Source organism: Myripristis murdjan, chromosome 4 (genome assembly GCF_902150065.1).
Source record: "Myripristis murdjan chromosome 4, fMyrMur1.1, whole genome shotgun sequence".
In the NCBI taxonomy this organism is placed as follows: Eukaryota; Metazoa; Chordata; class Actinopteri; order Holocentriformes; family Holocentridae; genus Myripristis; species Myripristis murdjan.
The window spans coordinates 20,538,257-20,660,152 of NC_043983.1; the positions used below are offsets into that span (position 1 = coordinate 20,538,257).

At 40.1% G+C, this 121,896-nt stretch overlaps 7 protein-coding genes across 18 annotated transcripts; 3 read left to right on the top strand and 4 right to left on the bottom strand.

Moving 5' to 3' along the window:
* The first annotated feature begins 1,580 nt into the window (after positions 1-1,580).
* btbd8 (BTB domain containing 8) lies at positions 1,581-32,086 on the top strand. 3 transcript variants are annotated; one of them, XM_030050142.1, is made up of 19 exons: positions 1,581-1,876; positions 2,290-2,408; positions 4,981-5,157; positions 7,936-8,060; positions 8,395-8,512; positions 12,656-12,745; positions 13,495-13,575; positions 13,663-13,759; positions 14,233-14,324; positions 17,515-17,617; positions 18,140-18,322; positions 18,426-18,593; positions 19,883-20,012; positions 21,022-21,083; positions 21,906-22,452; positions 23,286-23,373; positions 26,098-26,237; positions 26,781-28,694; positions 31,129-32,086. In XM_030050142.1, exons 2-19 carry the CDS (start codon positions 2,305-2,307, stop codon positions 31,626-31,628), a joined length of 4,719 nt encoding a protein of 1,572 aa, XP_029906002.1. In that variant the 5' UTR covers positions 1,581-1,876; positions 2,290-2,304; the 3' UTR covers positions 31,629-32,086. The 3 variants fall into 3 exon arrangements, with proteins under 3 accessions (XP_029906002.1, XP_029906001.1, XP_029906003.1); XM_030050141.1 differs by lacking the exon at positions 1,581-1,876 and adding an exon at positions 2,001-2,122; XM_030050143.1 differs by lacking the exon at positions 1,581-1,876 and having other exon boundaries at positions 2,066-2,408; positions 14,236-14,324.
* Positions 32,087-32,173: 87 nt separating this feature from the next.
* c4h1orf146 (chromosome 4 C1orf146 homolog) lies at positions 32,174-33,936 on the top strand. The gene is made up of 5 exons (XM_030050146.1): positions 32,174-32,441; positions 32,642-32,735; positions 33,141-33,294; positions 33,477-33,555; positions 33,654-33,936. The coding sequence occupies exons 1-5, from the start codon at positions 32,376-32,378 to the stop codon at positions 33,762-33,764; spliced, it is 504 nt and encodes a 167-aa protein (XP_029906006.1). The 5' UTR covers positions 32,174-32,375; the 3' UTR covers positions 33,765-33,936.
* On the bottom strand, positions 33,901-40,458 carry glmnb (glomulin, FKBP associated protein b). The gene is made up of 18 exons (XM_030050144.1): positions 40,275-40,458; positions 39,520-39,645; positions 38,438-38,548; positions 38,245-38,353; positions 37,774-38,023; positions 37,077-37,167; positions 36,794-36,960; positions 36,636-36,689; positions 36,504-36,534; positions 36,311-36,400; positions 36,033-36,074; positions 35,866-35,939; positions 35,376-35,460; positions 35,102-35,211; positions 34,649-34,712; positions 34,411-34,546; positions 34,204-34,298; positions 33,901-34,108 (listed from the first exon to the last, which is right to left on the bottom strand). The coding sequence occupies exons 1-18, from the start codon at positions 40,314-40,316 to the stop codon at positions 34,013-34,015; spliced, it is 1,773 nt and encodes a 590-aa protein (XP_029906004.1). The 5' UTR covers positions 40,317-40,458; the 3' UTR covers positions 33,901-34,012.
* An 11,960-nt stretch (positions 40,459-52,418) lies between these two features.
* On the bottom strand, positions 52,419-56,568 carry gfi1ab (growth factor independent 1A transcription repressor b). Its single transcript, XM_030048924.1, has 6 exons — positions 56,455-56,568; positions 55,566-55,754; positions 54,509-54,864; positions 53,929-54,066; positions 53,631-53,796; positions 52,419-53,359 (listed from the first exon to the last, which is right to left on the bottom strand). The coding sequence occupies exons 1-6, from the start codon at positions 56,564-56,566 to the stop codon at positions 53,181-53,183; spliced, it is 1,140 nt and encodes a 379-aa protein (XP_029904784.1). The 5' UTR covers positions 56,567-56,568; the 3' UTR covers positions 52,419-53,180.
* A 3,351-nt stretch (positions 56,569-59,919) lies between these two features.
* Positions 59,920-101,165, bottom strand: evi5b (ecotropic viral integration site 5b). Of its 9 annotated transcripts, XM_030048916.1 has the most exons (23): positions 99,459-99,705; positions 92,912-92,932; positions 91,121-91,210; positions 89,451-89,683; positions 83,846-84,035; positions 79,979-80,203; positions 79,612-79,686; positions 79,328-79,453; positions 79,064-79,207; positions 77,033-77,122; positions 76,655-76,752; positions 75,651-75,711; positions 75,471-75,524; positions 74,302-74,334; positions 73,736-73,888; positions 72,682-72,813; positions 72,447-72,587; positions 72,000-72,158; positions 71,495-71,641; positions 70,748-70,843; positions 65,164-65,181; positions 64,544-64,639; positions 59,920-61,954 (listed from the first exon to the last, which is right to left on the bottom strand). In XM_030048916.1, the coding sequence occupies exons 4-23, from the start codon at positions 89,600-89,602 to the stop codon at positions 61,676-61,678; spliced, it is 2,469 nt and encodes an 822-aa protein (XP_029904776.1). In that variant the 5' UTR covers positions 89,603-89,683; positions 91,121-91,210; positions 92,912-92,932; positions 99,459-99,705; the 3' UTR covers positions 59,920-61,675. The 9 variants fall into 9 exon arrangements, with proteins under 9 accessions (XP_029904776.1, XP_029904775.1, XP_029904780.1 ...); XM_030048915.1 differs by lacking the exon at positions 91,121-91,210; XM_030048920.1 differs by lacking the exons at positions 91,121-91,210; positions 92,912-92,932; positions 99,459-99,705 and adding an exon at positions 101,149-101,165.
* A 2,021-nt stretch (positions 101,166-103,186) lies between these two features.
* On the top strand, positions 103,187-109,482 carry rpl5b (ribosomal protein L5b). Its single transcript, XM_030050033.1, has 8 exons — positions 103,187-103,291; positions 103,704-103,773; positions 103,883-103,998; positions 104,117-104,251; positions 105,121-105,323; positions 107,194-107,371; positions 108,828-108,916; positions 109,320-109,482. Exons 1-8 carry the CDS (start codon positions 103,220-103,222, stop codon positions 109,414-109,416), a joined length of 960 nt encoding a protein of 319 aa, XP_029905893.1. The 5' UTR covers positions 103,187-103,219; the 3' UTR covers positions 109,417-109,482.
* Positions 109,483-109,790: 308 nt separating this feature from the next.
* Positions 109,791-118,145, bottom strand: dipk1ab (divergent protein kinase domain 1Ab). 2 transcript variants are annotated; one of them, XM_030050030.1, is made up of 5 exons: positions 118,016-118,145; positions 111,560-111,694; positions 111,304-111,411; positions 111,030-111,206; positions 109,791-110,907 (listed from the first exon to the last, which is right to left on the bottom strand). In XM_030050030.1, exons 1-5 carry the CDS (start codon positions 118,070-118,072, stop codon positions 110,095-110,097), a joined length of 1,290 nt encoding a protein of 429 aa, XP_029905890.1. In that variant the 5' UTR covers positions 118,073-118,145; the 3' UTR covers positions 109,791-110,094. The 2 variants fall into 2 exon arrangements, with proteins under 2 accessions (XP_029905890.1, XP_029905892.1); XM_030050032.1 differs by lacking the exons at positions 111,304-111,411; positions 111,560-111,694.
* Between the last annotated feature and the right edge of the window lie 3,751 nt (positions 118,146-121,896).

Below are 121,896 nucleotides of genomic sequence, written 5' to 3' on the forward strand. Positions count from 1 at the left end.
TCACTGCCTCAGGACAGGCTGCCTCTCTGAGTCTTTCACACTAAGGAGAACTGCCAGGTAAACTGCAGTTTTGCTTTTTATTCGGCTCATATTGTCAAGGTGTTTATTTCTGAGGATGAGTCAGGGAAGACGAGCTGGTTGGGACCACATTGCTGCCATTCCCCGAAAGCCAGGCGCACGCTTATCAGTCTGAGGCTGTAAAATACCAAAACAAAGAATGGTGTGGAACAACATGGAGGTGACTATGCATTATGTCTACCCATCAGCAGGCACAGTCTTACATAAACAGGTTTTAGTGCTGTGCCAGCAGCACACCCACCTACACGACATATTGTGCTGAGCCTCAGTGAGGAAAAAGGCCAGGCACTACAGGCCCAGTGTGAACAGCACTCCGGCAGTGCAGGATCATTATTTTATGTGTTTTAAACTGGTAAAAACCTCTTTTAAATGAGACAATTAGAGGATGATTTTCCCACATTTTTTTTTTTTTTAATATTTGTCAGATAATCCAAATCGGAAATGCCTCAAACCCAGAAGACTATAGGCTCACTCCAGAAAGCTCCTCTATAGGTGCGTTTGGTAAAACAAACCCATTTTCAGTATTAATATGTTTGACTATTCTGGGATTTGATTCCATCACGCCTCAGGATGTGGCGAGGCTTTTATTAAATCTTAACTCAAAATAAGTGAATCTTTCTCCAGTCACTAAATTTGTTTATCAAATTCAGAAGACGTTAGTTCCTTTGTGGTTGTAGTTGTAGGCTAATGTATATTCAAATATTTACGGTGAGTATTTCCACTGACGTTATTGAAGCGGAGTTAAGATGAAGGAGCAGACAATGTCATCACTGCCTGTTAGGAGGGAAGGGCGCAGCCGGCTTGCTCTGCTGCCTTCAGGGCTACCGGAAATATTAATTATTATAGTTGACGTTACAATCATGGCATGGTATGAGAGTAAACTCCAAATGCAAGTTGGAGTACACATGAAAGACCTGAGAAAAAACGAAACGTAAAAGGTAGGACTGGTCAAAAATACTGCTATAATTTCTCAAACAATCAGGCTGTGGTGAAGTACTACCAGGCATATTTACTTATTGTAATACAATGTTGTTAAATAAGTGATTAAAAGCAAACATTTGTTCAGCATCAGGAAATTTAAAGAGCTGTGTTAAACTTTATATTAACAATGCAGTTGCAGCTTTGTCACACGTTTTGCTTTGAAATATCTATACCATCCCGAATGCAAAGCCTTAAGTTGCTCTGTTTCTTCACGTTTGTGTTCCTTTTCTAGAAAACCTGTGACTGTTCTTCACTGTATTTAGGAAGAAGCTTTGTGACGGAGTGTAAAGTTACTAGCCTTAAGTAATATTTTTTAATTTGTTTTAACTTAATACGTAGCGTGTTTGAGTGCACACAAAGTAGTGGTTGGAGGTCGGAGCTTAGGTGGTGTACTTGAATGCAGCACTCGAAGTCACGCAGCCCGACATTGGCACTGCGCATGTGCAGTACACCAACGGCTGTAGCGAGCTGTCTCGTCCTGAACTTTTTACGTTGGCTCCTCGCGGGTGGCGAGCAGCGTGCTGTGTGCGGTGATGTCAACAACATAGCAACGGCGGCGGACAGCGGCTCAGCCTGTCATTTAATTTAGCTGCTCGGCTGAACCGTATCCGTTTACTTTACCGCAAACTGGTCAAAACTTAGCCAGCAGTTATCGGCCTGTAATTAACTGACGCGGGTTTATTTGTATCCCCAGGCACTCAGAGCGGGTTTAAGAAGATAACTAGCCTACGTTAGCTAGCGCTAGCCTGCCTGCAACCGCACATCAGAGGAAAATGAGAGTGACTGGCTCACATCGGCTTCAGTGCGATTGTGTTGGGTAGAACAATAGTTACCTGATAGTAGTTTTCAGTACTGTGTGTGGGTGGGTGTGGATGTGTAAGAGAGAGTGAGCGTGCGTGTATGTGTGTGTGTGTGTGTGTGTGTGTGTGTGTGTGTGTGTGTGTGTGTGTGTGTGTGTGTGTGTGTGTGTGTGTGCGCGAGGGCGAGCGTGCGTGTGTGTTTCATGTTTTATTTAGGAGGTTGTGATATGAACTTCAAAACTGGGACAAACTGTTTCTGCATGGTAATATTATATTATCTTTTTTAGTATTGTTTTGTTTTGTTTTTTTTATTATACTATTATTTATCATATTGTGTAATACCTTCTTTCCCTAGCAAACTAATGGACTGCTCATGGAGCTGGAATCTGCTTGATTCAAAGGCTGATCCTGTCTGTCTTATCTGTCTCAGAGAGCAAAATAAACAATGATCAACGCAGAGGCTGCAAGAGAATTCCAGGCCAAAGAGCGAAAATACAAAGACCAACTTAAAAGATGCTTATCGCATGCATTGTCAGCAGACCTTAACAGGTAAAGCATGTCACACATGCACACTTTATATTTTACACCACAGGACTGTTTCTTGTCACATGTTCAATCCCATGTCTTTGCACAATTGCTACAACACATCAGTGCCAAAGTTTCCCCACATTAACTGGTGACATTGAAACAGGGTTGTAAAGATCTGATGTGATCAAATGGAAAGAAGTTCTCTTCATTCGTAATCTTGCCAAGGCCATCTTTAGCATTCTTTACATGCTAATTTGTTATTTATTTTTGCTTGATCCATAGTCCTCTCTCTGTCACTTCATTATTCTGTATACATAAGTTGTGAACTAACTGTCACTGCTGCACACCCAAGTCTGACCTATATTATTTGCTGGACATGAACCAAGATGTTAATCAAAGTTGGTAGATCAAATTTAATTAGTTTGCTGTTGCTATTATACTAAACCAAGTTTAGCCTAATGTCTCTGTGCTTGTGTAAAAACTGGTTACTCACACCTCTTAAATACAAATCTATCATAGTCAGAGTTCTATGTTTTTGCTATGTATAGAAAATCACAGACCAGTCCAAAATGAACAAAGAATGAACAAAAAATCAAAATAGAAGTAGATAAAGCAGTTTATCACAAAATAACTCCAGGATTGGTTCAGACATCACATATTTATGTTCTAGTCCAGGGGTCAGCGTTTTTTAAGCCAAGGACCCCCAAACTGATCGAGTGATGGAGCAGGGACCCTCTTCAATATATATTGTATAAAATTGTGTTTTATATTAAACTGGGCCTATGTATAAATGTACCTTGTTATTGTGCATTCAGTACTAAGCAATTCAAATAATGCACAGGTTTATTTATTCAAGTTTTTATTTTAAATGGTTACAAAAGGTAAAGTGGAAACAAAAATAAGTGATGGCCTATTAGTGCCACTGCCATGAATAAACATATGTGTAACATGCATAACATGCATGTAAGCCACATGTCGCTGAATGTGTGCATTGCTGACTGAAAGATTACGTATTTTGTTTCCATTTATCCATTCGCTATAATATGTTGGATTCATGTTAAGACTTTTAAATTTGTGGGGGAAAAATCGGGTACAAAATATATATATATACATATTTATATATATATATTGTCTAATCAGCCAAAAATTTCACCACCCCCCTGCAGTACCTCTGCGGACCCCCTGTTGAAGACCTCTGCTCTTGTCCATAACAGTTTAAGAATATTCAAAAAGTTAGTTTAAGACTTGGATTGTCGGACTTAGAATGTAAAACTTGACAAATTTGCAGTGCTGCATTATATTTCAGTGATGATTGGCAAGTGACAGCATCACTTATAACATGTCTACCTTGCTCACGAGATTTTGAGTGTTGCAAGTGGTTAGAGTCGGCTGGAATGTGACTTTACTTGTGCAGGTGACCCTGTTATCATCCAGTGCCTGAGGGTTACAGAAATGGACACCGCACCAGCATTTGAACTCATACAGCCCAGTTGGCTGTAAGCCGGCAGATTTCTGGGTCACCCAGTTCAGTCATTGCAATGGGAGTTAATGATGGTGAAGAAGAAATGGACTGCCTCAGGACTGTGCTGGTGCTCCTCTGAAGTACAGAATTAGGCCATCAGATTAATCTTTGAATCTCACAACTCTTGGAAGTTAGTTTAAGATGTCATATCAAAGCCTTCCGTTATTGTTTGCTTTGTTTTCTTCGTTGACATTAGCAACACACTGAGTAGCTCTACTGTTGCTCCCTGTGAGCTTGCCTTCACTGGTAGTTTGTTTTCCTCTCCAATATGTTCAGTGGACAGTTAATGTAAATCAGTATTTTTCTGAACATGTAGTTCCTCTAAAATCTTTAAATACCAGTAATGCTGCTCTGTTTTCATCACCTTCAAACTACTCCAAACAGCTGTAGTCAGATCTATGTCAAGGCAGTTTGTCATCTGCCATTAATGCTTGGTACAGACTGGTTCACAAATTTCCTCCACCAACTGTACCACACCCCACAGAAATTACATAAATTCAAACCTGAATTGTCAGATATGCGTTTCAGATGTGGTAGAGGTTGGCTCCTATTTGCACTGTACATGGCTTTGTACAAAGGTGAGACCCGTTTACTGGGGAATTTTGTGGTTGTCATACTCCCAATTAAGTTTTTGGAAATTGCTATGTGTCTCCAGGAAATGCATAGCAGTGACGTGGAAATCTGATTCCCCTCTTCTCACTGGTAGATGGTCTTTGGAAATGAACAGCTGTATTCCTTTTGAAAAGATCACATATACTGTTAGAAAAAGATACAACACTTTTCTGAAAATTTGGCAACCTTGTCTAGTGTATATAGATGCATCAATGATGCCATTACAGGAATGAGATTATTTCTGGTTAAGCAGCAGGCCTCATTTAAGTATGCAGCACTGCATTTGTGACGTGTCTCTGTGTTTCACTCTTGCACTGACTTTTTTTCTCCCCCTCTTTATTTGAGTTTATATTGGGGGGATCTTGTTGTTTTGTATTTTGCATGGTTGTTAATATGAAAATGGGAAAATAAAATATTCCAACTTTCTCCATACTGACATCTTGTTCTGTGTTTCACCAGGTTGCTGCAGGAGGAGCTGGAGGTTGATGTTTGTCTGTCCGCTGGGTCCAGTACACTGTGGGCCCACAGGGCCATACTTTTGGCCAGAGCTCCACACCTCCTTGAAGGGACTCACAATGACCCCAAAGTCATCCATCTGTCTGGTTATGAAATCACAGAGCTTAAAGATTTCATCAGGTAGGCATTAGGCTTACAGGCCCACACACACTCAACTGTGTTGCAGTGCATACTGTGTGCCCTGATGAAGACCTTATTGGTCAAAGAACATTCGCTCACAGCCGTGTTAATAAAAGCTTATAATCCTCTACCTTTGCTCTCCTCTTGCTTCAGAGTGCTTTGGTAAGGAATACTGTGGCTTAGTGTAATACTGTTTTCACTACATGAGACTTCATTCCTCTCTGCTTGAGCTCCTGGTTATATCTTCTGTTATTACTGTAAATGTGCCAGAGTTAGTCAGAGGCTAGTTTTCATCTGTAGTCCCTGGTCAGGTATTGCATTGGCTCTCTCAAAGTTAATAGAAGAAGAGGTGATTTTAATAAAAAGAAAAGGACAACAGAGGAAAGGATACAGGTCATGGCAGAACATGGATGCAATGATATGCATACATCAGCTAAAATAAATGTAAAAGCAGATAGCATGCATCTGAAAGGAAAGCGTTACAGTGTTCAAAACAACAGCCATTTCCCAAAGCAACGGCATATAAGCTTACAACAGCATATAATAATGGTATATAGTACCAAGACACATTCAACACAATGCCATTAGGCACATATAGCAAACATTCTAATTTAGACCGTATAGCAGATGACACATACAAAAACCTGAATCATAGAAAACAAGCAGCATAGTCTCTGGAGTTCATAGCAGCAGATGACATGAAGCACATGTGACATAAATTAGTGCCTATAACCTCAATGACATATCCAGAAGCATGAGGCTAACAGTAGCTTAAAATAATAATGGAAAGTTTGCACTGGTATTGTAGGAACAAGGACAATCTGACAAACTGACATTTATAAGGTGGCAGCAGAATAAAACATCCAGTAACTCTACACCAGATTTCAGGTAGAGGGCATAAGAGACAACCTTTTGGCTTTATGTCTTGGTGTTGCAGTTTCAATGGTGTCCTGACAGAGGGCGCCAAATATGACATGTTTTATCTGCAGGACTGGCTGATACATGGGTGTGTGGTGTAGGTTTCAAGTGGGATTATAAATGCTATAGCTGTTAAATAATAAATTGCACATTGCATTTTCACTTTAATGTTTATACAGACAGTTCTCAGATTGCATGAGTGTTTATAAGCATTTAAGATTGCACTGTAGCAGTTGCCAAGTTTTACATCAAGGCGCTGCTGCTGCATTCTCTTGGAACACACCAGCCTTTGATCCAGTGAATTTGTGCATGCTCATTAGCAATTTATAATCAGCACCGGAGGAAAGAACTGTCCTTGTGTGACTGCAGTACCATGGAGTCGGCCTGCGTAAGAGAGTTTTCTGTTTAATATGCTGCAGTGCAGTTCCTCGCAGACTGAGTGACACACTACAGGTTAGAATAGGCTGTTTCAGGTAGGTAGAGTTTCAGGCTCTGCCTGTCTGACAGCACCTGTATAGGTCTTGTGGAAGATCAGCTGAGGCTAACATACAGGACACAGGGTCTGCTCCTGTTTGGTTTGCATCTGCAATATTAGTTGTGTGGGACTGCAGAAGTTTCAGACATAGACAGTCATACCCTGTCGTTGGATATTTTTACTTTTGGAAGAAAAAAACAATTTGGGTGGCAGAAAATCTATTTGGGCGGGCTGCCCATATAAACTATATGTATGGGAAACACCAATTATGTTCCTCTCACAGTGTCACACATACTTGAATAGATCAAACAGTTAATGGTACGCACATTTTAGACTGTACAGTATTAGCTGATACCATATAACAGGCTGATAACAGCCTTTAACAATAAGTATTACCATATATTCGATTGCTAATTCACCAGTAAAATTAGCACATAAATTCAATGAAACTTGAAACTACCCTACATTGTCTAAAAAGGTTTTAACTTTTAATCAATTGACATTTTTGAATCAAAGAAAATAAGCTTTTGTAAGCATTTGCATTGATGCAGTTCAATAGTGATTTAGTTCATTTAGTCAAAAATATGTCATTGGTCTAACACAAATTTCATGAGTTGAATAGTCACTGGCTGGATCCCTCAGCAGTTGCTGAGTCTATAACCTGCGTTGGGAGGTAATGTGTTATTTTGTACAGTGTCAGAGTACTTGTATTTTGTTTTTCTGTGGTAATTATGCATTTAAGTTATTAAAATTAGAATGCCATTACTTTTATTTTTCTCTTGTACTGTTTGAGTTTTCAAAGAGCAATTGTTAAATAACTGAAATTCCAGAAGCATCTTGTGCATTGTGTGCAATTTGTTGCTAAATGAAAAAATTAATCAAAGTATACTTGATGTAAATAAGATTAACAAATAGTTTGGCATTTCATTTTAAAGCAATGGTTGACAGCATACCTGGCAGCATAAGCCATATTGCTGCTGTATGTTTTTGAAGTGGGTAGTATGAAAATACTCCTGTAAAATAGAATAACTTTTTAATGTAGAGTAACTAGTCATTTTTTAAGGTACTGTAAATAACTAATTACTATAAAAGTAACTTTCCCCAACACTGTGTACCATGTCTCCACTGTGGTCCAACAGTAAAATTTTTAATTATTGCACAGTACACTTGAATTTGACCTTTAGCAGTAATACCATTTGGACACCCATTTAGTTCCAAAATATTACATATGTCACACTTTGCAAGTTCAGCCCTGGAAAATTAGAAAATCCTACACTGTTGAGGTTCTGGCTTCAAGGCGCTCTGACTCTGTCATTAAAGATCATCATTTGAATAGGCTGTTAAAGGCCCTGCTTTAATTAACCTTTAGAGTCTCACCCCTGCAGGCGGGTGTACACAGCAGACCAGAGCATGTGCTCGGCTGGAATAATCCCAGACATTGAGGGCTCAGTGCCAGCAAGTAAACCGTCTGTCCGCGACCCAGCAGACCTTCATAGATCCACTGACTCAGGTAAACAGATCAACGCTCTTTTCATTATAGGGTTAGTCTAGGTTGTCTTACCCTCCAGCTGCACCTACCCCACCCTTACCTCAACTCGTGTTGTCTCACCCTTAATCCCCTTAAGAGCTAATCACATTTGGATTCTAGTCATTACTGCTCGTTTCAGTATCATTGTGCTGTGGGCAGTGCACGATTCAGCGTGCTTCATCTTTTCAACTTTTTCAGAAACAGATGATATTTTAATTTCTACCTTTTTATGTATGCACACTCATGCATACACACACACTGAACAACCTTTCCTTTCATCATTCTCTCCCCTATTCCCCTCTCAACTTTTATCTAGATGCTGTTGCTCTGGAGCCAGCCTCTGGCCTTGGTGCAGACTTGTTGGATCTGTACCAGAGGGGAGAGCAGTGTGACATCAAAATCCAAGTGGGGGAGCAAGTCTTCCCCTGCCACAGGTACAATAAGTTTTTGTGTCCTCCCAACCCTCCTTATTGATCCCTGCTCTTCTCAAACACAAAATCGCAATCTGTTTTTTTTTTTTTTTTTCCCTTTTAAAATATCTTAAGAGGTTTAATGCATGGCTAGGGAATATTCTCTTTACTTCTTTACACCTACCTTTTCACTATTTAAACCTCCTACAGCACATTTAGAGATCCCACGTCTTCTATTGACTAATAGCAGTGTACAACATCACCCGTTACTGTGGATGGTCATTCAGTGATGCAGAGGTGGTAGTAGTTTCTGGTAACCATGGAGACTGGTTTCTCTGAGCTTGGGCCCAAGGGAGCAGCTAGCCAGCCAGCCAGCCAGCCAGCCAGCCAGTCAGTCAGTGAAAGCTTGTCAGATAAAAGCTGAGCAGCTCTTTTTTCACTGATTTGTATGGTATTTCTGTGTTAGCTGCTGCAGCTCTCGACCCAAGTGTTAACAAAGAGATCTCCAGTCATCACATCCTGTACCTACATGACCAGAGAAGAGATTTTACTGCTCAAGCATGCTGCCACACACAGTCTTAAAATGTCAAGCTTTCCTAGCTAGACATAAAAAATAAATACTTCTCTTCATGGGGAGCTACTCCAGTCTAAGCCACATTGCGTTACTTGAGAATAAAACATTGGATCTACAATTAGTTTGCTAACAGTCATAATCAAGTCATATCTTGTGTGCCTTCACTGTCTCTTGCCTAAGAAGATACAAAAGTTTGTGCATCAGGTTACGAAAGAGAAAAGGTAGGTTAATATTAAGGCTAACGTTAATTGATGCAACTTGCATACAGTTAACGGAACAGCACCAGCATTGCATTGTATGCAATTCTGGCCAAAGGGTCAGTCATGCAACTTTAGGCCATGTTTGTAATTTCATTTTCAGTGGTTGCGGTTACAAGTTTAGTAATGTTCAGTTACATTAATTTGAGAAGATAAATACAAAGCCTTATTAACATATATTAATATTTGGGCAGATAAATCGTTAACTTATAACCGCGGGTAGGAAAAAACTTCCAGAATCCAAAGTTTCCACTTTGGGCAATGGCTGTTATACACTACTCACAAAAAGTTAGGGATATTTGGCTTTTGGGTGAAATTTATGGAAAATGTAAAATGTTCACGCTACGGTGATATTATATCATGAAAGTAGGGCATTTAAGTAGAAGCATACACTGGTGATTTCCTCTAGGGTTGTCCCGATCCGATCATGTGATCAGAAATCGGGGCCGATCACATGACTGAAGACTCGATCGGGACTCGGACGTTATGTCCCGATCAGGTATCGGATAAATAATATATATACATATGTATATTTATTGTTATTAATTAATTATTAATTATTAATTATTAATTAATCACATTTCAATATATGGGCTATTAGTGATAAAAAAAATAAATGAGAATAAAATACCAACGTTTACAGGCCGGGTCTGTCTGTGACAGACACCACTGACCAGCGCATGCGCGGAACACGACAGCACGCAGCAGTTTGTTTTGAAGCTGAGGCGCGTGATATCAGAGAAACTCTAATACAGTAGACGGGCTCTGGTGATATGCTGCTACTATCACGGACGGAATCGCGGAATTAGCCAAATAAAACGGAAACCGACTCCAAAAGGCAGATAAACTTTCCAGCTACAGCGGTGCACTGACATAGATTGTGAAACAAAGCGAAGAGGTGCCACTCAGCTGTATTTTCGCTGGCTAAAAGCAGCACACTGGCTTAGCTTGTCTATTCAGAGAAGAGGTATCAGTTTGGCTTATTTTTCGATCTATGTTATCACATGCATACTACTGCTCATTCATTGGTAGCTGAATTGTTAGGTCTGTTTGATAAGCAATTTACATTGTTAAAACAAATAATAATTTAACATATTGTTACAGCAAAAAGTACTCAACCCTCAGGTGAAATAATTACTGATACATCCTCCTATCATTTTTGTTCAATCATTAATAACATATCATTTCCTGGTTTTATAGAAGTATCGGATCGGGACTCGGTATCGGCAGATACTCAAAATCAAATGACTCGGACTCGGACTCGGGGGCAAAAAAACATGATCGGGACATCCCTAATTTCCTCATCTCAAACAATTTCTTGAAACAAAAGCCAACAACAGTGGTGGATATACCACAACAAAAAATGTCAGTGTCAATAACTTGTCATCTGCCCTTGAGCAATTACAGCGAGAACGACGTCTCATGCTGTTCACAAGTCGACTTATTGTCTGCTGAGGCATGGCATCCCACTCTTCTTGAAGGGCGGCCCTCAGGACATTGAGGTTCTGGGGTACAGAGCTCCGAGCCTCTACACGGCGACTCAGCTGATCCCAGAGGTTTTCTATGGGATTCAGGTCTGAGAAAGTGCAGGACACTCCATTTGAGGTACCCCAGTCTCCAGCAGCCGTTCCCTAATGATACGACCTCGATGAGCTGGAGCATCAAACACCTGATGTGAATTTTGCCGTTAAACTCCTTGTTAGAGAACAGCAACTTGTGCAAAAAGTACTGAAACATTGAACAGTTGGACATGTGCATTCAAAAGTTTACAGAAGGTCACATTAAGTTCACCTGTAAAGGTTAGAATGCATTTTAGGTTCATCCTGAAATTTCACCCGAAAGCCGAATATCCCTAACTTTTTGTGAGTAGTGTATGTTGAAGTTCATGATTTTGTCTGTCATCTGACATCCGGTCAGTCTATAATACTGCTAGCTTACTTACACAACACAAACTGCCCAGTGGAGAGCTCTAACACAGCAACAGATGTTGTCTGTAGTTTAGTTAGTGTAAGATGTTAACCCTCCTATTATGTTTGGGGTCAGTTTGACCCCAGCCAATGTTTAACGTCTCTAAATAAATGATTAACATCATTTTTTTGCTTCATATTTAATGAGTTTTCCTAATGTAATGGGTACTATCAGGTAAACATGAAATCCATATGATCATATGTTTTCAATGTCCTGTACACACTTTGTAACACATCGGTTATAAATAACAAAAATATGTACTTAGAAATAATATAAAGCCATTAAAACACCAAAATTTGTATTTCTTCCAATTTCCAATTTTAGGTAAATCGGTGAGATTTTATGGTGATTTGCATATTTTAAATTGACCCCAAACATAAAAGATGTTCGTAAATTTGAACATAACAGGACGGTTAAAGAGACAGTAATACAATCATATAATGAATGGTGTTGCTGAAAAAAAGACATCTTGCCAAGATCAGCTGCATTACACATTAACGGCCCCACTGGTGTCAGTATTTTATTAACCTGTAGGCTAGAAGAATAAGAGTCCTGAGTACATATGCACTTTCTTAAGCAGTCATTGACACTGCAAAGTTACAGAGAAAGGGTCGATACGACCAAAACCCAAATGAATTGGAAACAGTGTTTGTCTGTCAAAATAACATACTCAATAGACAGTTTGAGGGGACTGGGAGAAAAACAGCAGCAAGTTTAGGTAAAAGTTAAAAAACACACATACACAGTTTGGCAAAACCATGACAACTTTGAATGAAAACAGCAACAGATCAAATGAATAAGACCAACTGTCACAGAATTGTGTGTTATTTTGAGCTTCGCTCAATAGGATACAGTGTTTATAGTTGCATGTTATAAATTAAATTTTTAGTGTCGCTATGTCACCGAACCCACATGGAGCATTCCAAATGATGATGCAAACCCAGTTAATGATTTTCATTGAATGGAATACTAAAAACTCAGTTGCATGGAGCCTAGTTGCATGAAAAATTTTCACATGTAACATCAGCCTAAGGTGTGAGATTGGCTATAGGGCCATGAGAGAATTACATGGTTGCTCTGACTGAGTTTTTGTGAACCCTTTCTATTTTTGTTGAGGCTCTTTATTGTATATGGTTAATATGCTTGAAGCACCTCAGTGTGAGTGCATTCTTTTTAGAGACCATAGACAATAAATTCTTTATAGGCTATATAATAAACAATCTTTTGTTGTTGTTTCTTTTGGTTTTTAGTTTCTTTACTTATCACTTCAAAGCCACTGCAGTAGACACAGGCCTGCCAGATGATATGTGAAATATTAAAATGGTGGGTGGAACTGACACGCAACTGCCTGCTTTTGTGGGTTTCTAGGGCGATTCTGTGTGCAAGATCTCAGTACTTCCGAGCCATGCTGAGTGGGAGTTGGATTGAGAGCTCCAGACAGTGCATCACTCTGCAAGGGTAAGACTGGGCAAGGTCAGGCAGCAGTGCGGCCCAGCAAGTCAGTGGGTCAATAATACACCTCCTCTCTGGGCTTACAATTCCACATTTCTTTACTGAACAATACATCTGAAGTCTTCCTGTGCTGCATTAATTATTCATGCCTTGGAGCAGAGGTGGCTATGTATGGGGTTTCACTCACATTGCCATGTCTCTACACCAACTCCTCATACCCAAACAGACTCACAGCTACCCACAGGCAGTGGAATACATGACTCAATCAGATTTCCAAACACCAAGGTTGCACTATCTCCTCTTTGAGGTACATAAATGTCTTCTGATCCACTGCCTGCTGAAGACTCCCCCTCCCCACCCCCCAGCCTGCAGAGACAAGTGAGCCCTATTTTTCCTCTGGGGAAAGACATGCCACTCGCCTCAGCATTACTGATTTGAGAGTAACAAGGGAAGACGTGACTGTCAGAATGAAGGACAACTGTGTTGATGTGTTGGGGAAATCTGCAAAGTGGCCCTCAGGCTGCAGTCACATGGACTGGTGCTGCTCTGTTGGAGCACTTGGTTGCATTTGATCACCAGATTTGCATAGGCTGATTGCAATATTCAATTCCTGTGCAGATCTGTGATTAAAAATTTATGCACAGGCTGCGAACTGGGACAATTCCATATGTTTACAATTTTAATCAAAAGCCTAAACTTATTGAATGTGTGATTACACTTTTTGTAAATAATTTGTTTTAACCTGATATTTTCAGCTTAGGTCCAGAGGAAATGGAGATCCTGCTTCAATTTATGTATGGGGCAATAATGGACCTGCCCTCTAGGAGCAGTGCCAGGTACTGTGTGTGAACAATCTGTGTCCACATTTAGAGCACAGGCCTGCAAAATAAACTGACCTGTACTTGGCATTGTGTGTCCCACAGTCAGGTGGTGCTGGCAGCAGACATGTTGGGTCTGGAGAGGCTCAAGGATGTAGTAGAGATGGTTCTGACCCGAGACTACTGCCGATTCTTCCCCAAGGTTAGTTAATACACAAGGGAAGTTACTGAACACCTTAATGATGGAGTTATTATCTTTGGCATAGACCTATTACCTTCCAGTGTCAACCAGTCCTTTAAGTTTTTTATGTGCAGTGTTTCCACTCTTTCAGATATTTTGGTGGATATCAGACTGGTTTTGCATAGTTTTTTTCCTTCCGTCCTAGACTACTGTGTAAATGATAAAGCAATATCTGGAATACAGATGTTGGCAGCTGAAAACAAGGAGCAGATACCTGCTCTCTTTGTCTCTTTTTGCTTTACATTTGCTTGTTGTGTACCTGGTTTATGTGTTTTCTAATATCCTGCTGTGTTTCCCTTCTGTGAACAAGTCAGATTTCACTCCCACCATATCGTGCAATACAACATACATCTTACACCCTTCAGAGAATCAGAGTCTGGAATTGCAATGTGTAAATATAAACTCCTGTTGCGTATTTTCTTCTTATTTGTTAGCAGCCTGCTGATGGGGTTCAGAGGACAATTCTTGAGTGCCTGTCCCTCACCCACGCCCTGGGTCTTCAGAACCTCCATATATTGTGTATGAGGTGAGTGTTAGACCACAACATTGAATGGGCAAGTTTAATTAAGTTCCTTACTGTTTGAAGAGTTCAGTTAAAATGATACTGCAATGATACACCTTAGAACCAGCATTTTTTTGTTTTTGCTTTGTTTTTGTCTGAACTAACTGTTAAACGCAAATATTGCATTATAGTGTGATTTTGACAGATCTCCACAGTTTGACCATAACCCTTAGCAACCCTCACAAATGTGAAGGTCAAAATATTCAGTATGATTTTAACACAGAAGAGTCCAAACAAAAGCGCTGGAACTCAAGCTCATGATTGCAACATTTTGCTTTGACTTTCAATTTTTGTCAGTGCTGTCACCCCTCCTGAGCAAAAACAGATAATACTCCTTTTTTTATTATTTTTTTGGTCTTTCACATGATCTTCTGCACAATCAAGCATATTGCATGCTCAAAACAAAGGAGCTGTGGGCAGCAGAATAATCTGGAGGACAATTATATGCTGAGCCTATTCATTTCAAGATCTTTCACAGATTTTCATCTTTTGCCTCTCCCTTTCTTTGTCTTTAATTTGTGCTTCTCTCTTTAGCTATACAGTATATTGTTGCTACATTCCAAATAAGGGTGAGCATCTAGCCAGTTTCATCTTGCTAGATAAAACACTCTTGTGGGTTCAAATCCAATTGACAACCTATATTACATCTTTGTTCTGACCCATCTTTACTGTCTCTCTCCACTGCAGAGAATCTGACAAAGCAAAAGTGTTTTAAAAGCACACAAATGCATGCACATAGTGTATTTTTCTATTTTCTTAGCTCCCCTGTAGCCACTAGATTCAAACTGTCTAGTTATGCTGTTGCACGCTACAGTGAACAGGCAAGGAGAACAGTGTGAATGTAGGTCAGAAGGATAGTTTTTTATTTTTTGGGGGGAAACCGTTAGCTGGTACTGATTTTCTGATGTTAGGGGGGTTGGTGGCTTTGCCATGCTGCCTCTGCTGAGTTTGATGAGTCACGCAAGTGTAACGGTAAACCGAGCTGTGCAGCAGCGCGTTACTGATTTTCTTATCCACGCTGAATTCTCTTGTCCCTTCAAACACATAATCACTAGCCATTGCTTGGAACCTTAGAAAGAGGATCTGTGTGTTCAAAATTATACAATATTTTCTAGGTCAGAAAGGCAAAGAGTAACACACAGCACATATAGATGAGGTGCCAGCCAACCAGTGAGATGATGAGTAAAAAGAGTCGGCACACACTCTAGCTCCAATTCGTTGCATCAAAAATGACCAGTGTTTCAACAGATTGATCTTTGGCCCTGAAGAAGACAGTTCACTCTTGAAATGTTGGTCCTTTTTAATAGAATGCATCAGAGCTAGAGTGTGTGTCGACTCCGTCCTTCACAATGACTACGTTTACATGCACACCATATTCCGGTTCGGGTGAATATTCCGGTTCGGGTAACTGCGCTGCGGCAACTGGAATATTCCGTTTACATGTTACTTGGCATGTTCCCGTGTTTCGGCGTATTCCACTCTCTTACATAATGCGACACTCAGCCGCGGGAGGCAGCAGTACGTGTATAGGCGTCTGGTCTGCCGGAAATACAGAAGAAGAAGAAGAAGAAGAAGAAGACGCTCTCGCTATTTCAATGTTTTCTCCCATTGATATACTCCATGATATTAAAAATGTTTCATTAGCTGAAGGCAGACTGCAGTCTCCTCCTCACTCCCAAAATGCTGACTTGCTGCTTTTCGCCATGCTGTTCGCCAGATCGTTCTCCCCGCTTGCAGTAACCATAGCAACAAAGACGCCCCAGGATTCATTATGAGTCGAGCATGTGCAGACGCGACTGAAAATTCCGGTTCGGGGCATTTTCCGACTAAGGTGTTTACATGCCACAGTATTACGGTTGGAACAGGCATATGCCAGGGGTCTTATTCGGAATTCTCTCCAACCGGAATATGACCTTAGTCGGGTTCGGTGTGTGTTTACATGACACGTGCGCAACCGGAATATTGCGAATATTCCGGTTAAAACAGGAATATGGTGTGCATGTAAACATACTCAATGTTTCCTAGTCCCACTGAGAAACAGAAATTGAATGTCATCAGATAGTATACAAAGCTCTCACATACTTTGCAAATAACTTGTTTTTTTTCTGTTTCTCTTTTTGCAAATATGTTTTTAGGCCTATGGGTGCATGAGGTTATTGAGTCTGTCTTGCCTAGAATTTGTTAGCCTAGTGGTCCATTGGCCTCTTAAATGTTTAAACCACAGACCTGAACTATATTAGTTATAGAAATCACAGAATCTTAATTTCAGATCGATCACCACACCACTCCACAGCTCAGAACAGCCCTTATTGGGGATGCACGATTTTGGAGTTTTTGCCGATATGCGATACACCAATATTTTCCAACTCTTTTGGCCAATGCGGATACTACTATATATATTTTTCCACCTCTAATTGCAGAGAACATCAAGTCTCTCCTGTAGTGGAATTAACATTTTATTATGCCTGCTCTTATTGTGAAGGCCCCTTGGCAGATGCATACATAAAATACAATGCTTTTCAAAACTTGTGATTTTTGTGGCAAATTTGTGGCACATTCCACTTGGCAAAATAAGAAAACTTCTTCAACTTAGGTTATGTAAAATATGCCACATTTATTTTATATTACATTTTCTTTCAAACATAACTGTAAGATTCATCCTACTGAAACAGGCTTGCATGATGTTCTGCCTGATCAGCCACAACCAGGGCAGATCTGACCTATTTCACATATACCAACAACAATACCAATGTGCATTGCTGTCTGAGTGGAAGTGTGGTTGTTGTTTTTATATTTTGATGAGCTACTGGATATTTGAATTTTCCTTTCAGGGATGAATCAAGTTTTATCTATCTATGTAGCTATCTAGCTATCTCGGCATTTCATATCAGCAGAACTCTTCATTTCAAGCTGGTACCAGTATTTAATTTCTAAAGCCGATATTGGCTGATATTGATGTTATGCCGATATTATCATGCATCCCTTGGCCTTATGTCACAGCAAATGTTGCATAGCAGATAGCTCACTCACAGTAATGCTTCTCAGCTGAAGATTATTGAATCTTAGAGCCAGTATGGACATATTGTATTAGTGAAACTGCTGTAAGAACCCTCAAGAATAAGTTATCTGATGCAGATGTTACATATTTTTTCAGGTGGGTTGCTGAACATTTTGTTAAGACCTGGTGTGAAAGGAACTTCTCCCTGTTGTCTTGTGAGCTCCACAGAGCCTGTCTTGCTGCTGTAGTTGAAGGCATGGTGAGTCCCTCACAAAGTCATCAGCCATATGACATGCATGTAATTGTGCAAATATCTTCAACCCGCACCCCATTGTAGATTGTTTTTTTTTCTACAGGAAGGAACTTTGAACATGATCTAATAGAAGATCAACTTTATTAAATTTACTTTTATTATTGGCAGGCTAATTTTGGAATGTGATGTGTATGTTGATGGATGGGGAGTGATCAGGGCTTATAATTGATAATTGAGTCTTGAGTCTGTTTTTTTGCTGCAAAAAGGTTGGTATGTATGTGTGTGTAGTACAGGACAGCCATACTAAATCTGGCTCTTGCGGACAGTTTTAGCAAGTACTCAGTTTTGGTACTTGCCAAGCTGTATTACATAATTGGGATCCCCCTCTATTGATCAGGAGGTGCTGGGCAGAGGTGCTAGCACAGTACACTTCCAGAAGGACTGTGTTTATATTTGACTTTATTTTTTGTGCGTGTGTGTGTTCTGGCCCCGAAAGAGCTTCTTTAGTTGATAGATCTTGTCCTACAGACTGTACAGAATGCAGTAACCATACTCTGTGGTAGTGAGCAATTGATTGGCAGTCTCCCAGAGGTCAAATGGGCCAAACAGGTGATGAGTCTGGCCACAGAGCTGCAGGAGGAGAGCCTGTGTCTCATTGTCGAGCACCTCCCCAAGGTCATTCGCACCTCAGCCTTCCAAAATCTCTGCAGGGTGAGTGGATTTATTTATGCTAATGCACTCTCTTGTACCATGAAGACCTTGAGAAATATTCAGCATCCTTGCAGTTTCCTCGGTGACTGATGTGCCCTTACAGAGGGAGGAGTTTACTCGAGAGCCCACCCTGTTGAGGAAGCTGTGTTCAGCCATCAGAGAAGGTGTGACTGTGGACAACTGCTGTGATCTTTTCTCTGCTGTGCACTCTCTATGCGGAGATGAGGTGGAAGAGGGCTCTCTCCTGGAGCATGGACTGCAAGATGAGGAGGTGAATGAAAACACATTTTCTTTACTGGTTCCTTTGGCTTACTGCCTCCCACTGAACTCTCTAATAATGGGCCTCATACTGTTGCCATCTCTTACATTAATTACTGTTAGAAGTGTTTTCTCTGTATGTGGTTGACTCCCCTCTTGAGCTATAATTATTGGAACTGTGTTTCTTTCCATGTTTACAGTGAGCACATTTATTTTCATCAGTGTAGCATGCAGCAACAAAATCACAAACTGCAAACTCAGCTCCTCTATTCTGTATATTCAGTGGCCTTTACCTCCATTCTGAATTTCACAAGGAATGGTAGAGACAACCATTGGACCATTTAGTAATTTGATTCTTGTAGCAGTTACGGACTTTAAAATCTTGAAATTTGGACCTTTAGTTATAGAACTCAAAGCACACCAATCAGTGTAATTTTTTTAGAGATAAAAATGATGCATCACCCCTCTGGATTTTGTCCAAATCTGACCAGTGGTGTAAAAGATCATATTTTGTATCAGATTTTGTTTGTTTGCATGATGTGTAGTCTGTGTAGTTTCTTGAATATAGGAACACAGAGTGAAGATACATTGTCTCTCTAGGTTTTGTCAAAATCAGGCAATATGTATTGTTAGTATATTTTATTTCACAAAACAGATATTAATTTCAAATGAAATGTGAGCTATATTTATGTTGGTTAGAGCTTAAATGTAATCAGCCAGTAGTAAGTTAAACAGTCAACAGGATACGAGCTACTAATGTCTGTCCTGTACTTCAGCCAGTCACATTAAGCTTTGCAGATGATTTCCAGGGGAAAGTGATCTGGCTGAGTGAAAGCTCATATCCCCTGCAAACACAGTACAGTAGCAGGAATGGATTAGTCTGAGGGAGACTGTGAGGTAAGGGAGTGGCCTTTACTAATCTGGCTCTATATCTGCTGGTAAAAGGGTGTGTGAGGGCATGAGAAAATGAGAAGAGGCAAATAGAAGTGTTAGAGAAAGGGAGGCTGGTATAAAGATAGCTCCTCTCTACCTTCCAGCATAGTTTTTATTTATATGTATATCTGTATTCCGACGTGGAAACAGGAGTATGGCAGCCTTTAGCCTCAGCTGGTGACATCACTGATTTAGCTCAAGGGAGCTCAAGTGGATTCTGCAAGAGAGTGAGGGGGAGGGGGGGCTATCGGTTGCCATGGTGAAGGGTTCTTCAAGCAGCTGCTGATTCGCTCGTGCTGTAGCGCACCCTTTTCCATTCTCCTCCTCTCGTCTCCCTCACTCTCTCTCCTTCTCCCTCCCTACTGCCAGCCGTTCAGGCAAGAGATTTGTACGCTACGCGCGAGGCTCTGGACCTTTCTGCTCCAGACCTTTTATGCCATCCGCCACACACAGGGATGGGAGACGCTGCAATCCAAACACAGAGAGAGAATACTGGCAGGTAAGGAGGGACATCTTTAATCTGGCAGCTTTAGCTGTGAGGCTGTTTGTACCTCTACAGCGCTCCCTTTCCACTCATACACACAGGATATTAATGCTGCGGTGTGGGGATGTTTTTTTTTTTTTTTTTCACTCCCTAACCCAGCCTAGTGATGAAGGCAGTGGCTGTGATGAATCAAAGCCCTTGGAGCGTATGCTGTTGGCCCATTTCTCAATTAATGGTTTCTTTGAGCATAGGTGCTTTGCCACTGGTATTCCATTCATTATTTGGCGAGTGCCCCTCTCATTCAGTTTTGTTTTATTTGTGAGATCATTTGTCTTGGACAGGTAAGTGCATGCTAACATGGTAAATGCACCAGACGCACCATGCTCCATATTTTTCACGGGCGGGAGTGAAAAGCTGAATTCATTTCTTTGTGAGTCTGCACCTCATTAGAAGCTTCCTCAAATCAAAACTGTGTTGTTTCTCACTGTTTATCAAGTGATGCGTTGAAATGCATGGCATGAATAATTTATTTGGCTAGATTTCAGCCTAGCTGAATTCCTGTTACTAGTGCATTTGTTTTGTCAATGGAATCACAGACTGCAGGTCTCAGATGCCAACACAACATATTCACATTAGCAAATGTAATGAATAGATGCTTGCACAGCATTATTTTAGAATAATTAATCTACATAATTAGGCATAGAATTTATTGTGATGTCTTTGTTGAAATAGGTGTGCTTTTTAATTAAAGTAATGTTGACTGCCAGACATGGCTTACTTATAGGTTTCTTCACTGATTAATTATTTAAATGTTTTGCAAATTTGTGTTTACCTGATGTGGAAATGGGAGTATGAGAGAGAAAAGAGTCCTTTTGTAGGTTGGATAATAAAGGACCTGACATGTCTTTAAAAATGGTGCAGCCCTTTGTCACTCGTTTAATGCTGGATTTGAATATTTTATTTTGCTGCATTAATACTGCAGTTTCCTAAATTTGTGATTTCTCCTGTTACTCTTTTCTAACAGCTGCTATTGACATAGGGGACAACCGAAGACTTGGTAAAAAGCCTGTATTAACTAGCTCACAGGTAATATTAATCATTCAGTGGTTAAACATTTTCATTTATTTAAAGCCTTTTTGTATGTAAAACAAGAAATCACTTCTGTTTTTTTTTTTTTTTTTTAATCAAAATAGTGGCTCAGTTGGATGATGATGATGATCTTCATAGGAGCCTGTTTTAGCTCAGAAATCCTTGTTAGTTTGTATAATCTGTGTGTGTGTGTGTGTGTGTGTGTGTGTGTGTGTGTGTGTGTGTGGGGCCATTAGATGTAATATGTCATAATTATCCAACCCTCATAACCAGAGAGATGTGAACAACAGGGCTTCTGTAAACAGATGGATAGCTAAGATAAGCCTGACTGAGGAGATCCAGAGAGGGATTGCCTGGATGTTAAGCATGAGTGGTTGAGAGGCGAGGAGGAACACTAAGAGCTCACACAGATCTCATAAGAAGTGATCTGATCCAGAACAGGAACCAGTCATTTTCTGTATCTGCTGTGCTTCACTTAACAAGCAAATAGTTCTGTTTATTTACACAAAAATAAAAATAAAAATAAGTTAAAGGTGCTTATTCAGAGTCAACCCTTAAAAATTATGTTCAGAAATAAACTCTTGGACAAGAAAAAAAACAAGTTATAAATATTAGGATAGTGGGTGACTGAAATTAATAGATCATCTTTAAGATGCTACACAGAGACTAATACCAAAGACTAGTGCCAAACATGGTATAGTGGTCAATAGTAGTCCACACTAACACAGTTCAGTTTCATTTGGCTGTGCTACAATTATTTGCTGATTCATCCATTCTTGTAGTTACTTGACTAATGTTTCTTTTGATAACTTTTTGCAGTCAAGGGCTGTAAAATGCCCTTCATCTGTGCCTGAGCACCCTCCTGTGAAGAGGACTCAGAGGGTGTCTGAGTACACATTTTCTTCCTCCTGCAGCGCTGCCTCAGCCATGAAGTCTGATGGAGTGGGTACAGCTAACAAACCTGGAGACAGTCAGGCATCCAAGGCAAAGAATGTGAAGACCAAGTCAGGGGACCGGAGCACACCAACAAAATCAAAGACAGCAGCCACTGGCACACCCGTTGTCAATGGTACAGGAGCCCCAGCAGTCAGGCGGGACATATCTACTGCCAATGGCCCCAGAAGTTCCCCTGGGCACAAGGAGCAAGATAAGAGGCCTAATCCAGGTGCAAGGCCTAAAACTTCTCCTCCAAGCTGCACAACCACAAGCCAGTCTTTGCCAGTGAAGGCTCAGAAAAGCTCAGCAGTAAAGGCGGACAGTGCTGCTGGCACCACCCACCCTCAGCTGAGCACCTCATCCACATCAGGCAGCGTGTCGCCAGAGAACAGCACCAGCAGCTTGCGCAATACCAGCCACTCCATCCCAGGTTTATGATCTTTATTCTCTTTTTTTATTATTATTTAATTATTTTGACTGACCTCCATTACACTATCGGATGTTGCTTAAGATATTTGGTGACTTGCAGACTATTTATCTGCATGCTTTGCTTTGTGTTTGCTTGAGGGATCTTTGGAATACAAGGGTAGTGTCATATATGAATGTTGATTTATTGATTTATTAGAGAACAAATCACACGAGACTGTCATTGGCACAGGGTTGAGGCTACAAACTAACACCAGAATAGTAAAAGTCAAAGCTCCATGCAGCTGTCATACAAAGAGGGTGTGGTCAATCACTTGGACCTTTTGTGGTGAAGGTGGTTTGCAGTGGACACTAGTATCAGTCTGGATTTCCCAACCTCCCACAAAGTGGGCCTCAGGTGTCTGTCATGCAAAAGAGACAGAGAGAGAGTGCCATATGTCAGATGCTAAACCTCCACAGTATTAGCCCTATACATCAATACCAGCAAAGAGTGTTTACCTTTTTTACTCTAAATCACTTTAAGTTATTTTAATTCAGTGTGTTGTTTTCAAAAGCAGTCACTGTTGTTCATGTTCATATATCTGAACAGTTGGACTTCTGAACAGTCAGACTCGATGTGTATCCCTCCCAAATTGAACATGAATTATTTTTGATTTATTCCTATGTTTTCTAATGTTTTTATTTTTTTATTTTGTCAGATGATAATGCTGTAAATTTAAGTTAATTACTTTAAGAAAGCAGGTGATCTTATGTACATGACTATTGCTTTCAAACTAGTCTACCTTGAAAACCTCATATTTAAAACATCTATGCATATGATGATGTTCTGTGTTTCAGGTGCGAAGACAAAACACCAGGCAAAGGCGGTGAACAAATCCCCACTAACAAAGGCTCCTCAGAAATCAGATATAACAAAGACAAGCAGGTAAGCCATAGTCTCAGAATCATGGAATAACAACATGGTCTCTTTTGTGACTTCCACGACATGGTTGACGTAATATCTAAAGACTGAAGTATGATTCCAAAATAAGGCCCTGTTTGGAATTTCACTTTAACATGGCCCTTATTAACTTCCCTTTAGCACTTTCCATAAGATGAATCTCAGTTGCTATTGTAAGTGCCGTTCCATTACTCTTACTCAGTTTTTAGAGATGAACACTTTAAGGGCCCAGGAGTCAAGTCACTTAGAATTCAAACGTCCAGAGTCCATCTTGCCAGGAGGGTATTGTAAATTTATTTGCATAAACCAGCTTAATGGATCAAGCAATATATCCAGTATATATTAGCAGCAATATATAAGAGTTTTTTTTAGTTTTTTTTTTTAATATTTAGGCCTGCTTAAAGGACTGAGCCTCCAGCTTTGCAAGTGACCACTTGCTTGACCTAAGTGCTAGGTAGCATGTAATGCCAAGAGGGAGTTTATGAGAGCATGGTAAAATGACTAATGAGAGGTATCTGCTGCCAGTGGCCCTACAAGTTCACCCAGGCTTCTGGAGCAAGATAAGAGGGCTAACACATTGGCATAACTTCCAAATGGATGCTCGGATTTCCACCAAATTGGTGGGAAGGTTGGTCATGGGCCAAGGAAGAACTGGCTAACTGTTTTGTATCCCTTGGTCAAAAGGGGGCATGGTAATGGGTGTGGTGTATCACCTTATTAGGTACACCTGCTCAATCTAATATAATCCAATACAGTTGTTCTACCATAAAGGTTACTTTTATAATGCCTATAATGTTCAGGTTTTCTGTTTGTCACATTAATAGAGCTGTTCTTTCATTCTGTGTTTGACATTGAGGTCATAGTTGGTGCTGGTGTTGTGCTGGACTGGATTTTATTGACAGGTGTTTCTAATATTCTGTTCTCCTCATGTATATAATTAGGGAGGACAAAAAAATAGAAACACCTCTCAATATAATGTAGTCCAATACAAGATCTCCTCAAACTACAACTTTAATAATAAACATGTCCACAATGTCAACAAAAACTGAACATGATAAACTTTCTTAAAAGGTAAAATTTATGGAAGAGCCTCTGCATTGAACTGCATTGAATTGTACAGGTTGATCTAATAAAGTGGCCACTGAATATGCAGTCCATTTACAGCCATGCCAAATCAGTTCTGTGAAGTAGTAAAGGGGGAAACAACCTATTTTCCCCCAGCTACCTGAGGATATTGCACAATGCAGTGACCTTGAGACAAAGTGAATGTCAAACTGGAAACATGCTCTTAGAGGCCACTCACACTGGCAAGTTTGATCCGCGCCCAAGCACGATTGCCCTTAAAATCCGGATTCTTTGACCAGTGTGATCGCTCCGTATCGTGCTTGAATACAGTACACTTCCCCCGCTCTGGCACGGTTGGAGGAGGTGTGCTTCAGCGCGGTACGGGCGCGTACACGAGCACATGCACGGTCACGCACGCAGTGCGCGGACGTAAATCATGCAACTTTCCTCCTGCCTCTGCAAAATTGTTTAATGTGCGCAGCGCGATTACCGGCGAATGGCCGCGTTGCGCAATCAATAATCAACCATGTTGTCAGTGTCGCTGTCCGTTGTGCTGCTGCAACCGCGTATAAACAAAAGTCGGTTTATAATGAAAGTACAGCAGTCTGTGTGCGGAGATCCGGCAGACCTGGTGCTGGCCGGCACCGCGTCGGCACCGGCCGTCACTGGCCGCGGCACCGCGCGGTGTGCGGCCACCTGGTCACCCGGTCTGCCGGATCTGACAGGTGCCGCTCCGGCTGTCAGTTGGACGTTTTCTGAAGAAGGAGGAAGTTACCTCCGAAACTGTCAAGGTAAATAAACATCCCATGTCTGATTAAAAGGACCAAAAACGTTTTTTAATTAAAAGGAAGACATGATGAATGTATTTGAACTATACTGATTTATAATGACGTCGGGCCATGCCTGTTGTCGTATTTCAACGTGATGACGTGCACACCGGGGGCAATCGTGCTTGGGCGCGTTTGGGAAAAAGGTAATGTGAGTGCAGGCCAGCCGGGGACTGGGGAGGGGGGGATTTTGGCTTTAGCACGATACGGGCTCAAACTTGCCAATGTGAGTGGGCCCTTAGTGATCTTGAATAGTCAGTCCTTTATATGAAAACTTGTAAAAAAAAAAAAAAAAAAAAAAAAAAAAAAATTATATATATATATATATATATATATATATATATATATATATAGATATAGATCTATATATATATATCTATATATCTATATATATATATCTATATATCTATATATATATAGATATATAGATATATAGATATATAGATATATATCTATATATATCTATATCTATCTATAGATATATATATATATCTATAGATATATAGATATATATAGATATATATATATATATAACCCTAACCCATCTGCCTAGAAATTCTTGGCATTGATAATCAGCTCATGTCAGAGGCTTGTCTTTGACAAAAAATAGTAGAAATAACTTTGCTGCCCCCCAATGGTGTTGAATATTAATTCATGAATTATCTGCCCAACAGAAGCTCCGGCATTATGTAGAGTTAAAACGTATTACATTTAGTATATGATAACAAACCTAACTAGGCCAGAATAACTAGGGATGCTGTGGAAACATTTGTGATCATGTTGTTTGTATGGTTTTGCCTGTCTGTTCTCATTACAGTCCTACTAACAAATCAAGTGGGAAGGAAAGTGGGAAAGCCAAGCTTGGTGGAGCAGAGAAAACATCAACTGCAGCAACAACACCTAAAGCAGACACAAAGGGAAGAAGCACACCTTCAATGTGTCCAACTGAGAACCATGGTGAGATTATATTAGTTTAGTGATTCTGATGTTTATCCTTAAGTCTTGATTATAATTCTGTGTTGAAGTGTTACCGTAGCTACACCATATTGGCCTCTGCTTTAGAGAGACTGTGTGCACACTGAGCTGATCACTGAAACACAAGACACAAATGTGAAGTTTCCCATTAATGAGGCACTAATGGAGCACAGATTAAAATGTAAGCAGTTATGTTCGCATTATTTGAAAGAGAGAACATACTGCCAGACAACTGGTGGTGAGATATTTCTCACTATGAATTTAGTGACATCTTGCAGTTTGTGTTATGTGTGGATGAGCAGGCAACATCAGAACATATTTGCAAACCTCAGCTCGTCTCTACAACTGGCTCCACTGCGTTTTCCCTCTTGGTAAAAATCAATTGCAACTCACTGAGGAGGCACAGAGGTCTAGCAGACGAAGGAATTGCTAAGGCATCATTTTGACATAAAAGCATAAATTGACCTTTAAACTATTGCAAAGTATTTATGTTCTGCTCACATTTTTGTTTTCTGCCTGGCGTAGTCTCTAGACCTGGGTCATCCATGAAAAAGCCGGCCTCCCCCAGGAAAGAAGACAACAAGGACACTCTGAAATCCTCAGGAGCAGAAAAAGTAGCCAGTGAAGTTCCTAAGAAGAAGACCACAAAACCCATTTCAGCAGCTGGAGCCTCAGCTAAATCCAGTGCTAAACCAGCAAAAGCTTCTCCGTCCCCCTCCAAGCAATCCTCACAAGTAGCTGCCAAACCAGGACCAAAGCTCAAAAGTACTACTGAATTATCTACAGACAAAGCTTCACCAAAGTCTGGAGGAACTATGAAAAACTCTGCCTCTGTTCCCCCTAAGAAACCAGGAACTAAAGGAAAAGAGGTGGTGAATGGTAAAAACTCAGACTGTAAAACTGAACACTCTCAACCTGGTAACACAGGTGATATTGCGGAACATCAAGAGAGCTCCACGGAGCCAACATTCTCTGACCAAACTGCAACATACAGCACACAGCAACTAAGCCAAGGCGGAGGAGATTCGCTTTCCCTTCCCCTCCATTCAAGCCCTACGCAGAGTGTCCAGACAACTCAAATAAAGTCAGGAAAAAGCAACAGCACAGGAGATGAGACCAGTCTTACACCAGCAACTAACATCGCCTGTGTCAAATCTGCTAGTGCAGATGCTTGCAAGCAGACAGAAGGTAGTAAAGGGAAACAGTCTCCAAGTTCTGGTATCCCTGCCTACCTCAGTGGAGGGCAAGTTCACGAGCTCAGCTCCCTCAATTCCCCAAAAGACACTGAACTCCCCATAGACACACCATGCAGCATGGGAAGCACTGACACCCCTTTAGAGGACTCCTGGAGTGGCATCCATCATCAGGTCAGCCCAGAGTCTGAGACTGGCAGCAACACTACTTCTTCTGATGACATCAAGCCCCGCTCAGAGGACTATGATGCAGGAGGATCGCAAGATGATGACTGCTCTAATGACCGTGGTGTGTCCAAATGTGGCACCATGCGCTGTCATGACTTCCTGGGTCGTAGCAGCAGTGACACAAGCACTCCAGAAGAGTTAAAGATGTATGAAGGCGGGGCCGGATTGAGAGTGGAGGTGCGTCTCCGTGGGCGCGAGGCAGAGACCACTAGTGAGGAGGAGGGAGCAAGACGACGACCTCGTTCCTGGTTGCAGAGAGACGAGATTCCTGTAGAGGAGGAGCCTTCGGAGGTTGAGGCCACTGTCACTGTTAAGAGTGTCCCTGACCACCAGCTCTTCTCCTCTGAGGAGGAGGAGGAAGAAGAAGAGGAAGAAGAGGAAACCGAGGACGAGAGGTCGGAAGTTGAGGTGTTTCCAGGACAAGGCCCACTGCCACCCACCGAGCCTTCACCACACTTTCAGGGGATTATCAACCTGGCTTTTGATGACGATGGTGGGGACCAGGAGAACGAGCAGCCTGATTATCAGTCAACATCTAACTTCCGTCGCTCAGTATTACTCTCTGTTGACGAGTGTGAGGAGTTAGGCTCAGAGGAGGGTGGCATCCAAACTCCAACACAACAGCCTGATGATTCTGTTTTTGAATGCGACTCTACAGATCTGCAGTCCAATTCTGGCCCTTCCACAGCTGTGGGGCAAAAACACAACAATGAAAATGAAGAAAAATCTACTGTATTCCTAACAGAGATTCAGGAGCCCATCCTAGAGGAGTGTAATTTTAGCCAGGGGGATGGAGTTAAGTCCGGTGGCCTTCCACTGGATCCTGACAGTAGAGATCTCCCTCCCCAGGAGCGACCATGCCACCTAGATCTCCGGCACACTGACCACTACAGCAATGGAGGGTTACGCACAAACCCCACCAATCCTTCAGACAGCAAGAGAGCTGATTTACATCTAGACTTAAATGAGGCTCAGCTGACAGGGGATTCTCCTGTACATGCTGCACAATCCCCAGCAGGTAATGTATTGGACCCTTCTTAGACCGCCAATCCAAACCCATCTTCTCTCCCCAAACTCCATCGATGAAGGTATTGTTTGTCCCTGCAAGATGCATCCTCCTTTGGTCTGACTCCAAGACCTTATTTACATCCAACTATCCCTCCTTCAGAAAAAGGATATTACTGAGATTACTAGTTCAATAACTAGTTGCAACTACCAGTTCAAATTCAAATTAAATCAGTGGTCATCTGATATTTGTAAAGCTAAAAGCTTGTTTTCGTCTGAACACATTGATTGTGCAGCTGTTCTAAATTTGAATTTGCAACGCCAATATCCTTTTAAAGATGGAGATTGGTTTCATCACCACACTTGAGCTAAATTGTAAATCTTTGACAACTGAACTACCTTCAGTCAGAGGCACTTTGCCCTTGATGACTCAGTTTACATTAAAAGGGGAAAAGCAATGTTCATTTCAAGAGGATTGATCATAGAATTGTATTTGTCAAAAATAATGACATGCTGGTTAGAAGTATCTGCCTTGTGACAAGGCTTTGTGACATAGTTATATCAATGCACTTTGATGTACATAAAGACAACTTTTCAATTATTTTCATTGTTTCTTTCATGCAGTGTAGCAGTTTTTGGCTTTTTTTTTAAAAGCCATAGCTAATTTGAGATCACTAAATATCCTACGTGTAACATTTTTAAACATCAGTTTCTCATTGTCAAATTAATGATGATACATTAGTGTAATTACAATAAACAGACAAGATCATCAGTCAAGACATTTGTTAGCCTCTATCTCAAGTGAATAATAGCGTTTGTGCCAGGGTTTCTCATAGTAAAGGCTTTATTTCCCATAAATCCATTCAAGATAGGATTATGCTACTTATTCCCCCTCTGTTTTTCCCCTGGCCTACTACCATTTGCCCTCATAAGAAACTCTGAAAGGTTTAGCTCCCTTTGCACTGGAAGGACAGCGCCCCTTTTCAGTCTTGAGCTGTAGAGCAATGCAACAGATTTCTCACAATATCACACCCTGTGGCACACAACAGCCTGCTAGTCCTCTTGTGATAATTTTGCTTGTTTACAGTAACAGTACTAATGTTTCATGGTTAATATGGTAGTGATTTACTGATGTTAAAGTTTTACATGCAGCACCTTTAAAAGTTCTTTAAAATGTGTGTTCATACAGCTAACAAGCAAGTAATGATTTTTAGGAAACCCAGATACAAATTCATGTTAGGTGACAACATGATATGGAAGTTAAATATAAAATGTCTGTACAACATGGACCACACTAAACTGCCACTTACACTAGACTGCTTCTGAGAAAGTGTTTTTCTTTCTGTGTTGTTGTTTTTCCTTTGGGCTTCTGCAAGAATGTACCCGTTCCTGAGTTTGTTTTCTTTTTCTTTTCTCTTTTTTTGCACTGCAAACACATGCATGCTACTATTAGAAATCATTTATTGTTTGTCATTCCCTTATACCATCCATTATTTGTTTTTTCTTTTCAGTATCCATTACCTTTTGTCATTCCCACTAGCCTGATGCTCGTAAATAGATAATCAACTTTCTCAAGAAGATAGTGTTTTGTTGTGTAAGCCTTTGTTCAGTAGGTTTTGTGTAGTGTCAGTAGCCTCCTCTGTAAAGTATGTGATGTGTTTCTAGAGCAGCCTTCATGGTCCTGCCATGTCTCTCTTTTTTTCACTGTCATATTAAGAAAAACCCTGTTGCAGCATCATTGATGATCTATCCCAATGCAAACATGTTGATTATTTTCTGCTATTAACACCAAAAACTGACTAACCACTTCATCTTTGCCATTTTGAAATTGTTAAAAAATAGAAAGAATGTGTTTACATAAACACAAGAAATGTAATGTAATGTAAAGCATTGTTGCTTGCATTGAGGTTTTTGTGACAGTGTGTCAGTCTGTACATAAGGTCTGTTCGTTCAAAGACCTGCACGTGAATCTCAAAACATATCACTGGTACTTGAGCTTAGCTTACTGAGAAATGCAAAGTTAACTGGTGCTGGCAATGCATGGCTTACTTTGTGTTAGACTGGTGGATAAAAGAGACACATTCAGAAATGCATTCCTCTGTGTATTACCTTTAAGGCAGCTGGCCAGTCTTGTCATCCTTTGTCCAATTGAGGAATGACTTTCGAATTATTTAGCAGTCATCCACAAATATCATATGCCATTTGACTGATCATTATGTGACCAGTTTTGTTCAGAAATATCAGCTAAACTGCTTCCCCACTGTGCTGTCTTGTTACATGACTGCAGGGGGAAATAACTTAAAAGGACAGTTGCATTAAGGGTAAAATTCAGCAATCTGTGTTTTATTGTAATAGCCAGTGACTAGTCTCAGAATACTTATGAAATAAAAAGAACTATGGAAGAATGAATCATTTTGTCATTTTGCAGTATTGTCAATTGTTTTTAGGGGACATAGGTTGTGACAGATTGGATCAAACCTCCAAACATGACCGCCGACCATCCAAAGCCCTCTCTCCCATTTACGAGATGGATGTGGGAGAAGCCTTTGAGCACTGCTTGGACAAGGACAGGGATGTTATACAGCAGGGAGCAGAAGAAAAGCAGAAAGAGGACGATGAGGAAAGCAGTGAGTTTGCAGAACAGGACTGGAGCCTGCTCAGGCAGCTCCTGTCAGACCAGGAGTCCAACCTGGGCATCATAAACCCTGTGCCTGAGGAGCTCAACCTGGCCCAGTACCTTATCAAGCAGACACTGTCCCTGTCACGTGACTGCCTGGACTCAGAGATCTTCCTGCCCCAGGAGAAGGAGACCTTCAAACGCTGGGCAGAGCTCATCTCGCCCATGGAGGACTCGACCACCAGCATCACTGTGACCAGCTTCTCCCCAGAAGACGCTGCTTCTCCACAGGGGGAGTGGACCATTGTGGAACTGGAAACACATCACTGACTGCACAGAAGAGAACCTGCTGGACAGTTGCTGCCTTCTCTATGAGCTTTTAATGTCTATAACATCAACTTTGTCTTAACTTATTTAAATCTCTCTTTCCTCTCTCCCTGTCTTTGACATCTCTCTCCTGAGCTGTTTGCCCTGGACTTTGCATTATCAGCATATTTGCATTTCCCATAGTTATGCCCTCAGTGGACTGTGTGTTGACACAAATGGGCTGTTATGCATGTTGATATTTTTATATGTTTAACTATTTACTTGGTGTTGCTTAAAAGCTCTAAGAAAGAGGACAAAAAAATTCTCATGGTACTCCTGATAATATTGGCTGATTGTGGAGTTTCCTAGAGAACATTGATGACATTCTAGCCCACTGGCTTGCATTTAGTGTCACATTGAAAACAATAAGGTTTGTCTTTCTGAATAAATGAAAACTGTAATAAATGGCACCTCAACAGATAGCTGCTTCAAGGTCCGAAACTGACTTTTTTGTATATTTGTGTGTACAAGCACAACCACTGTAGTCATAATATAAGAATGATGTTTAAAAAAAAAAAAAAAATCAGGATTTTAACGCCAACTTACAGTGATCAAGGAGGCGTTGCTAAGCAACCACGAGTAGCGGTCTCTAACGGTTTCCTGTTGAAATAATTGGCACCTGTGCAGTCCGCTTTTAAAGCTGTTAGCCGGAAATTTGTCAGTCACATCAAAATTAACGTTAGCACTTTAACCCAGAACTTTTAGCTGAGTATGGCAACCAACAAAGAAATAACTGGTCATTGGAAAACCACCATAATAGTCAGTGCATCACTTAAGGTAAACCTCAGTTATAGTCTGGATGTTTGGATGTTAGCTAACTAGCTAATGCTCTACAACCGAGAAGTGCTAAACAAGTACATACGGCTAACTGCAGTCGGTAATGTTGTAAACATTAAAGCTTGTTTGTGTGCTTAAAGTCACTTTTAAGCTTTTAAATCAGGTCAGAGGAAGCAAATAGTTTATATTTGTATCACCAGAACCATGATATAACAAGGATGCTCATCGCGCAGCAACATCGTATCAAAATTTCAGACAGCATTGAGTCTGGCTCCTTTGTTTTTCCTTCGTCAGGTAAACACATTGTATTTTTGGCCTGTGTATATTCATAACTGTTTTGTATCCTACAGGTGGAGCCAAAATGTGGCTGACATTATTCTCTTTACTAAACTCGGTTATCATCATATTAATACCTCAGTTATCCCCACGGAGCCCCCTAGTGGACAGTCAGTCATCTAACAAGGTTTAAATACTGTTGAACTCGAATTAATATGCTACAGTAACCAGTTTGTGAAACTACAGTAGTTAAGTTTGAAAACACAAACCACAGGGCATATGGATGTCAACTGATAGCCTATCTGAGATAGATGTTACAGCCAAAGTTAGACTTAGCTAAACTTAGTATTTAAGTGGAAATGCTGTCTCGTGTTTATTTGATTTTAAACTCCATGGGTATGCCAAAATAACCTTTGTGTCCAGGCACTGCCTTTTTGGTCCCAGAAAACCATGAAGAATCAGGACTCTTTGAGAAGACAGATAAGTTTGTGCAAGTCCATCGCAACAGTTTTCTTCTTCAACTCACTCCTTCATATGGGAAAATAGGAAGGGACACCTTGTCAGCGATTCAGCACAGGTAGATGGCTGTGGTATGGCTTTATAAAACCACTTTTCATAGCGTCACTGACCCAGATGTAACACCAAGAATAACATAATTAAAATGGGATTTTGATTACATGGAAAATGCGACTGTAAGGTTTATTTTATCTGTCTCGTTATACCAGTCATTCCTGAGAACATCAGTTTTGACTTTTTCAGATTCCTTGGCAGCAATCTCCGGATCCTACCAGTGCAAAGCAATGCTGAGATTGTCAAAGGAATGTTGGCAATTGCCAAGGTAAAGATTAAGACAGTACAGCAACATGATGCGATTCTGTGATGTAAAACAGGACTGTTAAAATATTTCGGAAATATTAATGACCAATTTGTCTGCAGGCCACTAGTAAGCCCCATGTAGACAGCATTCGGGATCGGATGTCTCTCGTTCGGACCCATATCATTGAAAGCAGTCCTGTGTGGGAGATGCTCAGGGACAAGCTTGGCTGAGCACGTTGACAATACAGCAGGTCTGCACAAAGTTCTTACAAAGTCTCTCTTAGTTCAATATTAAAAATGCATGTAAAAGTCAATTCTGAATATGTGAACACATCCTGAATGATTTTTGGAAAAGAAAAATATAGACTTTCTTATGCATTTTGTGTTTATTCATTTGCCAAACAAATAATTAAAAAGAAGCATTTGCTGTGAAATAACAAGTCTAAAAGATTATTTTAATACAACAGCTGAGCAATAGTTTAATCTTGTGTCCCTTCCTTTTCTTCGGTTATCTCTTCAATGCGGACAATAAGACTCTCCATCAGGTCAAATGTCACCAAAGCACTCTGGAGTACCTGAGAAGTACAACAGTTCCACCAGTTTTCAGCCTATTTGCTTATTTGTTTGGTATTACAACTATGACAGATGACAGGAAAGGTAGTTACTGTACCTGGTGCTGGACCTCTGGAGACATGTTAGATACTTTTTCATGTTTTACTGTTATACTTTTCACTAGTCTGGTTGAGCTCGCTGCAGCTCTGGCTTCTAGAGTAGTGACAGCAATGAACATGAAAACACGTCAACATCACAGTGAAAGCTATTTGTTAGACGTTATTAAAATGCAAATTTACTACACAGATTAGTAATGAATGCTTACCCCTTGCTTTTTGCTTTTGATCTTCCCACAGTGCCTTTAGTTCAGATGAATAATATGATCTTGACATGCTGATACACACACGCAGCGTTTTTAGGTATTTGTCTTTGATCCTGCATAGCTCTGCCCACACGTCTCTCTGAAAGTACGAGGAACAGACAATCACCATTCTGCAGTAATCACAGCATCTAACAGGCAGGAGCAATATGTGTGAAAAAAGTGTTGAATTAGAATGACTCACACTGCTCCGCAGTTCTTTGTCTCTAAGAAGTACATAACGTAGGAGATTGAGAGACTCCATTATCCTGGATAAAGGAAAACAAGGCATTGCTTGACACTGGCTCACTCAGTGCCCTGATACTCAACCATTATTAACACTGATTCTCTGCAGTAAATCCAAGGTTTGAATAGATTGAAGTGATTTTACAGTTTAAAAAAGGCCAGGAACCAGAAAGACCTTCAGCTTTCCTTTGCCTGGTGTAAGAGAAATTTTGTTGTGTCCATTACTCATATCTGACCCCAGGCAAAATTAGAATTAAAATAGATTTCTGGCACTTAAAGCTCTTGTATCTTTACGCTAGTTTGTTATTTGACTTCATTATGTTCCTCTTAGCACCAGATGAGCAATTACAAAGGGAGATCTGTATTGTGGTGAAACAGCTGAGACTTTTTTACTGGGGTTCGTACTACTCACCTGTCCATACTGTGCAGCAGATCAGTCTCAGCACCTTGTGGCAAACACAGCGCCAGTCCCAGCAGTGGGGGAAACTCGACTCCCAGGAACCATTCATTGCGATTACCTGGCTGGAGGAGAATTATAACAGAATTTACACATTGCAACCTCCGTGCAATCCAGGTTAAGCTAAAACAGGTGGGTGGGATCCTTCAAAATTTGGTCAGTCTAATTGCTAATTTAAATTTACTATGACTAAAATCCTGTTAAGCTGCCCAACAAACATTTATCTTACCTTAGTGGAAAATTCTACTTGATTCTTGATGTTTTTTACTATATAACCTTCTACCCCTGAATGGTTGCTGGTTTTTAACATGCACCTGCAAAAGAAAATTTGACTTTTGTTAGGAAATTGTAATTACCAGATGGCCAAAATAAAGAAGTTTTAAAAAAGAGTTAATTAGTGTAGGTTTGTTGTAGCAACAAGTACTCATTGAATACAGTAAAGAAAAATAGAACATTAATGCCAGTATAGCAAATGAGAGTTGTATAAACATATGCACATGGTTTCCACACTATATAATCTTAATCAAATGCTTGAATAGAAAGAATAGGAAAATGTTAACTATTATAACGTGTCCAAAAGAGCACAACTTTCTGAGACAAAGAAAGCATATGTGGACAAATGTGAAAAATGATGTGTTTTGATATACATGAACTATGGCTTCATGTCATTAGGTCTTGTCCTTTTATTTTTTATTTTAATTTTTTTATGGCATTCTCACCTGAAGAACTTGTGCTTTGCTTCAGCATCTAATTTATTTATGAAGAGTTGGAAAACCTGCAGTCCTGTTTCTCTCTAGGAAAGCAATGGTCACACAGGTAAATTCAACAACTGCACATGACAGTATGGTCAGTGCAAATTACAGTTCTTAAAAAGAATAATACTCACTAAATGTTGCATCGGGCAGTCAGTGAGGACTTTTCTCAAGTTCTGTAAATTATAAAGGAACACGTGTTATTGATAAGTCAAAAATGACTTTTTTTTTTTTTTTTTTTTTTTAAGTCAAAAAATGTAACACTGATGAGGAAACTGTTGAATCATTGATATTGATCAGTCCTGCCAAACCCCTGCTGATAGATGCCAATTTTGTGCTACAGGATTGTAAATGTATTACTTAACGTACCTTTACAAGTATAAGAGGGTTGGGATCAATATGCTTGATTTACCTGTGGTGCGCTGTAGAAGGTCCTCAGTTCGAGCAGAGCCACTGGAAGGCTGTTGTCCTGCACATTCTCCAGGCTTTTTGAAAATAGTGCCTGAGTGAACATACACATTTATGCACAAAATTTTACTTTAGCTGCTTTTTCCCATTCATTATGTTGGCCTAATTCTAGAAATATTATGTTGATATGACCTTACCAGTCCTTTGAGCAAGCATGACTCATTTTTTCTGTTGAAAGAAGCAAGGTGACAGATTATTATTTATTTATTTTTTTATTCATCAGTTTTAAACAAAAGCCATAATCACTCCATATTGTAGTCATACCATACCTACTGAGCAAGATATTTATGTACTCCATGTTGCACTGAAGAACAAACACAGGGCTGGAACAGAAAAAAGATACAGCAAATGAAAACTTTTAGTCACTCTGCACATGCATTTTTGACAGGTGTGATGAGGCATGAAGAGTTATAGCTTCTCACTTTACCTGAATATGGCCGGAAACCGCTCGATTGTGATGAGCTGGACAAAGATCAGGTAAGCCAAACATGCCCTTGACTCCGTGGATTGATGATTGTCGATCAGGATGCTTTTCTTCAGAGGTTTGTAGAACAGGAGATCTGGAAGGGGCTCCTGAATTGCAGGCAGGGTGACCTGTAGGGTTAGAAATGTACAGTAGCAATGTTTAAGCGCTTAAAATTCTTACTCAAACATTACCAGTGCATGCTTGCCTTCCCACTGGTGTTGCATGCAAAATAATTCACTCTTACCAGTATTTCTGTTGCAAAGACCCACAGTGGTGATTTTCTCCCTCGGTCCAGTTGGGCCTGAAGGAGAGGCTCTCTCAAGCACCTCATGCAGCTGTAAGGAAGCACGGACTGCTCAGTGCTCTGCACTAAGTCCTCACAACAGTTTATTCTTTGACATTGGTATTTCAGCTCCAAGGTCTAAGGTTAAAGATGAAAACAGTAAAAACTAAAACTAAGATGAAAACTAGATGTTCAAAAACATTGTCAGGAAATAAAAGTAAAAATAGCACTAAAAAAAAAAAAAAAAAAAAAACAACTGACGTGTAACTATCTTGTCTACTACTATTAAACTAAAATAAAGATACATTGTATGTAACAGCTCATGTAAAATCAGCCCAACACCCATCCTTGATCCGATTTTTCACAACATGTCATGTTTTAGCTTTCATCTTTTTTGAACATAAGATAATATATTTTGGGGGAAAACAATTAACATGGTCCCTTAAACGTATACTACCTTACACTACCAAATCAAGTAACTAAAACTCAATTAATTTGAACTGAATAGGGGGCAATATATGAAAGTTTAAAGATATAGAAACCTTGTTGTGCTCTAACAAACACACAATCAGGCCTTGCCGTCAAAGATCTGCTTTACCATTGATAACTTCTCATTAGTTTGTCTTCAGCCAGACCAAACACAGAGACAGAAACTTACAACTTTAGAAGCTCAGTCTTCAGCTCCTTATCTGCAGCAGTGTTATCACCATTTCCATCTTTCCTCTTCACTTCCTCCACAAATGGCTCCATAAATGCAGCTAAGGCAGTGCAGCAGCGACACAGGCCAAACTCGTCAGCTGCCTCCTGCTGCTGGGTGTAAGGCACAGGCAGTCGGGACATCTGCTTCTGCAGGGCAGATAGTGCCATTCCCAAAGGGGCTGCTTTTTCCTCTTCCATCCGAAGTAGCACTTTTGAAGACATGAGATTATGATGTTAAAATTATTTTTACAGCAGGGGGCAGCAAACACCATCTTTTTAACACTTGCATTTACTGATATACTAGTCAATTGTCATGGACATATTTTGTAGAGAAGTGGACAGTGTTTACAAGCAGGTGTTTTGCAAAGGGAATATTAGCAGTACAGCTGTTAGTTTTGTTAGGATAAAGCCATATCAAGACTTGTGTCACCTGTTTGAAGGTGTGGAGCAAGAGCTATAATGGTGTCAGCAATGGCTCCCGGATCAATGTCCTCAATCAGTTGAAGGAAACCATGCAGGAGCTCCTTTGGGTTGCAGGTCTAGACATCAGAAGAGATTTTAACAGATGTATAGGTCACGTGTATTATCCACAGACATTTGATAGGAGAGGGGTTTGTGCCTACCTTGGTCAGGTGTGCAATAGCAGCCTGACAGTGATTGAGACTCTTCTCCTTTCTAATGACCTCACTTGCAAGAGGTGCCAAGAGGCCACAACCCATAGACTTTACTAATCCCTGTGTAAAAGAGAGAACATAATCATAATCTAGTTTGTCATACCCATCCGTTATTATTTTCAAACAGCACTGCAGTTCTACTTATACTGACATGTTTTACATCAAAGTAAGCAATGAAAAGTAGTTTGCACATTAAACCCAAGTTGGTTACAGGTGCAGTACAAGTTAATACAAGCTACTACAACACTGAATATTAAAATTCCCTTATTTTACAGTGTTCTTTGTATGGGTTCTTTGTCAGGCAACAGTTTACATATGTGAATGCTGCCAAACATGTTTTAATATTTTAATATAATCACAAGGATTGCTTTAGGAATGAGACTCTATTGATCAACAGCAAATGGTAGTATGAAAATGTATCTCTCTGCAGATTCAAAATCTCCCTTCTGTGTCCAAGTCTGTCCTCTACATTTTAGCTAAAAGCCAGAGATTTCTCATTTGATAGTCAATTATTTGAACCCCCCTAGAGATTATTGTAGCTCCAGAAAGAGGTAAGAAAAACGAATGACACATGCTTCTAAAAGTACAGTAAACACAAGTGCAGAAAGCATGGGGAGATGGGACAACCAAGGGCACTTAGAGAAGTGCCATATCGAAAAGGGTTAGCAGTGGAGCGAGAAATCTGACTGCATATCTGCTAGTTTCCTCCCCACACCTCCAGGTCAGGAGGCCAACAGACATGATGTAGTGGCTGAGTGGTGATGTTTAGCATAGTTGGGCAACAGGGATGTGGCTGCTTCTGTTTTTGACAGTGGTCACCAAGGAGGCTGCAGTGTGACTGTGTCTTCACTGTTATTTACCGTTGGGACTGTTAACAGATTAACACTGTCAAATCATTTCCTTCCTCATGTTAGTGAGGTGTGACTAGTCCTGGGCAGCCTTTTATTTCTGAGGAAAGATGAAATCTGTTTTTGTTTGTTTGTTTGTTTGTTTGTTTGTTTTGTCAGTGCTGGCTGAGATGTTAGAGATACCTGGTTTCTCTCATCCTGAAGGAATTGCAGAAGTTGTGCACTTTCACCCTGAGCAAGACAGGCAGATCCAATGTTCTTGAACTGCTGGTAGTCATCTGACTTCAAACCTCCCTCTGGGGTGTCTCTCTAAATACAAGATTGATGATTATAAATAATAAAATGCTTTATTAAACTCTTTTTGCTGCGCAGTGTTGACTTGACACATGTTTCATGCGTGAAATGCAATATGAAAAAAAAAACCCCAAACCATTTACTATTGCCTCCCTCACACTGTTACAATGCCAAATCTAAATTTCTTGTCTAATCTCAAATCTAATCTCAAAATGTGTTTCATCCCAAAATGTAAAATGCATATCAGTTTTTGAGAAATTTAAATTTTACCAGATATTCATTCATGATTCATAATTTATTAGCCTAGATTACATAAGTGTGTAGAACATGTAAGAAAAAATAGCATACCAAGTTAATACCTTAACATAGCAAATGCTGTATTTCCTAAATACTGTATATCAACAAGTGCAACTGTGAACAATCAAATGCCCCTATGAAATAATCAAATAGTATCTCTCCCGTTGCTCTGAGTTTCAGTAAATCTGACTGTATATCTACACACATAAACTCCAGTTATATTTTTAAGTAGAGTTTCACCTTGATGCTAGCAATCAATTTGTAAAATTATCTCTCTTTTCTTGCAGCTTGATTATTAAAGTATGCCTCAGATGAATTGTTGTTGATATGCAATATTGTTGACTTACCCATCTCTGGATTACGTCATTCACCTGAGCCACGTTCATCATCAGTACTGCCTTCACAGGCAATCCTATTATCAACAATTCTTTAATTTAAACCCCCAAAATAATGGTCCAAACAATGGCTGCTATGGCAGCACTACTATCTGGCCAAATGGGAAGCTCTCATAATGCTTCAGTGGAAAGAGATGGTCTATAAGGAACCCTCACATAAACCTCTTATCTCCCTTTGTGCTCGAGGTTGTAATAGGATTAAACCAGAGCTCATCGATGTGTCCACAGAAACAGACGAACTCTCTGGAAGGCTCCAGTTGAATGACACTCACCCAATCCTTTAGAAGCACATGTTGGAAGGACCCCCAGTTAGATATTAGCTATAGTTGAACAAGGACATCGTTCTGAAATTTTTACCTTTACAACTAAACATTCTTGCTCTTCTCCAGCAATGCTCTGTTGATAGATGAGATTCAGAGAATATTGGTATAATTACCTGGACTTTACCACATGAGTACAGTCTGTGATCAAAATATAATGATAATATGTAAATACAATAATTCCTGTAATTCTTCCATTGCACTAACTTCTGTAAAATTGATGAAAATCAATATTTACATTTGTATATTTATTTATTCTGGAATCCCAGAAAGGATCCTTGGTTCTCTGCTTTTATAACTGGGGCTACTTAATGTAGCGATATTACCTGATTATCAGCTCAGTTTCTCAGTAAGTTTCATGGCGGGTGTAACATTTGCGTAGCCTCTGCAACATGAGCAGCACTAGTCTTAAGCTTTATTGTAATTTGTCAGTTTATTAGATAAATAAATCCACCCAGGATGCTGGCTTCATGGTCCTGATGTATTTCAGTGTAATTAAATGGAGGTGCCTGTTGTACAAGGATTAAAAATGCCTGTCATGGTTGCCTAATGACAACATATTGCTCCTATGTGTAATCACAAAAGCTTCAAAGGGATAGACCATCCTTTTCTGTCTGGTGTTCCTGTGCGTGTGTAATATAATAGTACAATCACTGACTTCTTGCTCCAGCTAGACAGCCTCAGCAAAGCAACAACTCAAGCCCTGATTTTAGATGAATGGGGAGACAAGCGTGTTTGAACGGTAGGATTTAGCCCAACATCTGCTGGTTACGTTTGCTCTCTGTATTGCTTTGTGATGAAAGCCTTAAACAAAAGCCACAAAGCAAACAGTACACAGAGCAGCTCTCACTCCATGTTTGTCCCTGATTTTATTGTTCTTAATTGCTGGTTGATGAGGTTTTGTTTTGACAGTGATCCCTGGTTGTGGGTAAAGTGAAAGTAAATAACACGTGGGATCATAATTGTGTGCCATACATTGCCTATGGTTTATTCACAATTTATGGAAGTTGGAAATACTGCAGAACACCAAATTAAGGTAAAATACTAATGGGGGAGCACAAAATTTTCTAAACAGCCATTTGTAAAGGTAGCCTTCTATTTTTAGTCATAGTCATAGTCATAGTCATATTTATTAACTCTTCACCACAATTGTGGTATGGAGTACAAACAATACAAAATAAATGATGAACAGTCATAATGAGTCATCACAGGTCGAAGTAAACAGAAAAAACAAGCCTGCACTTGATCATTTAAAGAGTGGCAAAACCTTATTCAACCTTATTCACATATAAAAATGACAAAGCAATCTTAAAATCACTTTTTTTGTAAGGGAATGCCTACTGCTTTATTTTTATACTTATAGGCCCAAAATAGTGCACTGAAAATAGGATTTGTCTTTTTTTTTTTAACCTAAGAAAAAAGTTACTTCAGCCTCAAATGAAAATTTGCTTGTTTATATTTGTAAGGATGGTGGCCCCTGAATTTGATGTTATCTTTCTGTATTGATAACACGGACAAAGCACCCAAATGTCAACATTTCCTCTGCCCAGTTCAGATAGAAAGAAACAGGAAACAAAGCTGTGGATGTGTTGCACTGTGAAACGAGCAGCAAGAATTAGCTCCTGTCCAAGAAAGTTCCAATCATCTTTATGTACCCGGCCCAGTCAAAGCAGTGATCACTTTCCAACTCAGGAGGGCACTGTTTGTCTGGAGGGCCATATCTGTTTCTGTAGCTGGGGAGCGAAGTTAGAGTACCATATGGAGGTGCTGTACAATTGTACAGTGAGAAATGTTTGTGCTACTTGACTTGATTTGTCCACAAAGTGTTTTGTTAGACCTAAGTGTTTTGTTGAAGCTCTTCATGTTAAGTTAACAGGTTAAAAAAAAAGCAATTTATATTGCTTTATATTGCTCTCCAGTGTTTCAGAAATAACATTAAGTTGGCAGTATGACAAATGAAATGTTACACACAGTCTGAAGCTTCATTTTATACCTGAAGGTTTCACTGCCAAATTCATTTGGAAGGATATAAATTGCTTCAGCTAAAGTATCCATTTCCATTGATGAATATATTGAGTAATCTTTGACAGATGTAGTTACTAAGTGACAGTCTTACCCTCTGCTTTATTTCATCAAAGCCACTTAGCTTGAGGCATGTGGGAAGCGGTCTGTAGTGTTTAGAGGCATATCTCAGGTCACTGCTATCACATGTCCATTTATATTTAATATGATGAGCTACAAGGAAACTATTGTGTAACCTGATTCGCTGATGGATCTATCATTCTTCAGTTTATACTTGAAGGTGTGTGGAGGATGTTTTTTGTAAGCTGTACTGTGGTGTAATACAAATGCAGTAAAGTTTAAATAGCAGTAGAGTTTAAATAGCTACTAGGATAATTATGAAGAGTGAAAGCTGTCATTTTTGTTTTTTGCTAAGTACATTTGGAAGTATTATGCTAATATGTCCAAACAGAAGCTAAAGTTTAATCAGCTTGTTTTCTGATTGAAAAAGAGCAAAGAAAAAAACAAGAACCCATATCTTATTTCATGCAGTGTGGCAGACAAGTATAGTATTTATGTAGCAGTCTAGTGTACAAACAGACAGCAATAATGTTAGAGACTCTTTGTTTCCCCTTTCTCTCCCATATTTCCTTGGTGACCTCTTAGAGAGCAAGAGGTTCTAAGTGGACTATTTATCCAGTCGACCTCCCCTAGAGGCCTCCTCCAACTGCTGCAGCCTCCTCTTGTCTGCCCAAAACCTTCTCAGGCCCCCCTGTGCTTGTCAAGAAAAACTGCCATGTTTAAGGCCTCTCCCAGGGGTCCCACTCCAGCTCCACTGCTGTTTTCTGAGCCAGGCTGATGCATTTGATTTCAAGCAAAGATATTTTTATACGGTCCAGATTTGCTTTTGTGATTGCTGCTTTTCTCTTTGATCCAGATGATTTAAAAAAGGAAAAAAAAAAAAAAAAAAAAAAAAAACGTTTTAACCATAGTGTTGTACAGTCTGCATGTAAAATCCAGAGTCCAAATCAGCATCTTAGTGAGATGGAGGTGAGTTCACGCTCTCTTTCTGTTTTTCTTCTTTTCTTCTTCTATTCTTGGATGGTGACGGTCTGGAGAGGTGAAGGCCAGAGGTGGAATAATTTTAAGGGGAAAAGAGTTACCCAAATGAACTGAGACCTAATGGAGATGCTGGTCTCACAAGGGAAAATTTTGACCTTGGCCCCTTTTTGTAAAAGCTTTGCCGCTGTAGCAAACAATTGAAGGGAGGGGCTGTGAGGGTGTGGTCTGAGTGTGTGAGTACAAACATTTGTTTGTACTCTGGCAAAGGCTGTCACTGGAATGTTGTCCTGCCTTTTTTCACATCTTTCAACACGGTGTAAGGCCGCTTTATCTATCAGTGTAGTATGAGGTGAAAGCTCCCAAGGTGGACAAAGGCCTGGCCCAGATGCCTCAGTCTTTCCTGGACAACAGCATCTGTCTGGTATTGAGTGCCGCTTAGGGAAACTGCATCAACAAATCCATACTGCCTGGACCATTTAGCCCTCACCAGAGCAAGCTCGCTCTTTTGTAAATCGGCATTTTGATGACAGTTCCCAGTGTCTAGTTGTTCCCAATCAATACACACAGAACAGACGCCTTAATAGACATAGATAACTGCTGCTCGCCTCCTGTATCTCTGAGCTGTGGAGACTGACACCCTGTCTGACTCTGATCAATAAGTGCCCGTGTCATGGCGCACAAGCACAGCCAAGCCCACCCTGCTATTGCACACAAGGCTTGGTTTCTCCTGGCGATGGGGTAAAACTGCCCAGCAACTCCCCAAGGTGGGTGAATCGGAGATGTTACATGTGAACTGGCTGTCAAAACGATTTTGTCATCTCCCCTTCTCTCTGGTGTTTAAAGATGCTGACACACTGTGTTTGGAGTACCAATGTCTTGTTGGAAGTGATGGAGGCTTTTAGCCTTTTTTTCTCCCTTTATCCGTTTAAGTGTTCACTCGAGTGTTAGAATTTCTATTTCACCTGCCACAGATGTCTCTTGGCACTTTCTGCCCACTCATGGCTTCTTTTCAGGTCATCTGATCCAGCCCCTTCTCTGAATTTACAGACTCAATGACTTTCTCTTCAAGGCTTTGTTATGCTGTTGGTTCAAATTCATGTTGTAAAAACAAATTTTAAATTTCTTTTATTCATTTGTGTTTTCTTTGTTCATTTGGTTATTTTGAGATTGCTTCACTCACTATTTTTACACTTAATTCTGGCCAGATCTATCTTATAATTTATCATAAATGTTTGAAACAATTTAAAACAAGGCTTCCTTCATATTCATTCACAGAGGTCACCTCATGAGGTTATTGTGAATATTGTTGCTGTGTGAGGCATTCAGAGTAAAGGTACAACTCTGAGTGAAGACGGCCAGATCAGATTCTCCTTGTGATCATTAATGTTTCAGAGGATGCCAGAGGGGGAATGGGAGAGTCACAGCACTGCCTGGATCTATTTCCTTTGACTGTGGCTTTGTCATTCTGGATCCATCCTACCGTAAGCAGAGTTATTGTAAAGTGGCTCGCCTCCACCGAAGTGATTGGCAACATCTGCGATAAGGGAAAATATAACAGAGATGTTGGCATAATGCCGTGTAGACTTTTCATGATAGTAATTGGTCTCGCATCTCATTTGGAATAAATTAAGCCTTGACTGATGAATGTGATAGGAAAAAACACAAAATGATACCTTTTTCCTTATTTTTTCTATTTGGACAGTTAAAATATAAATTTTCTTTCTCTTCCGCTCTCTCTCTCTCTCTCTCTCCCTCTCTCTCTCTCTCTCTCTCTCTCTCTCTCTTTCTCTTGCTCTCTCTCTACACAGTAAAGACCTTTGGGGCTGGGGAAGTACTTATCATCCTACCCCTTTATGCTGTGATCCCCACGATGGCATTACTCTGCTTTGATCCTGCTGCAGTCTGACACATGACCACACGGCCCCCTGAATGGGCATTAGTGCAGGCTTCAGCAAACCCAACATCTGTGCCTCCCAGCACTGCCACTGCTCAAATCATTCATTAAATCAGAACACAAAAAGTAACTTTACTTGAATGCCTCAGCATAAATATTTGATCGTGGCTGAGAATAAATCTTTGTCATTTTGTCCTCGTTCCTCTGGCTCCGGCTCCCCTTATAGATCTTCCTCGCTTGGCTCTCTCTCTGCTATTTGGATACAGGCACACGCTTGGCTTGGTCATTTGTGAAATGGATCTTATGAATTTTTTAGAAAGATTCATAGCTGCAATCAGTCCTGGTTAAGTGTATAACTGTATCACAAAGTAACATCTTGTGCTGCCATGCTTGCTCCCAAATCATATGCTGTTGGCATAGGTAGAATAAGAAGAAAGAGGTTTTATGTGTTTGGCAGACACTCAACATTCAAATATTTGGTTACCACTGAGTAAAATACTTAGAATTTGCCGTGTGTTAACCCTGTGTACTGTGTTTAATATTTTTGCAATACAACAATGCTTTATTTGTAAGTATTTGATTTGTTTATTTATTCATAAGTACATTGTAATTTAGATGATTTGCACATTTGATGGTTGTGACACAAATGGGAATTGGAGTATTATGTATTCTGCATAATAGTGGACGTGTTGTGTGAGTAAATACATCACAATTATTTTACAACCTTGTGAGTTATTGCTGTTAAAATTTTATTGCACAGGGAAAGGCACAGTCTTAATCCTGCATTATTCTGTTTAATCATTTATTGTGTTGCAAGTGTTTGAGGATGAACATTATAGCTTTACATCCTGCACATCATCTCATTCAGATGACAGATTCCAAGCGATGTAAAACCTTCTGTCTCATATGAATGAACATGAGTATTGAATACTCTCTAAAAGGCTCTAAAGCTCTCTCTTTCTTGTCACTTACATTCAAAGGATTTCTTCTCATGTGTTTTTTTCCCCTAAGAGAATCCTTTGTTATCAACCCTTTTAACCAAAAGTGGATCCTTTTAATGTCGCCTTCAGGAATCATGTGTTATTAGACATGACTTCAGAGGAAGATTAAACAAGGCCAACAAGGCAGGATGCTGATGGCAGCAGCAGATGCAGTAAAATGATTAGGATTGAAGACAAAGGTTTTTTTTTTTTTTTTTTTTTTTTTTTTTTTACATGTAGAGAATATAACCACTCAGAGATGCAGCGCAGAGAGCAGAGGAATCTGACACAGATGGAAGTACTAACTGAGCTGCAAGCAGAACAGCCTTTTTGTTCTTGAGTGACAGCTCACATCCAAATTGTGTAGTGATATGTAATGCTAAATGAACCGGATAAACACATCTTTAAATGAGCTAACGGCCTTGCAACCCCCCTTTCATCAAACTTGTGGGTTCCCCCCGTCCTGCTCCCCCACTCCACCCCACCAATGGACACATGCTGTTCAGGGCCCCCGCCCCTCAGAGCAGATCGGGGCTAATGGAAAGCTTTCAAGGGTAAAAATGTCGACTTTCATTTGGCCTCTACTGTTTTCTGATGTCACTGGTGTGTGTGTGGTCACGGCTTCAGGATCAAATGGACACACACACACAAACACCTTGGTAACCTCACAGCCTCTACAGAGTGGCGTATTCGTCTGCTGGCAGCCGAGGGACATGCCATCATAGGCAGACCTGAAAACTGAAAGTAAGGACCTGAAAAGCGTGCAGGGTGTCATATCACACTTGGTTTAGAAATAATATAGTCCTGGAGGTTTCTATGAGATCCTTTATCACTAACACCATGAGAAGCTCAGATCAATAAAGTAAAACAGTATGGCATTTCATATAAAAATATTAATCTCTTAAACGCTCTTAAATTTCCCCTTAAGTAGTTTAAACCATATTTCTTCTTATTATGCAGCAGTGTCACATACATCTCATGTATCTGCTGGTTGCATCACCTAAATTAAGCCACATCACACTAATGTTGAGTGAAATATTCAAACCCAAGATGCCATTGTTTTATGGCTTCACCATTACATCAAATAGAAAAAACTCAGCTGTGCAGTATGCATTTGTAATGACATAATCATAGTTCATACAGAGTATTTGCTGCCATTACACAGTGAAACACTGAAAATCAAATAAGACAAAGCCCTTCATATTAAATTATTAAAAGTTAGAGAAAAATCAAGTATTACTTGTGTAACATTAAGCAATACAGAACAGACCTAAAGATACACAACCATAGTTCATTCAGAATGTTTGCTGTGATGAAATTATGATATGAGTCATCTAAGATAACATGGCACCTAATAATGATCAAAATGTAGCACACCCATGGTGCTAATTGTGTCCTGTAAAAGTCTGCAGTGTGTGTCCTAAAAGAGCCCAGGAAGAGGTCAGCCTAGCTGAGTTGGCGCAAGTCCCCTAGTCGCTCCAGGAGAAAGCTTGTTAGCCCGAAGAGGCCAGCTCTCCCCACATGTGTTCAGCCTGTCAGCTGCTTCACTGGTGTCTCTTGTTATTATTTTCTCTCATTCTCCTGCCTTTTCTTTCCATAGTCATGAATAATTTGTGTCCACGCCTTGCTGCTTGATGACAGCTGTGCAGTTGGCTTGCAGTCTATTTTTCAGATCAGGTGAATAATGAATAAGCCTCTGCAACAAAAGAGCCGTGTCCTATATGAGCCATGCCTCTCTCAGTCTGTCCCAACTATCTGTCGTGTCAGCCACAAGGGAGGGGCCAGGTGAGGAGCAAAGTTCCTCGCTCTATCAGCAATCTTAGGTTTTGTTTTGTTGTTTTGTTTTGTTTGTTTGTTTGTTTTTTTTAATCTAGCACCTGCTTTTCATTTTCAGGGATCTTCTCTTCCTCTGTCTCTGTATCCTTGCATACTGGTCGATGCCTGCTCTCAATAGCTTTCTGACACAAATCCTATTCCCCTGTCAGTTTAGCTCTCTGTACAACTTGTTAAACTTGTGTGAAATCTGCTGATCAGTGCGTGTGAGCAAAAACCACAGTATTATTACAGTACACACAATCACTTTGCTCAGCCTCGGGGAATAATCACAAATATTCTCTCCTCATAATATCTCTCCTATCTTTGCTCACCATTGATTGTATGACATATTATTCTTTTACTCAGCACCTGCCACCAGACGTTGCCGCTTTCAGTTGCTGCTGCTTGCCAGTGGCTCCAGCGTGATCTTTGTGTAGTTTAGGATATGATGCTGCATGTGATGTGTTTAGTAGATTCATTCTAGTCTGGTGCAGCAAGCCTCATATCGCAGTTGTACATCAAGTGACAGTCTGGGTTCACACAGTGTGTGATGTTTATTCTGCTTGCTGACCTACAGGTATGGTAGCATCTCTCCTATCATCAAATCTCATTACAAGAATTTTGTTAATGCCCATGGAAAAAATAAACCCTCAATTTTTTTATGATCTTTTCTGACTGAGATACTTTGGCTGAAAATGTTTTGAGGTTTTGAGAAGCCAAATCCAGAGGATGTCAGTCTGCACACCTTGATGAGAGAGCTGATTGCAGACTGACACTGGCTGAGATTCATATTTTCTCTTTTGGAAGGCCTCGAGGTTATATAGAATCATTTCCCCCCTCTATCCAAAGCCTTTTCAACATTTTTTGAAAAGGAGGCCCTGTCACAGGTAATTGAAAATAAAACTCAATATTGTTTAAATCCAGATTGGGATTCATGCACATTACTTAGAATTGTCTGAGGTACAAAGAATCAAAACCAGGAATCAAAGACCAAAGTATGCCTGTGAAGTTCGTTTTTTATAATTCATGTGTTATTTTAGATTAATAATGAATTATCCAAAACCACAAAACCCAGAATAGTGAACTCTCTAATTGCACAGCTATGTCTGCTATGTCAGGAAAAATTAACTGTGTGTATGCATCTTTGTGTGTGTGTGTGTGTGGGTGTGTGTGTGGGTGGGGGGGGCATATTGTGCCTGTGGACTGTATGTGTGTGCTTCAGGACCAAGAAGCAGGCCTAGATTTGAGCCTTTAGACTGCAATGCTCTGATTACTCGCCCACTCAAATCGATTGAGCCGTTTTCTATTCATATTTGATATGCCTTGGGGCAGTGGGGTAATGCTTTAAAAATCACCCGTGGCCTTGGAGGAAATCTGGTCAGCCTAATGGCTCATGTGAAGATTTTGCTCGAAAAAGCCTGTCTCAGAGATTTTTGCTTGAAAAGCCTCTCTCAGAGGGAATTGCACAGTATGTTTTGTGTTCAGAAAATGTTACGTGAGAAGAGTCTAGAATCTAGAAACTTTTGCTTGAGGAAAGTGGCAAAACAAATCACACCTTCACACCTGCACTGCAACACCAGCATGACGTCAGGTGTGTGGGGGGGTGGTGGCTGAGGGTGGTTGGCTCGAGGCTGCCTTGGAGTGTTAAAGGTACTTAATGGAAAACTCAGCTTAATTTGAACAGAGTAAAATTCCCCAGGGCCCAGAAACAGGTGCAGCGTCAGTCAGATCAGGTGAACAGAGAGTGTCTCCATTTCCGATGTCAGTATTACTCTTGGTGATTCATCTGTGAGTCATCTTGTATTCCTGCAGGTTGTTTATCAAAATTCCTCGTCAAAGTTCATACTAATCCTGCACTTTGAAATGCCCTCTCTAACCACTTTTCAAGACATTTTATAGGAACGAGGCTGCCAGCCCGTCCCAAATTAAATTTCCCAGGTTACTTTGTTTTTATTATTTCAAGAGAATAAACTGCATATAAAAACACCAAGTCGAACCACTACACTAGGTCTTGCATTATCTCCCCACCATCAGCCACCCACCCACTCGCCTTAAATGAGCATGCCTTTTCCTGTTCTCCTTTAGTCTGTTCATCTTGGGGTTTAAAATATTCAGCATTTTCGCAGGCCTTGAATGTTGTACGATTTTGGGGGAACTGAGGCATAGAAAATCCTTGTGAGTCAGTGATTTCAATCAATGTTAAGGAAGGACGGCTTACTGATTGTTTCACTCTTTCCCCCTTTTTTTTTTTTTTTTTGCTGTTTAATTCAGATAGGAGGTGCTAGAGGAATCAGATAGGATCATGGTAACTGATGGGTCAGTAAAAAGTCACTTGTTTTGGTTGTTGTGTAGGAGAAACTTGTAAAACTCAGTTTAGTCTCTTTTTTTGTTTGTTTGTTTTGTTTGTTTGTGGAATATAGTTTATGATCTCAGTTCATGCACTACATAATAGTAAATGCAAACTACTGCAATTTGTTTGAAGATTGAACATATTTTGAGGGTGGAGCTAATTGATTTGTGTTCATACTGGTAATTATTCACCTCCTGATGAGGGATGACTGGAGGACAACTTGTACATAACTGTGCAGTCTGTTCAGCTCGGCTGTCAGTATTTCCATGTGAAGTCTGAGTTAGTTTAGATGTCCTGATGTTCTGTCATGCAACCAGAAGTCACAGGCATCAATTTTGTATTCATCAGTTATTACAAAATTTTAAACAGTAAAGGACAAGGAAATTATTAACTATTTGTATTATTCTGTACTGATGTTTTCATGCAGAGCGCCTCTCCGAGACAGTTTGAGTATCTGTGTGGATCCCAGCTGTGTGATGATGCCCTGTCTGGGCCTGAGCCAATTCTTTCAAAACTCAGTTGTAAAAACAGCCGTGCGGGTATAAAAGCATTTGGTAAACGGTTAAATCTGCTCAGGCTATGTTTAAGGTTCAAACAAATGACTAGGCTACAATGGTCAAAACAAACAAGATCCATAGTAGCCTCTGGGCAATTAAAAGAAAAGAAAAGAAAAAAAAAAAAACTCGGCAATAAGATGGTCAGCTTGAAGGCAGAGCGCTGCCTTCAAGCAGGTTTTTTTTTTTTTTTTTTTTTAAATTACGTAAATAGTTATTTAAAATAAAAAAGGCATCTTGATTTTTGATAGATACGGGTCTACAGTGAATTTATAAAATGAAGCAAGTGAATGAATAAATAAAGTCATGGGAATTGCAGAATGATTAGGCTACTTGGTTGTTGCTTAAGAAATTGTTTCTGATGAATAATAGAATCACATTAAACCAGGCTAACGTCCCTTGAAGAGCTTTCTTGTGACACTTGACTTGTTTTGTGGTCTCCTCGCACATTTCCAGTAAAATCGCCAAAGGCAAGAAACTTTCAGAGCTGTTTATTGTGAGGCTGAGGCCAGCCAGACTCTCGCCCTCAATTAATTTGTCTTCGTCAGGTAGCTGGACCCGAGCGACTGCCCGAGAAAAGCCCGAGAAAAATAAATCAGGTTTCACAGCAGAGCTACCTGAAAAGCATTAACGACAGTCTTAAACCTATAATATTATAATAGAATAATAGAATATAACTGCAGTAATTAGGCTACAATTTTTTATTCATTTAGTAATTGGGCAGGCGTGATTTGGTTTGTAATTTTTTTTTTTTTTTTTGGTGAGGCATCGGTGGCTTATTGTATGCAACACAGCACCAGGTGTTAAAAAGAAGTTCATGGAATTTTGTTTAATTATTTATTCATATATTTTACTTTCGTCGTTTTGACAAGACAGTCACCGTGCAGTAAACTGTTCATTAGACTAAGGCCATATCAGTCCGGTCAGTTCAAATAGGCAGTTCACTCTGGAGATCACCCCTCGATTCCCTAAGGAAGATATGTTAAGCTTAAAGAATTTCATTCCACTTTTATTTCAATTTTCATTTCACCCAAACAACAACCGGAAATAATAATAGCCCAAATTAGATGTTGTAGCCTATTTATTAGTAAACAACAAGAAAATGTGCAAAATGGAAACTTGGAAGATAACAGCTTCGAGAATAAGCCTCGGGTATGGGCGACCCTTATGTTTCTTAAATCACACAGTCTGGAGACTGTTTTGCCAGCATGGCTCTCAACTGAAAACAAAATGCCATTCCTCTTTGGAAAGGCGCAGATTTTCATCGTGTTTTCATGGTGGCTATTGCCGATCCGGTTATTATAAGTGAGTATAAATATTTTGGGTGTAGTACCCATTCAGTGAGACTCATACACTTCACACATGTCTTAGGCATTCAGTCAACAAACAAACATGACAAATTCATTTAAAAAATAGGCGTATGATTTCTGGACGTCTTACATTTCACAGCTTATTTCTGGTTTTATGGATTTTCATAAAAACTTTAGTGTTGCTCGCGTCTGCAAGAACATCCGTCTTAAGACTTTTATTCTCATAGAGGCTAGAGTTAAAATTTTCTTTAAGTGAAATAATCTGTCAACGGAATTGATTGACTGATTTCACCTCTTACCAACACAGTTTCACCTGTCGGGCGCTAAATAAGCCTAAATATCATAAAACAAAACAAGCGGATCACATATCATGAAAATGAGACTCTAGATCCAAGAAATGTCCTCACCCACGTAAACTTGCATTAGAAATAGGTGAAATATACCTTAACCCCGCTGAGAGTTTTTCTCACTTGTTCAAAGAAAAAAAATAGCCTAATATTTTAAGACAAAATGCTGGATTAAAAGATGTGTCGTGGGTATTTCTGCCGTGGATATGTTTTATATGGGGCAGTTCATTTCAGTCCGTGCTGTGTTTCTTTGTGTCTCCTCAGATCCACTTTTCTTTGGAAACCTTTGCCGCAGAGGTCGCAGCCGAAAGGTTTGAAGCCCGTGTGTTTCCTGCTGTGTGTGATGAGGTTGGAGCTCTGGCTGAAAGCTTTCCCACACACCTGGCATTTGTGCGGCTTCTCACCTGAAGAATAGACATATAAAGCAATGAGTTTGTTGTTTTCATGTCCAAGTAACACAATGCGAATGTGAAAAACGTCTGAGCCAGGCTGTATAGGCTATGATTTCTGGTCCTGTACGACCCAGTTTCCAGGATTATTTTTCCCTGGATTTCTTTTAAGTTGTATTTTAATATTGGGATTATTCGGAACAATTACGCACACGAGAACGAAAAAAAACTTCCATAATTTATCCTCTATCCGATAAGCTCTTATTTCTAGATTTTCTTCTCTTGCCTGTGTGGATGAAGGTGTGCTTTTTCATGTCTGATTTCTGATGAAACCTCTTCCCGCAGTACTGGCAAGGGTAAGGCCTGGTGTCCGAATGGATGAGCAGGTGCGTCGATAGAGTGGACGACCTTTTGAAACTTTTACCACAGATTTTGCAGTCAAAGCTTCTTTCCTGAAATATGAATAGGCGTCAGTGTGAGCAGGGTTGTTTGTGACTTCAAATCCACAGATAAAACTCAAATTGGCGGTCAGTTGAAAAGGTGGGGAAAATTTATATATTCACTGTGATAAATAAGTTCGTCACCTGTGAATGCACAGCTTTATGCTGTTCGAGGCTGACTGAGTGTCCGAAAGTTTTACCGCAGACCTCACACGCAAATGGCCTGGTCCCACTGTGTGATCTGCGGACGTGAACTTCCAGACCATGAGGAGTGGAAAATACCTGCGGACATAATAAACACCATTTAGGCTATACGTTTTAAGTAGGAACTTTAAGAATTACAGAGAAAACTGCCCGATTTTGTTTTATGTGGGTTAAAACCACTTCAAATTATTTGTGTGCCTACAGTAGGCCTCGTGTCACTTTTCCTGTATAGCCTAAGTATAGACTAACCGATACATCAGATTAGTTGCCTACTAATATGTAAAGAAAAGATTTGGTCTTTACACAGTGAACCTAGGCTTGCTACTTGCTGAAATGGGACTGATCTTGTCCTATTTCAGCATTTAATACTTTTTCATAGGCTGCAGATAGCATATAGAAAAAACAATAGGGCTTCGCACTGGGACAGTGCTCGGGCCCTAATTAATAGGACAGGGAGGTCAGGGTCACCAAGAGTAGCCTACAGCACCCTGCAGGTCAACATATGGCATTTCCTCCTCACCTTACTGCACTTGACACACTTGAAGGCTCCGTTGAGGATGAGACTAGAGCAGAGTAGGTCAGACTGCGCTTTGACATGCGGTTTTCCGTGCAGCCCTCCCTCCGGAAACAGCAGACCGACAGGGTTCCTCCCGTAGTCGCTATAAGCCTCCTCTCCTAGCGCCCTGTCGCTGAAGAGGGCCGGGTGGCTGAAGGCCAGCGGCGGCCCCCTGTCAAGCTCCATGTCGGGATGGAGGCTCTGCTGCACCAGGTGCCGCAGCTCCGGGCCCGGGTAGCTGCTCCAGGCGTACGGTCGGAAGGGGGCTGTGAAGGGCTGGGTTTCATCCACCAAAGGCGACAGAGATTTCTCAGAATCAACTGCAATGTGGAGATAGATTATAGGCCAGATGAAAATGTAATGATCCCAGTGGGGAAACGGTGCAAAAAAAGACGCATTAAAGAAGGGATACTTAATGCAAAAACAATATAAGCTCCATTTAGCCAGCGGCATTTCACAGACCACTCGTTTCCTCCAGAAACGTTATAAGCAAGCAAGTCTTACGAAAACAGGTGGAAAACTAACAGTGCAGTTTCAAAGGACCACATACAAATATACGAGTAAATATCTCTACTAACAACAGCAGCAATAATAATAATGAAAAATAAAAATAATAATGACAATTGATATTTATAAATGCCCAAAATGAAGGTAGCCTATGGCACCATAGGAATTGCATTACTATTGCATTACTAAAGTAGTTCGTGAACAGTTTCAATCAGGAAAGAATGACTCATTTCTGAAATTTGGTGGAAAACAAAAAGCTTTTTAACAAAAAAACAAAACAAAACAAAACAAAAAACAAACAAACAAACAAAAAACAATCACGTAGCCTAATATATTCCTTTAGAGATGTAAAGTGTCTGTCTACATGCAGTTGGCAATATTGTCACCTGAGTTGTTGGATATCTTTATCCCCTGCAAGTATACCTATAACCTTCTTTAATTTTTACATGAGGCTGTTCTTCTAAACTGGATATGATTATTATTTTGGGGGGAGGGACGTGGCTGCAGTCTGTACCTGGTGATGCAGAAGGAGATGGCGGCCTCCAGAAATCCTCATAGTCCGGGGAGCGGCCGCATAAACTCCCCGCACAGCTTAGAGGGGACTTGGGCGAAAAATCACCAGCGTCGACTAGGTGAGAATCAGGCGAGAGGCCGTACCCATCCACCGCCATGCTGTCCGCATCCTCTGGGAGCTTATCTGCGTCTGGACGGAGACACAAAAACAGTGAGCACCAAAACGAAAAATACCTGCGCATTTTAGAAGGATGCTATAAGCCCTTATACGCATTTAATAGCCAGTTATAAAAAATAATGAAGGTCAATAAACCTATATTTAGCACCACGTGAGTGCCTACAGGAATATAATAGCAATATTGCAGAAATTATACAGTCATAGGCAAGATGATAAAAATTAATTAATGTACTGTAAGTTCACTACAAACTGGTGAATGATTTGAAAACCACAGACGCGCAGTAAGTCCCCTTAAGAATTTTATAGTCATGTAATATTTAGTTTGGTTGATTAAGATTAATAGAACCCTGCCATTAAAAATCAGGAAATAGGCTTCTGCACTAGATTTTTAATGTATCTAAAAACAAAGATACAATCCGTTTTGGCCTGTTGAAAAAAAAAAAAAAAAAAAAAAAAAAAAAAAAAAAAAAAACATTTCGCTAGTCTTCAAAACTGTTAAAACAGTGAGGTTTTTACGCGTAATAAGAAGTTAATGCATGTTAAATTTCGTGTAGTCTATATCCGGTATAATAGCACAGTACCTCTGCAAATTATTGATTTTCTCTCTTTTAATGTTTCAGTTGAATACAGCGATTTATGTGACATAATGTCATGATTTGGTTAACCACAGTGAATGCAATGATAAACAGGGCAAACAGTCTTATCCACATACCTGAGCATATATGCGCTAATATTGTATCCAGCCTGCTGTAGTCATCCTCTAAAGTTCGGGGCCGGTGGTAACTGTGCGCCTTTTTACTCTTCACCAGGAAGGAGCGGGGCATTTTGAACTGTATATTCACAGAAAATCAGTGGTAATCCAGCGATTGTCTCCTCTGATGCTGCTGCCTCTTGTCTTAACCCCGCGAAGATTTGATCTCCACTGGTTGGGACGTGTGGTCAAAGTGCTTTAAGAGATTTCAACCTGAAATGGAGCATGCGCACACCGTCCGTCCCGTCTGCCAGGTGTTGGAGGACAGGTGTCAGTGTAGCGGCTCACTACACAGCAAAAAATAAATAAATAATAATAATAACAATAACAATAATAATAATAATAATAAATAAATAAATAAATAATTATATATATATATATATATCGTCTTACTCTCACTTTCTTTTCTTGAAAGAAATAAAGGAAAAAAACTCTCGGGTTGAAATACTTTCACTTCTCTCGATTAAACCGCTCTTTTCAGTACGTTTCTTGTCGGAAGTGACATATTTTTGGTTCTAATAAACAAACAGACAGAAAAGTGAATGTGAAACCCCTGTAATTGTCGCATCATATTGGCAGCTTTTTCGGCATCTCTTTTCGGGAAAATATAATTGTAAGTCTGATTCTATAGTGTATAGTGTCCTGCCTCTAGCTGGTAATCGGCTGCCCCCTGGTCCCTTTCGGATCAGACCACTGCGTTGTCTCCAGGGGAGCTGAAGCCCATGGCAATCAGGATAAGTGATACACGCTTTATCAATGCGTTACTCAATCTTGGGTGGCCAGAGAGAGAGGAAATGCGGAGGCGAGCCCCAGGGCGCCTGGACATGCTGTTAAAAGTCTTGCAGCAATGCCCCGCTCAATCAAAAAACTGGCTAAACTATGAACTAACCCAGCAGCCTCTTCTCCTCGAAAGGTCACACACATTTGTATATACGTAAATTCCATTTCACCATACAAAAGCCAGCAAATAGACTGCTCAGTTTAAGTGCGTTTACCCCCCTCCCCACCCACACACTTCACCTCTGGAGGTTTTGTGAGGAGTGTGTTTTAAGAAACGGACTCGCTGCTGCGCTACGCTGCTCTTTGTGGGTGTATTCATAGCAGACAATGCACATTAAAGGGACAAATATAGCCTAGAGACCAGAAATGACTGCAGATGAAGCTCATCAGCAGTCTGTTGGTGAATCAGCCGATGAGCTCCAGTGGTCCTCGAAAGGTGCCACGCAACAGGACAATGACTGAATATATAAGAATGACTATTTGTTCGACTATAGGTTTACTGCCCCCACGATAACTCAAAATATGTGATAGTTTGTAAAACCCCCTCAGACCTTGCGTGATCGGGGTTATACGTATGTGTTGTGGCGTTACTGGCATGAAACGGTGTGGGAACTTGTGTCCTGGTCTGTTGGTTTAGCATAGGCCACAGGAGATTAAGTGACAGACACTTGCCGTCCTCACGCCTGCGGTGCCATGACAGTTTCGCATTACTCAAGGCATCACGTTGAATAGGAAGCCTTTTAACCCTTTGATGCACAACATATCCACACCCCTTCTAATGCACAACAGGGTCCAAAATGACCCGTATTCATTTTCCATGTGATTTAATGCTGGGAGAGTTTTTCTTTGCTGTATCTTTTTAACTCTCCCAGCATTAAATCACATGGAAAATGAATATGGGTCATTTTGGACCCATGTTGCTCATTAGAAGGGTAGTGTTACAAAAAGTGTTTTAATTCAAAAAGTAAAATGGCAAAGGATAAAGAAGGATCTACAATGATAAAAAAAAAACAAGTTAATTGAGGAATTCCTGGAATGCTGAATAATGACAATAATTTATTGCAAAGATATAGCACAAATAAACTCAGTCAGGTCACTTTGGACCCATGTTGTGCATCAAAGGGATAACAGAGACATCTTGTTTTCTGTTCGCCCGCAGGACGTAAATTGGTCGCTGTTAGGGGCCATTAGGCTACTCACAGAATAACAGGACTGGGGCCAGTGAGTGAAAGGCCCTTTCATCTACTGGAAATACAGTATGTAGTCCAGTAAAGTGAAAATAGGGCAGAAGCAGTGATACAGTAAGATGTGACCTGTAATCGGTGATCATAATTGGGGGGGGGGGGGGGGGGGGGGGGGGGGGGGGGGCGTGAGTTTTTTTTTTTTTTTTTTTTTTTTTTTCAATTGAATCATCCACTTATTGACATCCACTTTGGACACATCAAACAATAAGTTGAGTATATTATAATAATTGCAGGCCTCAAGCAGCTTTAAATAAATAGCTGGGCGTGCGACAGTAGGCTATTGTTTATCGGCAGTAACCTGCAGTATTCTGGGGATGCTCTTCTGACTGAGGCGCCTATCTCTGAATGAGGGACAGGAAATCAAAGCGCCACATGCGCAGGGTCGATTAGAAACATCACTGCCATAGCTTCCGGACACCATGTTGGTCAAGATATGAAGACCATACCGATAAAAGTGAAGGCAGGCCGGCTTGTCCGGAGTTAGCCGATAGTTACAGCCAAATTTGTGTGACTGTCTTTCATGAGGTTTCTGTGCGATTTGGTAGGCCCATCATGCTGGAGGCTGGAGGACTATCATGTTCAAATGAAATGTTACTTGTTGTTTCATCAGCCAGCAGATGATAACCCCATTTTATAGGCTGATAAAGGCTAAATAGTATTTTATTATAGCTTCAAAGCAGCATAAAATGCAGTATGAAATTATGTTAAAGGGAAACTTAGTAGGCTAACGCTATGCTACGATTTGTGGTCATATTTATAGTAAAACCAAAATTTACCCATCAAGCTGATGATTCAACAAGGCCCATAGGAATAATTTCTGAGCTGAAAATAAACTTAGCATGAGCTTACTCAAGCTTTTGGGTGGAATGAACACTGCATCTGAGCTGTAAAGCTGATTTTATCATTCATTCTAATCAGGTTTTACAGCCAGCCTGAAATGCCTGGAATAACCCAGACCAAATTAAGGTACTATTGCACCATGAAAAACAGTCAAGGCTATAGGTTTTGTGTGTTCAAAATATTAGTCAAATCCTATATCAGTCACTGCATAAAACACACAAAACCACAGCATGCTTAAGTGTATGAACCAGAATGACATATGTGGTAATTATGTTAGCACCGGGCAAGAATACAAACCCAGGTTAAAAGTTCAGAGTGCCCAAAGAGAAGGCCTAGCTTAGAATGTGGTTTTCTGCATGAAATGGTTAGTACTTGAGGCTCAGCTTTGAAAACCACGAGAAATCACTTCCTGAAAGCAGCTAATCTCAAGAATCTTCACTGAGGAAGGCGGTGTTGAGACAAAACATCCCATATGCGCTTACAGCAACCTGCACACATTTCAGCGAGGCGCTATGAATAGGCTCAGGTTTACTGTGCTTTGCAAACATGAAAAACATCAGTCTGTAGGTTTATCAGTTTATTGTGAACTCATCACACACAACAATCTCATTAAGTTTCCAGAGTGTGCTGACTGCTCCATAGTGTTGCCATGTGTGTCCATAGCGCACTGCACACTCAAAAGTGCCATAACTTTTTCCTCTCCCAAAGAGCTACACAGGATTTTGTTCTCATCAAAGGGATGTTATCATCTCCGATCCCAAATAATGATATTTTCTGTTTTTCCGCGAGATGAGAGTATATGATAATCTGACAGGCTGTGGTTCCAATGTAATGCATTCACTTCCACTTGGTCTTCACTGAAAACTGAAGTGTTGGCTTAGTGTTCAATTAGGACATTCTCAGAAATCGGAGTGGAGCTGGCCTATAGATGAGCACATTAAAGTGCTTACTTTGGTAACACTTGACAAAATGCCCAATGAATCACTTGGACAACATAACCTCCAATCACTCGATTCCCCTCTAAATTGAGCTCAAAGTGTCCTATGTTGGTTTATCTCAACATTATCTCCCAGTAAACATTCCCTTGGACTGCCATCCATGTCCGTGCAAAGGTATGAGCTAACAAACACATAATTAACGTTATTTGTCCCATCAGAACAAAGTATTTACCTTGTGCTTAACTGACTTTCAATGGGGCCAATATACTGAAGGTAAGGTTGGGATGCCTTGAGAAAACTCAGTAAAGGCAACAGTACATAGAAATCAGCCCACCTTATCTGCGACGATTCATTCTGACTAGCAACATGCTTATGAAACAGCAAATTAAAGTCATCTGATGAAGGGAGACAATGTCCATTTTTCTGTTAACGGGCATTCAACTCAGTAGCCACAAACACTTTCAAGAAAAGTAGGATCTGTAATTTGTGAGACCAAATTAAACTAGTATTGTCCCTTTTGTCTGACTTGTATAATATATTCTGAACATTAGATATGCAATAATTAATTAGATACACATTTTCAAGTCCTAAAGGAATTGAAAACGAAACAAAACAAAAACATTTACATATATACAAGTATTCAGACATCACCTTGACCTTCTGATGCACCAGCCCTGGTGGAAGGCATATGGCATATGCTAAGGCCAAAAGTCAACATCATCTCAAGTCAATGTTGGTTGATAGAAGGGTTTTTTGATACTGGGCTCTTCACCAAGCTCATCATAACAATAAAGAGATACATACCACTCATATCATTTTTCCCTCATCGTTGTGGACACTTAGTAGTGGATCTATACATTTCTGATGTTCGTTTAAAAAAAGATTAAAAATATAAAAACACATTAAATGAAGTGTGTCATTTAGCATAAAACATTTTATTGCACAGTCTCTTTCTCTGTGTTGTACCTAGCTGGGTGGGGTTAGAGGAGTGCCAGACATTTGGTAGTTAGTTCCCTGCCCAGATGGGATGACACCCACTGTCGTCATTTGGCCCAGTCCAGTTTGATAAGCACTACAATCTAATCATTGTTGTTCTCTGCTAGGGGTCCAGAATGATGTACTGTCAGCTGTCAGTGGTACTCAAACAGATGTTTGCCCTCAAAAAAAAAAAAAAGAACAAAAACAAAAAAAGAAGCAAACACAAAGATGACCAACTCTGTGAATGTAGTCCTCTCATGATATGAAATGATGATGCATTCCATGTTGATTTTCAGAGTTCAAGAGCCATAATTCTGCGCTGCAATGGCTACCAGGAACACCCCTCTTCCGCAGCGAGCGATAGCAGCCTCCGTCCTGACTCTGGCAGGCAGCGGATCAAAGTCACACGGTGGTGGACTTGTGGCTGCCGTTGGAGGCTACAGAGAGCCGCAGGGCCTCCCCGTCCTCCTCTCCTTCACTGTCAGTGTCTGCGAGGTTGGGATGCAGTCGGATGCGGCCGCTGCTGCCCCTCTGTTGGGTGTCCAGGAGGTTGGGGTGCTTGATTGCATCTTCATCTGAAGAGTGGTAAGACTCGTCATCCCCCACGTAGTGATTGACGATGTGGATCCCATCAAAATTGGGCTGGCTGGGTAAGCCCCTCTGTCCTTTTAAGCAGCAAATCTGTGAGCAGAGGCATGATGGGCGTTAGAAGTTTTTTCTTTCTTTTTTTTTTTTTTAAAAAAGGTTTTAGACCGTTTTATTCTTGCATGCTGATGTAGGCCAAACAAGTATATTTTGGAGAGGAAATAAAGATTTACTCACAGACACCACATGCACAAACTGTTACTAACACAATATGGTCAAATCTTGTTTGGCAATCAATGATATTAGATTATTATTATCTACAAAGGGGTGAGTTTCACAAATCTACAAACATGCAGGCAGCAATTTTATCCAAAATAAAGAGGGGCAATGTGATAAGACATGGCTAATTCTTCATTATATAACCATGCTTTACAAAAGCCACCAGGAATTGGGTGAGGGCAACAGAGGGCCAAAGAGGTTTGGCTCAGACAGACAGATATAAAGTCTGTTTTGAACCACAGGAAGTACATCTGTGCCAGGCTACAACTCACCTGGGTCAGCCTGCCATGCAACAGACAGACATGTAGAAAGAGAATCATTCAGAGGCCAGTTTAGAGGGGGGAAAAAACTTGAGCAAATGCGTAAATGGAATTATAAAAATAAGCCTGTGTGCCTTTGCCTGCACATTTTGATACTCAGTCCTGACTTCCTGTTGTCACCATAACAAAAAGGAAACTGGAGAACTTGCACCTGAATCACAGTAGTCAGAATTTCCATCAAAATGACACATTTGAGCTCAAATACTGACAGATTCAGAGGGTGGGCTTTATAAATACACTTGTTCCTTGTTTCTGAGCCATTCTCACCTTTCAGAAGTTTTTGTCTCAAACACCTACATCAGCATGATTCATAGTGAACATGCTGACCACCGTGTCACAACCCACCAACTCCAGCTGACTGCACTGCATTGATGTCAGACCAGAAAAAATCCTAAGTATGATTTCATGCAGCTCACATTAATACAGAAGCATACTGCTGACACACCAGAAAAAAAACCCAGATCAGTACCATGTTATAATGTGGAAAGCTTATTGTTATAACAAGATGTTTTTTTTTTTTTTTTTTTTTTTTATGTTATTATGACATAAAACTTATCACATTACAACAAGACTCTTTTATTGTTACAACATACCATTTATCTTGTTATGTGAAACATTTTATGTTTTAATGTGATAACTTACTGCTGTCACATAAAATGTTTCATGTTATAACACGACAACTTATATCGTTACCACATGAAACGTTTCACATTAAAATTAGGTGAGTTGGTCTCAGGTGGAGCGGGACCCTGTGACTGCCACCACCATGGCCCAAACAGTTTCCATCATTTTACATCCAACAAGGAAATCCATTGAAACTTATTCTGTTGAATACACTATGCTGGTCGTGTGAATGGCTGTTGCAGCCTGTCACACAACAACTTTTGACTGCTATAATAACCAACAAAAATTTACCAACTGCAGCAAAAGGCCCCCACACAGGTGGCAACAACCACCAGCTGTGCAGCCATCCTCCTACCATGGAGGAGTTACCAGAGGTTACTGTTGGAGTTTTAAAAAGTTTCATGTTGTAACAATATAAGTTATCTCATCTTATTGTAAAATATTTCATGTCAAAACAGTAAGTCTGTATGTCATGATAATATGGCAATATCTTGTTATAATGTCACAATATCTGGTTATAACATGAAAAACATCTTGTTACAACAATAAACCTTTCAAGAAGCTCTCTGCTTCATGACACTTTACTATGACCTTAATAATGCTGACATGTCTCTCAAGTGTTAAAGGGATAGTTCAGCCATTTTGAAAAATTTGATATTATTCCACTAGCTATTTGGTAGGTCATGATGTAATGGTCCATCTTCCTCTCACTGTTGCAGTGTGCTGGAAACTTGGCTGAACTATTCTTTTAAGTCTGATTTCATCAACATGTCGCACAGTGAGAGGAAACCAAGTTAAGGACCTGAGCAGAGGTTCAACCCACAACAAGGGACTGTACATGTATCACAAACAAGGCAGATGGGACTGAAAAAAAATTACGTGAATGTCTCTACAAAAAGAAGAAAAAAGGCTTAATATTGTTGTCATTAACGATTTCTTATTTTCAGAATTGCTAGGTATGGGGCAGTAATGTTATTAAAGGTTGCTTTAAGTCTGTTAACTCAACTGATCCCAACCAATAACAGCATTTTAACTCGATATCCATTAACCAACAAATTCTCACTTTTCATATCAAATCAGACAAAATAGTCAAGATTTCGGTTCTGAGCTTGGCTCTGCACTGAGGTATCCACTGTAAAATTGGCGTTTATACAGATTAGTGGGTTTTGTTAGTGAAGATATTTCAAGGGGTGTGTGTTGGCAACTCCGCACAGGAAGTCGATGGGTGTAGTTAACACTTCTAGTAATCTTTGTGTTGCCCTCAAAGTCAACCACGATGTGAAGAAAGTAGCGTAACATTCGAAAAAGGCAAAATCAAAGATCAAATGAATTCAAAAAAAAAAAAAAATCTGATCCTCCACAAAGATGCTTGCAAAATATTGTGTAGTTGAAGCTCCATTCACTAGAAGACAGGAGACAGACTGATAACTGACTCATTCAGTGTTTGTGCTGGTGGCCTCACCTCATGTTTGAGCTCTGCTATCTGGTCTTTCAGGTCGCGAATGTACTGGCTTGAATCTGTATGGTTCAGCTGGCCTTGGACCTTCCCTTCTTCTTTCTGTTGTAAAAATAAACATCATGCAGAAGTGGATCATGCATCATATCACTCAAGATAAAAAAAAAAAAAGACAACAGCACTTCATGATACAAGCGGATTTAACAAAACTGACAAGCTCATGAGGAAATGTTGAGATTTCATTTCATTGTTGGGATATTTAGACAATGTCTGCTCATGCACAGAGCGGTATATATTTTAGGTATTAAGAGTAGTAGCCAATACCATGTGATCTGTATTACATGTCAACATCCAAGCAAGTTTAACTAAATGTCTTTGTAAATACCCACTGATATTTACTTTTGTGGTTAAACACGGTAGGAGAAAATATCAGCAAATAGCAGAGCAATATAGCTAGGAAAACAGAATCACATAATGCTTTAATATTAAGGCTCCTATAGTGCTGCTGTCACAGATGTCAGGGGAAACACAAAATAGTGTCATTTGTGCTTGATTTCCTCCTGGGGCCCTAGGGATGAGACTGCTTGCTACATTCAACAGTAAAAAACAGGCCATGTGATGTTTACCTTCCTCAGTGAAGACATCTGCAGGCATAGCAGACAAACACGTACTCTATTTCAAACCTCAAATCACACCCTTGAACCCGCCAGTTACACACTGAGACCAGTGAAGTTAAAGTAAACCACAGCCAAAGCAAGAGAGCAGAGAAGCAAAAAATGCATACACTGTTAACGGGTGGGGTGTTGAGGCAGAGAGGTGAGATTGCCTTCTGTGCCTGACCAACACCCCAAAATACAGATAAACTTTTTGATTCCTGTGGTGAGGTGGGGTTGAGAGTGTTGGGTCCCAATAGTTTTTTTTTTTTTTTTCAATGAGGAGAGAGAATTAAACAAGCACGGTTATTCCAAGAATCTGTTGTTTTTGAGGTTTCCTCCCTCCAAAACACTGTAACGATAAGGGGTAGGCAGTTAATAGGACTTCCTTGTGTTCAGCTTCGTGAATCACCAGGTGTCAAGCTGTGGCCAGGGATGTCAAACGTCTCAGAGTAGTGGGCTCCACGCCTTCCTGCACCCTCAACTACCACAGTGTCTGTTGTCCTTCAGCTAATCAAAATAGTCTAGAATGACAGCGGGAAGGAGAATAAGGGATATCTGTGAAAAAGTAAACTACATAGCATACGACAGACAAAAATATCACAAAAAACTGTGTCCAAAGTTGGGCTGTTTAAAAATGTTTATTATACAGGTACACTGAATCAATCTGGTAAGACTTTATTTCATTAAAATAAACTTTATCATCACATCCTGAGTAACTGAGAAAAGTCACAATCACACTAGTAGGAGTGTGAGGAGTTCCCATGAAATGCATAGAACTTCAAAGTAATTTGATGCTTCACCTCGTTTAGCTCTTAGGACATTCACACTGACTACATTAATACCTTTGTTCCTATTTTAAGAAAAGGCGTTTAAAACCAAGTAAAGCTTCTGTATAGTCCCTTGGAGAATTTGTGAACATGATGTGGATTTTTTTTTGTTGTTGTCGTTTTGAAAACGGAAATGGTATGATGGGAGATGTGTGAAAGTTTGCAGCTACAGTGTTAAAATTCTAAGTTAAAGTTGAAATTTCACTATAACCTTGAATGTCATCAATTAGATACATAAAAACAAAAACAATTTGTGAAAAAAATATTTTTTACGTGCCCTAAACCATGAAGAAGAGTTATATTGTGATGCATGAACACACTACAATGCCTCATCCCTTCCTCTTGATGACCACTATGATATGATTTGGTAAACATGCTGCATATCAATGAGATACCTTCACATTTCCAGTTTTAGTCTTTTCATCAGCTACTTGTCATAAGATTTTCCTTGACAGAGCAACAACAGACATCCCAACACATTTAATGTTAACGTGTTTCTAAGCTGACTGAGACTACTGGTACTCGTTCCTTTTCTCATAAGGTGACAAACACAGCATCTGGGCAAAGAAAAATTACAAATATCCTTTACAGGCTAAAACCTTTAGCATAAATCTCTGAGCTTGTCATGGAAACCTCAAACTAAACCATGCATGTCACCTTTAGTAGAGTTTCTCTGCCTGATAGGAAGTGGTTTCTCATCTAGAAGCAGTTATAGTGGAGCTGTGGCGCTAACACAAGCCATGCATTCGTCTAGTTTTGCAACTGTGACACTCAAAAGTCTTAACAAAAACATCTTCCTCGGCATAGAGTTTCACAGACAGTGTCCTTATCAATGTCAAATTAGTTCTCAGAATCATTGAGGTTCACAAAGTCTTTGCATAATTATTTGCATTATTATTGCAACACTACAGACATATCAAACAGTGACCTCTCTCACAGTAAAACAAGTTGTAAACTGTCATCGCCAAAGGTTTTTATCATTGCTGGCGAAGAGAGCACAGTGTTTTTTTTTTTTTTTCTGCCAAGGAAAAGATGAAAAAATTTTCTTCGTGTTAAAGCTGGGTTTTCACCCACAACCTACACAGCAGCTTACCAAACCACAGACCAAGAAATCAACACTGGCACAGTGATTTAAGCAAGTGCTCAAACAGAAATTGGTTACGATACACTGCCCATGAAGGAGGTTAAAAAAAGGAAGAAAATAAGTCACAAACTAGCAACTAACATTATAAGATCTCCAAATAGAGCAGCCAATTTTTCTAATTACATCAAATCAAGGAAAATAGTATGCAAGGCATATGTTGATAGTATCGACACATTCAAAAGAGGGTTTATTGCTCAAATCTAAAACGTATGAGGGCGTTAGTGGTAACTTTTTGGTGTTTAATGTTTTGCTCTATCACCTAGTAACAAAACCTCAGACCACACTGTGTGATTGCGTGTGCCTGTGTAGGGAAAGAAGGGGAGTTTTTGTTGTAGGTGTCATTCTTATAAATAGTCTCGACATACAGCAAAGACTTCAAACAACCTGAAACAGTACCATCTAATAAATATATTTACAATCGTTTGAACAGCCTACTTACATGACCCTAAGGCTGCAAATCAGAATTATATCCAACAGTATGGTCTGTTACTTAATAAATTTGGTAGCCAGAATTTTTTTAACCACCATAACACTCCATTTAACCAGTAGATAGGTGATTAGCTTACAGTTTACCCACACACACACACACACACACACACACACACACACACACACACACACACACGTATATATATGTATATATATATATATATATATATATATATACACACATATATACATACATATACATATATCTATATCTATATCTATATATATATACACATACACATATATATATATATATATATACACACATGTGCGTGTGTGTGTGTGTGTGTGTGTGTGTGTACACACACACATAAAAATGTTTCATGTTTCAATGGTTGTCAGAAGTGTATTCGTCTATCCAAATCAGACACAGTGTCAGACACTTACTCATTTGTGACTGTAAACAGAAGTCATTAAGATGACTATTGACTAAGCGTAGGCATAAATACTGCATATCCAATCTGCACAAAACTGAGGTGAAGAAAGAGGAATTTAAAACTAAACATTCGAAAGGATAGTAATTATGTTAATATATTCTCTTTATATACTAGGGGAAAAAAAGTTTCTTCACTTGTCATTTTTGACAAAGTGCTCCCTTCTTCACTTATGCAGAGACATAACCATAATCAGTATCACAGCTACTTGTGAATAAACTATTATTAATAAAAGAAGCATGAGTGAAGTTATATATCTTCAAACCAGTGGTCCTGACTCCCAAGATGCAACAGACTTGGACAGAAGCCCTGGACTCTTTACTTGCATAATGTGCCTTTGTGTATTCAATCCAGTGTTGTCATTATTCCTGTGTTCTTCTTTCTTTCTTTCTTTCTTTCGAGGAAGTCCTACTTCCCATGCGCGAAAAATCACCAAATTTTGCACAAAGGTCGAGTCCCATGCCAGATTACCTCAGATGCAAACATGAGCTAATAGTCCCGATGGTGGCGCTATAGCAAGCTTCTAAATTTCAAAACTTTGAAAATTCATAACAAGTCAACCATATGCGCTACAGCTTTGCAACTTTCACCAAAATGTAGCCCCAATACTGAAATGTTTGTGCACTTAAACCTATTGCAAATTATGAAATCCATCACTCTATTTTTTTCAAAAACTGTAAAACTTATTAAACCTATCTCCTCCCACAATTTTTGCTCAAATGTCACCAAACTTGCTACAGAGCATCTTCACACAGTCCTACACAAACGATCCACACAGGTTTTTGATTTATCAAAAATTGAGCATACAGTGCATCAAAATGTTTGACTGTAAACGGTACTGTAAGCATACACTTGCAAATTCTTGGTAAATAAATCTTCAATGTTCATGAAAAAAAATGACAAAATTTTGGAGTCATGGTAGATGATGTGTGGCAAATTTCAGAATTGCATCTCAAAAACTCAATTTTTGACAGCATTTTGAATTTTGCTCTCATGTAAACAATTGGAGTCAATGCAAGAATGGCATTTTTAAACATCTGTTTTTCACTTATGGAGCAAATCAATCATTGTTAAAAACAAATGATCAACATCTCCATGCTGTCTAGATGCAACATGTTTATTTTCAGATTTTTGTCTTAATAACTGAATTTTTGACAGCTGTTTAAAATCTGCCTTTCCATGCATGGATGGCTGCTGTCAGTCCCATGCCGGATCATCATTGTCTGATTTTTGTCTTGATGGTTAATTTTTTTTTTTTTTTTTTTTTTTTTTTTTAACAGTGGTTTGAAATCTGCCTTTCCGTGCATAGGTGGCTGCTATCATGTGACTGGCTTAGTCAATTTGTGGAGCCTCACATGAACTGACACTTGCCAATTAGCTCAGTGAGATAGAGCATTGTCCTTCATGCTAGAAATTGTGAGTTCAAACCTCAACTGATGCAAAGTGCACATTAGAATGCCACCTTTCTTTTCATCTTCCTATTCTTCACTTGTTGCTCAGAATTGCCCAAAATTGCCCGGTCCCGACCATTGCTGCACAGCAGCTATAATTTATGCTTGTTTTTGCCGTTTTGGCTGTCACTCGTGTTTCAGATTTGGTGCTGTAGGCCTAGGCCTGTATTTGTTTCAGTCACCCTCACTGTGAAGCGCGTTATATTTACTGTGGTATAAATAGTGGTTTCTTCACTTGAGACTGCTCAATATGCTGGGTATGTTTTGCTAAGTGTGTAAGCAGTTTCAGTGAAATTGCTGACTGAAACTAGGGTCATTTTTTATCCAATACAAATTAATTTTTCAGCTTTGCAATAAAATTACAACCAGTTTTTCCCTGTCACACACATTCAGTTAAGTGAATTATTGTGGGACTGGTGCAGCGAGCCTGGCACCAAAGACAGTGCTTTCCACCTTTGGGAATTTATGGATTGCACTAATTTAAGTCTGGGAAAGTTTGTCCTGTTTGTCCTAACCAATTACATCACTGCCAAGTCAATGCCAGTCATATAACATTTTACTGACTTCTGCCATTTCTGTCTCATTTCTAGCCAATTCATGCATCTGAAATGAAATGCAAACAGGCCATAGAATAATAAGAGCTCCATTCAACTGCATGCAGAAATTATGTAAGTTGCTATGGTGGAGTGGCTCCAGAATTTACATTGTCATGAGTATGTTTTGTTAAATGTGTATGTAATTTCAATTAAATTGCTGACTGAAATGAGGGTCTAATTTTATCCAATACAAATGAAAACTGTGTGGGCTAAAAATATTGTATATTGTATATTCTTACTATGGCCAGTAAGTATTTCAAAAAACAGGGGGCCCGCCATTCTAAGATGTCCTCTGTGCTACCACAGGGCATGACCTCATACCTCTGTAGCACGACTACAAAGACGTTTTTCAGTTCACCTTGCACCTCTACTGCAGGGTGGCTTACCAACTCCTCCTTCTTCCTAAAGACACCAAAATAGATATAGCCTCATCGCTGTGTATGTTCCTGTATGAGGTTCAAAGAAAGCCAAAAATCTACGTTTGTCGAAGTTTACAAATGCTTAATATAGTTTATAAGACAGTAATGGAAATGTAAGATATGACACATGCAGAGGGGCCAGCGTGATGCTCCTGAAAAATAGGACACTGTGTGATGGAGTCACTGGACTGTACCTGGATCTCAAGCTCAGAAATCTGCTGCTGGAGTTCAGCCATTGCAGCGATATTGTCAGCTTCACGCAGCCTTACTGCCATCACCTCCTCCTTACTCTGCAAAAAACAGACAAGCCAACAATTCTTAGGCAATTCAGAAACAAACAGTTTCAATGTTAATTTGGACCATCTGAGAGATCTGAGGTACTGAATCGACAATATAAAAACAACATGTAAATTACTGTGACATTAGTGTCCTAAAAACAAGTGTACTGAGCTGTTAGTGTTTGTGCCTCTTGCAAGAGCAAATTCTTGAAAGTGTTGCTGAACTGCTGAGAGCAGTTTAACACCATCAGCAGACCCATCAGCACTGAGATGCAATCACTAACTGTAGAAACCAAAGGCAGAACAAGCTGCTTCCTTTTTCTGGATCTGGATATTGATCTTATCAGGAGGTAACAGACCAGACAAAACAGATTTTTTAGCAAGACATCAAACAAGTGATAGATGCATGTCAAACTGAATTAGATTAGGAGAAAAAAAAATGACACACCTGGGGCTAGTTTCTAAATCAGTGACAAAATTAATGCAATTTTATATCATTTACACTTTAATGCAAGCTGTAAAATTCTAAGTTCCTGTGTGTTTTATTTACTTACAGAGAAAAACATGTGCTATGCCAAGCCAACTACATCAAAAAAAGAGCTGAAGCTGTTTGTTACACCGCCAACCAGCACTAGATGTTGTGCAGCAGGGGCAGAATTGTACCTTGCACTCAATCTCAGCTTGCTTCCTCTTGATCTCTTGCAGTTGCCCATGTAGATCTTTATTTTGTGTTGTCAGCATTTGCACACGTTCCTGGAGACATCGCCCATCCTGCTCCGCCCGTCGCAGCTGGTTGCTATGAATCTGATTCTGTGAGGGCATTAAACATTTTTAAAAGATTTAATTATTTTCACTTTCTACAATGATGAAATTTCTCTGAACTGCAAGCACAGGGTGTCACTAGTGTCGGCATGCTTGTCACTCAAAAGGTTTCCGAGTTATTGGAAATAGATGACTACTGCCCTCTGATGGCTGCTGTCTGACAGTGCAATTAGAAATTGCAGTTCTTCTCCAGTTTACTAATGTTAGACCCATCAGACATACTTTACTTAATGGCGCCCATATTGTGTTCACTCTTTTTCATTATTTTTGTGAGAAAATTAAGTTTAAAAAGAAGAAATCAGAGTGATCAGGTTAATATCGCTATAGACTTGGTAAGACCTCTGACCTGTGTCTCCAGCTCCAGCATCCTCTGACGTGTTTCTCGGAGTTCGGCCTGGGCTTCAGCCTCACGCAACCTCACACTCATCAGTTCATCCTGCAGCTCGCTGACGGCATTCTTCCTAGGACTGTCCTTCCAGCGTCCCGCAGTTCGTGCCAAGTGACGCTAAAGGACAGGTGGTAGAGTCAGTCGATTAACCATTCAGTTATAGATTATTGCAATAAATCTACTGAAATAAGTGTGTTGTATTTCTCTTTTCCTTTTTTTTAAGATGAGGGGTCAGTTTCACAGTTCTTTTGAATTTTGCACTGAATCACTTGAATGGTTTAAGCTGATTTGCACAATTTATGCTTATTTGCATTCTAGACCCATTTTGCCTTTCTTTGTAGAGGAGTCTCCCCTTTTGTTTTTTGCTCTTCAGATTTTCCTGTGTGTTGATGTGCTGGTGCTCACCTGCCAGTGCTCCTCAAGGTCTCGGACCTGCTGTCTCAGCTCCTTCAGGCCGGTCAGCGCCTCTGCCTCTCTCAGCTTTACCCCTATCAACTCCTCTTGAAGACGGACAACATTGTTGTCATCTGGTAACGATGTGTTTCTCTACGGGACAGACACCATCATAGTTACAGGAGGGTGCATACATTCAGTATGGAATTAGAGCTAGAACATAAGTCCATATTTATAGGTAACATACCTTTTCCATCTCCAGGATCTTGTCCTGCATGTCTTTGAGTGCACACTGAGACTCTGCCTCCTTGAGCCTGGCCTGCACTAGCTCTCTCTCTAACTGCAGGATGGACTCCTCAGAGTAGCGTGGGTTTCCCTTCTACAGTGAAAAGGACATGGAGTGAGCTCAGACAGCAAAACAGAGGGGCAAGTGAAAATATCTACTGTGTCTTCAGGGGTGGTATTTAATCAAAGACAAGATATTCTGCCTTAAGTTCTGTAAAGTCTAAAGAAATTATACCTGCAGTGAGATCTGATTAAATGTTCTCAGCTTATGCTACTTATAATTTGCTGAGAAAACATCCACACGCAAACACGGAGAAGTCAACCTTGATTTCAGCTGACACAAACAAATTTGCTATCCACTTTCAGATAAATATTTCATGACTGCTCATTGTGCAGCAAGACAGCAAATTATGTAAAACATGGTAATGCCTGCACACATTATCATCTCACATCAGACCATCAATAATTAAGGACATTCTGTGTCTGCTCGGTCAATAGATATGCACAGAGAGGATCCTGCTGGCTGCAAACTGTGTGCCATGTGTGAAACCTACCAGCCTCTGAGACTCCTGCTCACAAATTTATGAACACATTTCTGAGAATGCAGGAGACTGTAAATAGCGGCTGAACTGTGTCGTTTTCCATGTCCCAATTTGAATTCATGCATGCCAAAAGAGATCATTAGGCACAGTGTGTGCAAAGTGAGAATCCAGCTCTGCCATGGCTGGGACTTTGTTGCTAGGCAACATATGGCAGCGGGGTGGGTGGGTGGAGATCCATGCCACCGAAACTCCTAAATAAAAACAAAAATGTCAACCACTTTTTGGACACAATGAGATAATGGTCAGCCTGAAGTTTCAGCACTGCACAACAAAACACATTATCTGGAAAACACTCCCGCTGAAATGACAGGACAGCCGTCATGGAGCCTTTGGAGTTTCGGTTGTGACTGGAGGGTTAGCCTTGCATATGGAGGTTTGCAACCTGCCGGTTGGGGACGCTGTTGCCCTCCTTACCGCTTGTGGCTGCTGCTGCTGCTGGAGCTGCCTGATGGTTTTCTGGGCCTGCTCGAGCTGAGCACTGGCCTCCTCGCTCTGCTGTTTGACTGTGGCCAGCTCCCGCTTGACCAGGTAGTTCTCCTCTGCCTCCTGGGCGCGAGTGACTTGTCCCTTGGGACATAACCAACCGAGGAGGGGTAGAGTGAGCACGAGAAGAAAAAGTGAAACGGAGGGGCGGAGAGGGTGGGAAGTCAAAAGGAAAAGGGGATTTTCTTTTTATCAGTACATGCTGTTGTTTAACTCTAGCAGGTTGTATTTTATGATTTAATTCCTTAGCTTTCTGTAGCAGGATTTAATTGTGGCTTGTGAATGCCATACTGTCGGGATTACATGCATTATTCAATACTGGGATTGTACTGGTGTGAACTGGTTTGTTATTTAATGCTATAATTGGAGTCAATCTCTACTCCATATTTTTCATTATGCTAATCATAAGCATGCAATGCTAAAGAGAGACAGAGATTATAGCCAGAAGGAGAAAGGTGCCAGATGGGTGATAAGAGCAAAGAGAATAAGGAATATACCTGTATCAATCTATCTGCCAAGGAAGCACTTTCCTACAAAACAGAAATATAAACAAGAGACAGCAAAGAGAGAGACAATCCAGAGGACAGTTTTTAAACATACAAAAGAACAATTGATTGTTTTAGAGAAGAAACACAATGTTCGTTTTCCCTCCCATTTTAAAGAAATACTGTGGCAGAACTTTTTTAGATCTTTAAAATGATGTAACTTCTTTATATTTTGGGGTAGAAAAGGAACACTGCGTTCAGGTGCGGTGAAAAAAAGTGTGAATAAGCTCGTGACAAAGTGAAAATTAGGTGGTAAACAACACGGGAAAGGTAAAAGGACAGCAACAGTGAAGAGAATGAAGAGGAAGGTATGGTGTGACAACAGCACAATAACAGCATTTAGGAGACGTTTGTTTTAACTGAACAGAGGCTCCGGGCTTTTAGTGTTGTTTATCCAAGCTTTTGAACAACTTCAGTTAGTGTACAATAAAAAAGGCACTGGAGGAAAGTGGCGAATAGACGTGTCAAGAGTCCAGAGAGCAGCAGCCTTGAAATGGTTTAAACTAACAGGCCTGTAGAGACCAGAGTGTTCGTGATTGCGGGCAACGGCTTTGCAGCGGGACACCCTTGCTATTCAAGACAGAGATCTCATGCACGGTGCTTCTACCAGCCAGTGGCAGTGCCCAGTGCCCATTTCATCCAGCCACACAAAAAGGTGCAGAATGATACAACCAGTGCACCTTAGCATGCAGTGCTCTGTATCATCTCAAACAGCATCAAGCAGTTACTTTCACATCCCAAACACAAAGCTTGTTTCAGTGTCTGGCTGTAGTTAGTGGTGCCCAGAGGTTACTTGAGTCATGCAGGCATTCGCCATGACACCAAGATAACTCGCTTCCCAGATGCGGCGTCTGCTTTTAGAAGTAACTTCATCTAGTTTCAGAAGACTTGATGTACCAGTCAGTTTATCATGTAACCGGACACGCTTCAGTTAACACAGCCCAGTTAGTGAGACACAAGACTCCAGGGTCAATGGGAGACAAATGAGCATACACTGGATGGGTTAATGTAAGGTTGATGATTTTGTGTAAATGCCATTAGCAGCAGCTGATTGGTACAAGGTTCATCAGCGTCGTATGGTAATGATATGGCATCCATCAACAAACCACTGTTACACTCACTTTCTCTAGCGTGTCTATCCTCTGCTTTAGGAGTCTGTTCTCTGTTCGCAGCCGCTGCAAAACAAAGATTCACAGAATCACACAAAACAGAAATGCAACCAAACATGTATGCTAATTAATAGTTCTGGATATTTATGTATTTTTTCCTTATGCTCGATATCTCCATTTATCTATACTCACCTTAATCTCCACCTGTTCCTCCATCTCTTTAGTTTTAATTGTAGTGTATTCCTTTTCTAACCTGAAAAACATTTCACAAAGCATCAGTGAACATGAGAACATCCATGATGTTACCTCCTGTAGACACAATGAAATGCTTCAAGTGTGTGCTGTGGTACTAGCTCAACTACTGACCATAGCAGGAAAAAAAAAAACAATTTAGCAGCCATAAACAGGCAATTGGCAACAGACCATGAAGCAAGAAAAAATACAGAGTGGAGACCTCAGTGTATACTAGAATACAAATGCATTCCTGGAAATAAAGCTAAATGACTGTGTGTTTTCTGTGGCTAGCAATTCTTCTTTAGCCATAAAGTCAAGCATGTTAAGTCACACATTCTGTAAAGGCCAAGTTTGGTGGGATGAAAACACTTCATAAATAAGATGTCCTCAAATTATCTTCAGTACGGTTTATCCATGAGCATCCATTTGTAATCTGATGGCACAGATCAATACACACATTTCTAAACCATGGCTTTTTATTTTTTCATCTGACCCCAGGGAAGCTCCATACTACACACAAACTGGCTTGCTCTGTCCCGCACTGGCCCTCTTTATCTCCCTCTCCCTGTTTGTTTGCTAGGCTGACCTTCTTCATAAGCGGGGTTTTCTAAAATCACCCAAAAAACTACAATGCGTGTCTTGGATTTTTTCAGCTGTGTGTCTGTGTCTTGGCAAATTAAAGTGCTAGTTACATGTTTCTTTTGTTTTTTTTTTTTCTTTAAACAGATTTGCATTAATCACATAGCTCACATTTTATGTCTGAAAAGCAGGAATTGCTCTTTATGGAGGAACCCTGAATAAAGCAATAAAGATTCACAAGAATGGACCATGTTGATTAACGTAATAAACATTAACATGGTGCATTGATGGTCTTCCAGCATGTGCTGTGGATCTTCTGAGTGCCTCAGATTTAAAAAACAAAACAAAACAAACTGTACTGGTAGAATGACAGTTCTACTCACTTCTTCATCTTTTTGGCATTGTATTTAACTTGATAAGCAGCCTGGATGACCTTGTCTGGCCCGCTGTCCAGTTGGTGTGGGATGACCTTCTGAAAGTGCTGGAACAGAGCAATAAATTTAAGGCAGGATGAATTCCAGACACTCAGTGACACAAGTCATTTTCAAAAATATGCACTCAGTGCAGTAGTCAGGTGTTTTTACTGACCTCAAACTGCTACTTCAAAAGTCAGTATGTGCAGAGGTGCAAGTTGGAAGCGCACATGTATAAATCAACTGGGTGTGGCTGAGCAACCTTCCTTTGAAGCCAAATCAGGATGAACATGGAGGAGCACAAATCTTACACAAGAAATCTGAGCTGTGTTAATGGGTGTTATATACCTGTAACATTCCCTCCATGTCGAGTTGTATGAGTTCTGCTTGGTTCATCTGGAGGATGGCCAGTCCGACACGGAAAACAATCTCCAGACCCTGGTGGAGGAGATCAATAATGAGATGCACTTCCATGATGGTTAATGTCCTGTGAATTGTGCTCTACGGTGCAATGAGAGAAATTTAGTGACACCTATGTGACTGGACCAGTTCCAACAGTCATAAAGAAACTCATTAACTGCAGTGAAGTTTGAACTTATTTAATTTTTATTTATTTATTATTATTATTATTATTTGCCAACAGGTGGTGCTAATGGACCATATTTATGGTACTTGACATAGTTAACCTAATCTTGACTGTATTTAACCTTTAGGCATTTCTGAACCAGTTAAAGAAATTCTAACCTTCAGTTTTTTCCATTTTTTATGTGTTTGTTAGGTAAAAGGGCACACAAATTAAGGATGCAGATGCCATGGCTCAATCTTCACTCTTTCCTTAAGTTGTTTTTTTCCACTTAACCAAAAAGGCGCATTTAAATTTTGCATTTGCATTAGGCATTGAGGAGTCTCTTATCCATAATGATATACAGTAAAATATGCTTCAGTTTCTAGATGCCTGGCAACACAAACAAGAACAGTAGAGGGTGCAAGGACAGAGAAAGAGCAAACTGTATACATAGAAAAAACTTTGGAATATAGTCTTTGAGATTTCTTGTTTTCAATTAATAGAGCATCGGGGTAATGGGTAGAAATAGACACATTTAAGCACTAAGCCATTATCAGCATCTACGTAGGTATGAAGCTGCTGGCTTCGTCATGCATTTGGGGAAGATCAGTTGTGAAGTTTGAGTTGTGCTCACATCTACCTATTGTTTGGACTGAGCAAATATCAGTGTTTCCCCTACCATAGGCAGTGGTCTGAAAACACTGAATTACTGAATAACTCTGTATTTGGAAAGTTAAAAATTACTATTCAGTGCGGTCAACTTTCTCTCTCTCTCTCTCTCTCTCTCTCACACACACACACACACACAAGCAGAGTGAGACAGGCAGATCTCTCACAGAAACTGAAAGTGAGGAAGTTTTTGTTGGAGTGTGCTGTTGTTTTTTTCAGATGCATGCGGTTTGCCTAAAATAAAAGAGAAAGATATTAACTACGTTTACATGCACACCACATTCCGATTTGGGTCACTATTAAGGTACTTTTCCGAATAAGGTGTTTATATGCGCTGCAGCGACAGGAATATTCCGTTTACATGTTACTTGGCATGTTCCCGTGTTTCAGCGTATTCCACGCTCTTATGTAATGCAACACTCAACCTGCGGGGGCAGCAGTACGCGTATCGGCGTCTGGTCTGCCGGAAATACAGACGAAGAAGAAGAACCTGTCGCTATTTCTGTGTTTTCTCCCATCGATATATTCCATGATATTTAAGTCTTTCATTAGCTGAAGGCAGACTGCAGTCTCCTCCTCACTCAAAAAATGCTGACTTGCTGCTAGTTGCCATGTCGTTCTCCCCGCTTGCAGTAACTATAGCAACAAAGACGCCCCAGATGTAACTGAATATTCCGGAACGGGGCATTTTCCGATTAAGGTGTTTACATGGCACAATATTCTGGTTAGAACAGGCATATGCCAGGGATCTTATTTGGAATTTTCTCCAACCGGAATATGACCTTAATCAGGTTCGGTGCGTGTTTACATGAGTCGTGCGCAACCAGAATATTGCGGATATTCCGAATAATACAGGAATATGGTGTGCATGTAAACATGCTCAATGAGACACTGTTGATGTTTCATTTTTTGTTGTTGTTTTGTTTGTTTGTTTGTTTTTGAAAAGCCCTCCTAGGAGCCCTATGCTCCTCAGGCAAACACTGAAATTGTAGCCCAAGAGAGAAATGCAACATAAAGAAATACAATAAGAGGTATGAAGAGGTTATAGGGTTTTCTTTTTTTTAGATATAAGTTAGAAAGGATAGAAACAGGAACTCATTAAAAGGCGAGAGGGTGATAGCTCTTGAGCACACCCTTTGACTGACCTCACACATGAAAATATCAAAGATCCTTGTGGCAACAGGCAGAGGGAAGGAGGTGAGGAAGATGGTGAGAAACCAGGAAGAGGCATACATGGAGGTGTGAAAGCTCTGGGCCTGGAAATGCATATGCAGCTCCGGGAGATGCTCCTGTGGGAAACAAACACAAAATCTTTTTACAAATTAACCTCATTCTACTTCATTATGACATTACATTTTTACACACAGCCAAAATTGAGTGTTGTTACTACATAGTATAAAGGTTCCTACCTGGATCATACACTCAAACTGGTACATGCAGAGTCCCAGTTCAGCCATACTAGGTTTGAAGAGTTCTCGTAATCTGTAGTCTTGCATCAACTTCACAAACACACAGAATGCTTCCTCTTCTGGCATCTTACAAAAACAGAGAAAACGTGATATCAAACCCCAAATCTCTTTGTCATTCAGCCATACAAACAGCCAACAAAAACCCAACAATTTGTTGCAGCTGTTAAAAAAAAAATCCTTGTCTGCTTGTGTGCATTTGTTGAAAGCATAGATGCAATTATTACCTGCATAAGTAGTAGTCCTACAATGAATGCACTTCCTTGACAATAGCCGACCTCCCGGTCTACCAGAGAATAGGCCTGAGACCACAGGAAACAGATTTGGATGAGTCTCAGTGACGGTCACAAGTTGAGCTCAGATGAGAGACTGCACAGCTCAGGGTGCTGGGTCAGTGTGTAACTGCAGAATCAAGGCTTTTCACCCTAGATTCAAACAGTGTAATACTCCACTCTCTCTGTGCATATATAACTTCCCTGAAACTACCATTACACTGCAATTCCACTCTCTGTAGCATTTATATGTGCTTATTACTTACAAGAGCAGCAGTGAGATGTTGAAGATTGTCTGTATGCAGAAGGGACAGAGACTCACCTTCATGACATTGAAGAGCACTTCCTGACCCAAACTGTCCTTCTCCTTGAAGAATTCATGCTCGGGATAAGTGCGCGCTATGTCCCTGCGAATCAGCTTCTCGCAGGGTGAAGTCATCTTCAGGAGCTCTGAGTATTGATCTTTGATGGGCATATTCTGAGCATTGCACAGCAGCTGCCACACTATTGCCCGAAAGTGGTGAGGAATCCCTTTTCTGACGAGATCCTGTGAGATCAAAGAAGAGATCCATTCTTTTAATGTAATAAATGCGGCTGTATTTTAAATCTCATCTGTACTTTGAAAACTTTAAGGTTGGGGTGCACCAACAAGGACTCATTTAACCTAAGATTAGTTCTAATCAGAGTTTAGCAAAGCAAGTTAAACAAAGTTTAAACCAAGTAAATCAAAACTGAAAATTAAGCAGAGCTCTTTTGCACAATTAAAAGCTAATCCTGGTTCAGTTAATCCAAATTGACAGATTTAAACCAAAATTACATAGAGTTAAAGCAAGATGGTGATGCTTGGTTACCCCTCCACCCCCGTTTGAGCACAGAGTGTATCTCATAATAATACAATTTCCACTGCTAAATATAATTGTGTCAGCAAGGCACTCTGCAGTTTGAAATGTTTTTCTCGCATACTGCTGCTGATACAACTCGATTAAGCCATTTCCTCTGCAGAGAGGGAACACTGGCCTTTCCAGCTGTGGTGTGTGTGTGTGTGTGTGTGTGTGTGTGTGTGTGTGTGTGTGTGTGTGTGTGTATGCCTGTGTGTGTGAGAGTGAGCATAATGTGCATCTGGTCAATCCAGGGTGCATCTGGAGCAGAGGTCCACCCACACGGGCTTTCAGCAGGGGATCTCTCTCCCTCTCACTGAGATTAGACAAGACAAGCCAAGTTTTGTGCTGGAACAATGCACCATCTCATATCTTGTCTGAGTCTCAACGAAAGCTGCACTCAGTGCCACGGAGCTTGTTTAATCACGCCCGTTATCCTATCCCACTGATGTTGAGTGACAGTCTCACACACAGATGTAAGGACAATCTCATGAATAAAATGAAAAAAAAAAATCCAACCTTCAGTATTCAAAGCAATCCTAAATGTAGGTTTTTTTTTGGTTTATTCCAAGGGTCAACAAGCCACATAAAAAAGGCTTTCTGTTGTTACACTGCACAGTTTTTACAGAACATTGAGAACAGGCGTGAAGTTGTTGCATTTCCTTGTATGTTTTAAGCGTAGATAGACTAGAGAGCAATAGTGACAGTGAAGTGACACTGCATTCTGGTCTACTGATCTCTGCCACTGCTATGATTAGGTTCTCCATGAAGGATTGCTAAATATCTGTGCAAAATAGTTACTCCCTTGTTCTTTGATTTAGAAGTACTGACAGCAAAACCTGCTGAAATTTCCTGCTATTCCATTGTAGCTGTACTGGAAATATCTAAACGTGGCATCAGTTGCTTAAGCAGATATTCACAGGAACAAGAGAAATACACGGAACAACATAGTCCAGAAATCCAGTATTCATCTTTGGTAGCCATTAAGAGTAAAGCATTTTAGGACAAATTTTCTCTCCAAAGCAAAACTGATTTTTGGTAGACTGCTGAGTTGTAAAGTTACCTGGGGGTGTTTTGAGTCCACATGGTGGCGAAATATCCTCATTAGTTGCTCCATGCAACTAATGAGGAGTCCTGGTGGCTTTTATTGATTTTTTGTGTGTAATTACAATTATTTCTGACAGAACTATCAAGTGGTTTCTTCCTCACTCAAGGCTGCTATGCCTAAATTTCCTGCAGATGGGGCCTGCTGTATTTGTTTTCCGATTTAAGTGGGAAAACAACAAGAAAAGTTTAAAATTTAGTTTGTGGACTGTTTATGAACTAGCAGTATATTTGTGGGAGCTGTTTTACCACACTGGAAGTGAATGCGGAGATAGAAATAAAGTATTGCGGATTAGCAACCCTGGAGAAGTACGGAGTAATGAGGATATTTCACCCCCATGTGGACTCATAACAACACAACCCAATGCTCTATCAAAGTTCAACTTTGCTTTAAGCATCATGTAAAACATCTAGAGTGTCACTTCCACCTGATACCAGAGTATAAACTTCAGTGCCTTCACTGCATAACAGACAGTTAAATTTAACTGAGATTTCTCTGCCAGAGCACTCTGATGGAAAGTGGGCTCCTGCGGGAATGCAAGTATTGAAAACAAGAATACATCAGCAGCACGTTAAAGAGAGGGGAGTTCTGCTGACGTCGACAGAAAAGTCAAGCTTCTTCCTTTTCCCTGCAACTGAAAAACAGGTTTCTGTGTAAGCCGAGGGGAAGAGAATGTCAATTGACCACACGTTTGGAGGAGGCATCAGCAGTTATGATTAATATCCCGGGCCAGTTGCAACCATCTGGCCATTACCACTTCTCTGAAATTACATAATACCACACCCAGACGTGAACATCACTGTTCTGGTCCCATATTACACTTCCCCATTTACACATTTAAACAAATATCGACTTTTGAGCACTTCACATTCTCCACTGTGCATGTGCATTTGTAATCAGACACTATGCTGATTGGGAATAGGATTATCACAAAACCTGAGAGCTACTGTAGCAACAAGCAACCTATATTTAGTTTCAAGTGTCAAGAACTAAAATAACAAATTCAAGGGCAACACCACAGGGTCACTTAGGAACAAAGATAGCCTTGGAAATTCCCTCTGGACCAAGTAAACACTCAAATAAACAGCGTTGTGCAAATTACTGAAAAGTGAACGGTTACTAGTTACTTCTCTAAAAAGTAATTCAATTACTTTACCAATTACTGCATATAAAAGTAATAAGTTATTAGGGAAAGTAACTTTTGTGTTACTTTTAAATGCCAACTTCAATTCTCTTATTAATGCAGATGATCTATTTATCACTGGTATTTTACTAATTAGGCCTAGCTGTCTGAGGGCAACGGAGTCAGCTGTTGGTTGCATGTCTTCAAGAATATACCTGGCAATCAAGTTGTTTGGATGGAGTGGTTCCTTGTTGGTCAGTGGACCCAGTACTGCAGTCTGAGAACTGCCATTAGCTTTATAGAAGCATGTTGTTTTACCACATCAGAGGATTAGAATTACTATTCTTTGATGTGGATAAAGATCTCATACCTGCACATACACAACAACTCACCACTATATTTTTGTCCTTGATCGCAAGGAGTGAAAAATAATCTCGGCCATTGTGTGCAGTCTAATGCTGACTGATTGATTCACTCATTCAATGTACCACCATACGGTCTGCTGATATTAGATCATAAACCGGAAAATAAATCGGAATAGGCTGTATTTGTCTGCTATCATGACAAAAGTTACGGGTAACAAGTCCATTTAAATTTCAGTAATTGTAATTGCGCTAATTTGAAAGAAGTAATTAGTAACATTTCTAGTTACAGCCAAAAGTAGTGGAATTAATGCGTTACTTCATAACAAATTACTTCCAACACTGCAAATAAACAGGGCCATTATAGAGCTTAATGCAAAAGCCTACAGAACAACAGGTCAGTTTAACAAATTCAATCCAGGAACAAAATTGGAGCTTTAAATTCTTTCTTTGGGACCTAGACTGATGAAAACAAAATCCAAAATATTTAAGAATTATCAATAATGCAGGTATTAATTATTTTGGATCCCAACAATAAATAAATAAAGTTAGAGTATTTATTAAAATACAGCATTTGCAGCTACCAAGCGCTACTCTTGCCTGTACCTAGTGTTTAGCAGAAAGGTCAAATGTGTTTCAGTAAGCTTTTAATGTACTCTAAGCTGGCCTGCACGCGTCTCTGCTGTCGCCTCAGGTAATGAGTCATGTGCATTAGTCTCACCTTAAGCTGCTTCTCCTTCTTCTTGCGCACCTCCTCCCACTCATTGACGATACGTCCCCAGAGGATCCAAGAGTCCTCTTCCAGGTGGGAGAGGTTGGAGGAGGCGGAAGAGCTGGACACCAGGGAGGAGCCACTGTTCCTCCTGGAGCCATTCACTGAACGCAGGGATTTACTGTCCGTCTCCAGCAGCCTGCACACAATAAGGGAGGAACTGTTAGCATTTCCTAGACTGTGTAAAGACACAATGAGATAACTTGTGCAATTCCTAATTTAAATTTAATTTTTTTTAAATTAAGCACAAACTTGCCACCCCCCAAATTTCAGGATCTTCTTCAAACCCAGGGCCCAGATTCACACCCCAATCTGAGCAAGCACAAACCCTGCAGGAGTGACATTGAGCAAGACACTGAAACCCTACCAGACACTATTCAGCAGCTAACCATTTCCAAGTGTGACAGTAATATTTCAATTAGATAGCTCTAAGGAGTGCTTGGAAAGTATTTGCAGTGTTATTTTCCAAAATATTGTGTAATGTCTTCAAGAAATAGGCCAAGTTTTAAGAAGCTGTTTAGGATCATTTTTTAAAATTGATTTTCTGACCACTTGGCCACACCAGCATTACCAACAAATACAAGCAATGTCTTTTCCTAGCCTTCAAAAACTAAAAAACTGATGCAGGTGCTTTTTGGATAGACTGAAATAATTCCCTCCCCCTGATAAACTAGATAGAGTTGATGTACCATCCAATTACCCATTTTCCCCGTGGGGATCATTATAGTATTTCTGATTCTGATTAACTCTGACAAAAATTTAGAGAATATGAAGCTGCAAGTCACACCATATTATCATATTAGGTGGGCAAAATTCACAACAGTTCAACTTCACAGAGAGATACATGACAATAATCCTACACCACAAGCACATAAATAAAACTGAAGCTTTTCTACTGATGTAGAAACCAAAAGTTATGCTCACTACAGGGAGAGAATAAACATCTATATAAAAGGTTTGTGTGGGTGCTGTAAAAGTAGTGCAGGTTTACAGCGAGTAAATGCTTCAGGCAAGTAGCTCAATGACTGAAGCTGAACATTAATCCAAACACAGTTGACACCAACGCCACCCAAATTTCAAGTGAAGTGCTAAAAACGGAAAAGCCTGTTTAAAAAGCTACTCTCAAGCAATGTATTAAAGCTTTACCAGCAGTAACCCAATGCATCACTGACTACAGTAAACCTTACAATACAGAGTCCAGGATTTAGCCCAAGCCTCGATGAAAGCCAACTCAAATAAGGTGAGGTCTTGCCCACAAGTCTGTTCTTAAACCACAGAACAAACTCTCAGTAGATTCCTGAGCACCTTTCAGTTTCCAGCCTCCATCCTGAACTGAATTAAAACTATTGTAAGATAACTGCACATTTCATTAACCTTCCTTTATGAGATGCTGATAGCCTTGTCCAAATGACACAAGTCTAAATATATGCATGTGACATGGTAGCATAATGGCTGTAAAAAAATCAAGTTATTGCTGTGTCAATAGGTTTATTCAATCTTGTGCTCTCTGTGTTTGTTTTATCTTTTCCTTGCCCTACGGCATGAAGGAGGGGTCTCAACCAAAACAGGAAGAGAAAATCTGACCCAGTGAACTAGCTTTAGCTTGTGAGCTAGTATTATTGTTTTCCACTGGCTGCAGAAATGACCTTGTGAACAGGAAGATTTTTTGGCTATGTCCACAGTGACCATAAGCTCCAAAAACCTGTTTAGTCAAATTCTCATAATAGCAAATAAGCTACAGTCACAACGCTGCAACAAGATTCTGACACAAGGACTCAGTATATTATATATTTGGTTGCTGCTTTATATGACTTTTGCTTTGAGTGGCCAAAAACTGCATTGTTAAAAATGTTTACACTAATTGCTGTCATTGATGGTCAGTGAGAGAACTCCATGACTGACACCATGATGTGTGTTGATTGTTTTCAGCAGTTATCAGCACCAGCCCTAGAAGTGGGTTACTGTGGATAAACGCCCAAGTAAAGTGTGTCTGTGTACAAAAGGCTAACCTTGCCCTGTTTCACTCTACCAGCTTGTCACTAGAGTTGCCAACAGGGTGACCTGATCAAAGATCAGCACAAAGAGAAGAAGCTGTGACTCCAAACCTGCGTGGGCTGGAGAAGCCCATGACAGGCACACAAAGGCTCAGACACCTGATCTCGGAAAAAGATCGGGGCCTTTTCACTGGAGCCGGTGACGTCACCAAGAGTGCTCCCAGAATGGCTAGGGTTACAGCCAAATTTGGGTCATGTGGGAGGGAACAAAAAGCACGGCCAACAAAGCCCAACCTTCAAGGGGTTTTTCACTTTTATTCAGCACTGACAGGAAACTAAGTGTGAATACTATGAGCATTATTTAGACTTACTGTTTAGGAGGAACTGCAGATTTTTTTTTTTTTCATGCATTGTAGTTAGACCATGTCAGATGAACAAACATACAGCACAACCAAGCCTGCGCTACGCATGAACCTGAATTTATTTAACCTAGAAAGTGGTCTAGTAGCAGCTCTGCTAATAATTCACCAGTAGTCAAACAACAGCCCTAAGTTAAGACTAAACCTAGGAACAAACTAAAAAGAAATAAGTTTTAAGTGAACACAATTTATGCCAGAGAAGATAACTAGTTAAACAAAATCTGGAGTAATGGTAAAGATAACAGAACCAAACAATTTGTAAGGCTACATTCTTACTGCGTTGCAATGACTGTCACAATGTCTCTTCTTCAATATGCATTCCATTATAGTGCCAGAGCGAGCCAGAGATACAGTCAGGAATAAAGGTGCACTTTCTTACCAAGAGAAATTCATGGTGCGTTCCTCATGCCTTGGTTTTCTGGGAACTCTGACACGGTAACAAGTCTGACTTACAGATTGTAGTAGTGACTGCTGGGCTCCCTTGTCTTTCTCACAGTAGTCAAACGACTGCTTGTGTCTTATCTAGTCTGTAGGGTCCAAAGGCCTCACCAAACGCACACAAACACTTGGTGAGCAAGAGCGGGATGCATCACAGTATCTGTAGCACGTACAGAAATACCACACACCTCCCACCTCTCCATGCTATAGCTGTTGCACCTCTTGTGAACGCTGATAGTAAAACGATTAGATTTATGCTTTAGCAAGGTACTCGCTTGGTGCTACAGTGTGCATGGGATTTAGAAAGAATAGACTCAAAAGAAAAGTGTGGCAGCACTCAAACGTGGCTGCTGAAAGGGCCCAGCTGTGGTCCTGCCTGTCGGGATGGAGGCAAAGGTCAAAGAGCAGGTGACCTATGAGCTTCTCCAACACACGCCTTCTGTCCATTCTTGACGGACAGGAATCTCCTCAGAGCTCCTTGAAGGAAATTAGGGCGAAAACAAAATATTTTCTGAGTTTGCAGTGATCTTCCATTAACGCACGTTAAAACGTGTTATTCTGTACCCTGGAGCAGCACACCGGTGGCTCTTGTGGGCCTACAGATGAGTCACTGACCTCTGGATTGAACAGCTTCATCTAACAGAGCTCTGCTGTCCTCTTCAGAGGTAGCTGTGACACAACCCGCCCCCCCTCCATCTCTGAACCACACGTCTGGTTTCCATGCCAACACTGAGAGTGCACTAGCAATGGGTGAGAGCCACAGCAGGGGAAGAATTCACAGAGTTAGGGATGGAGATTGGCGAAGGGGGGTTGTTGCATCATCCTCTAACAGTACTTCAGCTGATGTGAACACCGAGCACCACAGCGACTAGAGGACTTCTCATTTTGCACCGGGGTAGCTATTAGATTACTCAATCAATATTCTGATTAACCACCTACCTGTCGTACAAACAGTAACACAATACAGCAGCACGAAAACAATTCAGAATATAATAGCTCGACAAAAGTCCATGCTGTGATCTGGATTTTTGGAGGTGATGTTACTGACGGTGTCATGTAAGCAGAAGTGTCTCATAAAAGTCATGCAGCAGTGTGGATTCGCAAAACCTGTGAAATGTCTGTAACAAGTTCCAAGGTATGTGTCCGTGTGACGAGCAGATGTCAAAACTATACTGCACTTTGCATTGTTTTGATCTTTAGGGTAACTTACTAAGTGCCAAAATTACCATCAGACCAGAACAAGCATGGTTACTAAATAAAACTGTTCATTCTGTGATGCTGTATAAAGATTAAAACACTGAATGAAGTTAGGTATATTGTTTTCATCTCTGCCAGTCAGCTCTCATCTTTATTTAAATATAAGAGAATAGTGAAAGCTGTGTGAAAAACTGGAAACGTGAACATTTAGTTCAAGTTAGAATTTCACAATAGTGTCACTTTTACTTCCTTTTATTGAGTTGATACTAGTCAATAAAAAACAGACATCTGTGTTTTAAGTTGGCATGCACCCCGGCATGGAGGAGTGAAGAGTTTAACCCTGACAGAATGACCTGAATTTGGCTTTAAGCTTTTTATGCTGTTACAAAAATGAGACCCTGGCTGATATGATATCCTAATATTACTATGTAATATTAGGTGCAAAAGGCACTGTGGTAATTTTGAAGGCCTATGAAAGACACTTAAGCAGAGGCTATTATCAAACATGAACGAAACAAAGAACTGAGCATTTTTTCACTTTCCCACTGTGATTAAGACTGACATATAGCACTAAATTCTGTCACACAGTTTTCATGAAGTTGCATCCATCCACCATAAGACTAAAAAGTATTGCTTGAGGAATCATTCAGCTAAATCTCCACATACTGTATACACAATACTGTAACGGGATTCCCTCTTAAATTTGAGCTCTAATGACAAATAAAATGATCATTATGATTTAAAAAAAACAAAAAAAACAAAAAAAAAACACAAGCAGGTTGGGGTGCTTGTGACAATCTTCTGACATTCTGACAGATGAGTGTGTATGTGTGTGTATAAATGTGTGAAGAGGTCAGCCCACTTTATGGCAATTTAACTCGCATGAAGCCTCAACCTCTTGTAACACATACAGTACACACTACCCAGAATGCCACAGAGGACAGACGTGTGCAAGCAACCAGTGCAAAAAATTCTGCATTTTATCCACACAAACAGGAACTGGACACACAAGTAATGTTTTAGCAGTTGTGTCATCAGTTCTTACAGATGGTGACCAATCAATCAGGGCATATCTATCTATAACGGTCTAGTTAATGAGTGTAATGCAAGGCACAGGCCTCGTATAACATGCAACCCAGATGTCAAACAGGCTGTTAGGCTGACAAACAGAACTTGAATGGAGCAGAACAGTCATGGAAGTGTTTGCTGTGGTCATCCGGCTAGTTCAAAATAAATTGGCGTTTGTGGTTAGTTAGCTAGTTGTTGTATACGGCAGTCCAGTGTGTGAAGCTTTCCTGAGAACCAAGATGTTGTGCCGTGTCCGCTTGCTGAAAGTAATGAATAAACGTTAACAGTGACGACGATGGCCGACAGATCTTTGCAACAGCAATGATTCACACAAAAATGAACACTGCTCTGATCATCCTGCTGTGTTGATTTTAATGGGAGAGTCTTCTCTATGGGTTGATAATAACAAGCTGCAGTAGTGATAACCTCTGCACTCACCTGTTCTGCTCCTCAAGCTTGGCGAGCAGCTCCACATCATCAGGACTGAGCTGGGCAGGTGAGGACGGCGAAAGGGCAGGAGAGGAAAGTGACGTGGAGGACGAGGTAGCAGTGGTCTGCAGGGATGTAGGTGCGGCCACCTGGCTAGCCATCTGACTGACCGTGTGCGACACCGAGTTCTTCACCCATGAGAGAGTAGAACTCAGCTTGCCTGCAACCTTGTCGGTCGCCACCTGCATGGACGATCGAAAACAAACTCTAATCAGCATCTGGTGTGAAAGAAGCTTGATTTAAAAAAAAAAAAAAAGATCAAGCAGGTAATGTAAAACAAACAAACAAACAAAAAAAAAAAAAAAAAAAAAAAACAGCGCTAATCTTTGGCAACACGCTTTAATAAACATTAACATCCTCTTAACAGGCATGATCTAGGGTACATTTTACACAACTTCTCTCCTTGTCAATTATTTGAAGCAGACTTCAGAAACTTTACTTGAACTTTTTTTAAACCCCTAATGCTTAACATGAATGCATCATATTCTGCCATCTTTCTCTGAGAGGGAACTGAACATAACAACGTCCCTTTGTGCTACATTATCATTATCATTTTCATTTTGGAAACAAAACACTTAAGTGTATTTATTTTCTGTAATTGCTGAAGAAGCAATGGCAATCCCCAAGGTGACTGTGTAGTCATATAAATGTTGGAATTTCCAAATTTACTGACATAACATTTCAAGAGAAGTGTGTTTTTGTGTAGAGCATGATTCAAGCCAACTAGTCATTCAGCAACTAAACTCTCCAAACGTCTTGGTCTTTTTTGCTAAAGTGTATAATAATACTTGACAAACTAGATGGACTGTATTTAGACAACTGCTGTAGTAACTACAGGTTAATTTGTGGTGTTATACATTAACTTTAACAACTTGGCTATAAACTCTTGACTAAGCACACCATTTGGGAAATATTATTAAAAAGTCATAGGCAAATCTCTCAGGTAAGTGGAATTAAATATATAAATGAACACTTCAGGTAAGAATTAACGACGTTCTATGTAACGAAGCACAAGACACAATGACATCACCACCCCCCCCATGAAACTAACTACACAGTGGCAACAGGGTGTGTCTCAAGCCTGAATGGTTTTAAACCTGAAAATTACAATTCAGATAAGTAGACGGACAAACTCATGTGGTGTCACAAATCTAAAAAAAAAACATGGATGCCCACTTCACAAAAAAGAATCAGTTTCATTTCAAAATAAATTTTAGTTTTGTTTTATAATAAATCAGGCCACAGTTGTAATTTACTGGATACTATTAATGACTAAACCATTTTTTAAGCTCCGTCACCAATACCATTTCAATGAATAGGCTGAGATAAAACAATTCTTATGTCAGACAACATCTATAAATTCCTACCTGCTATTCCAAATTATCCAAAATCATCGCTTTAGGCTGCTAAGATACTCCATGACGATATCCAAAATGTATTCAGCAAGAGCGAGGCACAGAAACAGAAATGTACTACACTGAAATGTCAGTGACTCGATCTTCCCTGATTGTAATCCATTCCTCTGAACCTTCGACTAATGTGAAGGCACACTGCCTTGCTGTCATATGTTGATCATAATGTCAGGGAGGGTCAAAGTGCTGTCCCATAGATAGACAGACCTGGTTGAATCAGCGTACAGCAGGAAGTCCAGGTCTGTACTCAGCAAGAAACTCAGCCTGGAATTCACCTCATAGCAGATCCTGACAAAACTAAATTAGTCAAGTCGTCAGGTTGAGCGTGTGCACTATAAGCCTTGACCTCAACAGGAAGTCTGGGTACCACAAAAAAAAAAAAAAAAAAAAAATTACGTGCACTTTGGTTTATCAAAAGTGATGAGTCACTTCTCTTTAAGTACGTATCTATAGAGGGCTCAAGAATTGGAGGAGGAGAGAGAGGAAGGCAAAGGGAGATTGAACGTAAGATTACAGTACAGTTTGGCAGCAGGAATGTGTTACACGGCAGTGTTGTTACATAGAAAATATGTTGGCTAAGCTGTTTCTCCTGCACCTAGGCGCGCACGCACGCACGCACGCACGCACGCACGCACGCATGTGCATATACAGAGTTTACTTTTTATTTTACTCACTATATTGTCCCTGCAGGGCAATTCTTTTTCAGCATTTCACTGACACAGTGCAAATGAGAACGACTACAGCACAGCTCACCTTTAACACAGGTTAGTACCAAAAAAGACCAGATCACATACAAACAATATTTAATTGTCATAAGGTTGAAGGGGGTGGTGGAGTGGTCTGACCAGACCAGCTGGATGGGGCCACACAATGGACAACACAGGAAAATCATACTGTGTATTACATGGCACTACAGTGTAGTATGTTTCTAGTAGGTGATTAATTGCTCAATGAGACAAATTTGAATAGAGCTGCCACAAAGAGTGCCGATCACGCTATCATCTGATGAATGTATGGAAAGTCTCTTCCATGAAGACATATTATCCTGCATACAAGACTACTGAAATATTGCATTACTTTTGACAAATTTAGAAACATATCATTGAAATGATACCAATGATATCCCTGAAACGTCCAAGGCTGCTGAAGAAAGCAGTATTCTAATTTCCATTTGAAATTTACCAGTACTGTATGCATGCCTTACTGAATATTGATTTTTATGTATCATTAAAATTAACCAGTGGTGATTAATAAGCCCTATGTGCACTAACGTGCACTCTCGATACTCTCTCTTTGACATATTGTGGTACAAATCACAAATTGATGCCAGGTAAAGATTTTCTAGACATCAAAAGATGACTTGACAAAACTAGAGAGAGGCTTTTGATTTTTTTTTTTTTTTTTTTTTTTTTTTTTTGTAATTCACAGTCATGACTTTGCCAAGTTTGCCACATTGATAGACACCTCATGCAACTTTAGTAGAATTCCTCAAGGTATGAAAGCCATGTTGTTCATTCATGAGTTATGTGATAAAAAGCACATTTAACAGAAAGCTGTAAAATTTTCCCCTCAGTTACACCAGAGTAATTTGTGCTTCCACATAGGAAAAAAAATCTGCTTTTGGTAACAAAAGAGAGGTTACAACTTCCACTGACTTAGCAATTTGACATTTAATAATATGGCACTATGTTGCAGAACTGAATGTAAAGAAGTGTGTTGCAAGATATATTTTAAGTTACACATCCTAATCTATGGTTCTCCAGGTATTACCTGGCCAAATACTATCCCAAGTCTGCTATGGCTGAAACAGAAACGGGAAGTTAGCTCTTCAAACTTCTACTGTTTTCACTACTACACCCTATTCCTGAACAGTCACAGAGGGGAGAGGCATGTTTTCTGACTTTGGCACAATAACATCATGTGACATTAGAGCTAAACCTAAAGATACTACTGGGTGGGAAAGCAAAGTCAGCAAGAATGAACGTGATGGCAGCTTACCTAACCCACAGAAAGCTCAATCTGCAGCGTTAATGGGTAAAGAGCAAGTAAGACAAACATGTAATAGCAACAAAGATATTTCAGCAAGGCAGATGAACTGGCACAGAATACAGATAAACCTTGAATGGAAAAACAACTTCAGCATAAAAATGAGAATATTACAAATTTCAGTGACCCTCTGACACATCAGTTAGTATGCATGGAATTCAGAGCTGCAGCTAACATTTATTTTCATTATCATTTAACCTGTCGATTACTTTCTTGATTAATCAATTAATTGTTTGGTCCATAAAAAGTCAGAAAATGGTAAAATGTTGATCAAAAGTTCCAACAGTCCAAGGTGATGTCCTCAAATGTCATGTGTTGTCCCAGGCCAAAGATATTTAGTTTACTGTCATGGAGGACTAAAGAAACCAGAAAATATTCACATTTAAGAAGCTGGAGTTAAAGAATTTGTGTATGATCTTCATAAGAATTAGTTAAAACAATTAATCCATTGTCAAAATAGTTGCCAATTAATTTAATAGTTGGCAACTTATCGATTATTTGATGAATCGTTGCAGCTCTAATGGAATTATAAATAAGACACAGCAGTGATGGCAGTAGCAGCTTTAAACCTGGTCTGGAGCTCTCAGCCCATCAGTAAATGCGAGAAGGCAGCCAGGAATTTGATCACAGAGACTCTCATTGACACAAGAGACAAGATTTACATCGAGTATCCTACACAAAAATGCAGAATTGCAGACTACGCAGTTTCAGTGTGCACTGCAGTCTATGCTGTCTATCATGTTTGCTGATCAGTTTAACATTTTTTCCAATAACAACTAACATTGATTCAGTAGCAGACAAAGCAGAGCATACAGCCAAATTAAGTAATCCATATGGTTAGTTCATATTACAAAAAGCTGAGCGTTTCCCTGCACAGCTTAAAGCCTTCAAAACATTACAACTGCAAATAACTAAATTATTTAAATTCTGAAAGTATGTAACAAATGAATGAGCTATCCTATGCAAAGATGTTAAAATAGCCTATATTACTAATTCAGTAGAACAAATAACCAAAACTATCAATTCTTAACTGAAAATGGCAATCCCTACTTGCAAATTACCATCAGCATTTCTCTGTGTCACCTTATCTAACACCAGCCAACTATTTTTGTACCATTGAGCCAGGCCAGTATTGTGTCAATACTCTTTCCCTTTGAAAGCCAAGAAAAGGATGTGAGTGCATGCAATTCCTTCAAAGACTGATTCCCAATGTGGGATGCCATGCAGAACTAACCGGGGAGAGAAAAGATGACAATCTGGACTAAGCAACAAGAGGAAAGAGGTGAGGCATATTACAAGTGTAAAGTCCCTATTTAGCAAAGTCTACCAGCACTGCTAGTAGTACACCCTGACACTGATATGAAGTATCATCTGTTAACTTCCACATTTATGTGAGCTGGCAAAAAAAACTACTGTGATTTACTAAGGTGTTTTTCAAGCGGCCAGAAAATACCCTGAATACCCCATTACATAATGTGCAATCCAATATCTAATATGAGCAACCCTAAACATTAATCAACTCAAAACAGGAGAAGGCCATGTTTTTCAAAGATGCCAGTGTCCAGGTGGCCTTAGACAACATTCTTAGGAGGCTCAGCCAGCTCAACTGAGGCTTCCCCATAAATCCTGGATACAGAGATAGTTTCTCCTTTTGTCTGCCAAAGAACCCAAAAGGAGAATGGGGCCCTGAGACGCATTGCGCATAGCTAATGAAACCTGCAGTAAGGCAAGACTGGGTCTGAATAAAGCCTCAGCGAAACAACATCATAAAGATTGGGGAACTGAAAAAGACCAAAGATCTAGCCTGTATGAAAAGCATTTCCTCTCTGCTAACTCTAAATGCACAGCACCCGAAAGCTAAATAGCAGTAGAGCGGATCAGGACAAAGCAATCTAAACCGTGGATAAACACAATGTAATACAAAAAAAACTATGCTAATAAAAATACAAACATAATTGTATTACTGCAGCTTTTAGTGTAGACCATTTTTAGAGTCATTATCTGAGGTGAAATCAAGAATGATCAAGCTCATTGCAAAGAATAATCTAACAGCATGCTCTAATTCTACAACAGTGTATTGTTGCCATGCCAGAAAATGAAAAACAGATCAGTATCATGCTATAATGTGAACAGTGTGTTATATCAAGATATATTCACATTACATTAACAAAGTTATTACATTACAACAAGAAACTTCTCGTTTTAACAATACACTATTTATTTTGTCATAACATGAAATGTTTCAAGCTATAACTTAGTTGTAACATAAAACATTTGGTATAGCAATTTAACTAATATTGTTTTGAAATGAAACGTTTCATGATCAAACTAACTTGTTGTTAGTTATAACATGGAACTGTCATGATTTAAAGAAAATAGTTCACAGTGCATTCTAGTAACCTCTGGTAACTCCTAACCTAACTCCTCCATGACAGGAGGATGGCTGCACAGCTTGTAGGTATTAACGCTTGTGTTGGGGTTATTTGCTGCCATTGACAAATCTTTGTTGGAGTTATTTTGGCCATCGGATGTTGTTGTGTGACAGGCTGCATTCAGACAACCAGCGTAATATTCATAGCAGAATACATTTTTACAGATTTTGTTATTGGATGTAAACAGATGGAAACTGTTTGGCCTGGGTAGCTGCACGACCAGGGGAGGATAAGACCACACAGACAGAAGCTGCACCATCAGTCCAGGAAGATGATTTATTAATGCCACAGGTGGAAGACCCTGAAGAGGGGACTTCTACTAGTCTGCAGCCAAGAGCGAGATGTCTGCTGCTTTTGTGGTACCAAGCTGGCTGTAATCAACCATATAAACATATAATGCATACAATGCATATAACCCATATAACAAGACAGCATGTCTGAGAAGCCATGAGGCTGCAGACGTTTACATATATTGTACACAACACTGAGTGATATCATACGCATCACTATGGTCATTCCATGTGAATGTGAAGACATTCATTGACAAAATTGTAACTGTGTGCTGTGCACTGACAAATATGTGTCTTAGTGTGGTTAAGCCACCTAGCAGCATTTGAACTGCTCTCATAATGTCTCTGCTGATAACTGCAGTTTTGTGATGCCTTCCTTGTAAAGAAGCAACACTTGAAGCAGCATTATACCTTTGTGGTCTGTTACATTTCTACTAAGAACTATTACGACTCTGCTTAGAGTTCAAATCCAGATTTATTTGCTAAAGTATTAAGCAAACAGCAGAAAGGCAATAACAATGAAAAATTAATAATAGCCTTTTTTTAAAATATATCCAATGCAGTGAGGGCTATGCTCCACTCGGTGCATAAGTTGTACAAGAGAGTACTGCAACCGAAAAAGTGAGCAGAGCACGGTGTTACAGAGCCTGTACACGTGATTTCATCAATATACAGCTATGTAGATATATCTATCTGTATACTGATGGAAGGTTCACAACAAGGCATGAGGAAACACAAACGATAAGTAGAACTGTTTAAATTGAGGAATCGCTCAGTACACTGGGTTGAGACACAGCGGGATTCTGCTGTAATTGAGCATGATGGGTGATACTGTGGTAAGCGTGCATAGGCGTACATAAAGCATGATTTTCAGATGTATGGGGCTGTACAGAAAGGAGAAAGAGCGTGAGGGTCAGTATAAACAGTACAGGGCCTTGGTGATGCCAGTCCACTGTGAAAGGCCACATGACAGTTCATGACGGAGGTAGAAGTCATGGGGGTCCACCTCTGCCTGAGGCCAACTTAACTCATTATAACATGAAATATTTCATGTGACAAGACAAACAGAATATTGTTCTAACAAGAAATGTTTTTTTGCCATGATGTGATGAGCTTGAATGTCCTAAAAATGTGAAAATATGTGAAAAACATCTAGTTATAACAAACTTTTCACATTAAAGCATGACACTGATCCATTTTTCATTTTCTGGCATGGCAGCAATACGCTTATGTATAATTCACAAACAAGAACAGATTTCTTTTGCACTTGTCTTACACGTTTCTCTTCTTTTCTCTACTAGTCCTAGGCAGTAAATCACAACAAAACTGTTTGCCATAAGCAGGAGCGAACCAAAGCTGAATGGCCATCTTCAAGAGAGCATACGGTAGGCTAATTCCTTTTGCCGTGAGGGTATGGGAACATAGGCAGAGAGGCTTTTCACTGCATACATGGAGGGCAGCTCAGACTTTTTTCAGTGTACAATGACCACTTATTTCAGTGGTCTTGCTGGAGGCTATTCTTCAGTATGGAGCGAAAAAAAAAAAAAAAAAAGAGCTACAACCGCTGGACAATTTTCACATTTAGCCTGCAACAGCTGCATTGTAAAGGTAGTTTAGAAATAGTATTGAAAATTAAATGTGGTGGCTGTAGTTGCAATCAATAACACTAATAGCTGGGCATAGCCTTGGCTAGTTTATTTTTGACCAGTGGGAGCGACCTACACTATCCAGAAACCAGGAATTTAAAAAGGCACACAAAGCGAGGGGTGATTGTGTTTGATCTCTTGAGTCTACACCAGTAATGGGCTTTTCACAGATGACTCTCAAGTACCAGACCCCAAACACAGCCTCCACTTCAGTTAACATTACTTGCTTTTATATACAGCGAATGGCAACAAAACAAATTTTAACTGACTTTGTGGACCTTATATGAACCTTGGATTTGCACACATTTGGTATTAATGGAAGAGTTCAGTTTGTTCATTTGCGCTCATTTAGCATGGGATTAAAAAAAAAAAATTAAAGTAACTGCAGCACCTCAAAATGACCCCACAACTTCCACTCTACTTAGTCATTCCCACTAAAGCCATACTATTTTTTGCTTTGAAATCAAAGTGTCAAAGCAGGTACATCGTATATAACACACACATACCGACCTGCCCCTTCCCTAGTGAGTAAAGTTTTTTTTAGCCCCCACCCCCTTCCAAATTCCTTGATCTACACTGTGGTTGAAGGTTAGAGGGAAGCTCTGTGTCATAACATGACAAGTGTCTAACTGGAGCAAGTACTGACAAGTAATCCTGTGGCTTTTCCAGCCCCAGTCCCACAGACACAAAAGCATCTTAGCATGGCCACCCTAGAAACTCAAACTATGCTGGTGATTAAACTTGCCAAGTTTATACAAGAAATTTTGACTGAATGGACAGAACAAAAATCATCCAAGTTCAATCAGCGTCACTCATTACTACATCATATGTCATTTTCCAGACAATTCACAGGTTCAACATAATATGAGATGCGGGTGTTGTGGCTGCCCTGAAGTGACTCCTATCACCCCACTAATACTTTGGGGGGACGGCTGTAGATCAAACTCTGTACCTAACTAAAGATCTCATTATATCTGCTATTTTGGTACTTTTCATTAGCTTTGACTGATTTGACACCCCATTCTAAAATTTTGTATTTTCAGCCAACATGAACATTTTAATGACAATGAAAGGGACCAGTCAAACACAGTTAAATTTATGGTGTATGAAGTAAAGCATGGGAATCAAGTCTTTGATACCCCTAAAATGAATTTAAAAACAAATGTTCTGCTTTGTGCACACAAAGCATGATTTCCCCCCCTTGTAAAGCCATTATTCCACTGCAACAGTAAATTGATGCTACTTGTCACAAGGTATTCTCCCTGCTCATGACCTACACAGTGAATTTATGTGGTAAAGACATAAGTCAGATGGCTCAAGTCTACTCCGCAAACGTTTGTTTCATTGACTTTAAATGGGTTTACCATCCACTACGCCTCTGTCCATGCAAGTGTTGTTGCAGGCCACATCCCTGCAGTTTAGGGATACTTGAGCACCGCCAAAGCCACGGTGCTGAGCAGCTTAAGTCCTTAGCTTACTCACCAGTATGCTCGCCAACTAAATTCACTCTCATGACTCTGTCGTGGAGACAGTAAACGAGGGACTGGCACATTAGACACAGCAGGAGCCCCTATTCCTTTTATGGCTCGCTGGTACTTTATCTTATTCTGGGTTCCTGCGCGGACATGATGATCCTCTTAACACTAAAATGCAACAGTACGCTCACATTCTTTCAACCTGAAGCTGTTTTTTTTTTTTTTTTTTTTTACTCAAGTAAGCCAATGAGGCCACAATGTCATTAGTTAGCAAGACGCTCGACATTAGCTAACGTTATCAAGCTGAAAAAACTCCCCGCTGTTCATCAAATACAAATTTTCTTTGCACCCAGACGATATCTAGGGTCCTTCTTCACAAGCCGAAGACTTTCAACGGCAAACATTCAGTACAATTAAGTGACAGCACTTGACGAGCTGTGATACGAGCCAAAACGATGACCCAAAATGTAAGTTAGCATGTTAGTGAAGTAACGTATCGTGTCGAGGAGAAATCCCACACCAAACACCTGAACAGTTCAGAGACTGTTAGTGTCAGACATGAAGTATATTATCAAATGCCAACTAGCACTCGCTGAGTTGCTGCTCCGTCCCAGGAACTAGACTGAGCCCCAAGAAAAAGACAGAAGCTCCTTTACCTTGAAGCGTTTTCAACCAACAGCAGCAAACGTAGTCTACTTCCCATGCAGGAAAGTGTGTTTCCACTGTTATACGAACGAAACTGGTTTCAAGCACTTTGCGAGAGTGCGGTATATCTCTCAAATTAGCCAAGCTAGGTTACTGGTTTGAAAGCTAGCCAGCGTTAGCTAGTTCCCATTGACTCCACGGTCCAGCCCATGAAGCCGTATAATACGTGTACACAAATGTCTGCGGTACGGAGCTCAGACAGACGGCCTACTAAATGTTTACATCCCACCGAGCATGCGCTCCCAGTTTCAACCTGGATCACTACCGCCATCTAGTGTTACTGCTGGGGAACTGCACCTCAGGCCACACACACACACACACACACACACACACACACACACACACACACACACACACACACACACACACACACACACTCTCTCTCTCTCTCTCTCTCTCTCTCTCTCTCTCTCTCTCTCTCTCTCTCTCTCTCTCTCTCTCACTCACTCACTCACTCACTCACTCACTCACTCACTCTCTCCCATTACACTCATTATTCACCCTGAACACATATTTCCAGTGTGACGCCAAAGTGAAGTGGGTGTGCGAGGGTTGGCACGTCATTGAGGTTATGGGACATCCCAGGAACTTAGATGAATTATAGAGCTCAGCAGAAAACTCTGATGTCCTCTATCCTCATCCTCAACACATCTGACAGCTTGACTCATTAACAATATTGTGTACACTGACACCTAAAATAGTTCACAACATTATGTGCTGTTGGCCTCAGCAACAATAGGACAATGGAACAACTCTGGCTTGAAATGACCCGTTGTCTGCTGATAAAACTTGAAGGTACTGTTTCATATCCTGTAGGAATTTAACCCTCCCATTATCTTTAGGGTCAATTTTACCCCATTCAGTGTTTAACATCTCTAAATACTTAATTTACATATTATTTGCATCATATTTAGTGCCTTTTCCTAGTTTAATGGGGACAAGTGGGTAAACATGAAATTAACAAGATGATATGTTTTCAATGTCCTGCACATATTTTGCACACATCTGTGTTTCTTTGAGGTTCATTTGACCCCAGGCTTTTTTTTAGCTGTATGGATGACACTGAAGAACTGTAACATTTCATTTATAATCATCAAAAATCTTCCTTCTTCATACTGAACATAACCTTATCTGTAGTAGTGCGAGACATCTGGGAGGAAAAAACATAATTCTCACAAGAACTTTGATGTATAAGGGGCATGAGTGCGGGACATCAAGTTTTATCTACATGGCTATTTAGGTAGACAACAAGAAATGTATAATCGTTTTCTGGAGATTTAAAATACTGGGGTTAAACTGACCCCAACTGATAAAAATGCTAATAGGGTTGAAGGACGAAGCCAGCAGGTATCCATTTGGTGTCTGCTTGCTGAACTATAAGGAATGGATCTATAAACATCTATTCGATTCAAACACTTCATATTTAGCACTGGAAAATGTACCTTATATCACAACGTGTCACTTGTCCAGCTATATGGTCCAGCAGGCAGGTTGTGGATCAAAATTTAAAAGGCTTTTTAGCTTTTTGAGACATCTCAGTCTACCATAGTTATGTTTTCCAGAGTGGCACTTAACAAGCAGTAGTGTCAAAGGGAAACAGCTCAAACAAGTACCTGATTAGAAAAGAGCAAATCTTCTTACCTGAAGTTCTTTGTTGAGAGGAGATGCACTTCCATGGGAGCAAAATGAATGAAGTAAGAGCACCTCTGCCTTAGAGCCTGCCAGTTTCTAAAATAGCTCCTCCGATTTAAGATCACTTTTGGCACTTAGTGAAACCTATACGCCTAGATTGATGTCTAACAAAACAGTGAGATTCAAATATATGGCACAACTTCAGCTCACAAATGTGATACTAACCCAGAGAAACAAGAGACCCACAATCAACTAAACACACTGAGGCAAAAGTAGCCAAATAAAAATATGACAGCTGTCTCGATACACATACCAAACAATTATAAAACCCACTTTTCTGGTTTCACATGAAGGAAGAAGTGACGCAAATCTTTTGTTCATTATGTCAGACACGCCTCTCCTCGTGTATCTAAAAGCAGCTGATGTTGTAGGCTAGACCTTACAGCACCTTGGTGACAGTAAACTTCCGGATCTGATACATCCTTGTAGCAAGGACGCAGCAAAATGCATCTAATATGTCTCAGAAATTCAATTATTCACAAAGGAAAAAGTTGTTGGTCAGACCTAAAAAAAAAAAAAAAAAAAAAAAAAGAGAGAGAGAGAAAGAGAAATTATTAGCACCAGAAAAGTTTTTAGATCACTTGTAGTTTCACTGCATATCAGTCACTTTATCAGCTGTGACTGCTCAGTCTGTGTTATGATGCACTGCTATAATACTGACATACTTAAATTGGTTTGATTCATTCACTGAAACTGCTACTTTATTGCTCGAAATTCAACACAAATTACCTCAGAATGTGATTCTTGACTTTACTATCCCACCATCATGAATTTCTGACTTTAAGTATTAATAAGTATATTAAGGGATTTGAGAGGCTCTCATTAGTCCAAAGAACAGTGGTAAAACTTTATTATGCTGCATGGAGTCGTTCAACTAAAGACAACTCATGAAACCCCCCTAAAACTGCAGTTTCACACGACAACAGCAAATTATGTTGATGAACTATAGTTGTCTTGTTGCATGTCTCTTTTGAGTACAACAAACAAAGCAGGACGACACCTCCCTGACCTTATCCTAATAATTCAATACCATGTTGGAAAAATAGTTAGTTAAAAGTCTTGCATTCAGTATGTTACTCAAGTAAAAGTATAGAAGTGATGGGAGTAAGCATGAAACGAAAAAGAAATCATTGAGAAGACTGGTTCCTCTCAGAGTATTTACCTGTAACAAGTATTTCAATGCTGTTGGTCTACCTGCTTCATAAACTGTTGTCTAGTTTCAACTCTAACAATGTTTTGCATGTAAATGCTTATTCTGGAAGTTACCACTAACTACAGCTATCAGATAAATGTAGTGAAGTGGAAAAAAAAACATATAATATCTCCATTTGAAAAGTGAAAGTACAAAGACTCAGAAAACCAAACCAACCATGTAAACAGGATTTCAACACTTACTTAAATACAGTAAGCCTCCTTGAAGTACAGAACTTTACTTTTCGGCAGATGAAACTTCACAAATTCACAAATCACAAATTGGCAAAAAGCTATTAGTTTACTTGGAAATTTCAAATTTACTCCAATTACTTAGCAGACCCTTAAGTTTTTGTTTGTTTGTTTGTTTCCTTTCTTCACATTTTGTTATTTGCTGTTCATTGTATTTTTTATTTTATTATTATTTTTAATTTTACACCAAAGCATATTTTCAGCGTCTTTACTAATGAAAAAAATGTATGTAAAAAGAATACCTCATGGACTTGAATTTACTCCAATAAAAGGGGGAGGGGGCGCAGTGAGAACATTTGCTTGTCATCAATAATTAATTACACGCCCTGAGAATCACATAGTGAGTGCGAATACACAGATTTGTGATTACAAGGCGAACCCCCGCTCGGTAGTGGGCAGTGTGACGGATCCACCGCTCATCCTGTCACACACGGTATTTACGGCGCATGCGCACGTCCATCTTCCTTTTTCTAGTGCAGCGGTGTCAAAACCCCAGTCTTTGGCTCCGGGCTCCTGTATAAGGAGACAAAAAGACTGCAAAATGGTTGGTAATTTGTCCCAATATGTACCTGCATCCATGTCTAAGACCTGCGTCGTGCTGTTTGTGGGCTCAAATGTTGATAAACATGATATTTGTCTCCGGATGAAGGTAGATTTACTCCAGCTAACGCTCACCGGGGTCTACTCAAACGTGGCCTAATGGCTGCCTTCACAAATCCATTGCTTCCTGTTGCCTGTAAACGGCTGTCCTGTCATTTTCACCGTTAAATGGCGAGGATCCTTCGGCATTAATGTCTCCCCTAATGTCAGCCTTGCACAGCTCGCCGTAGCTGCATTTACTGGACGGCAAACATACATAGCAGCAATGCTAACACCTCTCATTGATTTCTATGGGGTTGGGGTGTAGCATTGCTACTGTTAGCCAGATTTCCTCGGTGACAGTGACAGATACATTGTGGTGTAGTTGTTATCTCTAATCCAAAGGTGATATAGTAATACCTTGTTGACTATGGAGATGAAGTTAGATGTCTGAAGCTAAGCTGATGCCTTGCTCCTCACAGGGTTTTGTTAAAGTGGTGAAGAACAAGGCCTACTTCAAGAGGTACCAGGTCAAATTCAGGAGAAGGAGAGGTAAGCCTTGTCTTTTACTGTTAACTCAAATTTTGATCACCCTGAAAGACCTCAACAAACTGGTGTGTAAATTGTACCTGCTTGCTTAAGTTCGTGCACTTCATTGTAGAGGGAAAGACCGACTTCTTTGCTCGCAAGCGCCTGGTCGTCCAAGATAAGAACAAGTACAACACACCCAAGTACAGGATGATTGTCCGCTTCTCAAACAGGGACATTGTCTGCCAGGTGAGCACAGATTGAAGAGGTTTGATGGTTTCATCCATAGGCAGTGGTCAACATTTTTGTGAAACTGACATTATGAATACGCAGTTAAAGTCACTGCTACATGTGTTTTATGTTACAGATCGCCTATGCCAAGATTGAGGGTGACATGATCGTCTGTGCCGCCTACGCCCATGAGCTGCCCAAATACGGCATCTCAGTGGGATTGACAAACTACGCAGCAGCCTACTGCACTGGACTGCTGCTGGCTCGCAGAGTACGTATAAACTTTGCTGTACCTGTTGCCACTTGTCATGTTATTGACACTCAGACTATAAAGATTTAGACTATCGGAAGCAGTTGTAAACAGATAGATGGATAGATACTTCTTGTCCCTGTGGGGAAATTGGTCTGCAGCATAAACTACAAGCCATTTCATGACCACATGAGTCACCAGTAGACGATCAGTAATCATACACATCCACGCAGCACCTCCCACAAGTTAGGAGCAAAATTGAAGAAACAAGAGAACCATTGCTGCGATGGGGGCAAACTCCTAACCAGACCAGCTCACCATCCTGCTTAAATTAATTAAACACATTACCTGTTGAAAAACTTGATAGTTTGTGGGACAATTGAAGATTTTGATCTGTTTTTGGTGAACGGCGAGGAGCAATGTCGTTCTTGAGATGGCAGCAGCTCAAATGAGGAGGCAAGGTGCCTCTCTAAGAACATTGTGCTCACAGTGTTGCTTGCCTTATTCATCAATTCCCAGCTGTTTCCTGTTACTTTTTTAAGATGTGATTTAATTGGTTTCCTGAGCAGGAATTGGGTCATAGCTGAAGCAAATTGTAATTGAACACAGAAACTAAAATGGTGAGAATATAGAAAATAAGGGCGATATAACATATATAAATAGTTGTTTGAACCCAACACAGAGTAAAAGCTTTAAATAAAGTGCGTGGCAGAAACAGAAAAATGGCAGATGGTATGGGGAAAAAAAATTTGAATACTGAGCTGTCTGTTTTTGTTACCTTAGTAGTTTGTGGATGTAACCATGTGGAAATCATTGCAAAAGTGCTTTGTTGTTGAAGCAGCTGTACGTGTTTAAAAGTCCTATACACTGCAATATTGTGTCCCCTCCAGCTGCTGAACAAGTTTGGCCTGGATAAGGTCTACGAAGGCCAGGTGGAGGTGACAGGCGACGAGTTCAATGTTGAGAGCATTGACGGTCAGCCTGGTGCTTTCACCTGCTACCTGGATGCTGGGCTTGCCAGAACCACCACAGGCAACAAGGTGTTCGGAGCTCTGAAGGGGGCTGTGGATGGGGGTCTGTCTATCCCCCACAGGTAACTTCTCCCTATTCCTCCCAGCATGTTGCTTGAACGTGACAGCTGTTCTCCTTTGCGATGTGTTTGAGAAAATGTTTTAATTCTGAAATCAGGTCTTGCTCTTGAGGGACAGGAAAAAACGTTATCAGTGTTCCTCTTAATGGAGGCTGTAATAAAGTAAGATTTATTAGTGAACAGCAGAAATCCTAACACAAAATGCAATAACAAATGCAGGACATTTGTAATGACTTGCAGTTGGATTTTCGTCTGTCAAGCATCAGCTTGTTTGAAGATTTTTCCCAACACTGATTTTTGTCAAGATACTCACCCCTGTGGCTTCACTGGGATGTTTAGTGGTTTGATACTGGTTGGTGTCATCTTATTTGTTGTCCACTATATTTTGCTTTCCTAAACCCCTTCAGACACATTCAGGATTTGAGATTTTGAATAAAATAAATGGATATGGACTCCTAAGCCCAGATGATGATGATGATGACGATAATAATAATAATAATAATAATTCCTTATCTTAGTGAACAGAACATGGCAAACATTTAGGCGAGTCGGCAACAGTGTTGGGAAAAGTTACTTTTGAGAGTAACTCTAACTATTCTACTTAGTCTTTGTTAAAAGAAACTTCAATACTTATGTCACCCACTTTAAAGTCTGCTTTTCAAACATGTACTTTGGTCGATGTTATCACTCTGAGAAACAAACCCTAACTGAGTGCACGGTCAACTCAAATAATTATAGGCAAGAAAACTTTCATTTCAGTTTGTTTTTTAAAAAAAAAAAAATGAGACTGAGCAAATGTTTTCAATGTGTTTACAGCGGATGCAAAACCAGTAGAGCTGAACAATTAATCAAAATATTACCAAATTCATAATTGCAATTTATTGATAAAAGTAAAATGTGTGACATAACTTTGTTGTAAATAAATTATTATGGTGCAACAGATGCGTCATGGCTTACAAATTGCATTTTCCAGATGTAAGGAAACATTTTTGCTTGGAACAGACCAAAGCAAAAATCACATCATTTTATGATGTAATGACACTTTTTTTTTTTTTTTTTTTTTTTTTTTAAAAAACATTTTGTTCAGCCTAAGTAACAAGTCAGGCCTGCATAGACATGATGTTCATCTTTGGAAAAACACACCAAACTGGCATAGAGTAAATACTAGAAGGCTCAAGTTGCTGCATGGACCCTGTTTCCTGTTACACCAGGCACAGCAATGCAGCATGGCTGACTAACACATTTCCAGCTTACATATTTGTTGCCACATTGGCATCAGTAGGATAAACAAAGGCAACAACCAGCAAGTCATGTGTTGTTGCCCCATGAGATTTTCTTGAAGTTTATGGATTTAAAGAAAAACAAAAAACAGCTCTCTGATTCATGTATATTGTCAGTATAGTTGTGTGGTGCCACATGTGAACACAGTCCCCTACATAAGGCATTACATTTGCATGCTGGCCTAATAAAAATAAGGCAAGACAATTGTGCATTTGTAATCAAGTATTATGATTATGGTGACTCAAACATGATCCAAACAGATCTTCTGACACATGATTGTATTTGTGGTTTTAAACATCTAAAAGAAAGTGCAAACACCCCCCACCCCACCCCACCCCCCTTTTTAGTTGAGATTCATTTAATGGGTTTAGTGTCGAGTACCTTGAAGTAAAAACTGCAGTGTTGGCATTTAGAAAGAGGGCGAGAAGTTTGCCCATCTTTATGATGTGATTCATGCAAAGACTGTTTATGAATCCATTGTGCACAGCATACACAATGCTGCATTCACTATGTTGAAGCTGTCAGAAGTTGGTTTCAGCTGCAGTCTTGAGTTTTGAATAGTCATGTTTAATGCACTTTGTGTACTTTTCAGCACCAAGCGCTTCCCTGGGTATGATGCAGAGAGCAAGGAGTTCAACGCTGAGGTCCACCGGAAGCACATCATGGGGGTCAACGTGTCAGAGTACATGAGCTACCTGATGGAGGAGGATGAGGAAGCTTACAAGAAGCAGTTCTCCCGCTTCATCAAGAATGGAGTCACCCCTGATATGGCAAGTGCCTTTTGCACACTGTTAAATAACCTTCCAGGATATAACTTCTCATGCTAATTTCCCCATCTAGAACAAAGGATTCATGGGTAGATGGTTTAGCTTGTGATTTCATGGATTTAATAAAGGCCACATGTGAGCCATGTAGCAAGAATTTCATATCCTAAAGACTAAATGTTGATATGATGGCAGAGCTATTGACTATAAACCTGTCGGTGACAAAAGCTTTGATGTGCTACTGCAGTGTTGGCATCATCTGCCTGCTGTGTAAGATTTGTATCAACACGTGTCACTATTAATCAGAAGTGCGTCCTGGCACTTGTTTGAGAAATAGAACACACTTGTTCAGGTTGTGATAAATTCGTAGGCAGTTGTTGCAGTTTCAGTTCATTTAAGCCAACTATCTACACACTACAGTTATTTTTAAGTTGCAAACTGGTATTTAGTATTATGTAGGTATGTAAAAGAAGGTCCTATAAAACTTTTAACTTGCAGTGCCAGTGTTGCATGCTAAAGCTGACTCAGCCCTCCAGTGGTTAAAATGTGCAGCTGTGTTCATGAAAAAATTTCCTAAGTCCTAATTCACCACGATTCCTCTTTTCACCAATCAGTTCCAAACCCTGAACCTCCCTTACGTGTCTGTAAATGCTGAAGGTATCCATGTCACATTTTGAATCTTGGATTTACTGCAACGAGATCTTGACTGTTGTACTATTTGAAAACAAACCCGGGGCACCACAGCAAGTTTTAATTCAGTTGCACCCTACATAAAAGAGTGGTGGCTCCTTTTTGCCCCATATACTTCATTTTCCTCAACTTTGAACAGTTTGAAAGAAGGCTTGAAGTGAGAAAAACTGCACAACTCTTAAAACTTGCAGACACTCTGATTTCTTTCTGAAAGTTCTCCTGAACAGATCACAACTGCTTTGTACAGACTGATTGACCCTTTTCCTCATTTGATTTGTGGAACAGACAATAATTAAAGCATAAAAAATTATAGCTGTCTAAGCATCAAAGCAGGCATTAAAACTTGCAGCCTAAACAATTTGCAAGTTATTAAAAAATCTGACTTGCAAGAGGTGAACTGTCTTCACCTAGGTAGAAAATGTAAATGCTTTTTCAACATTTGCCTTTTGAGTTTGAAGAAACCTTGTCAAAACTGAATTTGAGACAGCTCCAAATATGCCAAGACTCAAAAAAAAAAAAAAAAAAAAAAAATGGAATTTCATGAGTTTCTTTTCTGTCTAATTGCATACCATATTTTTCTACAAGGAAAATATTTGGACTTGACTTTATGACTGTACATTTCATTGATCTTCAAAAATGCATGAACATGTAATACATTAAGTTCTGCCTAAAATGACTTTGACCTGAGTGGAGAGTGACCTGTAGTTGGAATACTGGCATGTATGTTTAGTTAATTAGTGGACATGAGATTAACTGAGGTCTTTCCTTTCAGGTTGAGGAAATGTACAAAAAGGCTCATGCTGCCATTCGTGAGAACCCAGTCCACGAAAAGAAGCCTCCCAAAGAAGTCAAGAAGAAGAGGTGAGAAATGAATCGTTAATCATTTTGGTGGTTTATCTTGCTTGTTGATCACTTTATGATCGTTGGGACTCTTGAAATGAAAATGTGAGCGTCACTGTTGGTTTGAGGTGTGGAGATGTTTTAATTGCCCATTTATAGATGACCTTTAAGTGCAGCACAATATTGTAGATATCTCACCCGGAAATTGGGAAGCCATTGCTCTTGGTTTCCGAGGCTGGAAATAACACAGCTTGCCAACAAATTTTAGAGGCACAGCCAACCTGAGGATCTGACTTCTCATGAACTAAATCCTACAAACCTAAACCACCTGGCACAATCCATCTTAATACGTATTTTTTAGATTTAATTCAAAGCCATTTAAAGCTTATTTTGCAAATGCTCATCATCCTTTGTTGTGGCCTAGGTGGAACCGCGCCAAGCTCTCTCTGGCCCAGAGGAAAGACCGTGTCGCCCAGAAGAAGGCCAGCTTCCTCCGGGCTCAGGAACAGGAGGCTGATTAAAATGTTGGCCTTGGGCGCTCAAAATGCAAACATTTGTTCTAATAAATATATTAAAAAAAAGATGCAGACCTTTTGTGCTTACATTTTTTTGTACTGTTAGTTGCTTGCCACCTTCTTGAATATCAGGGACCTCCAAATCTGTTTTGATTTTGGATGTATTTTAGAAAGTAACTACAGTAGATTTGACTGAGGGGTAAAGTAAAATCAGTGAATAAATTGTCTGTATTTTAACAAAATATGATGTCCTGGATGACAAATCCTTAATTGAAATACTTGAACAATTATTAGTCAAATGACCAGGGGCAAAGTTTACTCCAAATTAAGTTGAGCTAGCAGTTCATAGGTTTCGACAAAGTAAACTGTCAAAGTTTATTTGGAATCTGATTTATTAATTTCTTATAATACAAGAAATATCACTTGTCTTTTTTCCCCTAATACATTGAAAATAAGACATTATTCACTGCTGTGTGATTATTTCATGGTCAGTATGAAACTGGTGTCAACAGCTGCAAAATTAAGTGCTGTAAGATAAAATTGAAAATAATATGCCTCTAAAGTTAAGTACAAGGGGAAAATATTTTTGCATTATTACCCCTTCTCCTCACAGGAAAAATGATTGTCCATTATTTTGCTTAAAGTGGAGACGAATCAGTCTGCACATTGTTTCTTTGTCATTCATTAGGAGTCTTTTGTATGCGATATCTTCTTCCATAGCAAAGTTTTTAGATTGTTCAGAATAAGCGAGTGCTCAATTTCCATCTGTTCTGCAGAGCCCTTCAGTGCAATGCAGGCATACAGCTGTTTCTCCAGCTCCTCGCTCATGTCAGACGGTGCACCTCGGAGAATGTAGTCCTTCAGTGCACTGCAAGCTTTGGCTAAGTTGGGCCTGGTGACCTCAGGCGTGCAGCGATGTTTGGTGAGGTCACAGGAGGTGTGGCAGTCAACCCCATAGAGACAGTCCTCGTCCACATCGCAGCGCCGCTCCCTCATACCTTCTTGGAAGCTGGCCTCAGGGACAATGTACCGTGCGTCCAGCACCTTTAGGTCATGGCGGTCGTTGTAGCCAAAATTGGTGGCACTGACATCACACATGAGGAAGCTGCCAAAGGTGCCATGGAAAATGTCTTCCACCAGTTCCAGCAGTGCAATGGAGATCTTGGCCTTGCGTGGCCAGGAAGGGGTGAACCACTGGTCCATGCTGCGGCGCAGACCCGCAGGGATCCACAACTCGATCACCCAGGGCAGGCTGATCCCATACAGGGGTGAATATGGCACTTTCTCCACCACATACAGGTCTCCACAGAAGCCCAGGAGCTTGGGTGTGTGCTCTCTGTCCTGCAGCACCAGAGCCAGCAGGAACTCATTGAGCTGCAGTAGTGCCCACATGGAGCGAGCCTCAGGGAGGGAGATATGTCCATCCTTGTTGGCATCTGCAATAGACAGTACCACTGTTGCCAGGTCTGGGAGGTTGGCCTGATCTCCCACTTTGGCCTGCAAAGAAAATACTTGTTAAGATCATAGAGGCTTTGACAACATCATCAGTTACGAGACACTTTAACTCAGTTATACAGATAATAATTGATCTAGTGTTGGATGGGTGAGGGTATCCTGACCTTCAGGTGGCCAAGGATCATCTCTTTGAACTTCTCCACAGAGGTGCCCTTAGTGGGCTTGTTGAAGGCCACAGCCTCCTTCTTGGGTTCCATCTCAGCTCCCAAGTCATAATTAGGAACCTCCTCCATCTGACACTTAATGACCCCCTCCAGGTCTCCCCAGCTCCCAGAGTACACCTAAGATAACAAGGGCGGACATGAGCAGCAACGTAAAAACATTGGCCAAGATACTTCAAAATCAGACCAGAGAGGAGAAGTTAACTGCAGGTCTGACCTGGCTGTTTGGCTTGGAAGAGAAACACTTGCCCAGGTAAAGTGTGCCTTTCTCACACAGGCTGCTGCAGGCCGAGCCATCAATTACTCCTTTCCTGTACTTGTCACACTAAAAAAAAATAATTAATGGAAACACTGATAAACCAGACAAGCTGTGTCACTTAGTGTTACTACTGCAGTAAACAAAATATGATCAGGACCTGTGACTATAAACTGTGATCAGGATTGTTGCATCCATATAGAAAGAGAATACTCACTATTGAATTTTTGCAGTCATGCCCACGGCACAGTTCTGTGTAGGATGAGTACTCCACATACACTATCCAGCTACCCACAAACACTGCCAGCCAGGAAAAGAACAGGTACTTCATATGTAGGTAGGAGAATCTGGCCTGTTGGTGGGGGAAAAAAATCCACAGATTTGTGTCATTTTCTTTACAAGTAACCACAATATCTTAACAATGCCATAAAGATGATGTCAGAGATAGAGCTGTATTGCACTAACACAATTACAGATGGCTTCCTATGGACAGTATTAAATTAATGACATTCAGTGGTCCTGGTATCATTACAGCATTCTCAGTGGATAACTGCATTTGACTCATTCAGTGGACTATTATCAATCATCTGCAATGTACCTTATAATCTGTGGCTGTTCTCAGTACAGTAAAACCAGTGGGGTGATCTGAAGCCAGCCTGATATACTGGATCTGTCAGCATCATAATGGAGATTAATGAGAAAAGGAGAGAGTCGTGCATTTGTTGCTTGAGGCCAGTTCATCACTCCTGTCTTGTGTTGAGAGGACAGTGCGCCAGTGGAAATTTCATTTCATTTTCCAGAGAGGCAGTGGCCTGAGCATTAACCTGGAAGTTCTGAGTACAACGGAAACACATCTGAAGATAAATGCATACTACAAGATCTTTTGAACTAATTAAGTTCCAAATTTGCCATCCAAGAGAGACTTACAAAATAGAAGAACTGCACAAATGTTTATTAACTAAACTCTTGATGGGGGATTTAGTCAAGATCACATAGTGTACTGCTATCGAAGACACATTATAAAAATAACAGTCACTCTTTGTAATATGAAAAGAATGCTTTGGTGGCAGTGGAGCTGATTCATGTTGAAATGTACAACTCCCAAAGCATCATTTAGTGAAAAGGCTCTGTAGACTAATGAGGCACAATTCTTTAAAGGCCTAGTTCAGATTCAAAGCATACTGGCACCTGGAAAATAACTGCACCAGAAGTTTGCAGGCCTGAAAAAAACACTTCAATGTTTTTTATGAAGTACTAGAGTTACATAAATGTTTGGTTATTAACAGACTAAGTCTGCTGCTGTGTCCAGCATGGCATAATCCCTATTTGAACATGAAATGCCCAATAACTGTATTTTGCAATATATCAGAATGATATCAGAATGAATAGGAGGCAGGAGGGGCACTCTGTGATGAGGAAGATATTGCATAATTAAATGATTTGAAAATGAAATTATGCCACTCATAACCATAAACAAAACTTTCTCCCTCAAAGGCTACTACAGAAGTTATTATGCCTCTTCTTCTGTTACTATGGAGTGGATTGTAAATGTCTTTTCTGCAGCCCAGTTAGATACAATTTAAAAATATCTACTTTTCTAAAATAGAAAATCCTTCAAATGAAGCTTCGGCTTAGGACTTACATTAAGTCACATACTTGAAAGCTTGTTTATTCAGCTAACTGGTTAAACAACAATTTGTGCACGACGGTAGCATTAGGGTTACACATTCATTGATTCATGACCAGAGGGTTGCCTCTTTAAATCACTGGGCTGGCTGCGGAAATGTTTAGGCCAAGTGAATGAGAAAAACTCTCCTATCACTTAGGGCCTGCTGCTGACGTGCCTTTAAACACGGCATTTAACCCCCTGCTGCTCTGATGAAGCTGCTCAGTGGACTGCTTGTCAGAATTTACCCAAACAAATAAATGTTTAAAAATATATGGTTTTAGAAATTGGAATCTGCAAAAAGTCTAATATGCCAGTCTCTAAATGCATATATCCAATAAACTCATTGGGCTTTTGAACAAGGTAACAGGATTTCCAGTGGAATACAAATGAGAGGCTTTCTGAACTGAGTTGTATTGCAGAGTCCATCATTAGTGCAGCTCCTACTGAGTAGGTGCTCTGTAATTAACAGTAAATGTTGCTCGTGGTTTGGCATGGAAACACTGGAATATTTAGAGTGATGCTAGACTCATTACCTTGCCTTTTGATTTTCTTTCTCGCTTTCCAAACCAATAAATATGGTCTCTCTAGATTCATAATGGCATTGCTCCAACTGGAGGGCATTAGTGAAAAATAACAGACTTTTAGGAGTCCTACTTTTCCTTCCTGTCTATTAATGATTCTTGCACTCAGTGTTTGACAATGATGGATCCCCCCCCTGCCTGCACCCTCTACAGCTTTCAGCTCCTATTTTCTTTACTGGCATTACTCTCTCTCTCTCTCTCTCTCTCTCTCTCTCTCTCTCTTTCATATTTATTTTTTGTAACAGTCTAAGGTCCACTTTCTGCTGGGACCCCTGTACTCACAGAACTGCTCTTTTCCCAAATATTTTTATGTGCATTAAAACATAATTTGAACATACACAGGCACAAGTCATGTGGCCACAAGACATCAGATTTGGATTTTCAGTCCAGTGGCTCACAGCACAGGATTAAACATAATTGCTTCTTATAGAGATGATAGAAGAAACTATATTCCAAAATATTTTAGGGTTTGAGTTTAGATGCTTTTTACAACACATTTGTTTCTGAATCAATTTTCCATCATCTCTGTGCCATCAACACCACAGATTATGCAGAAGTAAAGCTTTCAGATGGCCTCTATATCTTTCAGTAATCTAATCCAGTGGACTTCCTAATGTCTCCATGTTATGTCATTTTTACTCTCTTTGTGGAAATTCCTTGATAAGAGTCCATTTCTGTGTCAGCGCCTCTTAAAATTTCCAGGACTGCTTTCCTTGCACCTCTTTTTTCCTTTCTGGTTCAGGATGATGTCTACAAATTGTTTGGAAAATAAAAAAATAACCAAATGTGACGTCCTAAGTACTGATTTTACTATTTAAAAGTCCGGGTCCCATCAGCGAATGTGCTTTTAGTATACAAAGCTTTAATTATTGGTATTTATCATTAAACACTATTATCCTATCACTGCACATACACAAGCAACAAAAACCATTGCTATTTGAAATCTGTTTTCTGCAACTTTATTTGTTGATTGATTTACTTACAAATCTGACCATGCAGTCTGACTGCAATTTAGCAGCAGTGACCACAAAAATAGGTGTTGCATGTACCTCCCTGATTGATTTTTCCGTAGGTGAAATGCATCCACAGCAAAAACCATTATGGAAATAACACTACAGGGAAACAAATGTATGGTTAGCTTTTCCAAATCAATAGTTTGTGGCTTTCATTTCAACTCTGGGTGATGCATTTCTATCTGCGGGATTATATTGATTCTTAGTGAGGGAGGAGAGTTAGACAAACATTGCTAATGAGGTGATATTGATTGTGGCTGTTGTGACAGCTATTAATTAGAGAATGACTGGGAGCTGTGGCCATGTGCTGTGGTGGGTGGGATTGATCAGACTTCCTTGCTCTGGTTTAGCTCATTTCTTTCTCCAAACCCACCCACAACCACTGCTGGAGAACCCGTATAGTCAAACTTGTATTGACCTGAGAGATCAGTGGATCTGCAGGTTGCATGCATGCAATTCAGCATGCACATACATGCAGTGCCACATTGCTACCTGATTTTCAAAGACTGAGGGAGAGGGGATATTAAAGCTAATGAGGAACAGACTCCATTACTGTTCTGACACTTGGTTTTTGCAGTCTGCACACCATTCATCCATTATGTATGATTATAAAGCTATCCCTCAGAGGTTGCCAGATAATGGGCTCCGTTGGCTGCGGTGCAGACCCAAGACTACAGACCAAAGCAGAGTAACACAGCATGGATAGGGCTGCGTGAGTGAATAGTGAACAGCAAAATAATGAAGAATTTGTCTCATACATTAACCAAAAACTAATATTGGAAAAATAGCCTTTTCCATGCAAAGAGTTGATCACTTTCCATATTCCAGGCAAAGCACTACCTGTGTATTGTTTCCTTGCTGAGTTACACACCAGCAGCTCAGGCCCGCATGTTTCTCTGTTTCTCACAGGACACAGAGTCTCTGAAGGGATGTCACACTATCTGCACAGACACTACAAGATCTGACTCATCCCATCCCAGACAGCAGGCACTCACACGACCCCCCCCCTCCCCTTCCTTCCCACAACACGCACCTCCATGCTGACTCAATACTGCGACATTACTACATGTGAACAATACTGTCAGCAGTTGTTGAGCCAGGATAATGTATATCCAAGAGGCACTATGAATGTTCAATACATTAAAAGGCAGAGTATCCACACACAATCATGTCACACAGTCACATACACACACACACACACACAAATATACTGTATATTATACCCATGCATTATTCCTACTAGCAAGGACCGAAAAGCTTCCTCTGAGGTTTGAATCCCTTCCCAGTTTTGTATCAACAAGTCTGAGCTAAAACATAATGTTGACATTAAATTGTGACATTAGCACCAAAATGAGATAAGCTTCTCCAAATGTTCTTAATGAACAGAGAACTTAAAACTTAAAAGGAACTAAACTCCAAGCAGCTCTCTTTCTGAGTTTTGTGAGTCTGCTCTACGGGAAGATCATGTATAAGGGGTCGTGTATAAAGCATACCAACGCTGCACTGTAATCAATGATTTTGTTGCAGTGGGTGTGAAATGTGAAATGTGTCTACCAGTGTTTTTAATGTGCCTCTGTATAGCATAGTATCAGCGCATAGCAAGTTGCAGATCATTTTGTACTGTCCTGGAACAGTTTTATTTATTTATATATATTCACCCCTGCTTATGACGTTATGCACAAAAATAATCACTAAACAGTAAGGAGTATTTTTTTTTTTTTGCAAAAGTTATATTAATGGTATGAACACAAAATGTTGAGAATTTAAAATACAAACAGAGGGAAGAAAAGTCTTTAGCCACGAATCACTCCATCCATTGAAATATCAGATATATGGCACAGCTTGGTATCAGTATCAGACTGCAGGGTATTAATTTTGATGGTCAGTCAGTGGCTGGATTTTTCAAAAAACACAAAGCACTTTACTTGGTGAAGATTCATCTCCCCTAATGTCAACTTTTAGTATAAACCTCACTGATGTGAAGCATTCATCTGGTAGCATAACTTGTTACCTATTTCCACCTCTATACATACTTAAGATGTGTGTGCTATACATGTTTTAAGTTTCTTAGTGGTATGGGCCAAAGACCTATGAGACTAAATGTGCCTTGATGACTTTACAGTTTTAAGAGAGATGGGCACAAAAAAACTGCTTGATCACAGAAAGATAAAAACTGAAGGAGACAAGCCTGTTCCAAATAAATACGCACATTTCCCCCCCATACAAATAGTTTACATACATAGAATATTCACCAATACCTGTAGTATCAGAAAGACCTGAATTGTTGCAGAATCCTGACATGAACACCTCGCAACAAATGCACCAAATCACTGGCCAGGAAGGCTCATCAGCTTTTGTGTTTGGGTGGAAATAGCTTCTCTCTCAGGATCACTGAATGACACTTCAGAAGCTGTCACTGGAAGGCTGAGGTGGCCTAGAAAACTGAGCGATGGTGGTGGCCATCCCTTGAGACTGGCTGTCTCTCTCTATTCACTGCACTTGACAGCTTTGTTTTTTTTTTTTGTTTTTTTTTTCCACACAGTGTAGGGCATGGACAGGAAGTACAGCAGCAGCTCAGTGGTACCTAAAGTTGGCAATAATAAGAAAAGCTGATAGCAGCTGTTGATTGGGTTAAACGAATCTGTAGCAAAGTTGTTAAAGAAAATAGGGCCATCTATTTTATACTCTCTATTATATTGATTACACAAATATTATCAGGTTGACTTTCTATGGATACATGATTCAGTAGGGTGTTGACTGTACATTTTCCAGCTGCTATGTGCTTTAAAACTGCTGTTTAAACACCTGAACAATTTTATCCTGAATCACGACTGACAAAATCTTAACCAGATGAGTTTCCATTAATTAGCCTTCTCGACCCAACATGTCGCTACAGTTAAAATTTGTGGAAACCGGTCTCACCCGAGTGTCTAAAGCAGCCTAAAAACTAAACTACACGAATACACAGAACGATGACAATAATCGAGTCCAGGATGAGACGATAATAAAAGTTTAGCTCGTTGGGTGTTTGTCTCTACACTGACTAACATCGGCGGTCCTGTCTACCAGCTGGATGGATCATGGAGCCGGTTGCCACAGCAACGGGGATTAGAGGATGGCTGATTCCTGTCGAGCATCAAGTGACCGCCGCTGCCTCGATTCACTACTGCCTGTGCAACAAAGTCTGCACTATAAATGCAAAAATGATCGCTCGTTAATATGCAACAAAGGATCAAAGGCGATCGAATGACAAAAGTAACAATCAAACGGACAATCGTCGCTGCCGTCATTCAACAACTGAGCGCCGCCGTGACTGCACTGTTGCTGAAACGTGGACTCGTTACACAAGTAGATGCCCAGTTGTTATTTTACACATCCGAGAGTGATGAGGGCTTTCCCCACAGGCTTACCTGGATGTAGACGGGCTTCCTGAAGCAGCCCCATGGAAACATGAAGCCTCTTGCCATGGCAGATTACAGAACATCTCAGCTCCACGGCCACAAGAAGGGAGCAAATTCAGCATTCAATGTCGTGAAATTGACTTTGGAAAAAAGAAAAAAAAAAAAAAAAAAAAATATATATATATATATATATATATATGCCCCACGTTAGGCTACGCCTCCTGGCCTCCTGGGCTACTTAGCAAATTGCCCAAAATACATGGCGTCACTTCTTGATGTGTCGGAAGGGTCGTGGATGATGATGATGTGTGTGTGTGTGTTGCTGCTGCTGCAAGGCGCCGGCAGCCCGAGCACGACACAGCTGACTGCAGCACAGGGAGTGTGTGCTGGCTCCTCATCTCATCTCCACCAGCAGCATGTTAACTCAACCGGGGCAGCACATATCTAATTACAACATGGTGAAAGTGAAAGTTTAGAATTTTTTTTTTTTTTTTTTTTTTTATCTTCACAAACTTTTAGTTCTTTAGAGTAGGCTATAGCCCGTATTGCTCAAATAATTTCCCAACACAAGAGCTCTTATGATCCTTTGCAATAAACTCTTAATATCTTACATTTTATTTAGCATGTTGTCCAGTTTTGTTCCTGTTGCCTCGTTACAACCTACTGCTACTACAACCATGCAGTTATCGCAATTATCCAGCTTTTTTTTTTTTTTTTAATTAACATGATGGACGAATATGTTTCCAAGTCAATACTGCACATTGCAAATACTGCAAATTTCAATTGAATATACAACCACTCATTAATGCCCATAAATTCGACCTTGGTGAAGAAGTCTTTTTTTTCATGAATTATTCAATGTTGCAATACATGTTACTGGTATTACTATAAATAGAACTCCAGTAAAAAAAAAAAAAAAAAAAAAAAGTGATTTAGGTCTGAGTTGAGTACAGCTGGAATAATACTAACAAGTCTGTGGAGTTAGCTGGACTTTTCTAACAGTAAAGTTTTGCGCTTGCTTCCCTCAGTCTATCTGTGGAACTTTTTACTCACTGTAAAGTCTCACTTCCAGAGGAAGCCGGCCTTAGAGGATTGTAACATATTTTTTGGTTATACTTTTCTCTAAAAAACGTCCATTCAGGATAAAGATGATCTCACTGCAAAACTAGGAAGGTCTCTGGAGGCTGTTTTTCAGAAGGGCCATTGAATCTAAAATCCACAGCTCAGAAAGAGGCGTGCATCCCCACAGAGGAGGAGAAGAAGGTCTAGTACAAGAAAACAGACAAGTGAACTGGAAGCACTGCAACTAGACACTGCCTGCTTCACAACCAAAGAAAGATCACAAATCGCACCTGTCTCAGTTGATTGACTGAATGTATCTTTATTTCAGTCATTGAATGTTCTTTAATAGTGAGAAAATCCTCAAATTAACTCCTATTATGTTAACCTGAAAAGCAAAGATTGCCTATAATTTTGGATGGCAAGCATATACTGCAGTGCTAAATGCTGCAATTCCCAAGGTCAAGATGGTACCAAAGTGTGTAATATATCTCATTATTAATTATTTTCCCATGTTATGTTTGAAGTGATTTCTTGGTTTTGCTGTAGGAGTTTTAATGTGAGTCTTATGAAGGAATAGATTCAGGGTTTTGAAGCTGAGGCTGAGTCTCAGGGGAATGCACCAAGGAAGAGTAATCGGCGCTCAGTTATACAGCACATTAGCACACACACCACATGTAGAGCCACCCATCAAAAGAGAGAGCAAAGCTTTTTTTTTTTTTTTTTTTTACTCATTCTTAAGCTAATTTTCAGTGATTGTATTTTATGAAACGTGTCAAACAATGAAAGAAGGCAAAATAATTAGTCTTAATTTGTCTCAGCCGACGGAAAGAGCAGCACGAGAATTAAGAATTAATAAAACACAACAGATCTGTGATACTTGTGTTGCTAAATCCCTTTGATGCAGAGTGAACATCAGAATACAGTAGACAGAAACTAAGCTGGCGCCAAAGACCAGACTGTTTGATTGGCTGGAAGAGGAGCTTAGTGATAGAGGACAGAAATTGCATGGGGATTTGCTGTGATTATGTAATGTTGATTACCTTGAGGCACTTTGTTTGAGTGGGATCAGATAAAATATTCCATTTCCCTACACCGCCAAAGAGTCAAACAACAAAGAAATAAAGCCCTTATTGATGCGGGGTGGTAGGCAGTGCTTCTGTGGGAGTACACAGAGAAAATGAGGATGGTAGGGGGATGAGGTGACCTTCCAACCCAATATTGCTTAAGGTAAGCCTAGCAATGAACTGTATTTGTAGATGCTGGACAATGGAAGCAAAATAAAGGAAGCTAATATAATACTTCCACCATTACAAATAAAAATAATCATCTCTGACTGACAACCTGTCTCGGGAGTTTCCATTTCCATCCAGTACATGTTGGCTCCTTCCCCCGTCACACCATGTTAGCAGGTGAAGACAAAGAACAATAATAAAAATAATAATAATATAACTTTAATCTTAATGTAGTCATTCCTGATCAATGCAAAACCTTAAGTTTCTGTGCTTGCAAGCGATGCTGGCAGGCATCCTTATCATCCGATGTTTGGTTAGTCACAAGAGCATGTTGAGACATGGGGAGGCATTGTTGAACTTAGGAGGCACAAGGCAGTGTGCATTTTCTTTTCTGTGGCAGTGCTACCTCAGGCGTTTGCTGAATGTAGGCTTAAAATTGAACTTATTCACATGAAGTTAACTTACCATCAGCAACTGCCATTTTTTCTGTAACTGCTTCAAACTGTGTTGTTGACAGTATGGGGTTTCATATGATAAATGGATTCCTCTATAATATTTGGTTCCTCTGTGACCTCTAGTACATTATAGTTGCTCTGACTCAAAATGTTGACATATAATTTATATAAGAGAGGCAGGATTCAATTAATCAGAGTGGTTTAAGGCTTTATCAGGTTCCTGAAGTTTTACCTGTGTGATGTTTGTTACTTGAGGTATCAAGAGGTCATCACTGTATGCCTCAGATCACCATACGAACTTCAGAAGTATTTAATAAATACATTCAAAAAGGACCTTGTAAATTTAAAGCCTCAACCATAACTTTAAATAAACATTTGTGATCAATAATTTGTGTAGCCTAATGGCCTTCTACCACCATGAAACACATTTTCTTCACAATCTGGCGACTATAAATGTGTATGTAACATTTAGGCTATTGTGTTTGTGTAAGAGTTTGTGTAAGGTGCATACAGACCTATTCCATTCCTCCAAAAAAAAAAAAAAAAAAAAGTACCTTCATAAAAAAACACTGCCATGTAATGTAATGATGTATCAAGTCAAGGACGTTCACTCTGTTGCACCTGGACAGGAAACTGTGTTCACAACCCTCCTTATCTCAGAGGTAATAACCTTGGCCGTAGTGCAGCAGTGCATCAAATACTTGTGGTTGTTTTCTCTTTTCTGCTGGAACTGTAGACAAGCTTGTGTTGGGTCTTTTTTATTTATTGATTTTTTTTTTTCAGAGCAGAATGAATCAGTATCAAAAGGTCTTGTTTACTGCATAGTGAACACCACTGTCCTCACTTTAACCCAAGTTATTCTGTTATTTCTTTTTTCAGGAGACACTGTTCTTGCATATGTACGATGTTGTGCAGAAACAGATGAATCTTAATCTTACTGGTGGCCCATTTTAGTTAGCTCACATCCTAGTCAGCTATCTAAATTATGTGGCTGTGCATCCAAAACACAAACTGCTGCTTGTTTTTCAGACTATGTGGTCCTATAGACGCAGACACGAGGCTCTTGCTCTTTGAGGGGCTTCCAAGTGACCAGCAGGAGAAGACAGACCATCCCGCCTCACTTTATAGTAAATTTTCACCT

Bases quoted from the DNA above. Each gene is read 5' to 3' on its own strand.
- btbd8 (XM_030050142.1), top strand. From the start codon at position 2,305: ATGATCAACGCAGAGGCTGCAAGAGAATTCCAGGCCAAAGAGCGAAAA. The intron at 5,158-7,935 runs GTAGGCATTAGG...TCACCCCTGCAG, and splicing joins GAGCTTAAAGATTTCATCAG to GCGGGTGTACACAGCAGACC. The intron at 23,374-26,097 runs GTAAGCCATAGT...TTCTCATTACAG, and splicing joins GATATAACAAAGACAAGCAG to TCCTACTAACAAATCAAGTG.
- c4h1orf146 (XM_030050146.1), top strand. From the start codon at position 32,376: ATGGCAACCAACAAAGAAATAACTGGTCATTGGAAAACCACCATAATA. The intron at 32,442-32,641 runs GTAAACCTCAGT...TTGTATCACCAG, and splicing joins TAGTCAGTGCATCACTTAAG to AACCATGATATAACAAGGAT. The intron at 32,736-33,140 runs GTAAACACATTG...CTTTGTGTCCAG, and splicing joins CTTTGTTTTTCCTTCGTCAG to GCACTGCCTTTTTGGTCCCA.
- glmnb (XM_030050144.1), bottom strand. From the start codon at position 40,316: ATGATGAACGTGGCTCAGGTGAATGACGTAATCCAGAGATGG. The intron at 36,075-36,310 runs GTAAATCAAGCA...TATAATTTACAG, and splicing joins CCTTCTACAGCGCACCACAG to AACTTGAGAAAAGTCCTCAC. The intron at 34,713-35,101 runs GTGAGTAGTACG...TCCTTTATCCAG, and splicing joins CTGCTGCACAGTATGGACAG to GATAATGGAGTCTCTCAATC.
- gfi1ab (XM_030048924.1), bottom strand. From the start codon at position 56,566: ATGCCCCGCTCCTTCCTGGTGAAGAGTAAAAAGGCGCACAGTTACCAC. The intron at 55,755-56,454 runs GTATGTGGATAA...GTCTCCGTCCAG, and splicing joins ATTAGCGCATATATGCTCAG to ACGCAGATAAGCTCCCAGAG. The intron at 53,797-53,928 runs GTGACGAACTTA...TTCATATTTCAG, and splicing joins ATAAAGCTGTGCATTCACAG to GAAAGAAGCTTTGACTGCAA.
- evi5b (XM_030048920.1), bottom strand. From the start codon at position 89,602: ATGGCTAGCCAGGTGGCCGCACCTACATCCCTGCAGACCACTGCTACC. The intron at 79,208-79,327 runs GTAGGAACCTTT...TGTTTCCCACAG, and splicing joins AGTTTGAGTGTATGATCCAG to GAGCATCTCCCGGAGCTGCA. The intron at 75,712-76,654 runs GTGAGTAGAACT...AATGTTTTTCAG, and splicing joins AATGCCAAAAAGATGAAGAA to GTTAGAAAAGGAATACACTA.
- rpl5b (XM_030050033.1), top strand. From the start codon at position 103,220: ATGTCTAAGACCTGCGTCGTGCTGTTTGTGGGCTCAAATGTTGATAAA. The intron at 105,324-107,193 runs GTAACTTCTCCC...TGTACTTTTCAG, and splicing joins GGTCTGTCTATCCCCCACAG to CACCAAGCGCTTCCCTGGGT. The intron at 107,372-108,827 runs GCAAGTGCCTTT...CTTTCCTTTCAG, and splicing joins ATGGAGTCACCCCTGATATG to GTTGAGGAAATGTACAAAAA.
- dipk1ab (XM_030050030.1), bottom strand. From the start codon at position 118,072: ATGGCAAGAGGCTTCATGTTTCCATGGGGCTGCTTCAGGAAGCCCGTC. The intron at 111,695-118,015 runs GTAAGCCTGTGG...CCCCACCAACAG, and splicing joins GGAAGCCCGTCTACATCCAG to GCCAGATTCTCCTACCTACA. The intron at 110,908-111,029 runs GTCAGGATACCC...TTTTCTTTGCAG, and splicing joins TGATCCTTGGCCACCTGAAG to GCCAAAGTGGGAGATCAGGC.